The sequence below is a fragment of the Nuphar pumila genome, chromosome 3 (assembly GCF_984573655.1).
Source record: "Nuphar pumila chromosome 3, dmNupPumi1.hap1.1, whole genome shotgun sequence".
NCBI lineage: Eukaryota > Viridiplantae > Streptophyta > Magnoliopsida > Nymphaeales > Nymphaeaceae > Nuphar > Nuphar pumila.
The window spans coordinates 137,558,194-137,702,372 of NC_143251.1; the positions used below are offsets into that span (position 1 = coordinate 137,558,194).

At 39.5% G+C, this 144,179-nt stretch overlaps 5 protein-coding genes and 1 non-coding gene across 11 annotated transcripts; 1 reads left to right on the plus strand and 5 right to left on the minus strand.

Moving 5' to 3' along the window:
• Positions 1-27,121: 27,121 nt before the first annotated feature.
• On the minus strand, positions 27,122-36,336 carry LOC149844013 (Tetratricopeptide repeat (TPR)-like superfamily protein). Of its 2 annotated transcripts, none has more exons than XM_090002021.1 (5): positions 36,007-36,336; positions 32,737-32,785; positions 29,995-30,284; positions 28,880-29,026; positions 27,122-27,611 (listed from the first exon to the last, which is right to left on the minus strand). In XM_090002021.1, exons 1-5 carry the CDS (start codon positions 36,211-36,213, stop codon positions 27,330-27,332), a joined length of 975 nt encoding a protein of 324 aa, XP_089858147.1. In that variant the 5' UTR covers positions 36,214-36,336; the 3' UTR covers positions 27,122-27,329. The 2 variants fall into 2 exon arrangements, with proteins under 2 accessions (XP_089858147.1, XP_089858146.1); XM_090002020.1 differs by having other exon boundaries at positions 32,737-32,789; positions 36,002-36,330.
• Positions 36,337-63,674: 27,338 nt separating this feature from the next.
• On the plus strand, positions 63,675-68,643 carry LOC149844014 (mannan endo-1,4-beta-mannosidase 6-like). The gene is made up of 5 exons (XM_090001011.1): positions 63,675-64,046; positions 65,561-65,755; positions 67,015-67,137; positions 67,371-67,582; positions 67,889-68,643. Exons 1-5 carry the CDS (start codon positions 63,675-63,677, stop codon positions 68,316-68,318), a joined length of 1,332 nt encoding a protein of 443 aa, XP_089857137.1. The 3' UTR covers positions 68,319-68,643.
• A 13-nt stretch (positions 68,644-68,656) lies between these two features.
• LOC149844015 (serine/threonine-protein kinase STN8, chloroplastic-like) lies at positions 68,657-84,786 on the minus strand. Of its 4 annotated transcripts, none has more exons than XM_090000242.1 (5): positions 84,098-84,786; positions 82,702-82,875; positions 81,830-82,234; positions 81,119-81,488; positions 68,657-69,103 (listed from the first exon to the last, which is right to left on the minus strand). In XM_090000242.1, exons 1-4 carry the CDS (start codon positions 84,722-84,724, stop codon positions 81,138-81,140), a joined length of 1,557 nt encoding a protein of 518 aa, XP_089856368.1. In that variant the 5' UTR covers positions 84,725-84,786; the 3' UTR covers positions 68,657-69,103; positions 81,119-81,137. The 4 variants fall into 4 exon arrangements, with proteins under 4 accessions (XP_089856368.1, XP_089856366.1, XP_089856367.1 ...); XM_090000240.1 differs by lacking the exon at positions 68,657-69,103 and adding an exon at positions 69,152-69,558; XM_090000241.1 differs by lacking the exon at positions 68,657-69,103 and adding an exon at positions 79,845-80,051.
• A 1,754-nt stretch (positions 84,787-86,540) lies between these two features.
• On the minus strand, positions 86,541-99,143 carry LOC149844016 (serine/threonine-protein kinase AtPK2/AtPK19-like). Of its 2 annotated transcripts, none has more exons than XM_090000245.1 (7): positions 98,826-99,143; positions 96,403-97,337; positions 88,161-88,243; positions 87,717-87,837; positions 87,457-87,630; positions 87,078-87,185; positions 86,541-86,974 (listed from the first exon to the last, which is right to left on the minus strand). In XM_090000245.1, the coding sequence occupies exons 2-7, from the start codon at positions 97,051-97,053 to the stop codon at positions 86,675-86,677; spliced, it is 1,437 nt and encodes a 478-aa protein (XP_089856371.1). In that variant the 5' UTR covers positions 97,054-97,337; positions 98,826-99,143; the 3' UTR covers positions 86,541-86,674. The 2 variants fall into 2 exon arrangements, with proteins under 2 accessions (XP_089856371.1, XP_089856372.1); XM_090000246.1 differs by having other exon boundaries at positions 99,090-99,137.
• A 10,476-nt stretch (positions 99,144-109,619) lies between these two features.
• Positions 109,620-109,693, minus strand: TRNAI-AAU (transfer RNA isoleucine (anticodon AAU)). Its single transcript has one exon. It is a non-coding gene; the product is annotated as a tRNA-Ile (tRNA).
• A 1,334-nt stretch (positions 109,694-111,027) lies between these two features.
• On the minus strand, positions 111,028-120,659 carry LOC149844018 (methylesterase 17-like). The gene is made up of 4 exons (XM_090001012.1): positions 120,420-120,659; positions 120,122-120,265; positions 118,744-118,869; positions 111,028-111,312 (listed from the first exon to the last, which is right to left on the minus strand). The coding sequence occupies exons 1-4, from the start codon at positions 120,657-120,659 to the stop codon at positions 111,028-111,030; spliced, it is 795 nt and encodes a 264-aa protein (XP_089857138.1).
• Positions 120,660-144,179: the final 23,520 nt, after the last annotated feature.

Below are 144,179 nucleotides of genomic sequence, written 5' to 3' on the forward strand. Positions count from 1 at the left end.
ATTCCCATTGTAAAGTAGGATAGAATTTTCCAACTTATATCTTGCTTGTTTTGAATAGGGAAGTTTCTGGATTGGTGGAGATGGAGAAAACTTGTAGGGATCTCTGTCATTGGAATTAAAGTGGACGTAGGTAAATAAGAGGGTGAAGTTGAGAAATCTTCCAATTGCCTTCCACTGAATTAAATTGCAAGTTGTGGAATTTGTGTGTTGCTTTTGTTATGGTATCCAACCTAAACCATTTATTGTTATTTTACCTTTCATATTATGCAAAATAAAAAACAATTTTGCTTTTTCTAAATTTAAGTTTTTTTTTCAGTATTGGATAACTTGGAAATTTGATAGTGAATTTTTTCCTTTCTTCCATTACTAGATTTGGTTGTTGTAACTAGGGTTGTCAACGGGTCGGGTTTGGTTCGGACCCAGGTGAAACCAGACTTGGACCAGATTTTTGGGTATGATATCGGATCTGGACTTGGGTCTAATTGGATCCCTACCCACCTATGGTGAGTTCCCTCCTACTGTCGGCGTGGGTAGCCCCGCCCCCTGCCCAGGCAGGTGGGGAGCTCCTTCGCCCTACCCGATCGGGTGAGGAGGTTCACTTGTGTGTGTTCCTCACGAGTGGTCTCCCACATGAGTGGAGATTCAGGAAAATCGGTTCTCTAAACCAAGACGCTACATAAATCAGATTATGGGCCAGTTCTTGGTGCCCTGAACTGAATCACACCCATTTGGGCCCGGTTTCAGGATCTCAGTTCTAATTTTTATGTACCTAAACTCGAGTCTAGCCCAAACAAACACCTTTGTAACTGAGTTTGAGTTTAGAGTGCATTAATATTAGTTGCAGTGAGGGGTCCGGTTCAATGACTTGTTTAGATTAGACCAAACCCACCTTAATTAAAATCATTGGATCCATTTGATCAAGATCAACAGAATGGTTTAGAAGACTACGGATGGTTCAGAAAAAATATTTTGGGCTTCAAAAAGCATGCCAAAACAGTTTGGACTACTCATTTTGTGGACCTGCATCGATATCCAGTTTTGTATTGTGGGTCCATAATCTATATGATAGAATGGAATTAGAAGAAGCTTAAGCAGGATTAAGACTTGATGGCAAGTCTTCTCCAACCGAGAGACAATGATGCAGGGGTGGAGCGACCATATCTAGATCCATGCAGTCTATTGGATCATTTGAGATCCATGTTAATTTAGTTTGGATATTTTATTTTTAATTATTTGTAATGAATCTTGGATCCAAGATCCTGGTTTTATTAGAGTAAGATAAAAATTATCATTTAGAAGGTTATCAGTTTAGAGAGTCTATTAGGATTAGAATTTCTTTTTTATAAATATAGGGAAGATTTAGGATTATAGGCAGTCAAGTTCAAAATTTGAGTCTCAAAATTGTTATTTTCCAGTTATTTAGTTGATTTCCTATTTTGTGTTAGTTTCTTGCAATTTTTCTTAAATTTTCAGATTTATTTCTCATTTTTTAAGATAATTTGTAGCATAGGTAGTTTTTGAAAGAAGGAATAACTGTATTTGGAAAAGTGCACTCAATCTCTTACGTGAGATATGAGTTTGTTTTTATTAAGGAAAAAGGTATTTACAATAACTACATCTATGAATATTATCATTTTTAACCATTTTCAGTTTACATACAGGTTGACGATAAGATAACACAGGTTTGATTTACATACAGGTTGTAGATAGGATAACACAGGTTGGGCTAACCAATCTCATGATTTTAGGAACTCATTTGGTTGTCAGCTATATGCGTAAAGCATGATCTTCGAAAGACGATCTTTGAGGCTTCGACTGCCAGCTACATATGTAAACGACATTTGAGGAGTTCAGCTACCAGCGACATGTGAATGCATGATCTTGCTGATTTTTGTGGAACAAAAATCGCGGCTGACAGCTTCATATGTAAACAACATTTGAGGAGTTAGATTGCCAGATACATATATAGATGTGTGATCTTGCCGATTTCTGTACAACAAAAATCACCCGATGCTAATAGTTATTGTGATCCTTCATTTATCTTAACATGCCTCTGCAAGCTCAATGGGAGGGCACGCACATTGAGCTTGTCTCGAAAGTCTCAAAAATTGATGATAGATAACAGCTTAGTAAGCCCATCAGCAAGTTGATTACCAGAAAAAATGAACTAAATTTGGAGATTGCTAGTGCAGACGTGATCCTGAACAAAATAAAAGTTGATTTCTATGTGTTTTGTGCAAGCATGAAACACGAGAATGGATGTTAAGAATAATGCCGCAATATTATCACACCACAAAAACAGGAGGGTTGCGTAGAGGAACTCCAAGTTTCATGAGTAAAGACTTTAACCAAAGTAACTCAGAAGTCGCACAAGCAAGAGACTTGTACTCAGCTTTGGTGTTAGACCTAGCAATGGTGCATTGTTTACGAGAGGACCAAGAGATAATATTATTGCCTAAAAAGATAACAAAACCTCTAGTGAATTTGCGATCATCTGGGCACCCGGCCCTATCGACATCGGAGTATGCACTGAGTTCAAGAGAGGAAGACTTATGAATAAGTAAACCATATTCAATTGTATCCTTTAGGTAGTGAAGAATGTGCTCGATGCCTAGAAAATAGCTTAAATGCCCAAGGTCTTTGACAAAGAAGGTAGAACCGCGATTGGAGACGATGCGAGTGATGGCCTTTGGAGAATTACTTGTGATGATGAGATCATCTACTTATACCAGTAAAAAGATAGGAAGATGATGGTCTTTATAAATAAAAAGCAATGCATCAGACTGGGACACGACAAATCCATGAGAAAGTGTGTGTGTGCTTAAGCATTGGTACCATGCCCATGGGGCTTGCTTGAGATTACAGATGGCACGGTCGAGTTTGCAGACATGATTGGGGAAATTAATATCTGCGAATCAAGGAGGTTGGCTCATGTACATATCTTCACCGAGATATTCATTGAGAAAAGCATTGTTGAAGTCAAGATGCCGCATAACCCACTTAGAGGAGACAACAAGTGAGAGAATAACATGAATAGTAGTAGGCTTGATGACAAGACTGAAAGTCTCAAAGAAGTCGATGCCTTCCTCCTGACAAAACCCCTTGGCTACAAGACGTGTTTTATAGCAAGTAATGGTGCCATAAGAATGCCTTTTGATACGATAAAACCACTTACAGCCAACAACATTCAAATGGGATTGCAAGGTTATCAAGTTACAAGTATGGTTGCACATAAGAGCATCATATTCAGCGGCCACAACATTTTGTCATTGGAAAAGTTGAGAAGCTTGTGAAAAGGTGGACAATTCGGGTTCGAGAAGGGAGGCATGAAGACCAGTAAATAGAAGGGGATATAGAAAAGTCATGAACAATTTGGGTTTTAAGGAGCCAGTCATGGACCGTTTGATCATAGGATGAGAGTGGTCAGGAAGACGATGAACACTTGGACTAGATGAAAGAACAAAAGGGTCCGTTGGGGGAGAGGGATTAGAGGAGAGTGAATCAAGGGATACCGAGGGATTGAAGGGCGAGGTAGGAGATGGGTGAGGATCAAGAGATAGTGACTTGAGAGAAGAAGAAGAATTAGGCCTAGTATTCATGACAAGTACAGGAGAGGGGTTAGGGCCAGACTCGGGTGACTGACCTATAGATGGCGAAGATAAAGAAGGGGGCGACACATATTAGGGGAAGGTGTTAGGTGCAACTGACTGGGACATGCCCCACTGAATTACACAGGAAGGTGATAGGGGAGGCGGGGTTGATGTGTCTCGAGAACTGTGGGAGGAGGACTTGTCAAAATAGACATGTCAAGATATATAAGTGCGACCAATTGGATGATGGAAATAAAGATTATAACCTTTATGACACAATGCATAACCTAGAAAGAGACATGTACTGTTTTAAGCTAAAATTTGAACTTGTTATAGGGTATGAGTAAGTGATAACAAAGGCAACCAAAGACTCGCACGTGAGTATAATCGGGTTTGCGATGGAAGAGAAGCTCATATGGTGTGCGTCATCTTAGGACTAGAGTTGACAGTCAATTGATGATGTAGGTGGTTGTTCGAAATGCACCAACCTAATAGGCAGAGGCTAAATTTGTTTCGTTGAGCATGCCAAAACTGGTTTCAACAATGTGTATATGCTTAAGTTCGACAAGTCATTTATGTTCAGGAGCATGAGGGCATGAGAAACGATGAAATATACCATTATGTCAAAGATAGCTTTTGAACTCAGAACTTGTGAATTCTCTACCATTGTAAGACTGAAAAGATTTAATAGCAAAGCCAACTTGATTTTCAACAATTGACTTAAAGTTTTTGAAATAATTAAATACTAAAGATTTATTTTTCATGTAAAATAACCAGCAAAACCTCGAGTAATCATCAACTAATAACAAATAGTATCGTAAACCTTTCCGAGAATCTACAAGCGCAGGGTCCTAGACATCTGCATGTAAGAGTTATAGAGTCCGTGAATTGTTGGATTGGGAGTGACCAAAAGGTTGTTTGTGAGCCTTTCCAATAAGGCAATCAACATAGGTTTTTGTTTGCTTCTTCTTATCAAAGAAAATAACATTACTAGATTTAAGAAATGACACAATTGTCTTATTGGCATGTCCAAGCCACTGATGCCATGTATCAAAGGATTCACGTTGTCCCGCATATGCTATCATCAATGAAGAATCACTGCTTGCCTTAATTGGATATAGACTCATACAAGTTTTCGGTCTTCGAAGCCGAATCTTGCTTGTCTGACGATCCTTAACAATAAATTGAAATTGAGTGAATTCAAAAATACAATAATTATCTGTAGTAAATTAACCAACAAACAATAAGTTCTTTGTGATGGTAGGAACATGGAGGACATTCTTTAAAGCAAATTGAGATCCTCTGGATGAAAGAACCATGTCTCTTGTATGAGAAATAAGGAGAGTCTTATTGTTTTCTATTATGATGGACTCACTCTCTTGATATAGGGATTTGTTTGAAAAGTTCTACTCATTCATCATCAGATGATTAATAGCACCTGTATCTAGGTACCAATAGTCATCCCTACTCTATTGCATGGACATAGCCAAAAATTCTTTCGGGATGTCCCAACAATCTTTTACAGTATGACCATGGTTGCGACAGTATTGGCAGGTTACAGGTACTCATTGATGCGAGTTACCTTGATTGAAGGTGTTGTTCAAGGGAGAATTACACCCGTGTTCCCTTCCTTGATTTCAGCAGCCTGTGTAGGAACCACGTCCTCGGCTTCTACTGCGAGTGGTCAAAAAGGCAATTTGGGTTAATTCTTGATATTCAGATGGTTTAGAGTACAACATGAATACTCTCTTTTCTTGATTTATAAGTAAATTATATAGATTAGTAAATTTATGAATGGTAGTGCCAGTTGTAACAGATGTTACAAAGCTTTCATACTCAATGGGCAGCTCATTAAGAGTTATCTAAATGAGATCTGTGTCATCAACTAGATGACGTGAGGCAGCCAACAAATCATATATGAATAAGATTTTGTCAAGATATGCTAACGTGTCCATTGATTCTTTCTTGATAAAAGTTAGCTCTTTCTTCAACATCATGATTCACAATGGTGACATTGAACTATAAGCTTTTTCTAGCGTTACCAAGACATCACGGGTAGACTTAGATCTCATGATTTGTCCAAGGACTGCCTCAGAGACAGTAGCTTTGATCTATCTCAGAGCCAGCTGATCGACTTTTCGACATGTACGATAGTCATGATTGACTATCTGCCTTCCTTCCTTGTCGGTGACAAATTTGATGGGTTGAAAAGATGATCCATTGACAAAGCCTAAAAGGTCTTGACTCACCATGACCGACTCCAGCTGCGAATGCCAAAGAAGATAGTTATCTCGATTCAATTTAATCAAGACTAGATTTGCCACTGTGTTCAGCTGAGTTGTTGACGCAGTGGGTGTCATTGGGACTAACGAGTTTGATGAACCGAACGCCATTGATTTGCTTGTCGGAGAAGGTGGCTATATTGATACCATGAAAGAAGGAATAACTGTATTTGAAAAAGTGCACTTAATCTTTTAAGTGAGATATGAGTTTGTTTTTATTAAGGAAAAAGGTATTTAAGATAACTACATCTATAACTATTATCATTTTTAACGATTTTCGATTTACATGCATAAGATAACAAAGGTTCAGTTTACATACAGGTTGTAGGTAGGATAACACTGGTTGGGCTAACCAATCTCGTGATTTTAGAAACTCATTTGGCTGCCAGCTACGTACGTAAAGCATGATATTCGGAAGACGATCTTTGAGGAGTTCGACTGTCAGCTACATATGTAAACGACATTTGAGGAGTTCGGCCAGCAACATATGTGAATGCATGATCTTAAACACCATTTGAGGAGTTTGGCTGTCAGGATGCGTGATCTTGCCAATTTCAGTCATAGTAATCCTTTATTTATCTTAACAGTTTTATCATAAATCGTGCCCTCTATTTAAACAAGAAACTTAAGTTGGCATGGGCCGGTGTTGACAGCTTGGGAAGAGATGAAAGATGGGGAATTCAGAGGGAGGGAAGAGAGTGTTCGAATCGTTGGTCCAACGACGATTATCAGCATCAACAGCATCAGAGGATGCCCCACAATTCAGAATGATGGTGTCCACAAGTTTGAAGGAAGAGTCAGAGTGGATCAGATAAGGAAACAGCAAGAAACAGAGGATACCCAGCAGGAGTAAAGTTGGCGAAGAAGGTGATTTCTTCATCCCCTTGAGCCACCTGAAAGCCAAGCCAACAATCCAGAGAAAACTTATTTTTCTTAGAAATGAAACTGTGAATTAGATCGAGAGATTTGCAAGGATAAGAAAAAGAATTCCTGTCAACGCCTAAAACCAACAAATAGGAGGACAAAAAGGCGGAGCATCTCAGATTCCGGCCATAGTCTTCCTTGGTCAACCGGAAAAAGCTGGTTCCACAGACGCGTGATCAGATGGGTCTGGTTTCAAACGCTGCCTTAGAAAATTCCTTCATTTTTAATGCACCCACCCAACTCGAACCACATTACAACTGTGCCACGTGGTGGGTCCCATCAGTAATAAAAGTTTGGATCGTCATATCCTGGAGAGGCATGCATAGCTGCGATCATCAAATATGCACGAGATAGATTGCTTTGTAGATCGTATCGGACCATGTTGGCTGTTAAGAAATTCTCAAATTGGTGATGCTGAGTAGATCAGAAAATTTGTCTATGATGGCTTCTAGGGATGGCTGTGGACCCGGGGCCGGAAAACGGGGCCTCGCCTGGTTTTCGTTTGGACCGGGGATAGAAGACATGAAACGGGGATGAAGGTTAAAATCAAAACCCTTGCGGGATGGACTTATGCTTTCCCTGGTTCCATCCCTGATCCCTGTTAGTAAAATGCTAAAATACTCTTGAGGGGTGACATTGGACCAAGAGAAAATGGGGCCTCGCGCCCGTTTGGACCGGAGATAAAGGACATGAAACGGAGATGAAGGCGGGGGATGAAGGTTAAAATCAAAACCCGTGCAGGGATGAAGGGCAGAATTTTGAGACAGGGGGGGGTGGAGACCTTGTCCCTGGCCTCGATCCAGTGTCATCCCTACTAATTTATAGTTTGTCACAATGTTGTCAATATCCTTGCGTATGGGCCTGTATCGGTATAGTTTTGACACAAAATCGATGCTCTTTACTCTTGAATCGGTTATTTTTTAATAAATATAAAAAATACTTAAAATTAAATTTTTAATATTATTTTAATTGCCTTAACATGTGTCACGTTCTTACTGACATGTAATATTTTTTAATTTTTTTTTCCTATTCAGAACATTCACTTAAATATCGGTAACCGCCGATTCATCTGAATCGTTCCCCCAAACGGTACAGGGCCCATACCGATCATTAATTTTATGGAGAGTTGTAATTCTCCATGTTGAATCCTTTGGATTGACCGATATGCCATATCGAATGCTGTCCTTTGTTTGTTTAAACTAATGATAATAGAGGTGGTTGATTGTAAAGTTGTGATTAGCGCATCATCAGTTTGTTTATTTAGTTATACGCGTGAATGGCAAGACTAGTAGAACTGGTAAACGAGCCAAGAACCAAACAGGTGTTCAAGCTCAGCTCATTCTTGTTGAGAGTCGAGCCAAGTTCAAGCTCATGGCGAGCCCAAGTTAAGCCAGCTGAGCTCAAACTGGCTTGTGTACAATATATATATATATATATATATATATATATATATATATATATAATCCAACTATGCATTCCTCGTAAATCAGCCATGCCCAACACATTTATGAGGCCGAGACTGTAAAAAAATACCAAAAGAGCAGAAAAACCCATTTAGCATATTTTATTTACCATGCACCTCTCTCTGTCTCTCCGGAAATTTTGGTCAGTGGTTGCAGTGGGCGTTGGCGCCAAACGGAGAGTTTCTCACCAAAAAAGTCTATAGATCATTGCTCTCGTCAGGGGCTGATTGATTCCCTGAGGATATGCTTTGGGGGAAGGGTCCTTCCCTCCATTCTCGAGTCCTGGCTTGGTTAATTTTGCACGAGTAATTTAAAGAAGTGGGGCATTCAGCTCCCGAGTTGGTGCGTGCTTTGTCAAGCTTCAGAAGAATCTATGTTTCACTTATTCTGGTCTTGCCCAATATTTGTGAAAATCTTTAGCAGGACCTGGAGGCATCCGGAAGTATTTGTTAAGGAGGAGTCCTTTGCGCTAGATCTGATCTTGGGGCCGGTTTGTATTAGGCGCAGCAAGAGGTGGAGGTTCATCTGGCGAACGCGGTTGCTTACTTCTTAGTGGTTTGTTTGGATGGCGCGAAACGATGCTCATTTCCGTCATATTTCAGTTAACATTCAAAAACTGGTGCATAAAATCTTGGTAGATGTTTATGCGATCTTGCGTATGCATCTTAGTGATCTTTCACTCCCTCCTGTTGATGCTACCTATCCTTTGTCGCAATCTGATACCAGTTTTTTTGAGCTCATCAATGAGCTGAAGTATTTGTATCTTGCTCAGACCAATGAATAGAGCTGAGGTTATAGTTGCTGCAGTCAGTAGAAAATCGAAATAACTAGCTATAGTATGCATGAAGGAAGTAAATGAGATATGTTCTTTTTATAAGTGTGTTTATAAAGCACTTGCCTAAGTTTTAGTTTTTGTGAGATAGGATAATAAGAAGAAATCCCAAATGAAAGAATTAGTCCTAATCCAATTTGTTTTCTTTTTATTTATCAGTCATTTCATTCATCATAAACAGGACTAACTGTAATGTGACTAAGGAAAATAGTAAATTTACCTTACTATGAATTCATCGTCTGTGACATTTACTGATCTGGAGATTCCGAACCAATTTCTTGTGATGAGCATCGGGGGGTTTGAGCTCATTATGAGCCATAACCAAAGGAACCAAGTTCAAGTTGGCTTGTTTACTTGAAGAATACATTGTTTCAAAGCTGGAAGCAAGAAAGTTTTTAACTCTAAACCTATTTCTTGAAAACCAAATACTTCAATTATTTGTTCTACACTATATTGTATAATGTAAAATATATCTAAAATATATTTATTATTACTTGATAAGCTTATACAAACTGAGCTGAGCTCAACACCTATTTTCAATGTTCGGCTTGCCAGCCCATTTTACAGGTTTGAATGAGTTCTCTATGAGTGCGGCATGAGCTGCTAAGTTCGTTTCTCAGACCTAGTTCTAGCGCTTCATGTGTAGGACTTCAAGGGCATTCTCCCTTGCCCAGTGTTGTGAGAGGCGTACGCCTCAGTACCTGAAGCGTACGCCTCAGAGGCGAGGCGCACGCTCAAGGTACTGAGGCGTTGCTGTGATGCGCAAATTGCCCCTCATCACAGTTCCCCGGTTACAAATTCCCCGGTGGCGAACTTCGCCGTTGGCTGCTCAGTCTTTTCCGACCACCGGACACGCCCCCCCTCGCTTCCGTACCAGCTGGGCGCGTGGTCCTTCTCCTACTGCCTCCCCTCCCACCGCTTCACTTCCAGTCCAGTTGTGAGAGGTGTACGCCTCAGAGGCGAAGCACAGGCTCAACGCCTCGCTTGCCCTTGCCCACCAATAGGGCTTTATCTTATGCTTCGTCTTGCACAAGAACACACACCTCGAGATATCTAACTCAGAACAAATCAAGCCACTCCTTACCACTTGTAAAAACCAAAAAAACGTCCCTCTTAATGCAGGGGTGTAAAACAAGAAGGTTATCAAGATTTTGAGGTTAAAAAAGAAGAAAAAAAACGAAGTTTATCAGTTTAATTTTTTCCATTTCCTTAAAGGAAGTTTTTTGGGAGCGTCACTGCTTTGTTTTTTCAAATTAAGATGATAATTCATCTATCTTGGATAGCCATTAAATGGAACATGTATACGGAGAGAGAGAGAGAGAGAGAGAGAGAGAGAGAGAGAGAGTAGGGGTGTCAATGGATCGGGTTTACCCGGACCCGACCAGGGCCAAACGCTATAGGGTCCGGGTATGGTAACAAATAAGAAAACTTGATTAGGACCTGGGTCCAGACTCAAAGGTCCAATCAATACATGGACATGGGTATATTTTGTGAAATTTTATACCAGTCCCGGGCCCGACCCGAGTTCCGATTAAGACCTGCAATTTTATACCAAGAAAAGTGATAAAAAATATTATTTGCCGGGTCTGATTCATGTAGTTCTCATAGGGTCCAGGTATGGTTTCTCTCGTAGTAAACCCGATTAGACCTGGTATGGACCCGATACCATACCCAAAAACTGGTTCCACCTGGGTCCAAACCAAACCTGACCCGTTGACACCCCTGTGAGAGAGAGAGAGAGAGTATAAGCACTAATTGGGGGTGAGAACTTTCATAGGAATGAAAGTCACGAGGGGAAGTGTGACTTCTAATCTTGGCTGGGATCTGAAATTCTCACTGACCCGAGAGATTATAAGCATTCATTGGGGGTGAGAACTTTCATAGGAATGAAAGTCACATGAGGGGAAGTCAAGCACTCATTGGGGGTGAGAACTTTCATAGGAATGAAAGTCACATGAGGGGAAGTGTGACTTCTAATCTTGGCTGGGATCTGTACTTCTCACTGACCCGAGAAAAATGTCAAGTGACATCCAAGCAGCCTTTCTTTTCTTCTTTCTCCCCTTGGTAAATAGGGATGTGAACATTTTGGATTTCGAATGTAGCCTATCCGACCTAATCTTGGAATCAAGCAATTGGATTCAGATTCAGTTTCAGGTTCAGATTTGGATGGGAAAGGGTAAAACTGAATCCAGATATTTACATGTATCCAGGTTCGGACATCCATTGGATATGGATGGAAAATCTCAGACCAAATCCAAGTCCTATTTAGTCAATCCTAATCTCATTAACGAGAATTGGATTCAGTCGGATATCGGCACACAAGCATGCTCCGATCATCTCGGCTACTTGATCCACTCTTCATTGTAGATGGGATCAGGTGCTTGACTCTATAATGACAAAGTCAGCAAATCATGTGAAACTGCAAGTCTCAAAAGGATGCGTCACGTTTGCAAACCTCTGAAAACTGCTTTCTCACTTGAGAAAATCTGCTATATTTTTTTACGTTAGAAAGTTTTTTATAGCTTTGCTAGCACGTGATTCATTTTTCTCATGGAAAAGTCATACAAATCCACATGAAATTTTCACAGGCGAGAAAATTGTGTGAAAATTTTCTTCGTCCATCACTCTACAACAAACAACAACAACTACGCCTTCATCCCAAAACAATTGGGGTCAGCGATATGAACCAAAAAAGAAATTCATTTTGGGTCTTCCACATGAATCCTTTTCCTCCAATCATTTCTATCCAACGCCATGTCCTCGGTGAGGTTCAAAGCATTCATATCCTTTCCTATCATCTCCATCCAAGTCTTCCTAGGCCTACCCCGACCTCTTTTAACTAATATATTTTCCCATTTCTCCAACCTTCTAACTGGAGCATCATTAGGCCTTCGCCGAATATGTCCAAACCACCGTAAACGATTCTCTCGCATCTTATTTTCAATGGGTGCAACACCTACCTTCTTACGTATCTCTTCGTTCCGAATCTTATCTTTTATTGTATTTCCACACATCCATCTAAGCATCCGCATCTCAGCTACACTCATTTTTTGAATATGATGTCTCTTGGCAGCCCAACATTCCGTACCATATAGTAAAGCGGGTCTAATAGTCGTCCTATAAAACTTTCCCTTCAACCGCAATGGCATTCTACGATCGCACAGCACTCCAGTAGCACTTTTCCATTTCATCCACCCAACCTTTATCCTATGATTTACATCTCCATCAATTTCTCCATACTTTTGAATGATGGATCCCAAATATTTGAAATAATCATTCACCGGTATATCTTGCTCACCAAGCTTCACTACACTCCCATCACTACTTCGTTGCTTACTAAACCGACATTCCATATATTCAGTCTTACTCTTACTCAACTTAAAACCTCTAGCTTCCAATGTCTGTCTCCATAATTCTAACTTAGCATTAACCCCAGCTCTAGACTCATCAATCAAAACAGTATCATCAGCAAACAACATACACCACGGTACATTTTCTTGAATTGATCTCGTAAGCTCATCCATCACTATCGCAAATAGGAAAGGGCTTAAAGCAGATCCTTGATGTAACCCAACCGTTATCGGAAAATTGGTTGTCACCCCTCCACAAGTGCGGACATTGGTTACTACTCCTTCATACATATCTTTAATTATACTAATGTACTTGAGAGAAACACCTTTCTTCATCATTGTCCACCAGAGAACGTCCCTAGGTACTCTATCGTATGCCTTCTCTAAATCAATAAAAACCATATGCAAATCTTTGTTCCTCTCTCTATATCTTTCAATAAGTTATCTAAGAAGATGTATAGCTTCCATAGTTGATCTTCCAGGCATAAAACCAAATTGATTCTCCGATATCATGACAACCTTCCTCAACCTAGACTCAATCACCCTCTCCCAAAGTTTCATAGTATGACTCATGAGTTTTATACCACGATAGTTTGTGCAATCTTGTATATCACCCTTATTCTTATATAAAGGCACCAAAGTACTCTTCCTCCACTCATTAGGCATCTTATTTGTTCGCCAAATCAAGTTAAAAAGATTTGTCAACCATTCTAAACCTTTCTCTCCCAAGCATTTCCAAGCCTCGATAGGTATACCATCTGGGCCAACTGCCCTTCTTGATTTCATTTTCTTCAAAGCCTCTGCAATTTCTTTCTTTTGAATCTTGCGCATGAAGTCACGATTTATCTCATGAAAAGGAATGGAGAAGTCTCCAAGATCTTGAGCATGACTATCATTAAATAGCTTATCAAAATAATCTTTCCATCTCTCCTTAATCTCCTCATCTTTGACTAAAACCCTTTGCGTTTCATCTTTGATACATCTAACCATACCCAAATTCTTCGATTTCCTATCTCTCATCTTTGCAAGCCTATAAATATCCTTCTCGCCTTCTTTGGTATCCAACTTGTCATAAACCTCCTTATATACCTTAGCCCTCGCGTTTCGAACAACTTTTTTAGCTTCCTTCTTTGCTATCATATACTTCTCCAAATTCTCATTATCACGACTCTTACTTAGATTTCTATAACACTCTCTTTTAACCTTAATAGCTAATTTGACATCCTCGTTCCACCATGATGTATCCTTACCTAGTGGTGCACCGCCTTTAGACTCACCCAATACCTCCTTAGCTACTTTTCTCATACCACCCGCTATCTTATTCCACATTGATTCTGAATCCTCCTCAAGACACCAATCAACTTCCTTAACTACCTGCTCTACAAACATTCCTTGTTTAGCTCCTTTCAGTGCCCACCACTTAATTCTAGGATCTATCCTATGTCTATCCCTTTTGCGGCATTGTCTAATTCTAAGATCTAAAATTAAGACTCTATGTTGTGTAGCTACACTTTCTCCTGGTATAACCTTACAATCGATGCAACAACCCCTATCTCTCTTTCTAAGTAGGAAAAAATCTATCTGACTCGTATTAACCCCACTTTTAAATGTTACTAGGTGAGACTCCCTCTTCCTAAACTAAGTGTTTGCTAAGATCATATCATAGGACAAACAAAAATCTAAAATCCTTTCTCCACTTTCATTTCTTTCTCCTATACCATAGCCTCCATGGATATTCTCAAATCCATCCCTACTAATGCCTACATGTCCATTAAGGTCACCGCCGATGAAAAGCTTTTCTCCATAAGATGTCTCTTGTACTACTCCATCTAAATCTTCCCAAAATTGATGCTTAATGGAATCATCTAAACCTACTTGAGGTGCATAAACACTAATAATATTAATAATATCCGTACCTAATACTAATTTAATAAGTAAAATTCTATCACCCTTCCTACGGACCTCAACTACATTATCTATAAACTGACGACTCATAACAATCCCTACTCCATTCCTATTCCTATTTATTCCTGTATACCAAATCTTATATCCCCAAGGTTCTATCACTTTAGCTTTCTCACCTACCCATTTGGTCTCTTGAAGACATAAAATATCAATCTTTCTCCTACACATAACATCTACTAACTCTACCAACTTACCAGTTAAAGACCCTATGTTCCAAGTGGCTAACCTAATTTTATGGTCTTGGACTAACTTCTTTACCCCCACCCGTCCAACAAAGTGCGGGAACCCTTGCCTATTTGACACCACACCCGGGCGCCGGTGTGACGCGTCGCTTCTGGGCGACGACCTAGCAACCCTTGCACATTTATCACTGCCTCCGGGCCTAGAGAGTAGAGTGTGTCGCTCAGAAGGGAACGCCCCAACGAAATTCTCATATTGGTTCATTTTCATAGGATATGACAAAGTTTTTATGCTGGCTGTCACAGGCCTACTGCAACCCTCCTCCTTTATCCGGGCTTGGGACCGGCAGTGTATAACTACACAGGCGGAGTTCTTCGTCCATCACTCTGGGTAGGAAAATTTCACCAACTTTTGTAGGGGAAGCAGTCTACTTTCTTACTTGCAAAGCATGTCAGGTGTTACCAAGAGGGGGCTCCGCTTGTCTGGTAAGAGCAGCTAGTGCACGGCACCATGTGTTGGGACGTTGCAGGTTCAAAACCCAATGGTATAGTTGTATAACTGGTAAGGGTCTGCCTAACCCCTGCTTGTCTTTAAAAACAAAAAAGTTGCAGGGGTGAAGGTAAGAAGAGTATGTGTTTCAGAGGGGAGGTGGCTCATCCAGACAGCTCTGGTTCTTTGAAGGAGAGGAGTTATGGGACCTGGAAGCTAAGGTGGAAAAGATGCATTGGAGAAATTTCGACAAAAATAAATTTGAGGGGTTATAAATCTGAAAAAAAATGATTTCCAATGTCTCCCCCTCGACGTCTTTTGACCCCTCAAATTTTTTTATTTTTTATAGTCAAGCTGGGGTTACCCAGACCCCTAGGAGATATCTCTTAAGCCCCATGTGGCTGACGGATTCGAATCTAGGCCTTCAGCTTGGCACAGGACCCTGCTTACCGCATGGGATACCACCTCGGTGATAACCCCTCAAATTCTGGGTATGTGGATTGGATCCAAAACTAGTTTTCAATTTGTGATCCATATCCAATATGACTCTCAATGACAATGACTTCGAGGTTGTTTCCAACGTAATTTTGTTAATGAACAGTGGAGTGAGGTGGAGGAAGATAACCTTGGGGGACCCCTAACCAAGGTGGGCCGGGCACCATTATCGTGTCCTCCTCGCTATGGGGTTGATATTGGTACACCACATGTGGACCCAATTGGGGGTGTTGCCCCTCTCCCTATTTTTTCTGCACTGGGTCTGCCACATTCTTTTAAATGCGCACTTGACACGGTCCAAGCGACGACTAGGGTCAAGTTGGTGGGAAGAGAGAGAGAGAGAGATGGTGTCTTGCGGACACTAGTGCAGGGATGGCAGTGGATCGGGGGAAAATGGAGCATCGTCCCGTTGTGCCCCGTTTCAACTGAGGATGTGATGGATTTAGGATCGAGGTGTGCACCGAGAAACCTAGGAGAAGAGAAGTGAGCAATTGATTAACGACCTGCTTAGGGGGGTTCCTCGGACCTCTTCAGTATCTTCTGCAGAGACAGGGGCTAGAGAATTTAACCTCCCCTGGGTAGCTGTTATCCAGCCCTAACTGTCTCATTGGATTCCCAAACATGATTGGAATCCAATGTGTAATGGGTCTCACCATTATTCTGGTGGTGCATATCTCAATGGTCCACTACTCAAGTGGGTCATTGAATTCCAAGTGAGACTCATTTGGCCACACTAGATCCATACCAAATCCAACATCCCCCACTTGTTCATATGAGGCGAACACCCACATTTTATCATAACCAGTGCATTATGTATTGTACTCATGACATTACGAGGTTTTACATACACTAGTTGGATTTCTCCTTCATGATATATTTCTATCATGAGGCTATTCACAAACTAGGTTCTTTTTCATCATGTCATATATTTTATTATGTGTTTAAGTTTATTTCAAGTATTCAGCATTTACTGCATACTAAGTAATGTAGTCCATAGATAAAAAATGAATACATCATAATGCGGGTCTCACGTAGTCATGGAGTTCTATGACTCTTCCATGACTATACCATAGGCATACACACTAGTGGAGTAATACGGAATTTATTAATTCATAAATCAATGATTTGCCAAATATAGCAAATACTCTCATTTTCCAAATTTTCACCATAGCTTATACTCTAACATTCCAAATTTTCACCATAGCTTATACTCCCACTTTCCATGTGCATTATCACATGTTGATCATTACCTGATCATTTTATATCAGCATATCCGGATCCAAATAGCCACAAATGTGATTGACCAACACCATTGGGCATTTCATGTAAAAACTTTAAAACTTGAAAAATATTCTTTCATGTATTCATATTAGCATACTATAGGGAGCATTATGATTATTTATCATTATTACAGATAAATATTTACACATGCATGTGTAAAATTATAATCAAGCGCTCACTTTTCAATGCATTGCATTTAAGCAATATTTGCATTAAGCCATGACATCATGTGGTTTTTCATACATTAACTGGATTTTTTCTTCATCATGAAAATACTCACAGAATAGGTTAATTTTCCATCATGAAGTTAAGAATTATCCAAATCCAATTTGAATATACTCTAGATCCATATCCAGTAAGAGTTATCTCATTATCATTTGGATATGCCAAATAATCAAACTACAAGCTTGAATATTTAAGTTCAAATCCATTACCGGATCTAATATATATATATATATATATATATATATATATATATATATATATATATATATATATATATATATATACATCCAAATTCATTGAATTTGTAGGAGTCCATATCCAAATCGGACTTGAGACGTTATCTATCAAGTCCAACACGATCCATATTAAAATGGATCTCCATACAAGCTTAAATAAATTCATGGATCACACAGGATTTGATCATAATCCAAATCCAAATCCATATCCAAAACCATATATTACATATACAAATGAATTCATATTAAATATTCAGTATTCTACTTATCTGGATCTAAGCCTATCAATCCTGGACCCATACAAAATATGTGTCATTATTAGGTTCAAATATCTGGCATGATACTATCCAGATTCAACATAAAACTTGGATCAAATCTAGATTCATATAGTATATGTATATTTAAATTTATCTCTAGATCAATTCTGGATCCATACTTATTTAGATCCATCATAAAACTGGATCGAACTAGATCCATATCCCATATCCGAGCATAACACTTATCTGGATCCAATAATAAATCTTCAACCAAATCTAGATTCATATTTCATATATTCTTAACTAGATCCAAAACATGGATCAAATCTAGATCCATACAAGTTTAACAAAACCCAATAACATTGTCTGGATCCAAAAAACTAATTTAACTAGATCTATACCCAATCAATTTGATCTATCCAGATCCGTATATGATCAACCAGATTTAATATGTTTTACTAGATCAAACTAGATTTATGTCACCTTACTAGATCCATACATCTGATCTAATACTGATCATATTCAATCTTGACCCAAACATTATATTTAATAGATCTTACAAATAAACTAAAAAAATGGATCAAACCATACTGGATCTAGATATTAACATGAATAGAATATTAATGCATATAATAAAAACATATGCAAACACAATATTTTTTTATCCAAAAATATTATTGTAGAGATATAAACCAAATCATAACTAAGTTCAAAAAATTTTAACCGATCCAACCAAGTTTATAAGAAGCTACCCGAATAGCTTGGCCCAATCCAGATCCAAACCTGTCTGAGGTATTCCTGCTAACCAGAACCACTTTTTTGCAAAATAAAAAAAGTTAGAACCATTTCTGGATAAAAGCAACAATCTAGAACATAATATTCAGAAATCTCTGAGTTAAACATAAAACTCCTGGTGGTTTTCTATAATTTCATAAAACACGTCCTTGTCTCGGGGATTAACCAGAGGACGAGCCTGATTTTGGAAATTTCAAAAAATAGAGCCTCTATTCTGAAAAAATAATAGAAGTCTCATAATGTAATATCACAAAAAAATAAGGACACAATGTGAAAACAAATTAATGGAAAAAAAAAAGATAAAGGTTTCTCAAGTTTTTTAGAAACCCTAACCCTTTTTGTTTTCACTGTTTTTGTTTTGTTTTTTCGCAGGTTTCTCTACGACCGACACTGCGACCGAGATTTTTGGCAAGCGTCCAGTGGAGAAAGAAAAGACCTCTGCCTCCCTTGCTCCACTGCCTATGTGCAGAGCGCCTCTCTCACCCCACCAGGGAGGCCCAAGCAAGAGGTGCCCCTTCGACGTGCCCTCTACCGATAATGTTGCAATCATAGGGGAGGTAGCCGTCGCCCACTCGGCGATGCCGGAGATGAAGCCCAACTATTCGTTCTCGTTGGATGTGTCGTTCTCTTCCGGTGGGTTCCTCGACTTCAAAGGGGGGCAACTCTGGTCTCTTCTTTGATGGACTCGATGCAGAGGAGCTTGGCGAGGTCAACCTGGGATCGTTAGGCACGGTGAAGGCATTGTGGCCGACGTCGGTTCCCTCTCATCCATCAACTGGCTCATCGACAAGTGCTCCTTCGAGATCAGTGAGTTTTTTTTGTTACCCTTCTCGTAAAAACACTCTTAGGGTTTCCCCCTTTTACAGAGAGGAACAAAAAAATGGGGGGGAGGGGAGGCGACGGCCATCGCAGCCGCCTCAGCCGAGAGATACGGCAACCACCAACCACGGTATCAGGCAATCGTCCAGCTGTTGGGCCTCAGGCACTCTGTAACCGCCGCTCATCGATTTCAGCACAACTACCCAGCGGGGGGGGGGGGGGGTCTCCACCACCCCTCGTCACCAGCATCTCCGTTGATCACTGACCGGACGTCGAGCTTTCGACTCACCTCGATCATCAGATCGAGCTCCCCCCTCAATCGCAAGGCTCAAGTGATGATGGTCGAGTTTTTCCCATCCGACTGCAACACCTCCGCGGTGTGCCCCATCGACGAGGAAGTGGAAGATCTGTTGTTTCCTTCGTGGTCGTTGTTGGTTGAGGTCGCCTTTGAGTCCTTGTACTGCTCCTCCACTACGGCATAGTTCGACAGCGATCCTGCCTCTGTATCGACCCTGAATCGCTGGTACAGTCAAAACCATGACGCGAACCGAAGCTTTCGCAGGCTGCGATAGAAGAGGGTCACGGGGATGTTTTGGTAGTAGATTTGAAAGGAGAGGCCATCATTGTCTTGGCTCTCAAAGATGATCCACTGCAGGTAGCCCATAACTTATAAAGGTAGTCCTGGATGAGCAGCCACGGGACGTTGCCGGTGGCACCGTGGGACGTCGTGGAGTGGACATAGAGTCGGTTCGAATGGATTGACGTTGGGACTAAGGCGAACCACTTGTCGAAGATAGCAAACTTCGAGATGAGAGGGCGGTACACGACGACGGAGTCCGGCGAAAAGTCGTGCATGACGGTGGCCGACATGGCCGTGGAGTTCGTCATCCCATAGGCCTGCTGAGCGAAGTTGTTCATCGGTCGGGGCTTGGTCGAGACGTCGTCAGAGCAGAAAAACTACTCTCATATCGCCTGGAAGGAGTGTCCTGGCTCGAGGTCAACGTACTGGGACGTGTCTTTCAAGAGGTAGAGCGGGGAACTAGGGTTCATGGCGTTGAGGCGGTTTGACTCTGTCACCTGTGTTGCACCTTGTCAATGAGGTAGTCATTGATCTCTTTTTTTTCTCTCTTTTGTCGCGTTGCACACTTCCACACTCTCGATTCTGGTTCATCATCTTCAACGAGTCTTTGCACACACTGAAACCATAGCTCTGATACCACTGATGGATTTAAGATCGGAGTGTGCACTAAGAAACCTAGTAAAAGAGAAGTGAGTAATTAATTAACGACCTGCTTTAGGGGGGTTCCTCGGACATCTTCAGTATCTTCTGCAGAGACAAGGGCTAGAAAATTTAACCTCTCCTAGATAGTCGTTATCCAGCCCTAATTGTACCATTGAATTCTTAAACATGTTGGAAATCCAATGTGTAATGGGCTCCACCATTATCCTGGTGGTGCATATCTCAATGGCTCACTACTCAAGTGGGTCATTAGATTCCAAGTGAAACCCATTTGGCCACACTAAATCCATACCAGGATCCAACAGAATGGAGGACATCGAAACAAGGATAGAGGTTAAAATCAAAACCCATGCAGAGATGGAGGTTAAAATCAAAACCCATGTGGGGGTGGAGGCAGAGATAGACTTACGCTTTTCCCTGCCCGGTCTCCGTCTTCAATCTCCACCTTGCCCCCACCCCGTTCCTGCATTCCTGATCCTTCTTTAGGGATGGCAGTAGATCGAGGGAAAATGGAGCTCTGCCCCGCCTCGCCCTATTTGGACTGGGGATGGAGGTGGGAATGGAGGTTAAAATCAAGACTCGTGCGGACATGGATGCAGGGATGGAGGGCAGGATTTTGATGGGGGTGGAGACCTTGTCCCCCACCCTCGCCCTGGTCAACTGTCATCCTTACTTGAGTGCAAGGCCAGTGTAAGTTTGTAATGAAAACAACGAAAGCGCCAATAATCCCAAGGTCTCTTTAGAAGGAGTCAAACCAAGAGCCAAGAGCACAAGCACGAAGAATGCACAAAATAACCCACTAAGGGGTGAAGTGCCTAAAAGGCAAAAAAGATGTTATTCAATAGAGAGACAAAGGGGGCTAAAAAGCCTATTTTACAAGTGAGAGAGCTCCTCTATTTATAGAGGAGCCAACATGTTAAGAGGGACCAAGAAGGGGCTCCCTTCTAATCGTTGGGAGTCCCAACGATTATATTTGTAACCGCCCCAAGGACTAGATGGGTGGAGCCCCTTAATGGTCCAAAAAACAATAAGACAAAAAAAAGGAAAGAAAAAAAATCCTAAAAACAAAATTACATTGCAATTTACCAAAACACCCCTATCGGGTATTTGGGTGAAATAATATATATATATATTTTAACACGCCTCCTCAAACTTTACGGGGAAAAGACCGAAAGTTTGCCAAGAATAAACATAAAACGTGGAGTCGAAAGCGCTTTGGTGAAGAAGTCAGCCAACTGATATTTTGATGTAACATATGGTGGTGTGATGGTTCCTCTGAGAAATTCGTCTCGAATATAGTGGCAATTCATTTCAATATGCTTGGTACGCTCGTGAAATGTATGATTGCTTGCGATATAGATCACGCTCTTGTTGTCATAACACATCTTGGTGGAAGAAAAAATGAGGATGCCCATGTCACAGAGGAGACTTCTAAGCCACACAATTTTCACAGTTGTCATTGTCAAGGCCCGATATTCAGCTTCAGTGGATGATAGAAACTTTTTGTTGCTTCTTACATCTCTACGAAATGAGGAAATCTCTTAAAAAATGCAAAAACCAGTAGTTGAGATTTGATCATTAGGATTTCTCCTCCAATCAGCATCAGTATAAGCAGTTAATTTAAGAGATAAAGAAGAGGCTAAGAAAAGCCCCTTGGAGATGGAGTTCTTGATATATCGCATAATTCGCATTATGGCCGCCATGTGAATTATAGTAGGAGCATGCTGAAATTGACTTGCAACATGAACCGCATGAGCAACATCCGGACGGGTGATAGATAAGTAATTAAGAGATTCAATCAATTGTCGACAAGGGGTAGGATCTTCAAGAAGAACACCATCTTCAATTCTCAACTTTGCATTTATAACTTCAAGAGTTTTCACTTTCTTTTCATCTGAAACTCCTGATTTGGTACAGATGTCTGCGGCTAATTTCATTTGAGATAGAATGTATCCTCGAAGAGAATATGTCATTTAAATACCTAAAAAATATCTCAAAAAACCTAAGACATATCAAAAGTTTTCTTTAACATAGACTTAACAGCATTTACTCTCTTTTTGTCACTTTCAGTGATGATCATATCATCAACATACAGAAGCAGAATAATAATGGAGTCACATGTTTTCTTAACAAAAAGTGCAGTGTCAGTATAACAGGAAATAAAACCCAAATCAATTAATACATTACTAAACTTGTCATACCAAGGTTTGGGAGCTTGCTTAAGACCATATAATGACTTTTTTATTTCAAAATTTTACCATTTAAATTCATGCCAGGAGGTGGTTCCATATAAGCTTCTTCACCTAGCGCTTCATTTAAAAAGGCATTCTTGACATCAAGTTTAAAAATGAGTCATTTTCTAATAGAAGCTATTGCAATGAGGGCTCGAACACTAGTCATTCGAGCAACAGGTGCAAAAGTCTCATCATAATCCACCCCATATTCTTGGGCATATCCTTTGGCTACTAGTCGAGCCTTAAATCTTTCTAAAGAACCATCACTTTTAGTTTTTACTTTGAAAACCCATCTACATCCAATGAGTTTCTTGTCATTAGGAGGATCAATGATTTCCCAAGTTTGTGCTTTATTAAGTGCCTTAAATTCAAGATCCATTGCTTCATTCCAATGAGCATATTGTTTGGCATCATTATAATGGGATGGTTCATGAAAGGAATGAAGAGCTAATAAACAAGCTCAAAAATTTGGAGAAAAAGAATCATAAGATACAAATTTATTTGGTTTTTTAGAAATACGATTTGATCTCCTTTGAGAGGATTCTTTTAACGATTCGTTTTGAGAGAATTTTTCAAGGGCACAGGAAATATTATTTTCATTTCTTCTAGTATAAACTTGTGTATGACTTGTTATATTTTCATTTATGTTTTCATGTAGATCATGTTGCTCATCGTTTTGAGGTTCAATATGATCCTCAATTATAATTTCAGGACATTCAATAGATTCAATAAGCTCGTCCATGCATTTTTCTTGAGGTAACAAGTCAAACAAAAAGGAATAATCAATATTTTCATTTAGGTTATGCGAAAATCCATTTTCTTCTAAAAAAGTGACATCTTTCGAAATATAAATTTTGTTATTTAATAGGTCAAAATCGCAGTAATCTTTTTGTTTTTTGCCATATCCTAAGAAAATACATTCAATTGCCCTTAAAGAAAGTTTATCATTTTTGTGGGTTAAAACAAAACACTTATACCTAAAAAAACTCTTAGTCTTTTATAGTCGGGAGACATATTGTAAAGTTTTTCAAACGAAGACAGATTTTTCAAAGAGGACGAGGGTGTTCTATTAATTAAATATGTTGAAGTCAGAACAGCTTCAGCTCAAAATGATTTTAAAATGTTTTTTGAAACTAGTAGAGTTCTTGTTGTCTCTATTATATGTCTATGCTTTCTTTTCGCAAGACCATTTTGTTGCAGAATGTTAGGACAAGAACGTTGATGAAAATTTCTATTTTCTCTCAAATGTTTTTTAAAATCATTGGACATGTATTCTCCTCCTGAGTCAGATCTAAGAATAGACAGATTTCCTAAAAATTGGTTTTTAACCATGGCATAAAATTCTTTTAAAAAAAAAGAAAAAACCTCTGATTTGCGGTTTAGAAAGTAAATCCATGTAAATCGAGTAAAATCGTCAATAAAGACCACGTAATATGAGAAACCTCCTTTAGATACAACAAGAGAGGGACCCTATATATCGGAATGAACAAGTTTGAACGACAGTGTGGAAACATAATTTCTTTGAGGAAATGGAATAGCTTTAGATTTCTCAAAAATGCAATCTTTACAAGTCATGTGTTTGTCTTTACAAGTATTGCCCAAAAAAGGAAAAAGATACATCTTCAAAAAGTTTGGATGACCAAGTCGCTTGTGTCAAACCTCAATACTTTTGACATTTACAAAATGACTTGGATGGAAGAGGCAAAAAATCCATAAAATAAAGATTGCCCCTCCTATGGCCTTGCCCAATCAGCTTTCCTGACTGAAGATCCTGCACTGTGCAATCTTTAGGTGAGAAAGAGACTTGGCAACCATGATCGGTAATTTGAGAGACCGAAAAAAGGTTTAAGTTGACTTCTGGCATAACTCTGACTTTAAGAACAAAAAAATTTTGAGAGGATTTCAAATCAAGTGTTCCAATACTTTCAATTTTTAAAGAAGTCACATCGGTCGTTGAAACATACGAAGATATAGGGTCGGAAAAAACATTTGAAAGAAAATTTTTTTGAGATGTCATATGAAAAGAAGCACCAGAGTCTAGTATCCACATACCTGAAGGTGATGATGAATAGGCTATGGTGGCTCCAGAAGTTGATGTTGAAGAAGTCTTTAGGAGATATTGAAGGGCTTCAGAAATTTGGCAAAGAGTTTCTTTGATATCTCCTCCATTAATATTTTCTCCTTCCTTCTTTGGAGTGTTTCCTCCAACGGTGGCCACCTTTCCTTTAAGCTTAGGACAAACCGGCTTAATATGTCCCGGCTCATTACAATAGTGACAAATCACCCCCTTTCTATACCCATTGTTTTTGAAAAAATGAAGCGGTCTATAAGCCTTAACATTGGTTCCCGGTCTAGTGACGGCCAAAATCTCATCATTTTTAAAACTTATGCCAAGACGAGTTTCCTCTTAGTATACTTCGGCAAGAGCATCTTCAATAGGTAAGGCTTTACTTCTATGAAGAAGAGATGCCCTAACTTGTTTAAATTTGGGCCTAAGCCCATGAAAAAATTGAAAGAAATATTTTTTTTCAATTTGTTTTCTTCTTAGCTCAATATCTTTCGGAGTCACCCACTTGGGCTCCAGAAGAGTAAGTTCATCCCAAAGAGGGGTTAAAGCACTAAAGTAATCACGGAGACTCATATTCGCTTGTCTAATAGACATAATTTTTTCTTAACAAAAAAATTATCTAGCTAGATCTTTTTGGATATACATACCCTTAAGAAATAACCATGTCTCATTGGCCCTTCTAAACTTAGCAATGTTGGCACAATTCAACCATACCAAGATTTTGACATGGTTACTTCTCCAATCTTCTACTTTGGATTGGTGGTCATTGATAGCTTTGATGCGTTCATCGCCTTCTAAAGCTTTTTCAACCCCTCCAATTTTAGTGAGCACAAGAGAAGGTTCAAGAGTAGTTTTCATAACAAAACCCCAAGGTTTCTTACCTCTTAGGTGATTTTCCATAATGGAGGCCCACATAAGATAATTGGATCCATTTAGCTTAAAAGAGAGGTTTACTTTTGATTCGCACTTCATAGATGCCAAGAATGATCTTTAGTATCTTCAAAAGATTGAGAGGCATGCTTCCCAATGCACCCACAAGAAGAGAGACAAGATCACCAATAACGCATCTCTGATACCATGTAATGAAAACAACAGAAGTGCCAATAATCTCAAGGTCTCTTTAGAATGAGTCAAACCAAGAGCACAAGCACGAAGAATGCACAAAATAACCCACTAAGGGGTGAAGTGCCTAAAAGTCAAAAAGATGTTATTCAATAAAGAGACAAAGGGAGCTGAAAAAGCCTATTTTACAAGTGAGAGAGCTCTTCTATTTACAGAGGAACCAACATATTAAGAGGGACCAAGAAGGGGCTCCCTTCTGGTCGTTGGGAGCCCTAACAGTGGGGCCCCAACAACTAGATGGGTGGGGCCCCTTAATGGTCAAAAAAACAATAAGACAAAAGAAAAAAAGGAAAAATAAAAAGGAAAGAAAGAAGAAAAAGAAAATCTTAAAAACAAAATTACATTGCAATTTACCAAAATACCCCTATCGGGTATTTGGGTGATATATATATATATATATATATATATATATATATATATATATATATATATATATATATATATATATATATATATATTTACAAAGTTAACCCCTTGGGGATCGGTTTTTTATTATATTCACTATGAAGGTCAGCATGTGGGATGTCCGTGGCGTGGGGATTGCTGAAAAACAGAATACTTGAATTTTGTACAACTGGCAGCATGAAATGTTGGGGACTTGATTTATAAGTCTTATTATGTCACCATGTCACTACCCTTTTCCTGAAGGGATTAATGATTTGTGGAGCCAAGAGAGGACCCAAGTTCCCAATAGGTCATGAGATTCAGTTAAACTAGTCATAACAAATTTCAAAATAAAAGTAAACATAATTTCATGTTAGAGAAACAAATATAGAATAATCATTCCTTTTTTTTACTGGTAAAAGATAATCAACTATCAGTTATTAAATTAACTCAAAATCAATTCATAACTTAAAAGCCAACTGTAATCAAACTAATGTCCAAGACACAATGTAATAACTATAAAATCAATTTAAACAGGACTTAATTGAAACCCAAACTTGAGCTCCACAGGAAGATTTTCTCAGAACAAGCTGGATCAGGCCCTGCTTTATCAAAAAAGTGAATAAATAAACAAAAACAACCACTATTTTTATACTAACTGTAGTTTTTTATGGTTTTCATTTAAGGAGTGTGCGGACCCATTTGAGTTCACCATGGTCACAACCTATTGGGCCCCATATGGGTTTGAATCATATCACAGAGTTTCTTATGAGCTCAAGGTAGGCCCCTGAACCATACGTACTTGGACACCACTTCACCTACACCCATTTTGGACCCAAATCAAACACAAGAGGTCCATACCAAGGAGGCAGCCAACACAAAAGTTCGACTAGAAGCAACCCACTTAGTACAAAGAAGAGAATAAAAGATTGAGTGGATTAACCCAGATAGATGGTCATAAATGAAATAAGCATAGCCAAAACTAGTCAATTGGTAACAAGCAAAGGTGAACTGAAACAAAACATCCACTAACATAATCTGCTTGCTGCGTCATTGTGAAAGGTTAACCCAGTCATACCAAAAACAGCAGCTGACTTGTCACCCGTCGTCAGATTTTAATGGTACGCCCTTGTATAGTTGTACTCGATCCCTGAGGGCATCACGCCGAGGTCGCGCCACCTTGTTATTGGGATCAAAGAGAAGGACTTCCTCAAATGCCTTGAGAGCAGCCTTGAGATCTTTCTTCTTCTCATAGGCATCGCCTAAGTTGTTCCAAGCTGTGACATAACCAGGTTGAAGCTTTACTGCTTTCTCAAATTGCGCAAGACCTTTGTCGAGTTTGCCATCGCGAGTGTAGCTGACCCCAAGTGCATTATGTACCTAATGGCAGGTTTAAGGAATAGTTTAATAGTAATGTAGATTGGAAGTGGCAAACTGCCTTGTTGACAATGCCCTCCCTCTCTCACTCATGCATATGCACATGCAATTTGCTAAACCAAGTGTCACACTGGCTGTAGATCCAGAAGAGCTATTTTTCTCTTTATTGTTAACAAGGCTAAGGTTCAAGATACATGAACAGTGGTAGGGTGCAATAACTACAGAGAGATATTTCAGAAACACTAGTAATTTCCTAGAAAATCATAGTTGATAACTCAAAATGAGCCTCAGTTTCAGTTCATTAACTAAACTTCCAATCACTACCATAACAATAATAATAGTAAGTAAAATCAAAATCTCAATTTATAGCATTATTGACATTATCTATCCAAATCTAAAAATTAGCATAAACTAATAAGAGAATCGCTACACGACCTAGCTCTAGAATTTAAATAAAATATCCATCATAACTTATCAAACAAAACCAGGCATCAGATCTCTGGGATTTTCAAATGGCAATAATTAAGCTGATAACAGATTTGCCTATTCAAGATTACTCTGTACAGCAAGAAATAATCCTTGCATGAACAGAAAGATGTTGCAGATTGTGCTTATCAAGAAACTTTGGTACCCGTGGCCTGTAACAATTAACCAGAGTTGTTGGTCGAGGACGTGAGAGCGGGAAGTGATTCGGAAAGCGAGCCACTTTCAAAATTTTAGGAAGCGGGAAGCATGGGACGACTTAGAAGCGAACCAAGAATCGTCTCGAAAGCGACTTAGGAAGCGAACCGGTAGCGACCTAAGAAGCAAACCGGAAGCGACCTAGGAAGCGAGGGGGAAGCGAAAAAAAAAATAAAAAAAATAAAAATAAAAATACAAAAATGAAAAGAAAAGGGAGAAGCGTGCTTCACAATTTTTTTGTGTGCTTCCCAGCACGTTTCGGAAGCACGACATTTCGCGCTTCCCCCACTCTCTATGGCGCTTCCGGTAACTCTGCAATTAACTTCTAAAGTATGATTAGTATCAAAACATTGCTTTCCAAACTTCATATCGATGGCATAGAAAAATATCCCAAAGGACTGAAAATTTCCGATATATACAAAAAGGCATTTCAAATTTTCAATAGGCATCACATGCACATACAGGGTTTACAAGTGTTGACAAGAATAGCATTCAGTATTAAAAGAATTAGGAATGCAAACAAAGATCAAGTTGAAGTTCACAATAAATTGGAATAATAACAAAATTGAAAACAAAATTTATCTAAATACCTGAGCCAGGTCTTGAACATCTCCATCCCATTTCTCAATCGCTTGCTGCAAATATTTTGTAGCAGCAGGATAAAATTTCCTTCTCAACAGTACAGCACCAAGTTCAAAATATTCAGTGGCAGTAGCATCTCCACTCCGGACTTGCTCCTAATGAATTCACAACAGGAGAAATGGAAAAGGGGTGTTGATCAACTTCTCAGAAAGAGTTGGCAACTAATAAGAACAACAAGGATGAAAAATTCATGGAATTTTAAACATTTATGAACATAAAGCATGTGTATGAATATAACAGTGAGGAAGATGTCCAGACTCCAACCCAAGAACTCCCTGAAACCAAGTGGAGACCCTAACATGGACAAAATCTGCCGTCTTATTCCTCCAACTTTTTTTTATTCACTAATGTAAATCATCAACAATTAGCCACCAAAATTCCAGTGTTTCATAGCCAGGCATTAGCAGCCAGAATATTTGAGCATTATGAGAATATTTGCAGTTTTTACTACTAAGATACATCACGAACTGGGATTGAATGAAAGCTGGATGGTTAGGTCACATATCAGAACTGAGGGGTCTTGTGCTGAACCCCACAGGGTTAAACCCCAGCTTGCTTATCAAAAACAGGGATACCACCACGGACTAGCCTGACCATGAGGCTCTAAACTTTGGGAACACAATGCCCAGAGCTGGGTCAATTTTGCCGCAAAAAAATCAGAAATTGCAACTTTTTCCCCTGCCAGAAAAGAAAGGATAAGGTTTAGCTGGATTATACAATCCAAAAAGTATTCAAAAAGATCCACCAATACCAAGGTCAAATGAAAGCTTCTTAATGAAGATAACCTTATCAAACGGTTTTATCAGCTTGTTAAAAAGTACGGGGCTTCACAAATTTCAAAAACAAAAAAGAGAGAAACTTATAGTTTTAAGATCAGTCATCAAAAAAGATATAAAAGCAGTTTTAAGATCAGTCAACAAACAAGATATAAAAGGAAAAAAGAGTCGATCATGAAAACATAAATGATACTTGTGTTTTATTCCGAAAGTTAGCAGAGCCAAATTCTAATGAATAAAAAAACATTCATTTCTTTTAAAGGATAATAGCAATAGCAAATTCTCACCTGCAACTCTTTAGCAGAAAGGTCAAGCTCTCTGCGAACAAGGACCTGCCGAATGACAAAGAAGCTTCCTACTCCAAGCAGCCCCAGTAAAATAAGCAGGTAAATAAGCTGGATCCCCAGTTCAAAAAACTCACCAATCTCATAAACCATATTTACAGCTTCTTCTCTTGAATGTGCAGCTTGACCAGAGCTTAACCAGGTTATTACCCCATAGGATAGAGCAGATGTCCAAAATGATGGTTTTCTACCAACCTCTGAGTCGACACTAAATGGTAAGTTCTTCATAAATTCTGCACATTTAAACAAAAACACTTTCTATGTCATCAGCTCCAGAAAAAGATAAAATTCATAAGATGAAAAGAAGGAAATAATAGTTGGAAACATGGTTGCCAGTTGAGGAAGCGGGAGCGGGAAGTGAGGCACTTTCAAAATTTTAGGAAGCGGGGAAGCGTGGGACCACTTAGGAGCGATTCGGGAAGTGTCTCGGAAGCGACCTAGGAAGCGTCTCGGAAGCGAGGGGGAAGCGAAAAAAATAAAAATAAAAAATACAAAAAAATTGAAAAAAACAGGGGAAGCGAGGGGGAAGCGTGATGGGAAGCGTGCTTCCCATTAAAGGGAAGCGCGTCCCCCACTAAAGGGAAACGTGTCCCCCATTAAAGGGAAGCGCGCTTCCCAAAAAAGGGGGACGCTTCCCCCCATGCTTCGGAAGCGCGCTTCCCCTTTTAGCTAGGCGCTTCCGGTAACCCTGGTTGGAAACAGACTCAGGAGAAAAAGATAAAATCCATAAGATGAAACAAAGGAAATAACAGTTGGAAACAGATTCAAGAAGTAGACAACTAAACCTTCATCTTGAAAGCTACACAAATGTTTGGCCATATGATGAACAATTCTTACCTAAAACAGGAAAATTAAAGTAGTTTCCTATATATGACTTACTGCAGTTTAGCTGACATTATCATCCAAATGATAGAATTGGAGGTTAGACCAATGTTATCAGTATCGGCATCGGCCCAGAATCGTTTGGCCAACGATTCAGCTATATCGGCCCAATACCGATACTCAAGTGAATCGTTCTGTATCGGCAAAAAAAATAATAAAAAACATTATGTGTCAATCAGAACGTGACACGTGTTAAAACCATTAAAATATTAAAAAATATTTTTTAGTATTTTTTTACATTTATTAAAAAATAGCCGATTCAAGGGTGATATGTATCGATTTTCTGCCGACACAGGCCGATATGTACAGATGCTGACAACATTGGGTTAGACCAAAGTAATTGAGTAGGCTGAATCACATGACTAGACCAAGAATACCCGAAAACATCAGGATGCAAACCCTTTAGCTGTTAAATACATGTGTCTAACATGGGTGCTTGCATTAACTATCATAAAAACTATACCTCATGTACCTGAAATGAGAAATCACACAACTTGAACAAGAGAAAAATACATTGATTTTCCCTAGAATGGAGAATAATAAGTAAAATACCAGGAAGCAAGGAATAGCAGCAGAAATGAAATAAAGATATAGGTAGAACATGTGTATCTTAAATCGAAATGAATTTTATGTCCTTTTATCAAAATATATATGCAGATCTCGTAACAAAAATATAAATTTTTAAGAATTATGAAAAGATATTTCCAATATCAAAGAAGTTCATTTTCATGTCCAAGAAGCAAACCTTCCATTTTTTGGAAATGAGTTTCTCATAAAGGTTTTGAACCATGAAAGAAGCACCTAGTTTCACGCTTTTGAAGCAAGCTTATTGGGAAGTGAGCTTTCAAGGATTTAAGAAGATTTGAGTAACTATTGTCTCACAATATCCATGACATTGAAAAATATCATGATACTGTCATGAAATTTTCATAAAATAATATTTAAGGCACTCTATCTCATATGTTGAAAAAATAACTAAGTTTGATATACCATGAGACCTATAAAATTCTTGCTATTTTCAATAAAACATATGCAATAATTCCTTTTCTTTTTCCTTTTTTTATGTTTTCATACATATCCGTATTTTTAAGAAAAGCATCAGCAGTCCTTATGTTTTCATACATATCCGTAAGTTTAAAACCAATATTTTCCCAGAAAATTTTATTATTTCTAAATTCTGATGGGAAATTGCCGATAGCAATATGGATGATTCATTGATCCATCACACTCATCACTCCTTAATGATTTTGAGTGTAAAACCTGGAGTATCCTAAAAATTCATAACAATGCAACAGTCAATTTGCAGTTTGCACCATGGTGTTGCCCGATAAAAATGAAGGGCACATTGACAACTTATTAATTTTGAGTACCAATTTTCTTTTGTAATGTAAACAAAAGAAAAATGGAGCTAAAACCATATTCAAGTATTCTCAACAAAGATCGACAATTTTCCTTCAAATTTCATTTAGAGATATTTGAATGCTTTTACTAAAGCTACAAGCGGGGATCATTTCTATCAGCATTAATCAATACTTTGCTGGTATACTTCTTGTCCATCTCCATGAAATACATCCAGCTCCACCAGTATGGACAACAAAATCTGGAAGGTGTCTTTCAGGAAAGACATACACAAACTTGTGTACTCACTGCCAAACATGATAACAGGAATAAGAAAGCATAACTCCAAAACCCAATACAAGTTTCTCATAATCAAATTAAACTCCCATGGTGTACTGAAAAGAAGAAAGCAGCTTGTATGATCATTAAATTAAAAAAAATATGTTCATGTAACATAACATTTACCTTCATGGTTTTTCATGAAAGATTTCAACTGGGCTTCTCTCTCAGGTATCTGCCTTCACCAAAGAAAAGATTAACAAACAAAAACCAAATCACCAACTTCTGATTATGCATAAAACATAATTTATCACTTGATTCAATCCATAAAAATCTCCAAGAACAACTTCCATTTCTATATTTATATTGCATTGAAAAAGATCCTCATAATTCATAAATCGAGCAATGCAGAAATCATATTCATGCCACTCAATGGACGCAAGTGCTTAGACGTAAAGAGATTGAAATATAAAAAAGACAATAAATCATATCTAAAAGTCACATAGTTAGCAAAACACCAACTGTCTTCTTGTTTTACTTCTCCCCGGTGCACATCCATAGCTAAACTTACTATATAATTTTTTCATTCATATATGTGGAATCAGCATCACAAAACCTACTATAATATAGAAATACAATAAGGCTGTAGAAGGTTGATGGAGTGGTTTTTTGGGTTGAAATTCTTCCTGTGACAATACAGAAATACAATAAGGATATTGATGATAACCTATGTAGTCAAAGGAGCCAACTAGGTGCCTAGTTGGGCTAGGCACTAGAAAAACTAGGAATCGGTCAGATTCCTAGATTTTTTTTTTTAAATACCTTTTTTCCTGACTAGGTGATTAGTCGGCGCCTAACCTGCCCTCGCCTAGGCGCAAAGGCAGTACCATTTTTTTTATGATAACACAGAGGGGAGTGAGGGTTCTCTCTCTCTCTCTCTCTCTCTCTCTCTCTCTCTCTCTCTCTCTCGACTCGCTCGCACTCATAGGCTCGCCGTCACCCTCCGCCTCCAGGTACACCTTCTCTCCCCCTTCATGTTCTTCTTCTTCTTCTTCTCTCTCTCCTTCTGTTTCTTTTTCTCTCTCTGTCTCTCTTTCTCTTTACCCCTTCCTCTGACTCTTCTTCTTCTCCCCCCCTTCCTCCGCCTCTTCTTCTTCTTCTCTCTCTCTCTCTCTCTCTCTCTCTCTCTCTCTCTCTCTCTTCTTCTTCTCTTTCTCTCTCCCTCTTCCTCTTTCTCTTCTTATTCTTCTCTCCCTGTTTTTTGTTGTAATTATTGTAATTTCTCCCTAGTTTTGTAATTGCTCTGTCCTTATTTTTTGCTGCTGCTACTGATTTTGTAACTGTATTGGTCTTAATAATATTTGGGCAGGTTTTGTAATATAACATGTTTACTATGTTTGACGAATGATGATAGCAATATCTTATGCTTCGTGCATTTGTTGATGATTAATTTTATGTTGAATACATGTATGTTGTTAGTTTTAGCACTTTATTTTAAGCATTTAGATTATTTTTAAATTGTTTGGCATTTGTTGATAGTTGTTTGCTTTGCTTATTCAATTGTTTTTAATATTTGGGCAGGTTTTGTAATGTTCGACATGTTTTTTTATCTTTCACTGATTGTTAATTGAGTTTATGTTGCATACGTGTTTGTTACTAATTATAGCAGTTCATTTGCATATTTTTTATATTTTTTAATTTTTAATTAAGGTACCGACTAGCCCGCTTAGTCAACCAGTCTTTTTATGGGTCCACCGACTAGGCACCACCACCTAGCGCTTTTGACTACATAGATGATAAAAAGGGAGACACCTGTCTACAAGATGGTCAAAATATAGATTATCAACATTTTGCTCAGAAGACTCCTTTCATTTCCTTCCATCTAATGATAGAAGAGAAATGACCAGATAGTGTGACTAACTGACGCATTAAAACATTGCTCATGAGCATAAATCACATCATGCTGTCATGAGTTTTCAGTCAGACAGGAGGTGATTTGCATTGCTGAACAATTAAAGGAATTGTGCTAGGGTAGGTGATGATGGACTGCTAAAACAAAACAGTTGTAGCCTTCATCATCGCTCTGTTGTAGCCTTCATCATCGCTGATGAACATGAGATTGTCATTTCACTATCAAAGGTGAAACTTAGCTGCACTCTTCTTCTTCTTCTCCTTCTTCTCCTTCTTCTTCTTCTCCTTCTTCTCCTTCTTCTTCTTCTTCTTAATACAAGCAATGGACAAATAACATGTCTTCTTCTTGTTCTCCTCCTCCTCAAAGAAGAAAACAAATGATATGTCTTCAAAAAAAACTTCAAAAAAAAGAAGCCTAGGCTCTAACAAAAACCTAGGCGGTCAAAGCCTAGGCGGTAATATAGGGCCCCACCGCCCAAACCTGGTCGCCCAGGCGGTGGGGCTGTGCCTAGGTCACCTAGGCGCCATCTTTGACAACTAAAGCTGCACAGAAAGAGAATTCACACCATCCCTCTTGTGGGCGTAAAGTTTTGCCTCATCAAAGGCAACAGAATGAGAAACCAACTTATTCTAAGCAGCAGAGAAGAGCAACAGAAAGAACCATTCGTATTTGTCACTATGCCCCAATAAAGGCATAATCCTGCACTGGTTTCAAATCCCTTTCTCATGACACCATCCACATGCACTTGCAACTAGCACCCAGAACCTCACAGATAGGATTTTCTTTTGATATGATGAGAGCCCAAAATTCAAATGGTGCCTTTCCCCAGAAGAATTTGTTTTCTTTGAGACAAACCTTACCCCAAGATTTTTCGCATGGAAATTGATTGATTGCACAAATTTAGTTATAGAGAGCTCAAATAAATAGCTTTTGCAGTAGATTGTTAAATGAGTGCCTTTTTTGTGTATAATGTGCATTCCTTTTTGCTTCTATAGGTTGGACACTGCAAAGGGTAGTTCTATCATCTATCATTCTTCTCGTTTACTTTTGCCTTTTTTCAAGAAACTAGAAATTACAGTACTTTCTCCATAACCCAGTAGCAAAGTTTGGTGACCCCTATTTCATTCTGATTGGGAATTAGCATCATATATTCTGCAGAAACAAAATCATTCACCATATGGTGATATGTAAAAGTCGTTCTATTTAACGTGGACACAGAGTATGAAGAACACAACCCAAAAGGACGTCTGTCGAACCAAGACCGCAGCCATACCAATCTAAAGCAAACAAAACGCAACCAACAAAACAAGCAAATACGAAATAAAGCACGAAACTCTCACTGCACCACCTAAGCGCCCAAGAAAACAAAATTGCGACCAAGAAAAGCGGATTTTCATGAAAGACCACACTAAATCCAAACGACCATCAATCAGAATTGCAATAAACGAACGAATTGTTAACAGGAATAGTAAAAAAACGTGATGCAAAGAGCCAACTCTGAAGCAACAAGAAAAAGGAGGGAGCGGTTGTGTGATATACCATACATGAGAGAGATTCTGATGGGAGTTGTGATTCTGAGCGAAACAAACGACTCCCACCTTCCCATTGAAGCGAGGGAAACGCAACGATCTCTCTGGAACGAGATGGGTTTTACACGAAGAGAGCACCGACGCCCTCGAAAATCTAGAGGCGGGGAGCAATGGCAATGGGAGAAGGGGGGATCGCCTGGCTGAAACGAGATGGGTATCCATTTTCTCGCTTTCTCGGCTTTTTTATATCACTCTTCTCAAGCTTTCGGCTTCGGCTTCCCTCGGGAATTCGAAACCCTTTGCATCGCCAAGAGGCTGAGAGAGAGAGAGAGACGTTTGGTTGCTATTTCTACTCTCTTCTCGACTGGCTTCGGTTTATCCAGATTCCATAGCCTACATGGACACTGCTAGTGTTGCAAATGATTCGGATCTTTATCCCGTTCCGACCCGATCGACAAAAATTTGGGCGGATATCAACCACAAAAAACAGCTCCAGCCTTACAAACAATTTAGGGATGGCACTGGACGGGGGGAAACGGGGCTCCGCCCCGCCTCGCCCCGTTTAAACCGGGGATGGAGGAAACTGGGATGGAGGTTAAAATCAAAACCTGTGATGGACTTACGGTTTCCCCCACCCCGCTCCATTTCGATCCCTGCCTTGCCCCGCTCCTCTCAGTTCTCAATTCCAGTGTTGTGAGAGGCGTAAGCCTCAGAGGCAAAACGCACGCTCAAGGTACTGAGGCATTGCAGTGATGCGCCAAAGGTAAATATAAAAAAAAGAAATCTGATTACGAGCAGATGGGGTTTCAGTTTTCCAAATCTGATCATTAAACAAAGGTCGTTCTGATGCAGTCGAATACGCATTAAATTCAATCCATTAACATCCCTACAAAAATGCCACATATTTTTACGATATTTTAGATATACCACGGATACTTGAGAGTCTCATGTTGTGAGAGGCGTACGCTTCAGAGGCGAAGCGCACGCTCAACGTCTTGCTTCGCCTCATCGCATTTAACAACCTTGCTGAATTCTTCTTTTAAGGATGACAATGGACTGAGGAAAAATGGGGCCTAACCCTGCCTCTTCCTCGTTTAGGATGGCAATAGACCGGGGATGGAGGACATGAAAGGGATGAAGGAAAGGTGGAGGTTAAAATCAAAACCCGTGCAGGGATGGAGACGGGGGATGAAGGGTAGGATTTTGAGACGGGGCGGGGGTGGAGACCTTGTCCCCAAGCCTACCAAAAGGCTTCTATCTTCTTAGCTTTAATTAATGACAAAAAAATTTCTAAATAGCCTCTAAATGTGAGTAGAGACACTCAGTTTGATTAATCTTGGCCTGAAGCTCGTTCATGTTTTAAATGAGCTAAGATTGAACATGGTTCTAAGGCTTGAACGAGCAAGCCAAGCTTGATCAGCCTATCCAACTGGATAAAGCTGAGTAGGCTCGATAAGGCTTGAATACAAGTATATATATAATATGTTTGCAAAATTAATCAATGTAATGGTTAGGCTGTTTAGGTTTTAATTAAAAAGATTCTAGTTCAAATATTGTTTTCACTTTTTCTGCTGTTAATACAAAGTACTTTTAGTAAGTATATATTATTTTAGGTGTCAATAACCAAATTGTATGCTTTAGCTTAGTGGTGAGTTACTTGGGGAAACTTGAGAGAGGTTAGGGTTTGAAATGCACCTTCAAAAGATAAAAAAATTTTCGGAATGCCTTGAAGCTCTGCTCGACTCGAGCTCGGAATTGAGCCGAGTTCCGACAAAGTCATTCAAGCTCGGCTCCGAGCTTGAGCCAAACTTGGACAAAAATATTTTGAATCGAACCGAGTTTGAACAGCCCAGGCTCGGCTCATGTGCATCTCTACCTATGGTTACTTCCTAAGATTTCATATATATATTTTTTTACCTGACATAACCCAAAGTTGAACTCAAAACCTGAGTTCTTCTTATATGGGCCGCTTTCAGTTCACCTTCATGGGTCAGAACCAATTGACGGTTGGGGTGTGCAAAAGGCTATGTTACAGTGATACGCTATTTTGAGGTTATGACACTGATGACACGATTCGGATACGTTATGACACGCTGACATAAGTAACGTAAATGGATATTATTTTAATAATTTTTTGATATTATTTGAACGTTAATATATATATATATATATAGAGAGAGAGAGAGAGACTTCACATATTTGTCGCTTCTTGGTGACGACCTGCCTAACAACAATTACTCTTGGCGATTCTTGAGATGGGTGTGTTGTCCGTGTGCTGAAATGGATGGTCAGCAGCAGTGGTGTAAAGAATGCAGCACCGTGTTCATGATAAAATGATTTCATTAAAATTATGAGAAAAAAATATATATATATATATATATTAAAATTTTAAAAAGTATGCATCACTTGTCTTCATTTTTTGAAAAACTCAACTATAGCATTCGAGCCTACGGGGTTAAGGAGTACACCCTGAAGTTTTAGGCTGCTAGGACAGTGATTGTAAGTACAACAGGTGCATTCATGGCAGTTTTTCTTTATATATATATATATATAAACTAGGAATGAAAACCTATCTACCAAAAAACATACCAAACCTACTCACCACACACGTAGTATTAGATTTTGGATATATTTTTTTCAAAAATTTGCTTTGAGCATTTTGATTCCAAAGCATGAATAGTTTTTTATAAGTTTCAAAAATCAATTGTGTACAATTTTTATAAATTTTTTAGGCTCAAAATGCTAGTTGTCAGAATTTTTATAAAAACACTAAAAAAAATTCATTTGATAGGTTTGGCATGTTTTCTATTAGATAGGTTTTTATTTATATATATATAGCATTCGAGTCGCGTGTTAGGACATACATGTTGGATTCTGAACTAGGAAAATCTTATTTCTTGACTCCTAAATTTGTTCATGCTAAATCATTGATATACATATTCATGTTCACCATTTCAAAAATATTCAAGAACATATTCAAATCACAATACGCTAACAATTAATATACATATTTACATGCACTAACATTAATTAACATATTTAAACTATAATAAATCTCATCACAAGATACCCAACACAATATTGACATTTAGTCTTTAGACAAAAATATCAACTTGTAAGTGATATTCTTATTACAGTAATCAAATATAGACAATTAATCATATCAAACAAGAAGCCTTTATTTGGACCGATTTATTGTTCACATAGAAAACTTGATAATCATCTCATATTTATTACTAAAAGTATATTTGATATGTGTAACATTTTTCAATGAACTAATTTTAGAATATTAGACCCTTATTCTGAAAAGAATACCATAGTTCAAATTTAATATATAATTATATGTATATAGAAAAAAAATCATAATCCAAATAGGGTCAAAAATATATCCAAAATCAACCTTCTAAAGAGACCCAAAATGTATACTTAATGACCTGGACCCAATAAAAAAATTAAATTTTTAAAATTTTTCTCTCTTTTTTTTAATGCATCTATAGCCATGCAAAGGGTCTGGGTCATCGGGTCGGGTCAGGTCAGACCTGACTCGATGTGAGTCAGGCCACAGCCGACCAGGGTTGATCACCACAAACCGGATGGGGACCGAGCCTAGTTGAACCCTAGTAACCCAACGATAGCTGGGGTGAACCGAAAGCCCCAGTCGCAGGTCGTCGAGCACTGGTCTCTGGTCACTAGACGGTGGTTGGGGCAAACTGAAAGCCTCAAAAGCCAGTCTTCGAGCGCCAATCAACGTCCAACGAGGGTAACCAGTTGGGAGGCCTGTCGGCACCCCTCTCATTGCCTGAATTCAATGAAAGGGCCAATCAGCCCCTCCACTATCCAAAACCGAAAGAGAAAGGGTCGATCGACCCCTCCTCCATTTGAAACCTTAGTGGGAGGGCCAGATCAGCCGTCCCTCCGTCCAAGCGCAGTCGAACGGCGCGAGAAGGGTCGTTCGGCTTTCCTCTGCCTGCGCTCTGATGCCGAACGGGAAAAGAATAGGGGGGATCCGGCCCTCACCGAAATCGATGAGAGGCCGAGGAGGACCGTCCAAACCTCCGTTCCTCCTCATTATCCATGCAGGCACCCGACGATGTCTGCGCCAAAGCCCATACGGCATTCGATAAGCCGCCTGACGTCGTTCGGTGGAATGCGCCACTGAAAGGGCATGCCACCCCACAGTTGGTCGTCGGTCTCAACAAAACCCCATCTTACACTATCAGTTGCAGCAATATATATATATATATATATATATAACCCTTAATATTGGCGATAAAAAGAGAAAAACCGAATTCGATGAGATTCTTGCAACCGAACAAAGAAACAATAAAAAAATCATAAATTTTAATGATTTAATAAGAATAAGAGATTCTGATACCAATTGTTGGATTCTAAATTAGAAAAATCATTTTTCTTGATCCCAAAATTTGTTTATGCTAAATCATTGAAAAGATCAGAAATAAATAAATAAAGCATAATGCAAAAGCGTACCCGAATTCATTGTTGAATTGGTAGATTTTGATAAGTTAAATCTTCCAAAACCTTTATCGGTGATCTTTCCTTCTTCTCTAAACTTAATGAGAGAATGACAATTTTCTATCTTGATGGAGAGGCAAAAGAGAATAAAAATTATATATGGTTTCGAGGACCATAACCTAATTGTAATCATCCTATTATCTTTTTTTCAATTCAGCTCATCATAACATAAAAAATTAACATATAAAGGCACATAAGGTATCTACATATTATTATAACCATACTCTATAGGATATCTCATGTGGCCCAACATTATAAAATCACTTTATATGAGTCTTTCCATAGACAGTTTATAATGTGTGATCAATTACATAAGTAAGCCCACACAAAATTTTTAATAGAACCAGTGTATGTGCCATGAGTACAAAAAAAATAAAGCAAAGTTCCCTTTCACGAGGGACAAAGTTTCAATGAAGCGTCCCACATCTCTCTCTCTCTCAGACCATGATTAAGATTAATGGCATTAGAGGTGGCCAGATCAAGTTGGGGCGTGGATTATGGCAAGGTTGCCCTCTCTCGTCTTTGTTGTTCAATGTCATTGTTGAGGGTCTCGTGGTGTTGCTTAAGCGTGCTGCGGAGAAGCGCCTGATCGATCCTTTAGATGTTTCTGATTTTTCGGACCATGTTCTTATTTATACTGATAATATGATTCTTTTTGGGCGAGCAAACGTGCAGCAGATGTTTAGATTCAAACTTATTCTCCAGTTCTTTCTCTCTCTTTTTGGGCTTTCCCTAAATGATGGCAAATGCTCTCTTACTATGTTCAATGTTGAGTCTTCTATGTTTGCAGCGGGACAACGGATTTTTAATTGTGCAATCTCTGAGTTACGGATGACGTATTTGGGTCTGCCGTTACAAGTGAAGCATCTCTCCTCCGTTGCTTGGGCTCCAACTATTCAAAAAGTGAAAAATAAGCTATTTTTGTGGCGGGCGTCTTATATCTCCATTGTTGGCCGTCTAACTTTAATCAGACATGTTCTTTCTTCTATCCCTAATTTTTTCATATCAATGTTTGTGATGCCTGTGGGTGTGGAGAAGCAGATTTGTCATTTAATAACGGATTTCCTTTGGTCTGGGTGTCAACTCCAGGATAAGCTCCATTTGGTTGGTTGGCGAACGATGGTGTTACCTAGGCGTATGGATGGCTTAGGTGTTTTTGCTTCAAGACAGATGAGTATTGCTCTTGTGGCCAAGCAATATTGGATGGCCCATCAACCAGGTTCTCCATGTGCTTGTTTGCTTCATGCTAAATATGGTGCTCCTGATTTATCTCTTTTTCATCATGGAACCCGGGGTTGACGATCTCACACTTGCGAAGCATGTGGCTGAGAGCCTTATCATTCTTCAGAGACCAAATTGGGGATGTGAGAAATTAAAATCAGTGGTTGCAGTGGGCGATTGCGCCAAATGGTTTGTTTCACACCCACAAAGTGTATAGATCGTTGCTTCCCCCGGGGGCAGATTGGTTCCCTGAGTGTGTGTTATGGGCTAAGGGTCCTTCCCCAAGATCTCAGGTCTTGGCTTGATTAATTTTGCATGATAGGGTTCAGACTCACAGTTATTTAAAGAAGTTGGGTTTTCAGTTTCCTAGCTGGTGTGTGCATTGTCAAGCTGTTGAAGAAACTACCTCTCATGTATTCTGGTCCTGCCCAATTTTTGTGGCCCTATTTAATAGGACATGGAGATCTCTAGACGTAATTGTCAAAGAGGAGTCTTTCGCACTTGATCTGCTCCTGGGCCCTGTTGGAATTAGACGATGCAAGCAGTGGAGACTGGTCTGGAAGACATGGTTGCTTACTAGGTGGTTTGTTTGGATGGCACGCAATGCTGCTATTTTTCATCAAATTCTGGTCGTCTTTAATAATCTTGTTCATAAAATCCTGGTTGATGTATATGTGATTCTACGTATGCATCTTAGGGACCTCTCCTTCCTTCTGATCAACGTTCACTCATCAGTGGTTCCTTCTAATCCAGTAGATCCTGGTTGAGCTTGGCTTTGTTGTTTGTTGCTATCTGTTTGTAGCTTCTTTTTCTTTAGCTTCTTATTTTTCTATATTTTATTTTATTTTATTTTTCTATATTGTTCGGTTTATGGGTTCAACATTTTGTTGATCTTCATGAGTGATAATGTTGATCTTCTTTCGGCTCTCTCTCTGGTTTCAGGCGGAGGGCTGCAGTAGCTTGCCAAAATTCTGGCACCAACTGCAGTGAATTTTGGCAAGGCGAATTCTTGTCTGACTCGTGTGCCAACACACTTGAAGCGTGTGAGGTACATCCTAGATCTCCTCCTAAAGCAATCCGACTGCTAGTTTTTTGTCTCTTCTTAAAGCCAACCTGTGCCGGTAAAAAAGAAAAAAAGCATTATTTTAATCACCATTGCAAACAGCTATAACATTGTGCTATTTTAAAAATATCACAATTTTATCATGATATCTATGCTTTTAGCAGCTATTTCTTGCAAACAAAGCGTGTTATTTTATTTTATGTATTTTTATTTTGTGTTATTTTTACATGTTTAGTTAAAAGAGGTCGGGGTAGGCCTAGGAAGACATGGATGGAGGTGATAAGAAAGGATGTGAATGCTTTGAACCTCACTGAGGACATGGCATTGGATAGAAATGAATGGAGGAGAAGGATTCATGTGGAAGACCCATAATGATTTTCTTTGTTGGTTCATATCGCCGACCCCAATTGTTTTGGGATGAAGGCGTAGTTGTTGTTGTTGTTGTTTGTTATTTTTACATGTTTTTTCTCATAATTTTAAATAATTTATATTGTTGATAACAATATGAGAAAATTATGAAAATTCAATTCCTAACAAGAATTACACTTGCCATTTTAAATGTTTGTCACTATTTTTTTAATAAAACATGATTTATTTAAAGAAAAGTACAATTTTGTTAACCTGAAAATTATATTTTCAATGTCAGTGAAATAAATAAAAGACCTCAGCGAAGGTTTCTCCTATTTATAATTAATTAATTAATTAATATCAACTCAAGGTCTTTTATCATAAAAAGTATTATAAAGGGCAAAATTATCATTATATCTAATGGGTCCCTTTTTTGTCATTTGACCGACCCTTCAGGGAAAGGTGCGGTAATCTGCTGCGCGTGGAGTCACAGTGATGAATGTCCAACATCTCTCATTGTTATGTGACTTACATCCAACGGCCAGAAAAGAACCCTCACATGTGGGCCTCAACTCACTTTTCCAGTTGTGATCTTTCTTTTTCTTGACAACACATCTTTTATGTCACTTAACTACAATCATGTCCCCAATTTTTTTTAGCTTTTTTTTTCCTTTCTGTTATTTTTTTAAAAGTCTCACACTGAACATTAATTTACAAGCCAATTTTATGAAATAAATCTCAATGACATTTGTCATTTTTTTTTTAATTTTCACTTAGAGAAACTGTCCCAAGTGGAAAGACCTAGTCATGTTGGCTCAGCCTGTTATACTACCATCTTTGTTCATGTCAGCGTAAAACTCCAAGGGCTCACCCCTCGACCCCAGGGAGTCGCCAAGTTTGGCTTATGCGAGGGATGACGTCCATGGAATTTGAACCTAAATTGCCCGTCAAATAGTCTAGGCCCAATCCCACTACACCAAACCCCATGAGTAGTGACATTTGTTAGTTAGTTTTTTTTAACAGAGAAAGCCTAGGTTAGGCATACCCTTACCAGTTATACAACCATACCATTTGGGATTTGAACTTGCAACATCCCAACACAAGGTGGCATGCATGAACTGCTCCAACAAGACAAGTGAAGGCCCCGTTGGTGACATTTGTCACTTTACTTAGCTAACCATGTTAAAGTTTATTTTTTGATGACTTGGAACTCTCGGCGAACTGAGGAAAACCTCAAGTAGGGCCCCACAACCACCATGTGCATTATGTGGCCCACCTCTAAAAGCTACAGACACACTCATGTGCCAGCAAAAATTTGATCTGATGCCTTTGTTACGACAATGAAGCCATACATGATACTTCAAGTACAAGGTTTTGATGATGAGCAAGTAGAATCAACTGCATTTCAGCTAAGGCTATGAAGAAATTGAAGAATTCAGTGAAGAATCCTTGAAGACTAGTGTGCAAATGTTTAATTCATTAAAAGTCTTAGATTCTTGTAAGAGCCTTACTTAGAGTGCATATTTAGGTTGCATTTCACCTTAAAAGTCTTTAGAAAAACTTTTTTAAAAGAAACTCTTTTGAAAATCTTTTTAGAAAACTCTTTTCTTAAATTTTCATGTTTATTAGTCGACCAATAGACTTATCAGTCGACTAATCCTTTCGCGCCATATTTTCTAAAAAGTCATTTTTGTCAAATTAGCCGACCGAAGGTTTTATCAGTCGACTGGACAGAATGTATGTTTTCTGGAAAATTAGCAGCAGTCGACTAATGATTTTTCAGTCGACTGAACAGAACATGTGTTTTCTGTAAAATTTAGCAGCAGTCGACTAATGCTTTTTATCAGTCGACCGAACAGAATGTTTGTTTTTCAGAAGTTTTTTAGCAGCAGTCGACTAAAAGGTTTTTCAGTCTACTGATGATATTATCAGTCGACTAACTTTTCTTAAGTCGACTAAGTTTCAAAAGTTCAGATTTTCAAACGGCTCGATTAACAGATCAGTCGACCGACGATAACTGTCAGTCTACTAATAACTAACTATTAGTCGACTAACTGATGTTTCAGTCGACTAATTTTGCCGTTTTCCTGAAACTTCAAAAAGGCGTGTCTTTTCATTTTTCAAACGTTTTGATCGTTCGAAATGGACCGTTTTGACACCCTTTCATACTCTCAACGTATGGAATCTTTTAACTATAAATATGAGTGCATTTTACACTCAAAAAAATCAAATTCAATCGATTTGAATCTTGCTTTTCACTCCTATTCATTCAAGTATTTGTTTTCTCACTCACGTGATATTTTCACTTCAGTTTTTCACTCAAATCACTTTGAGAGATAGTGAATTCGTGAGTAGAGTGTTTCAACAACCTCAAAAGCCAATTGCATCTCATTTGCATTCAAAAAGAAGGCTCATAGGTTGTATTGTAAGTTCTTATTTCTTTTCTGTAAAAAGAAAGACTCCTTGGTGTAAAGGAGTTGTTTGCTTTCAGTTGGGTTGTTACTGAAAGTGAGACCGGTTATGGTCTGTGTGATCTTGTAGTTTACAAGGTTGATAGTAGAAAATCTCAAGCGGGTTTTGCTTGGGGACTGGATGTAGGTCGGGTTTGACCGAACCAGGATAAAATCTTGTGTTCTTTGTGTGTTTGCTTTGAGATTTGCAAAATCATTCAATATTCCGCAGAAAAGTTTTAAAAGCACTATTCACCCCCCCTCTAGTGCTCGTTGCCTCGATCCTAGTGCACTTTCAGCCTTTATCTCAGAACCCTCACAACCACCCTATTGGCCATGCGGGTGACTCTCGTCGTGGTAACCACCTTAAAAGTTTAAACATGTTGATTTTAAGAGTACTCTTGATGTCACAGGCCTATTTCCTTCAATGGGCCAATGCGGCGTGAGGGTCCTTTCTTACCGCCGCAAGCCTACTTGTCAGCTCTCTTGTCAGTCGTGAAAGCTTGTAATTAGAGTGCAAGAGAGAATAGAGGGAGAAGAATTGCAATCACAAGAAGCAATCACAACGAGGGTGAACAAAAGAAAACTTAATGCATTTAATTCATTCATAATTTTTGCCCAAGGGCTATTACAGTTCAAGCATACGGGCTGCCCCTTCGGGGTATTGATTCACCTGAACTGGGCAACTTACATCAAACTCAACAAAAGCAAAATAGACTCTAAGCACAACTTTACAATGTAAGTCGCAAAAGAACATGCTCCCCCCTCCAAATTATGTGCCATCCTCGGCGCCATCTATTTCATGGTAAGCTCTAACTTCAGCTGGATAGCGGTTGTTCATTCGAAATGTAGGCTCCCACGTTGGTTCTGATGTTTCCTCCCACTGCACTAGATATTTCTTTGCTTCGCCCAAGTAGTTGACCTTGTGATGAAGGATCTTACTGAAGCGTTTCTCGGCTCGTTGTGTTGTTGGGGCCCTCTGTATGATGGGAGCGCATTGTGGCATGCCGCGTTCTAGATCTCCATCATCTGGATGAAACTGCTTGAGATTGCACACATGGAACACTGGGTGCACCTTGAAGTCTGGGGGCAACTCCAGCTTATACGCCAGCTTGCTCACCTTCTTTATGATGGTGAAGGGTCCTTCATACTTTCTAAGCAGTCTGTGATGTCGTCCGCGAAAGATGCATGTGTGCTCAGAATATAACTTCACCAACACTTGGTCCCCAACTTGGAACCCAGCGGGCCGACGATGCTTGTCCGCCCACTTCTTTATTCTCTTTGCTGCCTTGTGTAAGAATGCCTTTGCCAACTCATTCTGCTCATGTCAGACGCGAATAAACTGATAGGTGAATGATGACCTTCCATTTTCTTGTGCGGCAAGAGTGTGCAGGGTCGGTGGTTGCTGCCCCGTGGCTATCTCAAACGGGTTGTGGCCTGAAGACTCGCTCTTCTGCAGATTGTAATAAAAATGTGCCACGTCAAGGAGCTTCACCCAATTTTTCTGATTGACACTAACAAAGTGCCTAAGGTACTGTTCAAGTATTTTGTTGATGCTCTCTGTCTGCCCATTTGTCTGTGAATGGAAGCTTGTTGAAAACAGCAAATCAGAGCCAAGTAGCCAAAATACTTCAAGCCAGAACTTGCCCATGAAGCGAACATCGCGATCACTCAAAATGCTCTTTGGTATGTCTCATTGCTTCACCACATGCTTTACGAACAACTCTGCAGCCTTCTCTGCAGGGCACTCCTTAGAAGCTGGGATGAAGGTGGCATACTTTGAGAAATGATCCACCACAACAAAAATAGAACTGAAGCCCTCTACCTTTGGCAGACTAACAATGCAGTCCATGGAGATGTTATCCCAAGGACGTTCTGACATTGACAAAGGCTCAAGGCGACAGGCAGCCTTCTGGTTTGTCCCATTATCTTGCTGAGAAATTAGGCATGTTCGCGCATACCCCCTCAACGCCATCCCTCATCTACAACCAATAGTAGCCACGCTCAAAGAGTGCTAAGGTCCGCTCCTGACCAAGATGGTCAGCCCGTAGTTTATCATGGCACTCTTTAAGCAGTTCTCGGTGGAGGCTTCCTCATTATGGCACGAAGATGTGTCCTCCTTTTGTCGTGAGGAGGCCATCCTGTAGCCAAATTCACTGAGTCCTCTTTGCCTGCGCCAGAGAAACAAGGTGATGTGTTGTCGAATCTTGCTGCATCCCTTCGCGTATGCGGCTCAACAATGTGCCCTTCAAATGCACTTCAGAAGGCTCCACGCGCGCAGCTGCCAGTTTAGCCTTGCGGCTCATAGCATTCGTAACAACATTGATCTTTTCAACCTTATACTCCAAGGCAAAGTCGAACTCAGCCAAAAACATCTGCCACCGAGCTTGTTTAGGTGCAAGCTTCTTCTGTGTCTGAAAGTAGCTTGTTGTCACATTGTTCGTCTTGACAACGAACTCGACACCCAAAAGGTAGTGTTGCGAGGTTCTGAGGCAATACACGATGGCAGTCATCTCACGTTCATGCACCGTGTAATGCCTCTCTACATCCTTCAGCTTCCGACTCTCATATGCAATCGGATGACCCTCCTGCATAATAACTCCGCCAATGGCAAAGTTTGAGGTGTCGATGTGGACCTCAAAGGGTTTTCAGTGATCAAGCAGTCACAACACTCGCTATCTCACGAAGGCTTTCTTTAAGTCATTAAAGGTATCTTGGCACGCTCCTGTCCAGAGTCATACCTTATTCTTCTTTAACAAATCTGTGAGGGGCACAGCAGTGAGGGAATAACCTTCGATGAAACGTCGATAATAATTTGTCAAACCAAGAAATGACCACAATTTTGGTACTTTGCTTGGCATAACCCATTCCTGGATGGCCCTTATCTTCTGCTCATCCATACGCAGCACACCACGCCCCACAACGTGACCAAGAATGTTGATCTGCTCCTGCCCGAAGAGACACTTTTCTCGTTTGACACAAAGGTCATTCTTTTTCAGCACCTAAAATATTGTTCGCAAGTGCCCGACATGTTCTTCCATGTTGCTCTTGTAAATCACAATACCATCCAGGTAGACTACCACGAACTTGGCTAAGTAAGGGCAAAAGATCTGGTTCATTAAAGTCATGAACGTGGCTGAAGCATTTGTCAACTTGAATGACATTACTAAGAATTCGTAAGCACCATAACGAGTGACGCAAGTTGTCTTCGGCTCATCACCTTCAGCAATCCTCACCTGTCAGTAACCCGATCACAGATCTAACTTGGAAAAGATATGAGCACTGCTTAGCTGATCGAACAAGTCTGCTATCAATGTCAATGAGTACTTGTTCTTCACTATGACTGTGTTCAAAGCACGGTAATCCACACATAACCGCTTAGAGCCATCATGTTTCATCTGAAAAAGAACCGAAGTGCCAAATGGGGCTTTCGATGGATGAACGATGTCTGCGTTCAACATCCCATCTAACTTCCTGTGCAGCTCCTTCAACTCAGCTGATCTCATACGGTATGGGACCATTACGGGAGGCTTCGCTCCTGGAGTCGACTCAATCTTATGGTCGACCTCACGTCTTGGTAGAAGACGCTTTGGCAGATTTGAAGGCATCACCCTCCAAAACTCCTCCAACAGTGGGGGCTAGGATCGGCGGCACTGTTGCTTCTACCTTCCCTTCTTCTGTACATATAGGAACTAAGAATATTTGCTCCCCATGCTTGACACCCTTTTTCAGCTGCACTGCCGATAACACTAAAGACTTGCCTTTCTGCGTAAGGCACTGCACTGTATAGGACAGGTTTGGCCCCATAATCGTCAACGTGTTAAACTTTGGCAGCATCATAATATTCTGAATTCGCAAAAACTCCATACCCAGAATCATCTTGAAATCGTTCAGGGGCATCACAGAGAAGTTGGTTTTGCTGGCTCAACTCCCCACGTGAATAGGCACATCTTTTGCTTCACCAAGGATGGGCTTGGCCTCAGAGTTTACCGTTTTGATGGTCCTCTGCTTTGGTCTGGGCTTCAAGCCCAATCGCTATGCCTCTTCTCGCAAGACAAAGTTGTGTCGCCCTAGAGTCTACCATAGCTAAAGTAGACTTTCCATCCGTAATGACTTCGAGATACATCAGTTCTTTGCTAACCTGCTTGTTCTCAACTGCGTAACTTCTAGTTGCATTGATCGACCACATGGCTCCCATCCGCGATTGCATGGTCTCAGTGTCACTGCATTCAATATCATTGCATTCTTCCTACGTTGCATTGGCTTGCCTGTCATCCTTTACGAGACGCTTGGGGTATTGTATGGTGATATGCCTATCACCACAAAACTAGCATGTTACAATTGTACCCTTGTGGTTGTTGTTATGCTTTGTGTAGTTTTGTTTCTTGTCGGATTGATGGCATGTCGATGTCTCACCTTTGTTGTCGCACTGCTCATCCTTCTCTCCTCTGTGGTCAGGCTTCTTTTCGACTTTGGTTGATGGGGTGAAAGTGTAACGCCCCGAAATTTTAACCCAAAATTTTAAGATTTTTTTTTTTATAACGGCGGAAACAAGAAATAAAAGAAGGTTAAGCATTTCGAGACATTACGGTGGAGAGAAACCTAAGACATTTATTTCATTTCAATACTAATGAAAATCATCAGAGTTTTAAATGATATGAACAGTTAAAATTTATAATAAACTCAAGCGATCCCTGGAACAATAAATCCAAAAATCTCGATCCGATGCCTCATCCCGTAGTCGCTCAAAAACCTTATTCTTTACCTGAAAAATAGTAAATTGATTGGAATTAGACTACCACGTCTAAGTAGGAATTACTGTAAATTTGGCAAATATACTAAGTAACAAGTATGCAAGGGATTTGTTTAATTACGGACAATAAAACATAGCATGAGAACATGACATTATTAAACTACTGCACATTGTTAATTTAAGTTTCTAGCTAGAATATATGAACACTACCAAGACCAAATCAACCATTGCAGGAGTACAGAATTCATCTCATGATAAGGTAATATCATTTGCAGCATTTAACTATATCATGACCACCGATTCCATTGAATGCTTAAAAGTAAGTGAAGCAGACTATGCAACAACTGTAACAGACATATACATAAGCAAGTAAAGCGAATTGTGCAACAGCAGCAACATGCATCTCAGTCATGAATTCAATTATCTCATATCTACACCTTTCAGTATTTCATTTCCTCACAAGCTCAGAACATGCTGGAAGAATATAAACATGTCTCTCTAGTACACCACTCACTGTGATACCTAAAATATTCTAATTGATGTTTATCTTTTCTTATCCCGCAGGTACACACGGGCCAAGGCAACCATCACAGAAGAAAACGTTCGGGGGTATATTATTCAAAGTTGTTTTATTAACCCGAACATTCTAACTGTGACTGAAATCCCAAGGGAGCGGCCAATGACCGAGAGAAACTCCCAAAGGCCAAAACCAAAATAGGATGCATCCCTAACTTCTGCAGAAGAACATGGAACTACCACCTAGGACACATTTGGTAGTCCGGGTCCCCCAACTCTGAGGACTGGGACCAACGAGTCGCTTTACGCTCGAAACTAAACACATGTCCCCAAAGTTTTGTACCACCTACCCTCTCCAAGGTAAGCCCGAATCTGAGTGGGTTAATCTTTTCATTTAATTATTTTCCTGAAGTATGGGGCATTTCCCCAACTTCTTTCTACTATCATAGTAGTAGAATTATCAACCTTAGTCATTTTACCAAGGTGCATAGAACAATTCTCATCCTTTGTCATATCGATTGCATAACCCACTCAAAGTGCTCCGGTGCCTTTAAACCAGTCGAGCAACAAAAATTAAATTTAAGTTCTTATCAGTATTATGATCATTATTCTAAATGCTTTGGTACTTTTAAACCAATCGGACACAAATGCCCCGGTATCTTTCAATCAGTCAGGCTCACAGAAGTTAACCTTTAATTTTTCTCCCCAATGTTATTGACATTGAGTACATGTTCATTAACAAAAGTACCTGCATCAGGTACCCAATCCATATTGCCCAATTAGGCATGATTCCCAAACTCCCTATCATTCATTTTGAATTCTTAGTGGACAAGGGAAAACAATTCACATAACTTGACTGCATGCAACAAACAATTTTAATAAATGACATTTCATTAATATGTCTCATAGCTCTTCTACAGAAAGCAGTCAAAACTCAGACATTTCCATATTTGAATGTCAGCAGTTTATATGAAAAATCTCAGATAAAACCAAATTGCACATACGCCCATCAAGTTACAATTCCTTCTATCACTAAAGCGAAAACCTAGTGTTTCACAAATATGTAGCATCACATATTTCCCACTACAATCAGGATGTCATATACATGTTCCTAATGGCAATAAAGATTAAAACACACTTTGTTCTCCTCCTTTTTTTTTTCAAAGTAACTAGCACGTAATAGTAGTTGATTTACTTAAGGAATATGCAATGCATAAATCAGACACGCAGTTTCAGAGATTTAGTAATGACCCTATATGACAACGTTTCGGAAAATATGTGGGTTCTTTCATGTATAACACCAATATACTTCTGCGTACGTACCACAATATGTGCAGTAAGAGTGATGTCGCGTAATGAGTGTGTGAGTACTGTGAAAATGCGCAGAAACTTTAAACGCGAAGTGCATATCCATTTGGTTGTGTACATAAGGTTATAGCTAAGGCTCAAGGTACTCACCACTTATAACACATATACCGTTCAGGTTATATAGCAATGGGCAATCTCCATTATAACTACCCATATATATGTAGATATTGTCCTGCATATGGATAGGCATATACTTGTACAACCTAACAGGTTGACAGGTGTGTACAGGTTATTGTTCTACCAAAGCTAAAAAGAATTATCTATCAATCCATCAGTATGTGCATGCTTTTATTCTAAACCACGCAGTAATCTGGGCATAAAAATTTTAGAATATGCAGTTATCTGTGCCTGAGAAAAATCAGGACATACAAAACACCTGGACATGTAGGCTCCAGTGTAGTGGCATGTTCAGTAAAATATGTCACTAGTTGAGAGGTTACTAACAAAAATAAAATCAAGTCAGCTACAGGAGATTCAAACGCTCATTGGCTGTCTTCAGAACCAATTGCATATCGAGTTATTGAAAAAGAATGCAGAGCATACAAGCATGCTAACCTGTGCCACTAATTATTCATAACTCAACTATGTATGTATAGTAACAATTAGAGTTCTCAACATGGAATTAGTATATGTATGTCCAGTACATGCTTATACACTGACTGGACGGTTTCGCAAGAAACAGAAATAATTTTGTCTTTCGGTCTCAGCCCCACAGTTCTGATTAAGTGCATACATCATCGATTATAAATTAGTTAACGAACTTACCAAGCATTGTTTTATTTCCAATCACAACACATATTCTCAAAACATACAATCATGTTTTTTTTTCTTTTAGCAGGGAATAATTAGTAACAGTTTAATGTTTGATATCCCTTGATAAAGCAAGATTTTCAGAACCTAAAAAGGAAAAACGAAAGTCATCAAACACAATCCACCTATTAAGGTCACAGAACACTGTAGCTAAAACTAATACTTTCAGAAGTTAGCAATACTGGAAAAATTAACATTTTATGAAGCCACACTCTTACACGCATATACTTGAATTAAATTACTCACATAACTGATTGAACAAAGGCCTCTTGTATCGAATTAAAAGAAACACTAATTAGACTTTTACAGCAAGTATTACCCATTGATTACACAACATCCTATACATATGACATAGTTGAATAAAAGAAATGGGCCTGAATCTTCATTGAGCAACCCAAAAACCCAAATCCTTCCTAGTCACTTGAACATATTAAGATGATTATAACCTGGATGATAGTTAAACATGATCTTATGCAACAATCGTGTATGAGTGCGCACAGATAAACTGGGACAATAGAAAATCCTATATGGATTTTTGGTAGCTTAAACCCCAAATCCCCTTTCCTTTTTTATTAGGGTTTCACGGCAACCCCAAAACCCCAATTTTTTTCGAGTTGGGAGTTACGGCAAATCCAAAGGATGCTTGAAACTTAGTAAATATACGTAATCACAGAAAAACCTACCTCTTTCCAGCATGATGGTGGTTGATGCTGCGAGAGGGAGGTTTCGCCGGCGTTCACGGCTCCACTACCGAGCACAATCGAGAGGAGCAGGGAGACGAGAGTGCAGGAGGAGGAGGAAGAATGAGAGAGAGAGGGTTCGGCTAAATGGGAGAGGAAGAGCGCAGGGGGAGATGCAGAGGGTGTCGGCTGCCCCTGCTGGCGCGTGCAAAAACGAGAGGGAGATGGGAGGAAGAGACTCGGGAGGGGGATTTTGTAGGATGGTGGCCCCCGAAACGGAAGGAGGAGGTTACCTCCTTCACTCCTCTCGGCTGCGCATCCATGCTCCCTAGCCACCCCTCACGACGAGTTAGGGTTCAAAAATGAACCCTAACACTCGATTTATCGGGTAAGGGCCCTTACTTAACGCACGGTAAGGTGCGGGGCGCGGATCGACCGGATCCATGACCCGCGTTCTTGCCCCGATTTGAATATGCGGCCCATCGATGGTTTGGGTCCGATATTTGGACCCATACGGATCCAACTACGGATCCATATATTTTTATTTATACTTAGTATTGTTATTATTATCTTATGTGTATATATATATTACACTTCAATTGGGTACGGTTTCGGTTTGGCCACCACCGAGACCCGCAACCCAAATCTTTTAATGAAACCCCCTAGTTGGGCAATTTGGATCCGTCTAAGGATTCAAAATGTTACTAGCTTTGAAATACCATATTCTTAATACATTTGGTTTATTCTTCGATACGATCTTGTGGGTCTTTCATAGGTTAATATAGATCCATTTACGTTATCCAAAAATTAACATAAATTAATATGGATCCAAGATCCATTGTGCTTCGTCAATCCTTTTAATAAATTCGGATCCAGAAATCCGAAGTTTTGATCATACTCTGATTTAGAACTACGGATCCAAATGAACTATTATGGATCCAGCTAAATGTACATCGATCTTTATGATTTCAATTTAAGGATCCTAATTAATATTTGAAGTTCTGATATCGAAGATCCAAATGCAATATGGTGGATCCGAACATCGCCTTAAGCTATACCAATTCCCACTAAAGTGTTATAGAAATTGTCTCATTAAAATCCGATTTACTTCAAGGATCCAAATAGGTTATCTAAGATCCAATTACGAATAAATAATTAAAACCATAAAATATTCGTGTATTACCTTAATGACTTAAAGTCTACCTTTATTTATCTGATAAAAATCATGGTTATTACAGAAAGGCTTGCGTTGAGTGTCAACTAAGCGCTCGGCCGCCATATATGCATCTTCTAGAATATGGGAGTTGCTCCTTTCCACTTCAGACTATGCCCATGGCTGAAGTCTCACAATGAACCAGTTGAGCTTATCCTCTTCTGGCATGTTAGGTAACTCCAGCATAAGCTTCTGAAATGTTCTGACATAGTCTTGTAACGAACTAGTATGTTTAAGCTCATGAACCATCTGATACGCCTGCCTCTGCGCTTTCCTCAACATAAAGTAGTTGCGCAACTCTATTTTGAAGTCGTCAGAGGTGTCTATCACGCATTGACCCCTCTCCATGTCGTTGTGCTTTCGCCTCCACCAAGTGATAACATCTCCATCCAATAATGTTGTTGCAGCCTTAATCCGGAGATCTTCAAGCGTCACATTTTGAATATCCAAGTAGTCTTCTACTTGAAACAAAAAGTTCTCAATGGCCTTGCTGTCTCAAGAACCATTAAACTTTGTGGGTCTTGGCACATCAATCCTTGATGGCCTCTCACCATTTTCGCCATTTAGGGTCACTTACTGCTGCAATGTATGGTTTTTTAACTAAAGCTCCCCTACTTCAGCCTGCAAGTCAGTCACTGTTTTCGTCAACGAAGTGATCTGCCCCATCTGTAAGTTCACCTACTCTTGCAGGTTCGCCATCATATCATTCAGTCCACTGAATGATTTAACTGCGCATGAAATCGCTTTCTCGTGCAAAGTCACATCTTCCACCAGCTTGTTGACAGTTACAGCTATCTCTTCTTTTCATCGAGGTGAACCCATCTTCTCAGCTTTGGCAACTACCTTGCCTTTGGTGTTGCGCAGATTTTGATAAGGCGACATGATATCTTGCTCACAAATCGCAGCCTATCGGCGTGTCTATCGACACCGACTCCAAAGTCCCTTTCCCAGCACAAGAACAAACTCTGGTACCACTTGTCACGGGCTTATTTTCTTCAATGGGCCAGTGCGGTGCGACGGTCCTTCCTTACCGCCGCAAGCGTACTTGTCAGTCACGGAAGCTTGTAATCAGAGTGTAAGAGAGCAAGAGAAAATAGAGGGAGAAGAATTGCAATCACAAGAAGCAATCACAATGAGGGTGAACAAAAGACAGCTCAACACATTTAATTCATTCACAATTTTCGCCTGAGGGCTATTACAGTTCAAGCATACGGGCTGCCCCTTCGAGGTATTGATTCACCTGAACCGGGTAGCTTACATCAAACTCAACAAAAGCAAAATAGACTTTAAGTACAACTTTACAATATAAGTCGCAAGGGAACACTTGTGGTGAAAGCGAAAAATGCAGGTGGTTGAATGTAATTAGTGAGAATGTCAGGTCCTTTTTTTGTGAGTAGGCTATAGATTGGCCATAATATCTAAATTGGATTGAATACGTTTTCGTTGTTACTAGGGTCCAAACTGGATTTGGTCCATATTATCACATCTAGATGAGACAAGTTTGAATCTAGGTAGGCTTTTATAACTAATGTGGCTAGGTCTACTTGGATCCTGTCAGGATTGGATAACCAAATATGCTAAGGACTGGTTTGAAACTCGGCCTAGCCCGACCCATTTTGCTTTTTCAATTGAAAAGTAAATATATTTTACCCACTTTCAGTTGATTCAGTACCACAGTTCTACATATGACCCGACCCAGAACTATACCATGATATACGTATTCGACCTGGGTCTAGAATTAGTTTCATTCTTCGAAATCCATATTGAATGTCGAATCCAGGTTGACCTGACCCATATCCGAACTGTTTCTATCTCAAACTAGATGGGAAATTTGGCAGTCGCTTCTTGAATTCCTAGGAACAGAAATCCATTGGGAAGAGAGAATTTGGATATTGTTTGGCTTACTTTCAAAAATCCTATTTCTCTCAAAATTCTTACAAATTGAACAGTGACAAATATGGTCAAACTAGTCTCAAATAGGGGTGTCAACGGGTCTGCTTTACCCAGACCCAACCTGGACCAAATCCTATAGGATCCGGGTATGGTAACAAATAAGAAGACCCGATTAAGACTCCGGTCCAGACACAGAGGTCCAATTAATATATGGACCCGGGTATAGTTTGTGAAATTTTATACCACACCCGGACCTGACCCGAGTTTCAATTGACCCACAAATTTTCAATGTAAAAATGATAAAAAAAAATATTACTGTACCAAATATGGTCCGGGTCTGGTTCATGTAGTTATTATTGGATCCAGGTATAGTTTCTCTTGCAGTAGACCTGATTAAATCTATGTCATAATATGATACCATACCTGAAAATCTGGTCCAAGTCTGGTTCTACTGGGTCCAAACCAAACGACCTGTTGACACCCCTAGTCTCAAAGGCACGTAGGGGCTACTTGTGAATGTCACCAAGTTGACAGGACATCACGAGATAAAAAAAACAAAACCCACAGAGAGTGTCCCTTGTCACAAGGTTGCCGTTGGGTGCAGTGTTGTCAGTATCGGCCTGCATCAGCCGATTCGTATAGTATCGCCAGAAAATTGATACAATACTGACTTAAATTATTTATTTTTTAATAAATTGTAAAAAATAATTTAAAATTAAATTTTTTCTATTATTTTAATGGCTTTAACACCTGTCCCATCCTGATTGACACGTAATATTTTTTAATTATTTTTTGGCCAATTCAGAACGATTCACTTGAGAATCAGTACGAATAGTTGGTCAAACAATACAGGTCCGAATCTGATATTGACAGCATTGTTTGGGTCCACTCCCTCGCGGGCAGGGGAGACCTCAATGGGTAGTCAGATACCCGACCCATGACAAGTGGGGTTTGACAGCCTGAATGCCAATAGAGGTCAAGCCCAACTCAGCTTGATTAGCAAACTTATTTTTAATGGAGCCCAACCCAGCCAGACCCGTTTCCTGGTTGGCTTAAAGGGCCTGACCTACCTGACCTAGACTCAGCCTGATAAGTCCCAGATCGATGGGCCCGACAATAGCCGAGTCAGGCTTTCAACAGGCCAGATTTTTGGGTCCGCCAGTTGGATCCTAATGATCCCCCTGCAGAGCCGGCCCAATGTCCACCCTTCTCTACATGAGGTTCGATGCAACATTTGTTGCACACTTGCGGATGGGTCACCCCTTTCATTTGAAAAGCAACTCCTTGGCAGAAAGTGCTTCCCTAGGGGGGAGGGGTGCGACAGAGCTTTCATATGAAACCGACAGTTTGGTATGAACTGCTTTCTTTGGAAGTATTTGTTTATAGGAAAGAGGCCCATTTCATATGAAAATGGATTTATTTCCTTCGTTTTGAGCTGAAAGAAATGCCCCTGGGCGCTTGTTACACTCCTTTGAAAGGGCTACTTTGGAAGGAAAGTCCTCCATAAGGGGAGGTATGAACTCATCTTGATAGAAAAGCTGTTTTTTTGGTATTTATTACGTGGGTCTCACTGCATATTTCTCATGAACATGTTAGTTTTTCTTTTTTTTAGGAAAGAGACTATGTTTCTTATGAAAGAGGTATATTTCTTATGAAAGATAGCCTCTTTCATAAGAAATGGCATGAAACAAGTGCCCCCTAAAAAAACTATGGGTTTCCTCTTTACTTCATTTGTACACCGATGGGCAGCTAGGAAAATACTGCAGCTGTGCATTCATAGGCAGTTGGCTTCAAGCCTCAGTGGTTTCATGGATTGCATATCAAGCAAAGGAGACATGGCAAAACAAATGTGGCAAAACCACCATCTATGGCCATTAGAATTATGACTGCCAATGGACCGGATTTCTTTCGGTTAGGGGTGGGCATCGGCCCAGCCGGGAGATGGCCCGGCCCATTTACTAATGGCTCGAGCTTTGGACCGGTTCTTAACAGGTTCGGGTTTGAAGAGCAGCCCATGAGCCGGCTCATTGGTCCAATAGTCCAATGTGAAGCGGGCATGGCCCAGCCCGGCCCGAGCCAAACCCAACTAATTAGTGTAACTAATTAAGTAAATAATAAATAATTAACAAGTTTTTATGTACCCCAACTAATTATCTTTTTAGTTTTTATAAAATTAATGCAACTAATTAAGTAAATAATAATAGTTATCAAGTTACTATGCAATTAATTAAAATTTTAAAACTTTATGTTATTAAAAATTAATGAATAGCTCAAACCTGTCAAGCCGGCCCGGTAGCCAGCTAGTCATCCCAAACTCGGCCCGCGTATATATCGGGCCGGGTTTTGGCCGAGTATCTAACCGGCCCAAGCCTAAAACCTTGACCCAAAACCCAGCTCATGACGAGCCGAGTCGGCTTGGCTCATCGGGCCCCCCAGCCCGTTGTCCATCCTTAGTTTTGGTTAACCAAAACTGATCTGAACCTGCAAAACCATGTATGAGCATAAAAAATACCATGGAATGTTATTCGAGTTGACCCAGACCCAACCCAAGAAACATATAGGTCAGATATGGGATAGAAATTTGAAAATATTTCATGTAGGGGGGCAATTTTTTGTCAGTAATTCCAAATATGAGCCTCACTTTTCTGAAATTCTAAATATGAGATAAACTTTTCTTAAAAACTGTCCAACAGGGTTCTCAAGTCAACAGCCATCATATTAAAAAATGTGACTGCTTTTTGGTTTCTTGTATTATCTCTTAAAAATTGAACAATATTCATTCATCCACGTCAATAAGAAAAAGTAAAGAGTTTGAACTCTTAACGATGAAGATCACTCTTGTAATTGGACTTATGATTTAACCTTAGTTAAAGGGCAACAATAAATGGAAGCCCTTGTTTGCAAGTTTTCAGAAAAAATGTTGGCCATATTTGAAATTTCAAAAACGTGTGTGGCCCGTATGATTTTTGTTGAATATCCAACTCAACCCAGCTGACCTGAGTATTTTCTTATATATTTGTATAAAAAATATCTAATATTTTTAAAAAATCTATAAATTATATAGTTCAGGTTTAAGATTTCATATTCTTGACCCAACATAACTCGAACCCAAATCCCATCGTTTTTCTTTTCTTTATTTTTCTTTTGGTTGTGTGGGGGTATGCAGTTTTTTTTAAGAATAAAATTCAATAAATAGCAGCACAACCCATAGTGACAAACATTAAAAATGGGAAAATCTTGTTTTTCAAAAACTCGTGAGAATTTGAAAAAATTTCATAAATCTAGCATTTTTTGGCAGAATCTCGGCAATAAAAAATAATTTTAAATATATAAATTTATTTTTTGTAAGAAAATATTAATAAAAATTATTTTTAAAAATACACAGTTTTTCACAATAATAGCCATTTAAAATGTAAATGTTGTGTTTAAATCTTGGTATTTGTGTTTTTTCATAAATCTTGCGCTATTTTAAAAATCTATCTAGAAATTACCCTTTTAAACTTTCAAGCAATTTCTCACGATATTATCACACGATTTTCATAAATCTCGCGATATTTGTCACTACCTTACGTGTGGAGTCTTAGGTTGTAATTCACAAGAGGCTGTCAGGAAGCTTGCCAAAAAAGAAAGAAAGAACAAAAAAAGCATAATTTCTAGATTGGTACCGGGGTTTTCAGCATATTAAAAAATGATTGTATGTCTCAAAAGTCTTAAGTGCACTGAGGTTAATTAAAAAAAACTTATGGTCAGATTTCACCTTAAGATTTTTATAGGAAAAATGCAAGTAGTAAAGAAGTGACAACTTTTCCAACCATTCCAAACAAGAGCAAATTTTTTAAAGGAAAGTTTTTCTAATAAGTGTGATTTTTGATAAAAAAAAAATCCTTCACTTAGGGTGTGAACAATTTCTCTGTTATTTATTTTTTTTCACTAGGGCAATCATTCACCCACAACACAACTCATCTTTCTCCCACCCACCACCATTTCCAGGTCTCTCTCTCTCTCACTTACATTTTCCACTTTTTTTCTCATGCTACACAAACAAGTAATTCAGTTTGTTTTTTTATCAACATAACACAAAAACAAAAAAAAAATTATGCGGCCTTGGTATTTTAGTTAACAAAGATTAGGTGCATCTCTGAATGATGCCAACAAAGTTAAATGCCATTTTGAAAATTTCTTTAAAAAAAATAATATTCTAGCTATGATTTTCTCTCTTCTTACATGTTAATCAATGATATCATAATATTACAGTATTGCCGATGGGGGCACTAGGTCATTTAGTAGTAGGTGTTGCTTTTATTTAACTCTCAAGTGCTTGATAGTATTATTACCTTGAACCTTCATATATATAAATACTTCCATGAATTAAACATATAAAAATTATATGTCCTAATGGCAAGCTCATCTTGGCCGTACATTCATTGAAATGACTAAGATCCTCCTTCAAGTATTCCCTAACAGGTATTCAGTTGTTTCAATCACCTACCACAGTAAATGGCTGCTTAAGAAAATTGAGGATGCTTGGTTACCTTATGGGGCAATATAGCATATTCTTCCATGAAAAGGTAATAATATCTTGACTTAAGAGGCAGAGTTAGTGTCACTACTCACTGTTCCCCTATTACTTATAGTTTAATTCAAGAAAATATTTCATGTAGTCTCCTAATTATATAAAAATATGAATTAAAGTATCCCTATTTATTGTATTAAGGTATAACCGTATGAACAGTGTTATCAGTATCAGTGCATATCCGCCTATACGCATCATATCCGCAGAAACGCTTCACTCTTGAATCAGCTATTTTTCAATAAATGTAAAAAAAGATTTATATTTATTTTTTAATATTATTTTAATAATTTTAACATGTGTCCACGTTGTGATTAACACATAATATTTTTTATTATTTTTTGGCCGATACAGAACGATTCACTTGAGTATCCTGCTGATACAGCTGAATCGGTGGCCAAAGGATTCAAGGCATATACCAAGACTGACAACATTGGGTATGAGGAATAGGGATGGCAGTGGACCGGGGGGAAACGGGGCCCCGCCCTGCCTCACCCCCTTTGGACCAGGGATGGAGGTTAAAATCAAAACTCGTGCGGAGATGGACTTACGCTTCCCCCACCCCGCCCCGCCCCGCCCCGCCCCGCCCCGTCCCAATCCCCACCTTACCCCACTCCGCCCCATCCCCAATCCTTCTTTAGGGATGGCAATGGACCGAGGGGAAACAGGGCCCCGCCTCGCCCCACTTGGACTGTGGATGGAGGACATGAAACGGGAATGGAGGGCAGGATTTTGAGACGGGGCGGGGGTGGAGACCTTGTCCCCGCCCCGGTCCACTGCCATCCCTAATGAGGAAACATGCTCTGAACGACAAGGACAAAATTGCCTTTAGAACCAATTTAACTCAATGAGAAAGATTCGTCAGAAAACAAGACATAATGAGAAGAAGGATAACCCTTATGAAGGGCAGTTTTGTCATTTTATGAACTCCAAGTAAGGGTGTCAACCAGCCTGGTTTACCTGGACTTGACCCAAACCCTACAGGGTCTGGGTATGGTGATAAATAATAAGACCTGAATCTGGACCCAAAGGTCTGATTAATACATGGACCCAGGTATAGTTTGTGAAATTTTATACCAGACCCGGACCTGACCCAAGTTTCTATTAAGACCCACAAATTTTCAATGTAAAAATGATAAAAGAATTAGGGTTTTACCAGGTCTGGTTCATATAGTTTTTGTGGGGCCCGGTATGTTTTTTCTTATAATGGACCCGATTAGACCCGAGTTCAAACCCAAAAACCAGGTCCAAGTCTGATATCACATGGGTCCGAACCAAACCCGACCCGGTTTTTTGTTTTCTTCATTTATTTTTATTTTCAATATCAAACTTTTTTTGTGTGACAAAGTTCTCTGCCCAAGCAGATAATCTTTGGGTGGGATCATCGACACCCAAGCCCTTAAGAAGCCCGCCAGTTAAAGGCACCTGCACACTCAGTGAGAGTCGAATATGGGATGATGGGGGTAAGCACCTTTGTCCCAGGCCTGCTGCCACTCAGGCGATCGGGCGGTGTTCCAATATCAAACTAGTCCAAGAAACTTCTAAAAAGATTAAAGAACATTAAAGAAAACATATTCGCATATTTGCTAGTTTTTTTCTTCTTTTTTTTATTGGTTGTGCACTCCTACCCTCTAGGGTGTACGCTACACTATGATAGTTAAATGACCAAGAAGCCAATGATCCAATGAAAACTGTTGTCCAGACCATAGTTACAAATATCTCCCATATTTTTTAAATATCATGATTTTATATATCACAATATCTTCAGAAGATGATACTATACTAAAAAAACATAATACTTTTAAAATATTGTCTATTTTGAAAATATAATGCTTTACACTTTTTGCATACTATTCATATTTTTATTTAGAATTTTATATATTTTACATATTTATATACCGACATTTTCTTGAGAAACCTAGATTTTTGAAAATGTTACAAGATTTTTCCTCACCCATATTTTCCTGGAAACAAGATTCCTGACAAAATATTACTTTTGAAATGGTTGAAAAAGCTGTCAACCAATTACTTCTTGTCAAATTGTCACTTTCTTCATCCAGATTTCCAAATTTAAAAAAAAAAGTAATAATGATAATAAGTCCTCCCTTCAAAGTAAAGCCAACCACCATGTCTACTCTATCCTTTCACATTACTCAAATAACAAGCACTCATTTTAATGCATGGGCTTATGATAATATATATATATATTTTTATATATATACACACAATATCTTTCAAATGGAAAAGGCATTACCATAGGAAAACATGGATACCCACAAAGGAAAAACCATTCATTTCTCAGATTTTATGAATCCTTTCTTCTTCTGCACATTGATTATCCTGTTGAGTTCTTCTAGATTCTGCAACTGTGAAGTAGTGGGCGATGAAGAATGGGCAATGGTTGGTAAGAAAGGGAGCCAGTTTGTGGTCAAGGACAAGCCTTTTTATGTTAATGGCTTCAACACATACTGGCTGATGATCTTTGCTGTTGATGCATCAACAAGAGGCAAAGTCGATGAGATATTCGAGCAGGCTTCTTCTGTTGGTCTCACAGTGTGTAGGACGTGGGCTTTCAATGATGGTGGATGGAGAGCTCTGCAGAAATCTCCTGGTGTTTATGATGAAGATGTCTTCAAGGCAAGTGATCAAACTTTTGGTTTCCCTATAGGTTTCTTTTCTTTCATTGCATTCACTGTATTATAAGGTAGCATTCTTTACTAGATGGAACGTCGTGGCGACATGACCAAATACTAATTATCCATTCATTTTTAAATAAATATTAGCTATTTATAACAATATAAATCCGTTATATTATTTTAAAAGATAGTATTTCTTTAAAAAAAAGAGGGACAACATTTAGTTTTTGACACCATGACATCAATCCAAGTAAAAAACACCAACTTTTTTTTAATATTTTTCTCTAATTTTTGCTAGATCCAAGACCCTATAGCTTCTTTAGTTTAGCAGAAAATGGGTTTTGAATTATGTAAAAGTAACAGAAGGTTTTTCAAGGGCTTCAACAATTAATGGTTCACAATGTACTAAAATTTTGCTACTTTAAAAGAGGGATAATATTTAGCTTATTGACACCACAAAAAGGATCCCGTCCTTTGACATATGATGAGTTTCATCCTATGCTGATATCCTAGCTGTCCAGCTGAAGCATTTGGAAGGCTAGGGTCAGTCCACATCCAAGTGAAAATGTGGGCCGATACTAACCATTGATTGGATGGCTCGGATTGGATGTAGGATGGAACCCATCCTATGTCAAATGATGAGTTCCTCCACCACACCATGACATCAATCTAGTAATAAAGCCATCTTTTTTAATTCTTTTCTCAATTTTTTGCTACATCCAAGACCCTATAGATGTGATCTGCTTTTTTAGTTTAGTAGAAAATGGGTTTTGAATGATGTAAAAGTAACATGCGAGCAGGTTTTTGAAGAGCTTCAAAAATCAATGGTTAACAATGTACTAAGATTTCACGACTTGAAAAATCGTATTATATATATATATATATATATATATATATATATATATATATATATATATATATATATATATATATATATACTACCTAATGTGCAAATCCAACCAAGTTGGTCATTTTGAACATCTATGGGGTCCGATTGGGATGTTAAAGATTACACCCCGTGATTCCCAGCTACATGAGACAGTCATGTCAACGTGACTAAGTATTATCCCTATCATAAAAGTTGTGATCTTATATATGCTGAATCCTTCATAACAACAAAGATATGTGGTTTTCAAGGCTAGCTTTAGCATTATAATTGACCCACAATATCACTTTTAATGTTCTATATGAAGGCAACTGGGTAAGCATAGAAAGCCACATGCTGAACTATGTCAGGGACATGTCATGATAATGGATGGTCACCCAACTAATTGATGCTCAAAATGGGGTGGTCCTATTATGTATGGAATCTATGGATTGCCATCAAATCATCATTAAGGTTATGGCAATATCAAGGGACCATATATCATATAATGAGCAACATAGGGGATCAATATTGTACCCACTGGCATAGGAATAGGATCAATGTCATGTTCAGAGGCTCTAATGCAGTAATATTGACCAGCATATCATCTTTGGTTGAATGATATTGATTATAATCTGATGTTCCTGCAGGGATTGGATTTTGTCATTAGTGAGGCTAAGAAATACAAAATCAGGCTTATTTTGTCTCTCTCGAACAACTGGGAAGCTTATGGTGGCAAAGCTCAGTATGTCAAATGGGGAAGATCTTCTGGCCTGAATCTTACTTCTGATGATGATTTCTTTTCTGACCCAACTCTGAGGGCCTACTTCAAGTCTCATATCAAGGCAATTTTTATACTCTTCCATCCCAATGAAAATAGACTAGGAAGCATCTAATGAATTAACACCCATGGAGTTTATGTAACAATCCTAGGTTGGGGGTGTCAACAGGTCGAACTCGGGCTGGTCCTGGATGGTTGTGGACCTGGATCCAACTTTAAGGTGCTGGTGCCAGTCCAGACCCAGGTCTGACCAGACCTACCGTAGGAGAAACCATACCCGAGTCTGATAAGGATTGATAAACCAAACCTGGTCCTTACCTGATAAAATATTATATTTTATGTATTTTACATTGAAAAGTTGTGGATCTTAATCAGAATTTGGGTCAAACCCCACTGGTACTAAATTTAATAACCATACTTGGATGGTCTATACAAAGTTGCACATGTGAAGGGTAAAAGGGTCCTAACAAAGTTGGCTATCTGCAGTTTTGGTCATCGGGCGGATTTTGGCAAATTGCAGGGTTTTTAGGAAAACACATCATTTTTATTGTACAAGACAGTCATTTTCCATTAATCAAACCCTCTGGGTCTAACCCAAATTCTTAATTGGATATCCTGCTTTATCACCAAACCATAGACCCTATAGAGTTTGGTGCGGGTTGGGTCTGGGTCAAACCCAACTCCTTGATACTCCTAATCCTAGGGAAACCAATTTAGGAAACCTCTTCCATAATAGTAAAAGGAGTTTACATGCATCCCTTATTACAATGTTGATAAAGGCCATGGAAGATTCTAGCTTCCCACTAACCAACTATTCCTTAATTCTTCACATTAAACCAAGATAACAGACCCATCTTTTAGTTGTTTTGTGGGACCCTATGGCCATCAATTTGGATCCTAATTCCTAAGTACCTGGATCCAACAACACATAAAGTGGTAATCACCATACGCTCATTTGGTAGGGGCAATTTGTTAATGTCACCAAGTTGACGGCACATCACAAGTTCGAAATCCACTGGTGGCATCCCTTGCCACAAGGTCGAAGCTGGGTGTACTCCCTGGTAGGCAGGAGAGGCCTCAAGGGTTTTACCAACCGCAGAGGCCAGCCAATGTGAGGCCAGTAGGGGGTGGGGTGTGTTCCCTTGGACTATCAAAAAAAAAAACGTGGTATGAAGAAAATATGTTGGCCTGTCTACTTTTACATTGCATTTATATAAGGCCCATTTTGGATCAATTTTCAATGCATGGCTTGTTGAATTTTTTTGCCTCATTAAGCAATTCATGAAAGTGTTAATGCTGCTTCTCTCTGTTGTTTTCATGAAGGCTGTTTTGACGAGGGTTAATACGTTAACTAATGTGACGTACAAGGACGATCCAACGATTTTTGCGTGGGAGTTGATGAATGAGCCTCGGTGTTCATCAGACCCTTCTGGAGATAAACTGCAGGTTAAAATTTTCATATGGTTAAAGATCATTTATGACTACATCTGAAATACTATATGACAAAAGGTTGCAGATCCACAAAACAAGTTTGAAAATCCAATTTAGTTAGCCTATGGTTTGGTACAGCTCAAAAACTTGGGCATGTAATCACATAAGGCCTCTGTGTGTGTGTGTGTGTGTGTGTGTGTGTGTGTGTGTGTGTGTGTGATGATGTTTCTAAAAGAGAATATTTTCAGGCATGGATAGAAGAGATGGCAATGTACGTGAAATCAATAGACCAAGGTCACCTGCTAGAGATTGGATCAGAAGGATTTTATGGTCCTTCGAGCCCACAGAAAGTGCAATTCAATCCAAACACATTTGCTCAACAAGTTGGTACAGACTTTCTCAGGAATCACAGGGCTTTTGCCATTGATTTTGCTTCGGTCCACATATACGCTGATACATGGTCAGCTCTCTCTCTCTCTCTCTCTCTCTCTCTCTCTCTCTCTCTCTCTCTCTCTCTCTCTCTCTCTCTCTCTCTCTCTCTCTGTGTGTGTGTGTGTGTGTGTGTGTGTGCATGCACATTGCACACGCATGCATGAAAGGGTGATACATATATTCGTATTTCATAGGTCTATATATTCCTTAGGAACAAGATTTTCTGATTTATTTATTATTTATATACTTCACTATTGGGTAGCTTATATACTATCATACTATTCACAAGTGAAAATATGCATGGAACACGTGCTAACTTGACTATGCATCAAAGGATCTCATCATCCATCTCTGATGCTCATCTTCAATTCGTGAGGCCATGGATGGAAGCACACATTGATGATGCAGAGAATGCACTCAACATGCCAGTTCTGTTCTCAGAGTTTGGTGTTTCGTCGAAAGATGGCGGTTACAATGACAGTTTTCGGGATACACTCATAAGCACAGTATATCAAACACTGGTAAACTCAACAAGGAGAGGTGGAGCTGGGGGAGGAAGCCTTCTATGGCAACTCTTCCCAGTGGGAACAGAGTACATGGATGATGGATATGCAGTTTTTCTTCCTAAATCACCTTCAACAGCAACAATCATCTCTCTCCATTCAAAGAGACTCGATTTGTTTAACACCATGTGTTCCTGGAGATGCCATTGGGGTTGCAAGAAGAAAAAGGGATTTGAACTATTTAAGCATGCAGAACTGTAATAACATGCAGTCCTTTTATTTTGTGTGTTTGCCTTTATGAGATGTAAATGACTGTTGGTCTTCTTATTTGTAGCAAGTCCAATTCTGACAGTGGTTATGAGAATTCAGGCTTCTAGTGCAGAAAAAAAAAGGTCCCGCTTTTTGTGCTATGTTTGGTTGTTTCCCTGAAACCTACAAGATGTAGGAAATTGTGCAAAGAAAGATTCAGTATATGATTGCTATTTGGAATCTGCTTTTGATGAGATATTAAGTTTCCTTCGCTACTTGAACAAACTCACTATTAAGCTTCATGAGGGAAGAAAGAGTCGATTGAAGTTAAACTTGACTACCAAAGGGATCCTGCCACCTGTTCGAGAGCACTTGCATTTTCAGAATTATTTTGAAATGTGGAAGCACACCATTGTACCGGTTGATTTTGATTATGTCAAATGGATATGGATGTAGCAAACAATTATACATGCATTTTTATGAAGTTTTCCAAGATGACTAGTATATTAGTATGGGAGTAAATGGAGTATCCGTGTGACAGATACAGAATTTCTCTTACCACTTTTCGTCCAAAATTACATAGCAAAATCAAGTCGAACCAAATCATGTCCAAAAGCGGAGACCTCCTTATCTACCCTTCCAAGCTTCATGGTTACTGCCAAGTAAACCAACTCATACTAAAACAGACCAGCTTCATGGCAACTTTCTATTTTCCATTAATTTCCATGTGAAATGTCTATGGGTTTCAATGCAGAAATATAGCCTCCAGATGATGGATCTGACCCAAGAAAATGCAACTGAAGAAGAAAAGCAGATACAGTGGTCAACCCATGTTCACAATAATCTTTTTCAGCCCATATCTAAGAGAAAAATTCACTCAACTTCCACGATACATGTATAACATTCTTCAGTATATACATCTGATTTGGTTTCTGCCAACTTTAAGGAGATACTCAATTAGGTTTCTACAATTCTACTGCTCTTTCTGCAGTGAAACATGAACAAGTAGACCGGCATTTGAGAAAGCCTGATCCTGACTTCATCATGAGCAGCTAAGCTGGCAAAACACATACATTTATTGATCCAGACTTTGTGGTTTACTTCTTTGGTTTGCTGGCACGTTCTTAATGAGGAATCTTCTAGGTGCTCCTAGTTGCACTTGATTTTTCTTCTTTTTCTTTTCTTTTCTTTTTTATTCTTTTTGAGATTCTGAAATTTGTGAAATGAAATGCAAGGTACTCTTCTTCATTAACTGCAAACAGCAAACAGTCACAAGCAAAATAAATATTATACCGTATAGATTGTGTTTACAGAAAATCATATATATATATATATATATATATATAGGGAAGGGGGGCCGTCCAACCAAAGGAAGGTCCAAAATCTACAACCAACGACGATCAGACGGCTCCCCTTCTCCAATACTTGAGCATCTCATCGATCAAACCTCATATATTTGTTCTTTATAATTTATTTAGTAAGAAATATGCTTTACACGAAGACTTTACGGCATATAGACATGTTTCTCGAAACGTGAAAAATCGACGGCTCACAATGCATTCAAAACTATACAATACAAAGTATTATGGGCCATTGATTTTTAGCACTTTCAAAAACGCATCTAAACATCGAAAATTCATAATCCAAAACTTGTCGCCCACTAAATGAATGATAAAAATCCAATATGTAAAGTCCGATCGATGAAAAACTTGATCGTTAGAGAAGGAATGTTGTTGATTATCATCAATTGTATATTTTGGACCTTCCTTTGGTTGGATGGTCCACCTTCCCTATATATATATATATATATATATATATATATATATATATATATATATATAGAGAGAGAGAGAGAGAGAGAGAGAGAGAGAGAAGCATGTACATTAAACATCATGCAATGAGGGAAGGGTATCACAACCCTTAATAGCTATGTCACGTAGGTGTGGGTGTAGATGTGGATACAGGTGCAAGTGCGGACGGTGTGACACAGCCATTAAAAAAAAACTTGGGTGCAGATGCAGAGATATATATGTCACAGGGACCCGCTAAACTGAGTGTCGCACTCGCGTTAACACGATGCGGGTGCGGGTGCGGCAGCGGCACCCGGTGCGGTCAATATAACCCTGGGTGTAGTTAACCCGCACTCAAGTTTATATTTGTCCAAAACAGATTCGATCAACTTTGACCGAGTCCATTTTGGACCATCAAAAAATCGTGACCTTTTTTTTATGTCGGTGAAATAGGGAGGAAGAAGAAGAAAGAGGAAGAGGAAGAAGAAAAAGAAAGAAAGAAAGAGGAAGGGGAGGAAAGGGAAGAAGACAAAAGAGGAAGAGAAGGAGAATGAAGAAGACAAAAGAGGAAGAGAAGGAAAAGGAGAAGAGAGAGAGAGAGAGCATACCGGTGAGGAGAGAGAGAGCAACTACCTCCTCCTCCGCTTCTTCTTCTTCTTCCCGTTCATCAATCTGACAGAGAAAGAGAGAGGAGATGCCCTTTCGGTCGAAACCCACCTAAGAGAGAGAGAGAAGGGAGGTTTTGTGCCCCCACCCGAGAGAGTGAGAGAGAGGAAGAAGGGGGTTTAAACCCACCTCAGAGAGAGAGAAAGGAGGTTTCGTTCCCCCACCCAAGAGAGAGAGAGGGGTTTCATGCCCCCCACCTTTTTATTAAAAAGGCAGGTCTAAACCCAAAATGAGAGAGAAGGGGTTTTATACCCCAGGATCAAGTGTGGATCTTAATATAGATCCACACTTGATCTAGACCCAAACTCTCTCTCTCTCTCTCTCTCTCTCTCTCTCTCTCTCTCCCCTCCACCGGCAGCCACCAGCGACCACCGGCAGCCAGTTCGTGAGCAGCGCCCTCTTGAGCATCGTTGCATAGCCGTGAAGACCCACACCTCTGTGATCGATGTTGCCTTGAGAACCTGTGAAGTTGATTTTCCCCTTTGCCAGTTCCCTGTGAAAGCTCTTTCTTGCGCCCTGTGCAAGCCCTTCCCTACGCCCTGTCTGAGCGCTGGGTTCGCTTGCAATAGAATCGTTTTGGTTGGAGAGGGCATGGCTGCATTCCTTCGTGGACTCATTATTGCAGTTCATTTCGGATGAGGACAGCCTGTCTGCATCATTGTGGATTCATTTTAGGGCTTGGTTGAAGAGAAACGGAAGGATCGCCCCCCTTTGCAGCCGTTCCTCCAGAGAGCAGCGGTAGCAGAGGTGACTCTCTCTCTGTGACTCTCTCGACATTGGTAGTTGGCACAAATCAAAATAGGCATGCCCGTGATCGAGAAGACGATGCCATCACCGAGATCGTTCATTGCTACCTCAGGAGGAAATCGACGGTGACTCAAGGGCAAGCACTCGTCAGGTAAGTTTCTGTGTGGCTCTATCTCTATAGGTGGTTTAGGGTTTCCTTTGAAAATGCATGGGAGGTATGGGAGAAGGTGAAGCAAGGGCTTCCTTTGCCATTGTTTGGTGAAGATGCAAGGGCAAGGGTCAGCACCACTATCAGTGAGAACAACAGGGCCAATCCCCTGAGGATCAGGTCTAATAGGTGAAGGTTGGGAGGTTTTGGGGCTTACCCTTATGGATTCGATGGACAGTGCAAAGGGGGAAGGTGTTGCCGCATATGGGGAGGGTGTTCCCGGTGGTGTAGAAGGCTGATGCTCCATGTTTTATCTCTCTCTCTCTCTCTCTCTCTCTCTCTCTCTCTCTCTCTCTCTCTCTCTCTCTCTCTCTCTCTTTGAATGCATCCTCTCTATTGCTCATCGAAGGCTTCTCCTCTGTCCCTTCCAATACACTTATCCCCTTTTGTGGTGCCTTCGTGACTTTGCCGATCTCCTCCGACTATCATCTGCGGGTGTGGCCTGCCGAAAGGATCCCATCTGCCTCTGCCCTGGACCCCACCCACCATGTTCCTCTATCCTCGAGGCTCCACCACTGACCCAACCCACCCAAGCACGATCACTCTTTCTTCGCTGTCTTTTGATCTGCCATTGCAGGGCGGACTCCTCTTGGTTTGGCCTCCTCTCCTGATTCTCACCCTACCTCTTCCTCACTCTGTGAGGTTCCACTCGTGACCCCACCCACCCTGTTCCTTCTCTAACTTAGCTTCCGCAGGCTTCTAGCGCCAGCTCCATCTGCATCTCTCTGTCTTTTGGGTGTGACCCATGCCTCCCTCATCCCTCTTCTTCTTGGGCTTAGGAGCCTCCAACTCCCTGAAGGTCAACCAACATGCTCTATCCTCTATCCTATTGGCTTTGAACGATTGGGGGCTCGCTTTCGCCCTTCGTCGCCAAGGTGCCTTTGTTGCCCTGCCTTTTCGCTTATCTTTTCGTGTGTTCTTCTCTTTATCGGAGGCCTTCGCGTCCTGCCTCGCCGCCGGATCACTGCTGGCTCGTGATGTCGGGCGATTCCTCAGAGCTGTTAGGGTGGAATCTCTTCAGGCATGCTCGGTTTGCACCACTCTTCGGGCTCCGTTTTTCTTCCGTAGGCCGCCCAGCTCGATCGACGGTCGGGGCTGGCAGGAGGTGAAAGCTACCTGGCAGCGGTCTTTCCAAAAAACGCTTTCTCGTTCTCGTCTATCAATGGTGAAGCCGGGTGACTGGTGGTGCGCGGGTTGCCTTTCGCTCAACTTTCGCAGGCGTCGTGCTTGCCTCCATTGCGCCTCGTTGTTTCAGTCTCGGCGGCACCCAGTGCTCAGGCACTCGTGGGCGGTAGTCCCTCCTCCCTCCATCGGACGAGCCTCTTCGCGAGGTATGCACCGCCCTCGCAAAGCTTCATTCGCGCCTTGGGTCCAAATCGGTATCTTGGAAGATCCTTCGTCGTCATTTTTGGGATTCAAGATCGACTCCGTTTGGGTGCCGATGCGTCCGTCAACGGCTGCACCGATGTCTTTCGCAGGGAAGCATTTCAATCTCAACCATCTTTGTCATGTCCGTACATGTGGCTCGCCTGCCATCTTGGGTCGGGACAGTTGCTGCTCTGCTGTGTCAGGTCCGCCTGTCTATTGTGCTGCCTCCGTCTCTGAGGGTCCCGCGTCCCGTGACTTTTGCAGCCAGGGAGTACTTGCGACATGCTCGGGGATGCAGGTCGCGTGCTCTGGGGTGCCTTCGATTTATTCTCCTTTTTCTGTTCGACGAAGGTACTTTTTCTCTTCTTTCGCTCTTTTTGATGTGCGAAGAGTTGTTAAGGCCAGAGGTGAGGCAAGCAGGCTCTCCCCGATTCATTCATCGAGATCTCCCCTCTCCTTGTCTTGGTGGTCGTGCTGGCCACTCGGTTTTCAAGCCGTATAGAGATCGGTGGATAGCGTGGGGCCCTTTATCGACGTTGCGAGGTCTTCTTGGGTGAGCAGGGATTTTCTTCGTCCGATGTTGTCATCTTGCTCTCCTTCGGGGGCATTGGGGTTCGGGCCACCGCGGCTCCTTGGCGGTGTTTGTGCACCTGTGTCGGCAGGGGGCTTTTTGCAGCCTCGGGGTGCGAGTCTGCTGGCATCATCATCATCATCTGTTGTATCTTTCATTCTGGGCTCGTTGTTCGAAGTGGGGCAGGCTTTCAGGTGGAATGGCAGGTGTGACGAGGCATCTTGGCCTCGATCAGGAAGATGTTGGCTGTCGTGGCTTCCCGGGTGGTCTGAGTATTGGGCTATGTTGTTGCGGATCCTATTGGTGGATCCTTTCTTCGAGCGTGTTCGGGATCGGGGACCGTCAGGTGTCGCCTTGGCGTCTAAGGATACTCTATGCATCTCGGCAGGTGCATCATCCTATATTTCGTTTGCTTCGACCTATGGGGCATCTGAGCTTGGGCCTTTCTCGCGAAAGAGGTCTCATCTCTCGGAGGACTCTCTCCTTGCTCGGGCCCACAGGTCGTCTTCTTCCGGAGTCCCGATCCAACAGTGTTTTTTCTTCAAGCTGGTTGATGGACTTTCAGTCTTGGTTTCGTCTATCTCCATCGAGTGCATCGTCTATCCGATTCGCCTGGTCTCCATCAGTTTGGTAAGTGCCCCTCTGTTTGTCGGGTATTGCAGGACGCCGTTTGCATTGATCACCTCCTCTTTCATTCGGGAGGGTGACTTCGCAGGCCTGGAGGGCTCCCCAAACTTGGTCTATCCGTCAATTGCGGGTTCGTCATCTAGGAGTGGTCAACTCTCATCCTTTTTGGGTCTGTCTGTGGACGATGCAGCTCGGCGGCTCAAGCTTGCGCTTTCCCAAGCCCAGCTACTCAGCGTCGACTCTGTTATGCGTGAGTCCTTTGCCGCGATCGCAGATCGTTTACCGACCTTGGTCGCGGATGATGGGCGTATCTCGTCCATCATCTCTCCATCTGCTTCGGTCGAGGGGTTATCTCTTCCTGGGTGGGGTGGTCCTCCAATTAGGAGTCGTCGTCAACCTTCGCTATCTCCTTCCGGCGAGTCTGGGGTCTCTCCTAGGCGGTCTGTGAGGATCCGCACTCCTCGGGTATTTCCAGACTTTCAGTTATGAAGATCTTGTGTTGGAATATTCGGGGACTGAATTGCCCCACCAAACGTCTTTTCCTAGCGAGTTGGATCCATCAAGAAAAGCCCGACCTTATTGCAATTTGTGAAACGAAGATGGCAGATATCTCGAGCTCCGTCGTCTCCGAAATCTGGCGTGGTGCAGATTTCGTCTTCAAGCCTGCGACTCATTATGCGGGAGGCATCCTCATCCTCGGGAAACATTCTCTAGCCTTTCAACGGGTGGACGAAGGTACGTTTTCCATATCCATCACTCTTCCCTTACCTCCTCAGAATATTCCAGCAGTGGTCACTATGGTGTATAGTCCCCACCGTCAAAGCCGTCGGGAGGAGTTTTGGTTGGACTTAAATCGGGTAATTGCTTCATTCGGGGACCAACATATCATCATGGGAGATTTCAACTGCCTTTTGTCTCCTATCAATTCTAGCATTCCGGTTAATTTCTCGGCTTCTATGAGGGGCTTCCTAAACTTTATTCAGACGAACCGGTTGTACCACGTTCCCCATGTTGGTGAAGCTTTCTCGTGGTCTAATCGACGATCTACCCTGTGCTTCCGTCTGCTAGACAGGGTGCTCGTTTCGTCAGAGCTGCTGAGTTCTATTAATGACATCTCTTGTTGCCTTCTTCCTCCATCTGTCTCAGACCATAGTCAGATTGTTATCAGATGGGGTCAAGGCTTCACCAGCGATAGATCCTTTAGATTTGAGCAATGGTGGCTTAAGGAGGCGGGCTTTGAGTCGTTAGTCATTCAATCTTGGAATAGACCTTGCTTTGCAGTCCGGGCGGCTACAAGATGCATGGTTAAGCTTTTTCGACTATCTCGCGATATCAAATCTTGGCTTATCTCCAATAGAATAAGCAAATTCCAAAATCTGGGGGATTGGGAGCGAGAGCTGGCTTCTATCAATCAATCTCTCTTGGATACGTCCTATATGAATGCATCAGATATTGAATGTCTCAATGCTAGATCGGCCGAGCTGACTCTTCTAGTGCAATCGTGGCGTCTAAAGGATGAGATTCGTTGGAAGCAGCGGTCAAGGGTGACTTGGCTTAAAGCAGGTGACGGGAATACAAGGTTCCTTCATTCTTTAGCGTCTCACAGGCATCGAAGACATGTGATTCACACTCTGTATATCAATGGTGTCTCCTTTTCGGGCGATCAGGTAATCAATGTTGTCTCCAACTATTTTTCTAACCTGTATTCCTACAACCAAGCTGTAGGTGGCAATATGGGTTCAACATATTTTTTGGCCATGGATCGAGCGCTATTCAACTCGATTCAGGGGTTGTTCACCGAAGAAGAAATCGTCTCGGCGGTGCGGGAGTCGTCTGGGTGGAAAGCTCCAGGATTTGATGGGTATCCTGTGGATTTCTTTCGCATATTCTGGCAATGCGTTAAGAGTGACATTCTTAGTGTCTTCGCCGAGTTTCATCGTAATGGCCGATTGCCGGTTCACTCTCACCTAGCAATTGTGTCGCTCATTCCTAAGGAGGAAGCCACATCAGATATCTCGCGATTTAGACCTATATCAGTGTTAGGGAGTTTATATCGCATTATCGCCAAGGTCTTAGCTAACAGGATGCGGTCAATTGCTCCTAGGATTTTTTCGGAGGCACAGTTCGCCTTCATTCCTAACAGAAGACTTCAACATTCCTTCATTCTGGCCACAGAAGTGTTGCACTCTCTCAAGATCAGCGGGGGGGCCTTTTTCACTCTGAAGCTTGACTTTCATAAAGCCTACGACTCGGTTCATTGGTCGTTCCTCTTCAACACGTTGGCAAACTTGGGCTTCGGTAGGCGTTTCTCTAGCTGAGTGCATGAGCTGGTAACCAATGCCCAATCACAGTTTCAGATCAATGGGGTCAAAGGAAAACAGTTCAAACTTGGTCGTGGTCTTCGACAAGGATGTCCTCTGTCTCCGTTACTCTTTAACGTTGTCTCTGAAGGCCTGGTGGTTTTGGTTAAGAGGGCAGTGGAGGGTGATCTCATTGAATCTCTCGGTCTTCAAGAGTGTCGTAGTCAGATCCTGACCTACGCTGATGACATAATTATCTTCGGAAGGGCCTCCATCCAACAAATGTTAAGATTCAAGCTTGTCCTTTTTTTTCAATCGTTGTCAGGTCTATCCTTGAACTACGAGAAGTGTTGTCTATCCATGGTCAACGCCCCTCCATCAATGTTGGACATGGGCCAGCGGATATTCGGATGCTCGGTTTCGGATAACTCTTTTTCTTATCTGGGTCTGCCGCTTCAAATCAGTCGTGTATCAACGGCAGCCTGGAGCACCACTATCCAAAGGGTTCAGAAAAAATATCGGGCTGGCAAGCGTCCTACCTTTCTATCGCGGGTAGACTAACTCTCATCAAGCACGTTCTTTCTGCTATGCCAGAATTTTTTATGACTATGTTCCTGATGCCTATGGGGGTTAGTAAGAAGATAACTCAGGTAGTGACACACTTCCTGTGGTCTGGGCGAGGTTCCAAAAACAAGCGCCATCTAATAGGGTGGGACACTCTTCGACTTCCCCCAAATAGGGGGTGTTTGGGAATCAAGGATCCCCGGCTGAGGAGTATGATTCTTGTCGTGAAGCAGAGCTGGCTGGCACAACAACCTGGGTCTCCGTGTGCAAGCGTGCTTCTAGCTAAATACGGTGGTGTGGAATCATTGGTGGGGGCCACAAGCGTGCGTCAGCAAACTATGTCTAAGCTTCGGCGGTCATGGATCCAAGCATGGTCTGCAGTTCTGTCACATAATGGCAATGTTGACTCGCAATCTCAGTTCTTTGGTCGTAACCTTGCTCTGAACGGATCTTTCCGCTCAAAAGAAGGGTACCTCGCTCTCCTTCCGTCGGGGGTGGACCGGTTCCCGAGGAACCTGATCTGGGGCAAGGGTCCCACTCCGAGATCATGTTTCCTGGCTTGGCTAATCTTACACGATCGGGTGCAGACTGACAACTTCCTCAAATCTATCGGATATCATCTGCCGAGTAAATGTGTGTTGTGTGAGGCGGCTGAAGAATCTGCATTTCACCTTTTTTGGGAGTGCTCTGTCTTTCAAAACATCTTTAAGGTGACTTGGAATAAGCCGGGGGTCAGCGTGCGCCAGGAATCGTTCGCCAACGATTTGTTGTGGGGTCCTCAACAAGTTCGTCGTTGCAACAAATGGCGTATTATTTGGCGAACTTGGCTTCTCTCGTCATGGTGGGCCGTATGGATGACTCGCAACAACGCTATTTTTCGGCATATTCCGGTAGTGTTCAACAAAATGGTGAACCTTATTTTGGCGGACGTATACGCCATTCTCCGCATCAACATCCCTGATCTGCAACACCATCTGCCTCCAGGGACCATTCATGATCAAGGATGATGCTCGTCGCCTAACTGTATTTGTTTCTTGTTTCTTTCTTCCTTCTCTCCTTGCATCTCTACTTTTCTTTTTTCCTTTTTTGGGGCTCCTTGGCATGTCTTGGGCCCGTGTTTGGTTACCCGGTAGGTTCAATGTTGGTTGAACCTGTTTTTGTATCGTAATGTTGATGGTTATAGTTCGGCTCTCTCTCTCTCTCTCTCTCTCTCTCTCTCTCTCTATATATATATATATATATATATATATATATATATATATATATATATATATATATATAAATATATATATATATATATACCCTCCCGCACCCAAATTTTTTTAAAGTTCTGCATCGCCGTACCCACACCTAAGTGCCATAGTATATATATAACAGTGGACGAGGTTTTCGTCCATTATTACTCGGACGCATTCCTGCCGCTAAGAGGGTTTTTCCCGCCCAGCTTATTAGCGATGGTCAAGGACAGACGATAATGATCCCAGATCAACATTGAGCGCAAGTTCGACCGGGCATTCGACGTTTTGGGGGTCCGACACTACCCCTATATATATAGGTGTGTGTGTGTGTGTGCATTTATTTATTTATATATATATATAATATAGATAAACCTAGACTTGGTTAAGGTTAATAAAATCTACTTTTGAACAGAAATGGACCTCAATGTGGTTGACTTCACCTGACACAAAGGAAGTCATGTCCAAGTGTCACGCCCGCATCGGACATGGGTGTGCTGCCCTGTTAGAAGTGTCCATATTACATAGCTGAATATGATTACGCTATTATAAATTCAGGTATGCAAATTTTTTTGTCGTATCATCAAGGATGCAAAATTATTGATTAGTGTTTACATGCATTCTCTAAGAGTCTAAATAAACATCCCCTACGCGAGCTCCATTTGGCAGATGATCTGTGGACATAACGTTTCACTTTAACATGTCACATTGGCAATCTGATATTCAACAAAGAGATATGAGTCAGATTGAATTCCTTTGCCTCAATTCTAAATCTAAAGCCTGACCTTCAACGCATAACCTTAAAAAACCACACCGTAGGGCTTCCTGTCTTGAATTTTTCATCATCATGAACAAAAGAACTCCAAAAAGCAAGTAAAAGGAAAATGGAGGCTACAGAAATATGAAGTTATGCCTTAGCCAAATAGCTCATTTCAGGGAAACATGCCCACCCAACAAAAACACTGAACAAGAGACGTGAAGCATGTTCTTGAAATTCAAATGTCTTCTGGTTTATATTTATGCACATCCCGCCATGTACATATGTGTTTATGCACACATGCATGTACACATGTATTAATACATAGATATATGAAAATGAACTAATATCAGTGATCTTCATGACTATTTGTAAGAGTGTTTTGCACACAGTAAAAGCATGATGTTCAGTAAGGCTCCAGTTTCAATGCTTATGACCTTTTCTTTAACCATCTGTGAAACATTTTACTTGGAGAAGGCACGTTATGAACTCATGATCATGCAGCCACCTTAATTTGTGTACCTATAAGGGAACCAAGTCAATATTTTATGATACAAGTTCAACCAGATTACCCTCCTACGTGTGAGCTACTTCACTATCCAATATCCAACACCAATGGGGTTTGCTTAGGCTTGCTTTCAAGACAGAGCATATTAAAACAATATACCTTTCACCTTTTTTTCGGATAGTCCAAGGGAACCCCCCCCCCATCACTGACCGCACATTGGCTGGCCTTCGGTTGGTAAAACCCTTGAGGTTCCCCCTGCCTACCGGGGAGTACACTCAGCTTCAACCTTGCAGCAAGGGGCGCCACCCGTGGGTTTCAAACTTGTGACATCCCGTCAACTTGGTGACATTCACAAGTTTCCCCTACCAGATGAGCTGAGCCCTTGTGGGCAATAAACCTTTCACCTACCATGAAGTAAAAATCAATATATTTGGCAAATAATGCAAGTATCACCAGATTATCTTTTCAAGTTCTGTGAACTATGTTGTGAACAGTTTAAACCAGAAATGTTAGTGACTTGCCTTGAACATTTTGTTAAATTATGTATATATAAATATATATATATATACATATACTTATATATATACATTTGTATATATATATATAAGTATATATACGTATATATGTATATATACATAATTATATAGCTTTTTCCTGTTTTGTATAAACCAAAAACCCGATAGGGGTGTTTTGGTAATTCCATATGTATTTTTTTGTTTTTTACTTTTCTTTCTTTTTTCCCCTTTTTCCTTTTCCTTTTTTATTTTCTGTTTTTTCTTTTTGGAACCATAAAGGGGCCCCACCCATCTAGTCGTTGGGGCCCCAACAGTCATATTTATGACCGTTGGGGCTCCCAACGACTAGAAGGGAGCCCCCTTTATGGTCCTTCTAAAGTGCTCTCCTCCTCTATAAAAGGAGGAGGTTCCCCCTTGTAAATGGATGGGTTTTTACACCCTTCTCTTCCTTTCTTCAATAAATCCAACTTATGACTTTAAGTCATTTTCTATATTCTTGAGTTTTTGTGTGTGCACACTTGGTGTTTGTGTTCTTGGCTCTTGTAATCACTCTTAAAGAGTGACTTTTGCCCTATTGGTGCTTCCGCCTCTTTCAATTACACATTTTTGCAACATTATGACTAAAAAAAGGAAGTTCTCACATGCATTAACATTCTAAATAACAGTGATAATACTTATGCATAATTCCAGTCCTGAAAAGTGAGGTTAAGATAACACCAGAATATTTTGTTGAGGCTTGTGAACTAGGTTGAACAGTTTGAACTTCGAACTAAGAACCACAGGATCACCTGGGGTTGCCTTCAACATTGTTATCAACACATGAATTAACATTCTAAATGTCAAATGTAAAGTTAATGCAGAATTTTCATTCCAAGTGAGCGAAGTGCAGATTAAGAAAATATTTAAAATACATTTATTGATTTGTGACATTAGATAAAAAGGGATGAAATTCTTACATTGGTGCACTTGAAAAATTCACTGGTTAACAATGCTTAGCTTTGAAAGTGCAGCAGCTGCTCGGTCACCACCCAGCAGAAAATAAGGATGCCTGAGAGCAGCAGCAGCAGATAAACGCCCCCGTCTAAGAAACCCTCTCTCTGAAATAAGCTTTGTGGCCAAATCCCAACCTCTCCCAGAATCAAGATCAAGTATGCTCAAGTTTGGCCTCATTCGAGTGTATTCCCTCCATTTTTCTAAATCATATCCAACATTTTTTATTTCGGTTTTGAAATTCTTTAAACCTGCTGTTGACCTCAGCGTAGGACTTGCCATCTGCAGAAGTACCACTCCAGCAGAGTACATATCAAACAGATCAGGACTGTTTAGCTGCAAAACATGCAAGAACATTTGAGAATTGGATCACTCTAAAAGGCAGAAATATATATCCATAATCTCTCACACAATCTGGTTTAATTCCTGTTATTGATTTCCCAGTTTTCAAACTTAAGCAAGAAGCAGGTACCTATCGGGAAATCATCCAAGAGCAAGCTCACTTGAAGATTCGAAATCTGTTTGCATTTGTTTAATATTTGTTGGCCAGGGGAAAAACAGAATGAAGAAAAATATAAAGAAAAAACAAAAGCAAACCAAACTATGTAGAAAATGCATCAGGTGCCATATCATTTAAAAATTTAATGAGTTTGTCACAGTAAAGTGCATATTCACACCTGCCAAAGAATTGGAGAAAGAATAGCTGCAATAGGTTCTGGAGGAGGACTTGGTGTCTCCTCTGGAAGTACAAACAGCTCTGGAGGACAATAGTCTGGATCAAGCAGTCCACGATCTGGTATGTAATTCTTGCCAATTCGGAGATCAGTTGCAGCTCCAAAGTCAATAAGCTTGATCTGTCCCTTTCTAGTGACCACCAAGTTTGCTGGCTTTACATCTCGATGAACAATGCCTGTATCATGGATCTTCTTGAGAGAAGTAATGATTTGACGCATTATCTGTTTGATGATCAATGAGTTCCTCTTGACAGAGTCCATTCCTTTTAAAACATGTCCAAACATAATGGACTCCAAGTTCATAGGAAAGTTGCGATCTCTCATATAGTCAGCCAGGTTTTGATCCCCCTGGTGCATGTTGGCATTGTCAGCATAAGTCCACGATTACAGTGATGTAGAAATATAGGGGATTTTCATTTTAGCAACAGTAATTTGGTGCACTCAACATAACAACGATAGGATCTACATATTACAGTAACAAATTAACAATAATAGCATGAAGGTCCAATGCGGAACTCAAAAAATGACTGCAACTAATTTGGATTAATTTGAGGACATTTGCCATTAGGATTCATAGATTCTACTACTTTTAGCAGCTTGAGATCTAACTAGGGAGTACAATCTGCATGAACTAGCTTGTCAAATCCTGAGTTGGGCATCGTGTATGAAATAATGGAGGTGATTGCAGTACCAGTAGTACATCTGGAACTTGCCGAAAATAAAGGACATAAACACTGACGTGAAACTCTTTTCAAACTAAGGATGAGACAATGCATATTCTTGTAGGAATTATTACAGCATTGACAGTTGAATACCTCAAATTTCCAAACAAGCCATTTGCCACCTTTAGTGAATTGTGAAAGTGTTTTATCAGCAATAAAACTCCCAAGGAATTCAGCGCATGTCTCTGGAGCAGCTCGTGAAAGCCTGTAGTTGAACCACTCCTCAAAATCACCACACTCTTTGGCTCCTACAATTTCAACCTTGACCTGATATAGCAGAAAAATGGTTGATCATGAATGCACAGAGAAGAATCACACAAAGTAGCAGATGTTAGTAAGGCATTACTTTGTTTGGATATAAAGACGTGAGAAGTAGGCACACATGCTAGGAAATAGAACATGTTGCAGTTGCCAATCAACATCACCAAATGCCCCTCACAGCAGACTCACAGCAGATACATGATACATTCAGCTACTAAGCAATTATGTTACCCAGACACGGGTTGTTGGTGTCAGATACATTGAGGCTTACAAAACTAGTTACATAGGCACAAAATATTTACTCCACACACAAGATAGAGTAAGATAGATTTGAATCTGAAACTATGAAGAACGAAGGTAACACAGTTGAATACTGAACTAAATGAGAGAGGTTGACGCATGTCTGAACGTTGTGCTACAAGGGCAGAGGGTGTCAAATTAATAATGAAATATATGGAACTAAAAGCCAATAGATGAGACTATTTTATTCAATAACTATTTTTTATGATTTAGATAGAACCATGATATGGTCATTTATGAAGCCACTAAGTTGCTTATAATTTTACACAAGATTAAAAAAATAAATAATAAAAAATAAGCTTAAATTCAAGGGAAAAAAGGCAAGTCCAAAGATAATTCTAAAGGAGACTTGAATACTAGATGAACTAAAGACTGTGAGGATCGCCAAGTTTCAAAGACAGATATGGTTGGCTGGTAAGATGATTAATAACATAGCTTCTCAGCATATAGAAAACTAATGCTATAAATAAATTAGTCCTTTTTATTCTCAGAGAAACCAACAGAACAGGAATTTCACCTAAGGATCAATATCTCAAATTCTTTCAACTAGAAATTCTTAGAAACACAATGTGCATTCTTGTTTTCTGTAGAATATACAAGAAATTCTTAGACACAATGTGCATTCTTGTTTTGCATAGAATATAGTTGATCCCTTTAAACTAACCAAAAGAGGCCAACGAAGTAGAAGTACCTAGAGTAGCTACAAGGCAATGGTTATGTAATCATGTCAATAAACAGACAACAGTTTGACTAGGAAATGCATACTCTTATGGCAGAAACAAAACACAAGATGTCGACAAAATTAATAAACCAAATGACCAAATCAAGTGTAGACATTTAAAGAAAAACATAACAAGAATGAAGGTCCACTCAATCATGATGTTCATGGATGAGAGAGAGATCTCTATTGAACAATCAACACACCAACCTTCTTCAGGATGACCTTCTGTGAATTCTTAAACCTCTCATCCATCTCCGAGCTTCTGACCCTCCTCCCTGTCCTCCTCACCACCTCCTCTTCTTGCCCACCAGAATTCTTGGGCACCATTGCCCCATAATAAACCACACCAAACGTCCCTTCTCCCAACCTATCCCCCAAAACAAAATCCGTCCTCTTCAGATTCCTCCTCCGCAAAACACTATCAAAACCCACTTGCAGGGGAGCCAAAACATAAGCATCAATTGCACCCATCAACACCCCCGGCCTTGCATTCAAGTAAATCAAACTCAAACCAATAAGAGAAAGAACCCAAAACCTCTCACCCTCTGGCAAGCCTTCAATGGTCTCAACCAGAGACAGCCCATATTTAATCAAGGGAAACACAAAGCCAGACTCTTCCAATCCTAATGAGCTCAAACCACTGATCAAATCTTGTGGGAGGTCTCCAAGAATGGCATTTAGTCTTGTTGGGTGTTTGTGTGAAGGGCCTTTGATGATGAAGGAATGGGTTGTGAAGAGTTTGGTGGTAGGGGTGGTGGAAGCAAGACAAGGTTGGAGAAGAGAAAAGTTGGGTTTTGGAGAGTATACAGTTGGGAAGAGAAGAGTGGAAGCCATAGAAGCAAAAGAAACAGAGAAGAAGGAGAAAGGAGGAGTGTGGTGTTGGTGGAAGTTGGGTTTTGAGGGTGAGAATCTAGCGGCGAGTCCTTGTAGGAGAGGTGCCCTTTTGACCACGTCGGATTTTCTGGTTATCTTGAATATGGGGCAGTAATTCCCCAAGAAAGACTGACCAATGCCCGCCCCCTTTCCCTCGCCTGAGCTGGCCTCAGTAGGTAAAATTCTCTCCGAAGAGTACAGCCAGCTGCGGCAAGGTGGGTTTAGAACTTGTGACGTTCCATCAACTTGGTGGCATTCACAAGGTGCTCATACCAGATCAGCGGATCCCTTGTAGGCCCCTCACTTGAGCTCTTGGTAAGAATGTGATGAAAGTTTTAAACCGAAAAAAAATGGGGCAGTAGAAAAATTGAAATTTTTTATTTATCTGAAAATATCGACTGTGTAATTCGGAAAAAATCAAAGGAAAATTATAATAAACATAACTAATCTTTTGACAATAATTAAAAGATACCTATTTTTTTTTTAAATTTCAAAAGGCATCTTAGTTTTCTCATGGTTAATCAAAACCATCCTAGAGGGTGTGGTAAGGTGATCAAGCCAAGTACTTTAGAAATTACTCGAGCCACACAAATCACAGCGTGTAAAGTACTTGTCCCCGATCACTGGATCTGCTCCAATCCTAGAGTTATCTTCCCCTCAACATTGCTGTTAGGGGTGTCAACGGGTCAGGTTTACCTGAACCTCGACCCGTACAAAACCATATAGGGTCCAGGTATGGTGATAAATAAGAAGACCCAATTAGTATCTGGGTTGAGACCTGAAGGTTCGATTAATACATGGATCCAGGTATAGTTTGTGAAATTTTATACCAGTCCAGGGGCCTGACCCAAGTTCTGATTAAGACCAGCAATTTTTCATTGTAAAAATGATAACACAATTGCTTGAGGGGGGAGAACTGTTGGTCTGTCCAATTCCATAAATTTTTGCAAGGGACAGTTTGCTTGCTTCATGGGAAAACCAGCCATTTTCATATTTTCAAGGGACAGTTTGTTTCATGGGAAAACCACGGTTGCTGAAAGAAACACAACCACAGGAAACTGGTCGGCAGGTGTGGCCTCCATGGAAGCGATTCCACAGGAAGGGGAAAGAGAGCTCCGCTGTTTGCATTGCTATGGTGGGGCCCGCAGAAACGCTTCATGCTCCTTGCATTTCTGCGAAAACCGCAAGCTTTCCATGGCATGCAAATGACTCCAAAAAGGGGATGAAAACGGAACTAGATTCTTATTCCTTACTTTTCACTTTCTCCAGTCAATACCTTACCAATCAGTTGTTCAATCAGGCCTTACAACAAGCAACCGCCCCGGACACTCCTCTATCTCCCTCACAGCAGGTTAGAAAATCACTTATCTCAACAATGTGCTGAACAGCAACCAACATGGGCAAAGGGGGCAGCCAAGGGGTTTCAGCCGCTTGGAGGTGGGCCATAGGCAGGCATCACTCTCTCCCGGGCCCCACCATCAAAAAAATGTGCTGAACAACAATATTTTCAAAGATTTTGAGTAATATCACACACCAATCACAACTCAATAAATTGAAAATGCAGGCCTAGCATATGGCACATTAACCTACAAAGGAATCGTATACCGATGGGCATGCAAGCCAAAATATGTGAATAATCCCCCAATCTCATGACCAATGATTTCTTCTGCAGACGCATACAGTGCAAAAAGTTTAAAAATTAACATGTTCATACTTCGCACGGGATATCCTCTTTGGATAAGATCGTTGATCCATCTTCCAAGAAACAAATTGTGGATTAAGCATCTAAAAATAATGATAATAACTAAGCAAACACAGTGAGTAAAGTTCTACAGCTCCATCAGCACAAACTCAGTCAAGTTACATTATAACAATATAATTTGTAATTCACAGATTGTGAAAAGAGTATGGCTACACCAAAGAACCAGCCTTCAGCAGATACGGATTAGGCCTCACATATGTAAACCCAGCAAAATTGTTATCGCCTGGCCTTGGGCTTGCTGCTGGCGAGTCCAGCAGAGGCATGTTTGTCCACCGCTCATCAAAGTTGGCAACACAGTCTTTGCCACTAACATTTGGCTGAAAGCCAGGCTCAATCTCTCTAGCTTCAAGCTTTCGCCAGTTGATGGATTTGAACCATTTATGGCGCTTTATCTCTTCGATGCCACCAGGGCCATTGCCAAGTCGCTTGCTCACATCCTTCTGTAAAAGCTGAAACACAAGTTGCCGGAGGATGAGTAAACAAGTGGAAGAGAGCAAAACGAGTGCAAGGAAGAATTAGAACAACGGTCAGCAACAAATACAACGAACTGACCCCTTTAAGCAAAGAATGAACATCGCTTGATAGAAATGCAGGCAGTCTGATCTTATCCTTGATTATTTTCTGTTGAATCTTCTCCCGGTTCCCTCCAATAAATGGTGGCTGAGAAAACAGAGAGGTGCATTCGAATAATTAACAAATTAAAAGATAAAGAATCAGGTCATGTTGCACATCCCTAATTGTCTCCCCTATTCATAGTGCCAAACACTTCTTTTTAAGACCAGATTCAACATATTCTCTCTCATTATAGATTGGACTGATCTAAGTTCAACAGAATAAATTGCACAGATTGACTGGAATTAACAACAAACAACTGACAGCAGATCAGATGTGATCAAAAGAATAAGCCAAAATTTGATCATAGGAAGCTCACCCTTCCAGTCAGCATTTCAAATAGCAGGATGCCAACACTCCACCAGTCTGCTGCTTTATCATGCCCTTTTCCAAAAACAATTTCTGGTGACATGTACTCCACAGTCCCACAAAGAGAGTTTGATCTGGTGTTCTCCTCAAATTCCTTTGCCAGTCCAAAATCTGTCAACATGAGCTACAAACAAGATGTTCATCAGATCAATCTCATGCGAGCCATTGTACATGGTACCATGGTTTTATTTGGTTGGCTCAGAGTTGTACATGGCCATCAGCATCTAGAAGAATGTTCTCTGGCTTGAGATCTCTATGCATTATGCCATTTGCATGGAGGTGAGATACAGCAGAAACTATCTCAGCAGTATAGATACGTGCAACATCCTCCCTGGAGAGATAATAACATAATAAACCAAAAGCTATTTCAGTATTTTAACAATCACCATTGCATCTCAAAACATTAAGCTGACTTGATGGACACCAATGACTAGGACCAGGTCTGACTGAGGGTAGCTTGAAGAACTTAACATGGGACTTGGATGGTCAGATATATGATTAGATTTTAGACCTTTCCCATCTGTTTTCTGACTTGAATGCAACATAAAGGCAACTCATCTCATGCTTTCTTTCATTAATATGTCACCTTGAAACCACTTTCAAAGTTTTACAAATGATGTGCCATGAAAAACACCAAGCAACCAATTGCAATACCTGAAAAGACCTTGATGATAGAGCTGAAAGAATAGGTGACCACCGTTAATAAAGTCCAGCACAAGATAAAGTCTGTACTTTGTCTGCAGATGATGAAAACAATCAATGTGTTATTTCAACCGTCAAATAAACTTGTGCTTAAACCATCAGTAAAAAACAGAGTATAAAAACAAAAGACCTAATCATTGCAAAACATTGTCATGTACTAAAAAATTTTGGTCAATATTATTGCTTTCTACCAAATACTACCAAAAAGAAAACAGAATTCTGCATCTCACATTCTCAAGGGCAATAGAAGAATCCCCTGAAAATCTACAACCGCCAAAGTCTCATATTTCAGGCAAATTAGCATAGCCTTGGCAACCACTGGTGTTGCGTACAGTATTTTTCACTATGGCTGTTTTGGAATATCTCATATCTTAATACCTACTCAGATTTAAATCTAGGTTTCTCAACATAGTGACATTATTGGCCGGATCCCACCAGAGGTTGTACCAATGACCTGTGTATCTTGCCCTGTTTTCCCTTTGAAAAGGGATCTCAAGTCCCTGAACTTTGGGGATTTAGGATCCGCTCCACATAGGGCGCACACAGTGATCCCTCCTTAGGTCCATAGTCTAAGGTGTTCAAATCCCCCTTCATGAATTTTTTCATAGCTCTAGACAAGATAAGGAAACTGATATAATTTGAGCCATCAAAAGGAAAATATGCAACCACACCAACAACAACGGGAAAGTATATCAAGCTATGTCACATGGGTGTGGGTACGGGTGTGACACGAGTGTGGAGCAATTTCAAAAATTTTGGACACGGGGACACGATTATATATATATATATATATATATATAAAAGACTCGGTCAAAGTTGTGCCCGTTAGGGGATACGGCTATATATATATATATTAAATATATAAAAATATCACTTTTTTTAGTTTTTTGCCCTAAAAATGGATGAAAATAGACTCGGTCAAAGTTGACTGAGTCCAAAATGTGGACGAACTCAGCCTCGGTGCATTGACCGAGTCTGACATTTGGTTGACCGTGTCCGAAGCTGCACCCGTCTCTGCACCCGTGTCAGGGCGTATCGACGCAGGTGCATCGACCTTATAGCCGAGTCCATGTGACTTAGATATCAAGTAGATCATAACTAGAAAGTAATCCATGTACCAGACGACCTTGCCCAGTTCCCATTTTGCAATAGCACCCAAGAGTATAATGTGCATAGTAGTTGGGCAAGAATCCCCTTTTTAATCTCAAAAAAATATGGTAGATGATCCAAAGCGAGGAAGACTATTTGTAAAGAAATGGAAGCCTCCAACAAGATCCACCACAATGCCAAAGTGTACACACCAAAAGCCACAAATGGGCTCACCCACAAAACCCACACAAGTGGCAAGAACAAGAGGCAAAAATAAACAATATTTTATTAATGACCTTCATACAAGAAGCATACATAATGTGGGGGCTTTGCCCCAAATCTATACACAAAGGAGGAGTCCCAATGGCTAACGACTCTTATGTTTGACTAGTCAACATGTGTTGATTAGTTCAATTACAAATAAAAAGCTAAAAATCCCTAGTTCTTATTTCTAGTTAACAAAAGAAAATAAAAGAAAAGAAAAATAAAGAAAGAGAAAATATATATATATAATATAAATATAAACATAAATATATATGTACAATTTTAACACTCTCCCTCAAACTTACGGTAAAATAATCGAAAGTTTGTCTAATAGAAAGTGGAAACGAGGAGCAACGAGAGGTTTGGTGAAGAGATCTGATAATTAGTATTTTGATGTAACATAAAGCATATCAATGGTCCCATGTAGATACTCTTCTCGAACATAGTCACAATCCGGTTCAATATGATTAGTACCTCTATGAAAAGTATGTCACCTCCTCAATCAGCAAAAAAACCCGTGGATGAGTGTATGTTATTGGGATCACCTCCCAAGTCAGCATCAGTATAAGACATTAAATCTAAAGAAGAAGAAGCAGACATAAAGAGGCTTCGAGAAAGAGAAATCTTAATATATCTAATAATATGCAAAACCGCTCTCATGTGAATAAAAGTGAGAGTGTGTTGAAATTGACTAGTTGTGTGTACAATGTGTGTTATGTCAGGTCTAATAATTGAAAGATAGGAGAGTGCTCCAATAAGCAGTCTCTAAGGAATAGGATCTTCAAAAAGTTCTCCATTATCAATTCGCATCTTGGTGTTGACAATTTCAGGGGTATCAATTCTCTTATCATCTATGATTCCAAACCTGCAAACCAGAGTTACCAGTCGAGGAAGCGAGAGCGGGAAGCGAGGCACTTTCAAAAATTTAGGAAGCGGGGAAGCATGGGACCACTTAAAAGAAAATTTTGAACTGTCCCGGAAGCGAACCGAAAGCGAGGGGGAAGCAAAAAAAATGAAAAAAAATGGAGAAGCAAGGGGGAAGCGTGCTTCCCATAAAAGGGAAGTGTGCTTCCCTAGGGAAGCGCTCTTCCCAAAAAAGGGGACACTTCCCCTCACGCTTCGGAGGCGCGACGTTTCGCGCTTTCGAAGCGCACTTCGGGGAAGCGAGCTTGCCCTTTTACCTAGGCGCTTCCGGTAATTCTGCTGCAAACAATATCAAAAGAAAACTTAGACTACAACAACAACAACAACAACAACAACTACGCCTTCATCCCAAAACAATTGGGGTCAGCGATATGAACCAAAAAGAAATTCATTTTGGGTCTTCCACATGAATCCTTTTCCTCCAATCATTTCTATCCAACGCCATGTCCTCGGTGAGGTTCAAAGCATTCATATCCTTTCCTATCATCTCCATCCAAGTCTTCCTAGGCCTACCCCGACCTCTTTTAACTAATATATTTTCCCATTTCTCCAACCTTCTAACTGGAGCATCATTAGGCCTTCGCCGAATATGTCCAAACCACCGTAAACGATTCTCTCGCATCTTATTTTCAATGGGTGCAACACCTACCTTCTTACGTATCTCTTCGTTCCGAATCTTATCTTTTATTGTATTTCCACACATCCATCTAAGCATCCGCATCTCAGCTACACTCAGAAAACTTAGACTAAGATAATAAATATCCTCTATGAGGGTAAACAACTTTGATTTTTAAGAAATATTTTAAAAAGCCTAAATCAATCCTTTCAAAATATTTTTTGAGAAGTTTTTAAATATTTTCAACTTTCTGTTTATCTCCTCCAGTGATGATCATGCCATCCACATAGAGAAAAAGAAGAATATATCTTAACAACCAGTTCTATGTCAGTCAAACAAGTTCTAAATCCAATATCAAGAATAACTCGACTAAACCGGTCATACTAAGCCTCTGGTGCTTGTTTAAGTCCATAAAGAGCCTTTTCCAGACGAAGAATTTTACCATTAAGAGCACTTATACCTAGTGGTGCCTCCATATAAACTTCTTCAACTAGGTTTCTATTAAGAAAAACATTTTTAGCATCCATTTGAAATATAGGTCATTTTCGAACAGAGGATAATGCTATTAGGGTTGCCATATTCTTGAAAATATCTCTTGGCAAGTAATCTAGCTTTATATTCATCACTCTTTGTTTTAATCTTGTATACCCACCTACAACCTATAGGTTTATTTCCTTTTGAAACATTTTAAATGTTCTTTAGCTTAAGTATATGTTGAAGGTTTCATATAAGAATGAATTAATGCAAAGAATGCCTTGTATTTTGACGAAAAAGAGTCATAAGACACAAACTTTAAAGGTGGTTTAGAAATCCTAGATAACCTTATTGTGAAAATCTCTATAAAAAGAGAATTTGTGTACAAGCACAAGGCTAGAAAGAAGAAGTGTGCACAAAGGCACAAGGATAACTCTCACAGGTGCACAAAGGCACGGATATACATGCACAAATGCATGAAAAAATATGAACTTCAATATATTGAATCCCAAAAGGGATTTACTTTAGCTTAAAGACTAAAAACAAAAAAATAAAAAAAAGACTAAAAAGAAATAAAAAACAGGAAAATACAATCATATTCTCAAATGAGAATATGCATAAAATGTAGAAAATGACCAAAATACCCTTATCAGGTTATGAATATATATATAAAAAGAACATTACATTTTAACACCCCCCCCCCTCAAACTTAGGGTGACATAACCAAAAGTTGGTCAAGAAGGAAGTTAAATCTTGGAAAGCACAATGCTTTGTTGAAGAAGTCTGCGAGTTGATATTCTGATGTAACATATGGAAGGTTTATGGTTCTTCTTAAGTATTTTTCACGAACATAGTGACAGTCCATCTCAATATGCTTCGTGCGCTCATAAAATGTGTGATTTTTTGCAATATAAATTGCACTTCTATTATCACAACATAGTTTTGTGGGCCCTTGAACTTAAATATTCATATAGTCCAGCAAACTGCGAATCCAAACAATCTTCATGGTAGTAGATGTCATGGCTCTATATTCGGCTTCTGTGGATGAGAGTGAGACCTTTTGTTGTTTCTTGCATCTCCAAGAAATTAAAGATACTCCTAAAAAGATGCAAAAACCAATGGTGGAGTGACGGTTATTCGGGTCACCTCCCCAATCAGAGTCAGTATAAGCCAGAGTTGTCGTAAGCGCCTATGCCTTAGGGGAAGCGTGCTTCCCCGATACGTGCTTCGAAAGCGCGAAACACGACGCTTCCGAAAAGTACGATGAAGCGCACATTTATACCAGGAAGCGTGCACCCCTTTAAAGGGGTATGGCTTACTTGATGGACAAGTTTGCCCCTTTTGTTAATTTTTTTTTACCAAAAAAATTAAAAGAAAGTTTTTTTTAATAAGGGCAAAATGGAGATTTTGAAAAACTCGTGAAAAACAAAATGCAAAAGAGGGCTTTAGGGTTTCTTTTTCAAGCTTCATCCGAGTCTCCTCTTCCCTCTCTCTCTCAAGATTTGGCCACCGACCGGCGACCTCCAGAACTTCCGACGACTTTCATCGACGTTCGGCGACCTCCACCGACTGGCGATTCACGATTTTTTCTCATGACATTCTTACGAAAATGAGCATGAAAGCCAACACCCATCAAAACCCGCCTCTTCCCTTGATGCATCTGAATGTTTTAGCTCAAGCGGTCTAAAAGAAAAGAAAGTTCTTTCATGGAATGGTAAACTCTTCATTTTACCAAGAATACAGTCTTTACACGTAAAATTTTCAGAGTTACAAATTTTTTTTAAAGTTAGAAAGTATTGGATTTTGAATACATTAGGAAGACCAAGTCGTTTGTGTCATAAATCCAACTCTAATTTCAGAACATTATAACAAAAGGTATCCTTGGCATTTTCAAAAAATTCATATAATAGAGACCTCTTTCTTTATGGCCTTCCCCAATCAACTTCCCTAATTGGCGATCCTATACTCAACAACCATCAAAAGATGAGACATTATATCCATGATCAAATATTTGTTAAACTGATAAGACATTTAAATTTAACTTAAGAATATATCTAACTTTTAGAATGATAAATTTTTTGGAGTTTTGCAAAATCTTTTTGAAATTTCCTATTCCTTCTATTTCAAGAGATGTATCATCGACTGTAAAAACATTTGACATGCTTGAGTTGGTATGACATTCAGATAAAGATTTACTATTAAGGGTCATATGAAAGGAAACACCAGAATCAAGAAGCTAAGGGAGTCTTACCGAGATCGGAGAAGGATGAAACTTTTGTTCCAGTTGAGGCTTCATTTGAAGAAGATATCCCTTTGATAAGAGGTTGGAGAAATTCCATAAGTTGTGACATCGATACGGGTGCATCATAAGGTTTGTTTCCATTAGTCTCTTGTGAAAAGTCAAATGAAGCTACCTTTTTTTCCTCCCTTTTTCTAAACTGTGGGCATTAAGGTTTAGTGTGCCTAGGTTCATGACACTTATAACAAATAATATTTTTTTTATCATAATCATTGCCTTGTTTCCAATAAAGCTTGTTATCATGCTTATTTCCTTGTTTTCAATGAGGTGCCTTGTAGGGGCGCATGTAGTTTCTTGGTCTAGAGACGGCCAAAACGGAGTCATCTTCATTTTTCAAAGAGTGTCCTTTTAGCATATTCTCTTCAATACTCAATTCTTCGATAGTGTCAACAATGGAAGGTACTTTTCCTCTATAGAGAAGATCCGATTTGGTGCTTTCAAACTTCGGTCTCAAGCCATTTATAAATTGATAGAAATGTTTTGCATCAAGTTGCTTTTTTCAAAGCTCTAAATCTTCCGCGCAATGCCACTTAAGTTCAAGAATAGATAATTCTTCCTAAAGTTCGGCTAATTCATTGTAGTATTCCCTAATACTTTTTTTTAGTCATTATCCAAACTTTATTGTGTAGATTGCACACGTGCAATATCCTTAGAAGAATACATATTCTTAAGGTATTCCCAAGCTTTGTTGGCATGCTCAGATTTTGCGAGACTATAACACTTTTTAATATTCATGCTATTGATTAACCAAGACATGATCTTGGCATGATCCATTTTCTACTCTTTCCACTTTTTCCCATAAGTGGCTAATGCCTTAGTTTTCTCATCATCTGTAAGAGGCACAACTTTTTCGTTCTCTACCTTTGTGAGGACTAATTTAAGCACTGGATCGGAACCATCAATTAATCTCCATAATCCTTTTTCCCATATGTAGTGCTTCATATCGAAGACCACATTACAAAATTAGTATCACGGAGTTTCATGGGTACGATAGTGACTTTTTCATTGTCATCCATTCTTAAAAAGTAGAGAGAAAGGAAAAAAATTTAATAGATGAGAAAGGAGAGAGTAGCAGCACGAGCACACCACCACGAATACACGAGCCAACAAACCACGCTTGGACAATCACACGAGCACTTGAATCACAAATAAATTCTTTCCTTCACCCACGAGCATGGAAAACGAGGCGATACGCAATCCTCAAGAGTCAAGAGTGAACCTTACTCTGATACCATGTAAAGAAATGGAAGCCTCCAATAAGGTCTACCATAATGCCAAAGTACGCACATCAAAAGCCACAAATGGGCTCACTCACAAAACCCACACAAGGGGCAAGAACAAGAGGCTAAAATAAACAATATTTTTATTAATGACCTTTATGCAAGAGGCATACATAATGTGGGAGCTTTGCCCCATATTTATACACAAAGGAGGAGGACTCCATAGAGAGAAGTTGGAGTCCCAACGGCTCAAAATAAAGCCATGGGAACCCCAACGACTCTTATGTTTGACTAGTCAACATGTGTTGACTAGTTCAATTACAAATAAAAAGGTAAAAATCTAACCTTAGTTCTTATTTCTAGTTAACAAAAGAAAAGGAAATAAAAGAAAAATAAAGAAAGAGAAAATGTATATTTATATAAATATATATAATATAATATATATGTACAATTTTAACACTATTCATAGCACTTCATCAAAATACAAAGACCTTTGGGAGAGAAAAATTCAATTGCCAATCATTGGACAATTTACAACCATGAAAAGCTTTTTCATCAGAAACTCAAAGTTGCCAAGATCTAATAATTACTTTGACAGCTATATATTTCCATTTCCTTTTATGGTGACTTGCTTGATTTGGTACAGTTATGCAACAAGATCACAGCACAAAGCCATCAAGGGTGGCAAAGTGAGGGCTTTGTAACCTTACAAATAAGCACAAACTTACACGCAAGTTTTTGCTTGGCAATCTACTGTCATCACCTGCTTAATATTACCAAAGGGAGCTTAAATCTTATGAGTGACAAGTTTTCTTTTCCAGAAAACATTGCTACAGAAACCGATGCATATGGCACACAGCACCATCAGGTGATTTATGGCAAACAGACCCATTAACTTGACAACTTGTTGGTTGTCAAACCCACAACCACACAAGATGACAAAAGTAGGGATTAAATAGGAAAATTAATATTTTGTCCAAGTTCATGTTCATGCGGTTGTGGGATCTCATCTGCTTGTGTACTTTTTTCAGTTCTACTCTATATCACACAGATACTCCATTTTGGCCCCCATATCATGTCCCTTTATATTCTAGTCATACTGAAATCCCAAGATTCCCAAGCTACTCCACGAAAAGCATATGCCAGTTGATCAAACAATAGCTTTTACAAACCGAAAGCAAATCTGACTTGCAGACAAACTAGAAGAACTAGAAATTACTACTCACCACCATCCTACTGACACAGATTAATGTATAATCAAGAATAGGAGACATATATTAGAGACAGGTTTGTACAAAATGTTGTTACCTGAAATGAGTACCGAAGCTGAACAATGAATGGGTGCTCAATCTTAGTCAAAATGTCCCTCTCAGCTTTCATGTAATCCGCATGATTTTTCTCCAGTATCTTATCTTTACGCATAGCTTTCATTGCATATATTTCTGAAGTACCCTTTTTTCTTACTTGAAACACTTTTGCAAATGCTCCTTGCCCTACCACCTTCATTATCTCAAAATCTTCAAGTCCAATGCCCTGACTCTTCAAAGATTGATGGTTATCCGTGCCTGAAATAGCTCCCAATAAATCATCCAGAGGTGCTCCATTTTCTTCCAAATGCTCTGCAACGCCACCATCCACAAGTTCTAATGTGTTCTCTGTCTCAACTAGGGTAAGGTTGCTATGTGGCAAGGACTGATGACTAACACAAGCTGAGGGCCCGACCAGTGAGTGTGACCGGCTTTGAATAACAACTGGAACTTCAACCACCTTTTCCTGTGATTCACTTGCAGGAAGAGGGCTTGAGGCCTGAACTGGCAATGGCCCAAATACCTCTTCAAAGTCAAACTCCATATGCTCTGAGGGTACATTAGAAGGAGGGTAGACAGACAAGACCAACTTAGATTGAAAGGTCTTGCACATGCCAGTTGAGGTAAAACCAGTAAACTGAGATGCAACCATCTCTCACACTTCAAATAACCCACAGCCACAGAAGACAAACAAATAACAAGGTGCTGCTATGGGCGATTTTCTACAAGAGCCTTTAGTGCCAAAACCCACGAAGAAGGATTTCTAACAATAGCATTCAACAACTGGAAGTTCAAGTACACAACTGTAGCTCCAAAGAATCTTGGAAGGAGACAAACGAGAATCCAGAAAAAGAAGCTGTTCTTGTTTCCCAAGTTGCAGGAAACAGTAGATGACGCTCTGCTTCTTGAATTCATGAAGATCAGGTTGTAAAAAATCTGTGCCATATGTTCAAGGAACAGTATAAGTTGGAGAAAGTACAAGCAAGAGCAGAGAAAAATAACGATCCAACAAAACTGGAATAGCATGGGACAAGGTATGACCAAATAGCAACATTCACAATGCTGTATCATCCAAACAACAACATAATAAAGAGAAAAACTTACTATTTGCTATGTTTCTGCCTAGAGATGTGGAAGATTACCATATATCAGGGTATAAATTTTTTTAGATCAAAAGCAAGGAACGTGTATACCAGCTAAAACCAGTATCTGATGCAATAGAGCATGAATGTATTTTGCGTGCAAGACCAAGTGAGGCAGACTAACAAAGTGAAACCCATGTAGGCAAACTACATCACGATTAAGGCCAACATATGGCATCAAAACCACCATGGTTTGTGTAAAGGAATTGGCACTTGAATCAACATGCTTGTTAATGCTCTTGCAAGAAAAGAATCCATCCAGCTAGAAGCATGCAGAAGCCTTACAGAAGAGTAACATCCTCATGCAGAAAAAGCACCAAAACTAACTTTTGGGCAAAAGAGAAGCTTTTGGAGCTGTCAATTTCGCCACTAAGGAAAAAAAGCGCAGAGACAATGTTTCAAAAACTTTGGAGGGGGTTTCCATTAGTTGCCTAAAAAGAATTAACAACAAAGGAATGCCAAAAAAAGGGAAACCAGCTAAATTAAGATAAACCATCAAAATATATTAAAAATCGTCCTTCAAAAATCAATACCAATGATAATCGCATTTGAGGATGAAAATTTCATGATTCAATTTCATTTAGAGAAGACAATTAGTATGACATTCACCTAGTGTCAGAGAACTTCAACAAACCACTTGGAATTCAAGCAGAAATTTGGGAACTTTTTTTAAAAAACATAACAAGCTGCAGTTGATCTCAGAAAGACGGAGTAAATCTTCTCATATATCTAACAGGGCAATTTCGTCGTCACTACTGCAACAGAAGCCAGATCACGATTTCTAATCAACCACCCATCTCGACCAGCATCCACAAGGCCACAATGGTAATACCAATCCCATCCAATTTCTTTCACTTTGATCAAATTGTTTAAACCAGAAATATTCATCCATAGCCCGCTCAATGTATCAGAAACCCATAAAAAGAAAATGAGATCCCAGAAAAATTTTAAAACTAACTAGAAAACACCCAAAGGAAACAACCCACCTCATGAAACATACCAACCAATAAAAAAGAAAAAAAAAAGATCAACCACAAAACCCCCAAAAAATACAACCAAGCAAACAACTATTACAAGCAAATTCCAAAAAAAAATGAAATTCAACCATTCGCTCTACATCGCAGGGATCGATTTCATCATCGTTAATAAAAAAACAGAATAAATGTTAAAAATCAAAATCCCAGACCAATAGAAGCGAATCCAAATTCCCGATCTAAACCACAAAACAACCCCAAACTCAACGAAAGTATCATCAAAGTAGAAGCAAAAAAAAAAAACCAACCAGATTTCAATCTCACTCAGGAAACAACAACGACAACAACGATTCATCAACGAGAATCACTGAAAGAAGGATTCGTCAAAGAGCCTCGAAAGAATCGCCGAAGTCCCACAAAATAACAGATCGATTCTGATTTCGAGTTACAGCGCCGAATCAGATCAGCCCCCCCACACCCCTAACCCTAATTCCCTCTAGAATCTGAAGCGAGAGCGAGAGAGAGAGAGAGAGAGAGAGAGAGGGGAAAGGAAGGTGGCGGTGGTGCCGTACCTCAGCAGACAACCGCACCTCGTGTCTCCGAAACGCTTCTCTCAACCCGCCCGCCCTCTTTCTTTTATAGCGTCCTTCTCCAAAAACCTACCATGGTTTCATCGAAATTCTCTATACCTACCTAATTTATACGTTTTTCAAATAGCGCTGCAACGGCACTTTTTTCGCAATTCTCACCTTGTAGATAATATTCGTTTAAGAATTAAAAAAAATGCATTACATATTTATTTTGCATAATTCATTTCATAATAGAAAACACGTATTAGATTATAAAATTTTCATGTTTGGATGATCTTTTCCAACAATATAGAATCAACGGCGTATATTGCATCATAAACTTGATGAAACAAATGGAATCGATTCAAAGTATGATTTTTGGTGAATAAGCAATGATGAACGCTTCTATACATATGGGCAATGCAATCCTTAGAAACTCAAATCCTTTAATTTGATGTATCATATTTGTCAGTTTTTGGTCTTTGATTTTATATTTAACCATAAGGATATGGTATATATGCTTAATTTTGTGCTACCTGCTAGAATAACAATTACAATGAGAAGAAAGGCTATAAGTAGGGTTGCACAACCAGCCGAACTAGCTCGACTCGTTTAAACTTCAACTCAGACTCATCTAAGTAATTAAATGAGCTTCGATTAGACCAATTAAGCTTGGTTAATAGAGATATATGATGACTACTGAGTCTCTCGATCACGGTGGGGCTCCCAGGCCATTGTGATCTCTTCAGGAACCCAGTCAAGATGGGTTTCCCCTTTGTCAAAGTCTCCTATTCACGCCCTGCTCTTATCTGTAGCACCTAACGATAAGGATCATTGCATCCTTATCGTTCTGGTCCATCGACCTCTTCAGGGCTATATAAACCCTCATGTACCTTGTTGCAAAGACATCAATAACATGTGCACACATTTCAGTATGTGGATGTAGGCCAAGAGTCGAACCACATTATATCTCACTCTCTTCTCGTATTCTATATTTTATCATGGTATCAGAGCAGGTTCGAAGCAGCTTGTGATAGCTTCAGCTCGCATCTTCACCTACTCATCATGGCGGAAGGAGAAAATAAGACAAGCTCTCCCGCATATCGCGCATCAAGGATGGTAGTTCATGAGCAAAACCCGAACCTCAATATTGCCACCATCCCTCTCAATGGATCCAACTACCTATCCTGGTCGAAAGCTGCAACACTCTTTCTGAGTGGAAAGTCTAAACTTGGATTCATTAACGGCAAGATCGTTTCCCCAAAACCCGAGGATCCCACCTACGAAGAGTGAGAATCCGGGAATCACCTCGTTATGTCTTGGTTGCTGAACTCCATCGACCCAAGCATCGTCGAGGGCTTCCTATTCCTTGACACTGCTAAAGATATATGGGAATTCCTGAGAGACGTTTACGGTGAACAAAACAATCTGGCCAGACTCTATCAACTTCAGCAGGAGATCGCACGCCTGACTAAAGAAGATAAATGGTTTCACTCTTATCTAAGCTCGCTCCGTGCCATGTGGGATGCGACAAGCCTTTATTGTCCCATCACCAATGACATTGATGTCATAAAAGTGCGCATCGAAGAAGATAAAGTTTTCAAAGTCCTTGCTAGACTCGGATAGGACTATGAGCACTTAAGAAGTCAAGTCATAATGTTCAGGGAGTTGCCTCGTTTCAACGAAGTCTGCTCTATCATCCAATGCAAAGAAACCCGTCACAAGGTGATGACATTTGAATCCATACCTCATATTGAATCCCATGAGAAAACGGCCTTCTGCAGCACCACCAAGGACACCTCATCCAGAATATCGCCTGATCACACGATCGGCGAGAATGCTCGTGGTCGCATGAGACCCCGTTGTACCCATTGCAGAAAACTCTGACACCTAAAAGAAAAGTGTTGAGATCTTCACGGTCGCCTCGAGCAGCAAAAGGCACATAACAAAGGGTCAAAGGCAAGAACCACCATGGATGACCTTGCACAACTCCTTCAACAGATCAATAAATCCAATCTTGCAACTCTACTAGAAGGACAACAAAAAGAACCCATAGGTAATGTATCTGCCCTTGGTTCCAAGTGGGTCATCGACACCGGTGCTACCAACTACATGACAGGTAAGATCGACCTTCTCTCTAATTCGTGATCTGCCAGCAAGGGCCTGTTAGCATTGTTAATGGAATGCAAATCCTGATCCAAAGTGTCGGTGAAGTCTCCCTCCTCAATGGGTCGAGTCCCTCAGAGACCCTATACATTCCCTCATTTCCTTCCAGCCTCATGTCGGTTAGCAAGATTACAGAAAGTCATAATTGCATTATCATTTTTTCCTCTAAGTATGTGGTGTTTCAGGACCTGAACAAGAAGAGAGTGATTGGTAGGGGATGAGCAGTCAACAAGCTCTACCTTCTTGATGCAGAAAGTAGGGCTCACGTAGCCCATAAAGAGACCAACATGGACAAAAAGTTGCACTTTAGGCTTGGACACCCCTCGCATCAAACTTTACGAAGAATTTTCCCTGACATCCCTTCTTCCCAGCACTTATGCGATGCGTGCCAATATTCTAAGCAGATCAGAATTTTGTTTCCTTTATCTGAGTCTAAAAGTGATGAATTTTTTTCCCTTATTCATTTTGATGTATGGGGGCCGACACCCATTGATTCTTATTTAGGATATAGATATTTCATTGCTTTTATTGGTGATTGCTCTCATGCCACTTGGGTATACTTGCGCAAACACAAGGATGAAAATTTTGAAACTTACAAAGAATTTCAAAGCATGGCCCAAACTCAATTTAATGCTAAGATCAAGACTCTTCGCTCTGATAATGGAACAAAGTACCTCAATGACAAGTTTATCGAATACCTTACCAGTCATGGCATTACCCACCAAACCAGTTATGTCGGCATATCTCAACAAAACGGAGTCGTCGAACACAAGAATAAGACCCTCTTAAATATAGCCAGAGCCCTCAAGTTTCACATGAATGTTCTCAAACGCTTTTGGTCAGACACCATAACCACTGCCTACTACATATCCAATCGACTGTCAAGCCAAACCATCAACTACATGATTTCAAAGAGTATGGTCAAGGAAAAGAACATATCTTTGTCACACCTCTGTGTGTTCGGGTGCAAGTGTTTCGCCCACCTACAAGAGCGACACATAGACAAACTCAAAAAGAGAGCAACCAAATGCATATTCTTAGGATACTCATCCATCACAAAAGGATATAAGTGTTATGACCCCACAACAAAAAAACATTTCTTCTCTCAAGATGTCAAGTTTTTCGAGGATGAACCCTATTATCAAGACAAAGACATACCTACCCACGACGCCGACCTTCAGGGGAGAAAATCTTACTGAACGTCCTACCGGCCCTACTTGCCATTGACATCATTGACGGTACCTTCACCAGATCTACCGGCACTCCACCTTTCAAGTCTCCCAATGCTGACACGCCTACCAAGACACCGAGAGACAACACTGTCTTACCTCGAAGATCCGAAAGAACTACCAAACACCCCAGCAAGCTTCGTGGCTTCTACACCTACTTCGTCTGCGGGTCGACCGATCACCCGATCAAAAGACACGTGTCCCTCGACGGATTCTCCAATGCATACCGCTTATACTTATGCAACGTCTACTCCAACACGGATCCCTCCACCTTTAAGGAAGCCAGCACACTGGAAGCATAAAGGATCGCCATGGATAAGGAACTTGTAGCCCTACAAAAGAATGATACTTGGAAAGACGTCACTCTTCCCTATGGCAAGAAACTAGTAGGCTGTCGATGGACCTACAAAATCAAATATCGCAGCAATGGCACCACCGAGCGCTACAAGGCAAGTCTCATCGCGAAAGGATACACCCAGGTTGAGGGCATAGACTATAATAAAACCTTCGCCCATGTTGCCAAAATGAATTCCATCAGAATCCTCTTATCTATTGCAGCCAACCAAAGGTGACCCCTATATCAGCTCGACGTCAAGAACACTTTTCTTCATGGAGACCTTCAAGAGGAGGTCTACATGGAACTCCCACCTGAGCACAACAATGCGGATGACAAACACCTTGCATGTCGTTTAAGAAAGGTTATATATGGTCTTAAGCAGTCATCCCGAGCATGGTTCACAAAGCTAAGCAAGGCTCTTACACAATTTGACTTTCATAAAAGCCCATCTGAGCACTCCATGTTCAGCAAAAAGAGCACTACAGGCAGAGTCATCATCCTAGTTTACGTCGATGACATCATTATAACAGGAGATGATCCTGAGCTAATCGATGCCACCAAACTTCATATTTGTCGTAAATTTGAGATCAAAGATCTTGAAAAGCTCTGTTATTTCCTCGGCATAGGAGTCACATAATCCGATAAGAGAATATTCCTCTACCAAAGGAAATACGCCATGGACCTCCTTCAAGAACCATATATGCTTGGAGCCAAGCCCACCAGTACACCCATAGACCAGAATCACAAAGTCAGCAGGGACAACGGGGAACCTGTAAACAATGTCAAGAATTTTCAGAGACTTGTCGGGCATCTGATTTACCTTACCGTCATGAGACTAGATATCACATATTCAGTCAACCTCATCAGTCAGTTCATGCATGCCCTCTAAGGGCCCTTACTTGGCCATTGCTCATAAAATCCTGAGATACATAAAGTCGTCTATTGGCAAAGGAATCCTCAATTGCAAGAATGGGCACACCGAGATCACGAGATACTCGGATGTAGACTGGGCAGGCGACCCCAAGAACAGAAGGTCGACCTCAGGGTATTGCACGTTCATAGGATGTAATCTTGTTATGTGGAGAAGCAAGAAGCAAAACGTTATTGCCAGATCCAGTGCGAAAGTTGAGTACAGGAAAATCGCCACCATATCATGCGAACTCATCTAGATAAAAGCTCTCCTCAATGACATGGGTTTCTCCAGCGATGATCCCATGCAACTAAAGTGCAATAATCAAGTTGCCTTACACATCGGAGCGAATCCGGTCTTTGATGAACGGACCAAACACATTGAAGTCGATTGCCATTTTGTGAGAGAAAAAGTGCAAGCAGGAGTCATATCCACCATGCACGTCAGGAGCGCCGACCAGCTAGCCGATGTCTTCACGAAAGTAGTCATTGGTGACAAACTTTTAGATGTCGGAATCAAGTTGGGACTTATCAACATCAAGTCTTGACTTGAGGGGGAGTGTTAAAATTATAGTCTCTCGATCATGGTGGGACTCCCATGCCATCGTGATCTCTTCAGGAACCTAGTCAAGATGGGTTTTTCCTTTCTCAAAGTCTCCTCTTCATGCCCTGCTCTTATCTGTAGCACCTAACGATAAGGATCATTGCATCCTTATGGTTCTGATCCATCAACCTCTTCAGGGCTATATAAACCCTCCTGTACCTTGTTACAAAGACATCAATAACATGTGCACACGTTTCAGTCGGTGGATGTAGGCCAAGAGCCAAACCACGTTATATCTCGCTCTCTTCTCGTATTCTATATTTTATCAACTACTTTAAAGATATGTAGTACTTTTGTTGGCTAATAATTGCAAAACATGCATGTAGCCAAGTGGATAATAATGTGTTTGCAGTGTATATGTAAGATTTTGGATTCAAATCTTGCTCTCTAGACAATTAATTTTTTTTTAATATAAGTTGGTGTGACTCGAGTCAAGTTTGAACATAGCATTTCAAGCTTGGCTAAATTCGAGCCGAGCTTTTTGAGCTTAGCTCGGCTCAAGCCCAGCTCGTGTGCACCCCTAGCTATAAGGTAGCTATTGGATTGCCATGTAAACAAAATCAATGGTCTAAATTTTTTATGAATATATATTCAAGCTTCAAAAGAAATTATTATTTGTCAAAAAAATAATCCAACTGTCAATTCATAGTCAAAGGATCATGACAAACATATCAACAAAGTAATATTTATGAAAAAAAAATGTCAAAAAAGTTTGCATGGCACAGAAATTGCTCATTTTTTATTATATCATGTTTAGCATGAAAGTATATTTTTTTAGAATTATAACAAATTAATAAATAAACATTAAATAAGCAATAGATATAAAAATAGAGAGATATTTTTTTATACGATAACCTTAGTGAGATGGTGACCAAAATGTGTAAACCTTTCTTAAGTACCACCATGTAAGCAACTAAACATTTTCTTGGAAAAGTTTAAAAAAGTTTTAAATTTCATTCCAAAACATGAGATGAAGGTGTCACGTGGGAAAACAATTTAGAAAGATGTGCGGTTCTTTGAAATTTGCAAAAGCTATGCCCAATATATTAATTTAAACTAAACTATTGCGGTCTTTTGAAAATGGAATTTTTATATGCAAAAAATACGCTGACAACAGCTGCGTATTCAAGCTATCCACGTGGATAAATTCTATCCGATGGCTTGTTTTGCAAATCTATCCACGTGATTGTGTTTTTTCATCATCGACAATTGTATATTTATTAAAATACCCTTCATTGTTAGCGCAATCTCGGTGTAGGGATGGCAGTGGGCCAGGGAGAAACCTGTCCTTTCAGGCCTCGCTTCGATTTGAGACGAAGATAAAGGACATGAAACGAGGATGAAAGTTAAAATCAAAACCAATGTAGTGATAGAAAGAAGTGAGGATGAACTTACACTTTTCTCTGTCGTCCTAATCCTTCTAAGGGATGGCAATCATAGCGGAAGCTGGGGGGCAGAACTGGGCTGTAGCCCAGTCCTGCCTCCCGGCCTAGTTAATATATATATATATATATATTTTAAAAGCTCAGTCCTAGCCCAACCTTGATTCCATATGAAATAGATTTTTATCTATTTTTGTAGCCCGGTCCTAACCCAACCCTGACTGCAGCAAATAGTTTGATTTGTCCGTATGAAATAGATTTTTATTAATAATTATAGCCATTTTTTATTTTATCTCAAAAAAAAAACTCGGGGTCGTTGCCCCAAACCCCAAACTATCATGCCAATTTTTTTATTTTTTTGCTACACCACTCTCCCCGCCCCCCCCCGGAATCCTAGCTACGCCCCTGATGGCAATGGATCAAGAGAAAATGGCTTCGCCCCATTTGAAATGGAGATGGAGGCCAGAATGCTGGTTAAAATATAAACCCGTGCAGGTATAGAGGTCCGGATTTTGGAGACAAGATGGGAGTGGAGACCTTTCCCCGGCCTGACGGTGTCCACTGGCATTCTTATTAGTGTGCTTATTTTTACTTCAAAATACGAAAATGACCACTTGTTTTTTTTAGTATGAATGAGTGGAGGAGGGCAAAATTACAAAAGTAGGCTGGCCAGCTTTTGAATTGATCTGGTTGCTAATCTTTGCTAAGGCCAGCTTCTCAGGTTTTGCCATTTGCTCACTCCAAAAGCAACTCAAAGAGATCAGTGAGTCAAACCAACTTTAACCAAATCTTTTCTTTTCCAACAATTGATAAAAAAAAAGCAGCCTAAACTCCTCAAGTTTTTCGGCGTAAACCTTAGGTCCTGCTTGCTCACTCAAGAGCACATTCAGCTTCGGCCAAACAGCGGAGGGCATACATCCATGGGCTTCGAACTCGTGATATCCTGTCAACTTGATGGCATTCATAAGTCACTTCTATCGCCTGTGAGCTAATTGCAATGAAATCTTTTGCCTTTTCTCCTTTTGCAATTGATAGCCAAATTACCCAAAGGGGGAGTTGGCTTAGTGGGGTGGGGGCATTGGCTGCTAGAAGGGCAGTCAAGGTTTGATTGTCATGGGCAAGCCAATGCTTAGCATTAGGTTTCACGGACAGGGGTCCTAGCCTCAAAGTTTTACGCAGTCGGTACGATGACAGTAGGTATGGCAGGCTGAGCTAGCACGACCAAATCTTGGTGCCGTCTGCGGTTTCGGGTTGGGGTCTTGCCATAATGAGCTTTAAACCAAAAACATTGATCAAAACTAATGTGAATCAATCTAGCTAGGGGTGGCAAAATCTGACCCGACCCGCCAACCCGCTTCTTAGCAGGGTTAGGGTTTGGCTTAAACGGGTTCATGTCATAAATGGGTCAACCCGCCTAACCCGTTTATTAAACGGGTCGTGTTCGTGTTAGGGGTATGCCAACCCGTTTAATAAACGGGTTAGGCAGACAGGTCAACCCATTTACACGAACCCGTCAACCCACAACCCATATATATATATATATATATATATATATATATATATATATATATATATATATATATATATATATATATATATATATATATATATATATATATATATATATATATATTAACTTATCTAACCCTAACTCCTAACTTTACACTTTAGTCACCCACCTAACTCCTTCCTACCCAGTTGCAGCAGAGAGCCCGAGACCTCTTCTCTCCAGTGGTGGTGTGCGCCCATGCGGTTATCGAGTCGACCCGTTTAATAAACAAGTCGCCGTGTCGTGTAATCGTGTCGTGTCGACCTAACCTGTTTATTAAACAGGATAACCGTGTCGTGTCGGGTTACCCATTTAATAAATGGGTCGTGTTCGTGTTTGCCACATTCGACCCGTTTAATAAACGGGTCGTGTTCGTATTGAGGTATTCTAACCCGCCAACCCGAGCCGATTGCCACCCCTAAATCTAGCTCTTACATTGTACCTTTTCTAATTTGGGGCTTATTAAATTTTAGATCAATGTTCCAATTAAAGTAATGTGTGATTACCTTTAAAAAAAAACTTTTTATTTGTTAATAAGAGAGAATTGGAAAAAGATATTTTAGCCAAAGAAGGATTTGTTGAAGGGTATTTTTGTCTGGGTAGGATAACAAGCTAACGATAAGGTTGGGCTCACATGGGCCATCGACTCTAATTATTGGCCGGTATTGTTCATTTGGACCCCACTTTTGCCTGTGAGATCCCCCCAACTTGGACAATGTGGGTCTACTCTCTGAGGATGCAAAACGGGTTGGATCTCCAACTTGGATTGACTTCGATATCCAACCCATATTTTTGGATCCGAATAGTATGTATCCAAAATCTGGATCAGATCTGGAAAAAAAGTGGCATGATTTATTCGGAGTCAGCGAATCAGGTAAGCAGGGTCAGAGTAGTATCCACTTCCGATGCAAACAGGGAGGAGTTCCGACCAGGTAAAGCAGATCTGGATTATATTTGTCAGTTCCAGATAGTATATATCTGAATCTGGTTCCAATCTGGATCATATATTGTTGGGTCTATTTGGACCTGGTTCAGAATCAGATAAGCATATACGGTCAGGTCGGAGTCGGAATCCGGTCTAAACTGACCAGATTATCTTTTCCTTGTAAAAATCAATATATTTTATCAGCACTATAGGATCTCATTTCTAAACTGGATCTAGAACTTCATTGTAAGATTTGAATTGGAGCCGGATTATGGACCAGCTCACTCTTCAAAGATCATTCCCATTGTTGGCTTGCCTGACCCGACCCGACCCTTCTGAAATATTGTATCTAACTAACCCCATCTGTTTTACCTTTTCACACAAGGCAATACGTTTCACCTGGTTTTGGCAGACCCAAATCCACAAAAAAACTGCTTCTACCTGAATCTGATCTACACTATAAGATCTAAGTTTGATCCAGTTCTAGATCTGAATTCACTTTCAAAATCGATACTGATTGAGTCAGTAATGTCCCTACCCATATATATCGTACCTGTTAGTATTAACGGGTCAAACTATCTTAAGAAGGCCAGACTAACAAGTAACAAGATCCAAGACCCGAAAACCCAAACAAGGGTCTGAGAGACCAAGTCAACGATCTTGAATGATGAACCAGGTCGGGTTGGTCAGAGAGTTGGTTCCAAGTTTCCAACTACAATAAGGGCATGTTTGGAATCTGGGATGGGCGTTTATGGAGTTTATGCATTTGAAGAAGTGGCAGCTGCCAAATCCATGATTTAGTGTAAATACAAAGGAGAAAGGGCCTCACTTCCCATCCCAAATGCATAAACGTCCATCCCAGCGCCGAGATTCCAAACAGGACCAGCAAGGTGGTTTGACGAAGATTTTACCTCAGGCCCACCAAATCCCAGCGCGCCGAGATTCCAAACAGGACCAGCAAGGTGGTTTGACAAAGATTTTACCTCAGGACCACCAAATGGATAAAGGTCCATCCCAGCGCCGGGATTCCAAACAGGACCAGCAAGGTGGTTTGACAAAGATTTTACCTCAGGACCACCAAATGCATAAACGCCAATCCCAGCTCGCCGAGATTCCAAACAAGACCAGCAAGGTGGTTTCACAAAGATTTTACCTCAGGACCACCAAATGCATAAACGTCCATCCCAGCGTCGAGATTCCAAACAGGACCAGCAAGGTGGTTTGACGACGATTTTACCTCGGGACCACCAAATGCATAAACACCGATCCCAGCGCGCCGAGATTCCAAACAGGCCCTAAAACCATTTACAAGTCCGTGTTCTATGTTCATTTGAAAACCATTAATTGGGCCGGATCCGTTAAGGGTCTCTGGACCCGATTGCTGGATGGATATCAAAAGCGGAATTTGACAAAAAGATAATTTGAAAAATGGTGGCCCATGCAGGTCTCGAACCTGCGACCTTCGCGTTATTAGCACGACGCTCTAACCAGCTGAGCTAATAGGCCAGTTGATGGGTATTGTGTTATTCAATTATTTTAAACTATTTGGACCTCCTACAAATGATGAAACGAGTTTTTTTTTTATAGAAAATTACCATATTTAATGAAGTGCTACGACATTCGACTTTCATTAGCTGGGCCTGGACAAGACCCATTTTTTAGTTGGCCTAACAATCCCATTTCCAGTCCGCCTTTTCAAGCCTGACTGATGGACTGGTGGGCCAGGAAAAATCTCGGTCTGTCTGGGTCAAGGTCCAAATCACCAGCCCAAACCCAGCCTTCACGCTAGGCCACAAGCAGCCAGTGGGGCCACCCGGGCCCCATGCCCGACATTAGATCCGATACACATACGATGGGAAATAAAATTATAAGCACACAAATAAGGGTGGGCAATGGCTAACTATTATTATTTACCTAATTATTATCAATTTTATGAAAACTTGAAAGATAATTTGTTAGGCACATGGGAACTTGTTAATTATTTATTATTTACCTAATTAGTTGGGTTTGGGTCCGAGGCCAGGTCATGGGCCCCGTGCTCGTTAAAAACTGGGCCAAAGCCCAACCCGTTAATAAATGGGTTGGCATATCTCATAGCCGGGCCACACTTAAAACCCAGCGACCCAAGCTCTGAATGGGTGTGGGCCAAGTCGGGCCAGCCCGATGCCCACCCCTATACAAAAATAGTTAAACATAAACCAGTGGATTGAAGAAGGGACATAGTGTTGTAATCCCAAGATCCTCCACAAGCAGTTGGATCATTATGAATCACACCCATTTTTCTCTTTTTCTTTCACTTTCTTTATTGGTATATTATAGCTCCCGAAACAGTTAATTTTTCTTTTTAAAAACCCAGTCCTAGCCCAGCCCTGATTCCATATGAAATAGATTTTTATCCATTTTTTAGCCCAGTCCTAGCCCAGCCCTGACTGCAGCAAGTAGTTTGATTTGTCCATATGAAATAGATTTTTATTAATAATTGTAGCCATTTTTTATTTTATCTCAATTTTTTTTTTCGGGGGCGCTGCCCCCGAACCCCAGACTATCACACCAATTTTTTCTTTTTGCTACACCCCTGTTTGCCGCCCCCTCACATGAATCCTAGCTACTTCACTGGATCCGTCGACAGACATGGGTACCATCACTGCAAATCTGGACCATGATCCAGATCCATCCTGGTCCTGCCCAAGTCTCACCACTGACAACCCTAGCTAGATATCAGGAATGTAAAAAGTGACACTGAAGCAATAACAAATGATATGATGCCAATCCATGATTATATGCTTTCACTAATGACATTATTATTATTATTCAACAATTAAAGTTGTGTTCCAATACTTCTAATTGTGACAATAAGGAGAGCTTGAGGCTTTGAGTAGTAAGGTGACCAATTGGTCAGGAGCAGAGAAGAATGGGCTGTGGTCAGTCTCCAAAGCCATCACCTCACATGGAGGCCATCTCTTGATCATGCTCTCTTGCTGCTCTTGCTTGAGCACTCTGTCCATTGTTGTCTTCACATAAACTCTGCTGACTCCATCCACATTGATGCTGGTATTGTCAAACCTTGCTGCCTGCAATGCCCTTGATGGCACTGGCTTGAGAAGCATTGAAGCTAGAATTGAGTCCTAGAGAACATATATATATAGACAGAACCATTAATTATCATTAACTGATTAATTAGGGACTATAGAGTTCTCGAAATAATGGGATGATATAGGATATTTTATGAACAAGCTTTATGAATCGAACATGAAGTGTTTAAGCTTGACTTGTTTTTGTAGCGTTGAGTTTTGAGCTAAAGAAGTCGAAGGTAAGCTGTCTTATTTGTGAAAAACACATTGTTTCACAGCTGAAAACAATAGGATTTGAATTCTAAATTTATTAAGCAAAGCTCAGGCTGATCCCATTTATAAAAAAATGTCTTTGCTTGAAAGTTGGAACTTGGAAGCAATGGAATTTAAACTCTAAACCTATTGCTTGTAAAGCAAACACCTTTAACCATATATATATATATATATATATATATATATATATATATATATATATATATATATATATATATATATATATATATATATATATATATATATATATATATATATATATATATATATATATATATATATATATTGTGCTCCCTGAGCACCTACTCTCACCTAATAAAAGCTTCAATTTTTTTTAAAAAATTGAGCATTTTTTTGTTGATCAAACCCTACAGATATGATCTACAATCATTATTCAGTGGAAAACAAGTTTTGGATCATGTGATTATTACAAACACGCAGGTTTTTTATGATCTTAAAAAATCAACGGCTCACAGTATACCAAAATTTATGACTTAAAAAAACTTTTTTTTGTCAAAAAAACATGATTCTTATCAAATAAACTATGTTAAGTACATCTATAAGGTTTAATTGAGAAGATGCAACTTACAACTATGATTTTTAGTAGGTAAGAGTAGGTGCTTTTGGAGCACTATATATATATATATATATATATATATATATATATATATATATATATATATATATATATATATAGAGAGAGAGAGAGAGAGAGAGAGAGAGAGAGAGAGAGAGAGAGAGAGTTGCTAACCACCCAGCTAACCAAACTTTTGAAGGGTTTTTTATGCTTTCCTTAAATTTGACTGTACAGATGAGTTATACAAATCAACTCTTGGATCATTTGATTATGATACACATGTATGTTTTTATATGGTTTAAAAAAATTGACGGTCTAAGCTTTTCTTTAAAATTTAAGGCTTAAAAATCATGATCAAAGAGTCATTTCCTAATAAATCAATAATGCTGAATACATATGTACAGTTAGATTCAAGTAAAACGTGAGAAAAACCCTTCAAAAGCCAGGTTATCTACAAAAGTGGTTAGCAGTTACAACCCCTCTCTCTCTCTCTATATATATATATATATATATCCTTGATGAGATTGTACAAACAGACTTATTCAATTTTCTTATGAAACAAGTGAGTCTGATCATGCTTACAATGTGATGAAGTAAGCAATATCAAACGTGCACGTTAGCACTTTGATGCTGAGGGAGATGAGTTAAAGATAATGATAATGAATGAACATTCATCCATTTATTATTTATGGATATAATGATGAGATGTTGATTAAAAAAAAAAAGTGAGGCATCTTGATGATTAGGAGGCAGAAATTATTACTTAAAGGATATGAACAGTAGGCTGAAGGGAAAGTAGCACTAGATGAATTGAGATCAAGCGCAATGCCATTGAGATCAGGCGCAATGCCATTGAGATCAGGTGCAGCAGCACACTTGAAATGTGCAATCACATTGCACCCAGTGGCGTAGCTAGGATTCATGTGAGGGCGGGAGGGGGGGCAAACAGGGGTGTAGCAAAAAAAAAAAATTTGGTTTGATAGTTCGGTGTTCGGGGGCAGCGGCCCCCAATTTTTTTTTTTTGAGATAAAATAAAAAATGGCTACAATTATTAATAAAAATCTATTTCATATGAACAAATCAAACTATTTGCTGCAGTCAGGGATGGGCTAAAAAATGGATAAAAATCTATTTCATATGGAATCAGGGTTGTTTCGGGAGGCAGGACTGGGCTACAGTCCTGCCCTGCCCCCCCCCCCCCCCCCAGCTCCTTCTATGATTGCACCTGATCCTCCCTCCCAATAGATTGAGAAGGAAAGGAAGACTACATGCTTGGCGACTCCCTGGGGGTCGAGGGGTAAGCCTTAGGAGTTTTACGCCGACATGGACAGAGACCGTAAGTAGGGCAGCTGGGGGCAGTTTATCTGAGTAAAAAAAACAAGAAGTGATGGCTTTGAAGCACCAAATCAAAGGCAAGCCTTTAATTTTTTGAGCATGGTACCATCCTAAAGTGAAGGAGAAGTTTTGCTTTAGAACTGAAATAAAGAATGATGAGTCTATTTAAGGCATCTTTTTGATGATAACAGTGGTTGTTTTAAAGGCATTTCCTTTTAAAAATATCACAGCAGAGGGGATGCAAAAGCAGAAAGAAAAAGGATGCTGCTAGGGAGACCGCAGGAGCTGTGGGCCAGTATATACAACAAAATCATGACATCCTTTAGAGTATGGATCCAGTCCTTTGACATTGTATGGGTTTCATCCTATATTCAATCCTAACCATCCAATCAATGGCTAAGATTGGTCCACATTTTCACCTGAATGTAGACTAATTCTAACCGTCCAGATGCTTCAGCTGGACGGGTAGGATCCTATGTCAAAGGACTAGATCCTTTTTGTTCTCCATATATCATTTTATTAATCTGCAACCATTGGTTCTAGTCCAACCACATTGTGCCCTTTCGCTCTAAGGAGGGGGTCTTACTGAAAATGTCACCAACAATCTTTAATCATCTGAAAATGGATGTGTGGAATCTCTCTCTCTCTCTCTCTCTCTCTCTCTATATATATATATATATATATATATATATATATATATATATATAAAGTAGATAGGTTTTCTACCACTTGTCTGGCTTACCACCAGCCTATCATGAACAAACAGGTATTTTTAGGATTCCTTTGCAAATCTGACCTTGCGGATGTGTTTGGCATGATAAATTTGTTAGGAAACAAAGATCCTTTTTTGATAAAAGTATAAAAAAATTAGTTTAAATATTTATAAAAATTGTAGATCATCAATTTTTAAACCTCATAAAAACCTACCTGCACGTTGGAATCAGACGATCCAATAATGAATTCCTATAAAATTAAGCATGTAGAATACATTTATATGGTTAGATTTGAGAAAAAAAATGGAAAACCCCTGCAAAAGCACCGTAGACTAACAGTAGGCCAAAAAAGTGGTAGGCAGGTTTTTGAAGGGTTTTACAGTATTTTCCTCAAATCTAACCATACAGGTGTATTGTACATGATTTTATAAGAATCTATTATTGGATAGTATGATTTGGACACACAGATAGGTTTATATTAAAAATCGATGGTTTATGATTTTTATAAATATTCAAGGCTTAAAAAGCGTGATCCAAGTGTCATTTAGAACACATCTGTAGGGTCATTTGTGAAAAACAATACAAAAATGCCCAATTGCTCATGCTAGGCCGGTGGTAACCTAAAAAAGTGGTAGACAGCTACCACTTTTCCTATATATATATATATATATATATATATATATATATATATATATATATATATATATATATATATATATATAGAGAGAGAGAGAGAGAGAGAGAGAGAGAGAGAGAGAGAGGTAGTTGTGAAATTGATACTTGCTAAATGGTATGTGCTAAATGGGCTTTTCTGCCCTTCTAGTGTTTTTTTTCGCAGTTCTAACTCCATGAAGAGGTTGAGCATGGTCGATTTCCGAATAATCCACAACTAAATCATGTGTTTTTGATGAAAAAAATGATATGCCTTGAAAATTTACAAAGATTTTGGAACCTTATAAAAACCCACCCATGTGTAGGAATTGAACACTTCAAGAGGTGATCCCTATAAAATCACACATCTATATGGTTAGAATTTAAAAAAACAAAAAAACCCTGAAAACTCATTTAGCATTATCATTTCACACCTACCCATTACTATATATATATATATATATATATATATATATATATATATATATATATATATATATATATATATATATATATATATATATATATATGTGTGTGTGTGTGTGTGTCAAGGGGACAACATTGGGCAACGATGACATAAGGTACAAACACCTCACCCTTTTTTTCATTTTTCTGGTTGATTTTCATAGGACTAACTTCATATGTGATCTAAATGCATTTCTTAGTGTCATTGAGTGACCAAAAACTGGTTGAAATGGATGAATTGTTACAAAACTAAAAAAAAAAGAAAAAAGAAAATAAAAATCCAGCCATTTTCTAGCCATCCATGGGCTGGAAAATAGCTGGATGATATTGCCTTGCATGGGTGACACCATTCTGATCATTTTTCGACGAGTAGGTGACCAGAAAATGCCTGGATGACCTAAAACCAGAAAATAAAAAATAAACTTGCCGGCTATTTTCTAGCCAGCCACCAATGAAGAAATGGTCGGGATGGTGTCTCCCTTGCCAGGCGACACCATCCTGGCCATTTTTCGCCTGGTAGTTGGCCAAACAGCCATGGATTAAAAAAATGGGTGTTTTCGACCACTTGATGGATGAAAAATTGCTGAGAGGATATTGCCCATGCCAGATGTGATCGTTCAACTAGGTCACGTTTGGAAGAGAGAAAAGCTCTCATAGGAAAAGCAAGTTTTTTTCAAAAAGAAAGTTTTTCACCTGTTTGTGTAGCATGGAAAAATATAGTGGAAAAATGTAAAAAAAAATGAGAGAAGAGGAAAAGGGTGGTGGTGATGGTGGTGGGTGGTGATGAGATCGATGGTGGTGGTGATGGTGGGTGGTGGTGGTGGTGAGATGCGGTGAGATGAATGGTGGGGAGTGTTAAAATAAAATTTCTCTTGGTAGGAAACATTCCTCCACCACCCCCAGTGGCTGAATGTTTTTTTTATCAAAAAGTGTACTTTTTAAGAAAACTCTTTCAGCTAAAACATCTCTCTCGTTTGGAAAGGTCGGAAAATCGGTAAGGATTTTTCATTTTGCATCACTTTTCCTACATCTTTCTCTCTTTCAAACGTATCCCTAATTTCTGAACACACAAAAAAAGTAGTTTCCAAACACCACCTTACCAGAAAGTGGCCGAACGGTTGTCAATAACAAGGGGAGGGGCGGTGGGTGATGGTGGTGAGAGGACAGCCAAACCCGATTAGGTAAATAAACAAAACGAGGTTTGGGAGATTTGTCACAAACTTGGTTTTCAATATAACTCGGTTTGGCTTTGTGACGTCCAAATGGCTCAAAATCATTTGAAAAGCTGGTTAACGGGGCATATTCAAGTGGTACCTTAGTCAAAATCAGCTTTTAAATAAAACACCTGATTACAACATGCAAGCATGTTTTTATAAGAATTAAAAATCCCTACAATTTGTTATACTTTCTCGGATAATTAATAAGATTATGTTTTTTCATCGAAAAAACTAGGGGTATCAAAGGGTTGGGTTTGGTTCGGACCCATGTAATACCAGACTTGAATACGATTTCAGGTGTGGTATCAGGTCATGATCTGAGTCTAATCGGGTCCACTATATGAAAAATCATACCCAGACCCGCTAAAAACTAGATATATGAACTACCTGGTAAAACCATATTTTTTTTATCATTTTTACATTAAAAAATTCTGGGTCTTAATCAAAACTCGGGTCAGGTATAAAATTTCACAAACTATACCCGGGTCCATGTATTAATCTTTTCTTCAAAAATTTCTGTTTTTTTTAATATCAAATGTTTCATATGTGATTTACACAGCTTGTTTAGTAGGAAACTTGTTTTTAATCATGTGATTATGACAAATAATTACGTTTTTTATTTTTTAAAGGGGTCCAAAAATCAATGATCCATAATGTGCCAAAATTTAATAACTCAAAAGATCACATTTTAACATAAAAAAGCATGATACAAATCATATTTAACACATCTATGTGGTTAGATTGAGTCTAAGCAATTTGTACTATGATTTCTAGCTCATTAACTCCTTACCTCCATTAGTATCAAATAATTTTCCATGTATATATATATGAGAGAGAGAAAAAAAAATTAGATGGTGTACCCAAGGGTCAATACCATCTTCTTTATGCAATCTAAACAAACTGATGTGTTTTATAGCTCATACTGTGTTTTTTGAAAATAAGATCATGACTTTTAGGTCATGGAATTTCAGAGCATGGTGAGCCAATGATTTTTCATGCCTTCAAAAATCTTTCTTAATGGCAATGATATGATCCAAAACATACTTTTTATCAAATAATCCATGTAGCTCACATCAGCAGGGTTGTTTTAACCATCTGATTATTCAAAATTTCGCTATTAAGAAAATCTTATTTTTGCATCAAAACCACTCGATTCAGAACACATTTCTTAATAAATATAATGAACCATGTTAAATGCATTTTTTGGGATAAATTGACCAATTAAAGTTTGTACGTACGAGATTCACCTAGAAAGAACTGTACTTCAGAGTATAGCCAATATATATCTCTATATATCTCTCTCTATATATATAGTAATGCTACGAGTGATCTAGAAATCATGATTGTAGGTTGTATCTTCTCAATTAAACCTTATGGATGCACTCAACATCGTTTATTTGATAGGATTCATGCTTTGGATCCTGTTTTTTTGGATATAAAAATAGGATTTTTTAAGTCATGAAATTTTGATGCATTGCGAGTCATTGATTTTTAAAGGTCTTAAAATACATACATGTATGTTATAATCACTTGATCCAAAACTCATTTTATACTAAATAATGCTTATAGATCATATCTATAGGGTCTGATCAACAAAAAAAATTAAGAAATTTGAAAATCTACAGATTCTATTAGGTGGGAGTAGTAGGTATTTGAGGAGCACCCTATCATTACCATATATATATGGAAAACTGGAATTTGTAAACCAGCAAAATATGTAAAATAGTATGAACCATGATTTTCATAGGTTTTTTGCAAGTCTAACCCTCCAAATGCATTCCGTGTGGTTCATTTTCTTGAAATCCACTATTGGATCATCGGAATCGGATTAAAAAATCTGATTTTGTATGCTTGTTTTGGGTCATTGATTTTCAAGCCTTAAAAAATCCTTAATTGTAAGATCTAAGAGTCTGCTTTTATAAAACCAAGCATTTAGATCGCATCCGTACTGTGAAATTAACAAAAAAAAACCCTGTGAAAATCTTGGAGCATAACAACTTACATATTTCAGTTACTATATATATATAGGTTATCAGCAAAAAGGATCCCATCCTTGGTCATAGCTGTCCAACTGAAGCATCTGGATGGCTAAGATCAGTCCACATCCAGGTAAAAATGTGGACCAATCATAACAGATGATTGGCTGGCTAGGATTTAATGCAGGATGGAGCTGATCCAGTGTGAAATGAAATGATAATGGTTATTAGTTTGTTATGCCAGTGTTATCACAGGGATGGTAGTTCGGCTTAATTACCTCTTCAGGGCTTTGATTGTAAAGGAGTCCTCTTTGAAATTCAGGCTTAAATGAGACGCTTGTGGGAGGATTCTCAGGCCCTTCACCAAACACCGGCTCCAATTCTTCACTCAAATCTGGAACGCCCTGTTTTAATTTTTAAACACAATGAAATGAAAAAAACTAATCAGCTAACATGTCTCATTAATTGCACCTATTTCAGGTTTTAAGGGGCGTTAATGGTCCTGATTATTGCCATCAAAAGTGATAAACCTGTTAATGGATCAGAAGTGAGCCTGATCCAGGTGGGTCCAAAACCATAACCCACTTTGGAGTGGTAGTACTGCATCCGGGTTCACCTAACCATCCAAACATGGTTTCCTTCAAAGTTTATGTTGTCCATCAGAATAGGGATGCTAACGGTTCGGATTTGGGTCAGACGTGACCAATACCATATCCAACTAATCGGATGTTGGCTAAAGGATTTGGATATGAATCCAAATGGTGAAAAGCTCATACGAAATCTTTTTAAGATGTAAGCGGATTCAGGCATCCATCATGTCCGGATATCCGTTCCATTTGGTATCAAAAGATCAAAACCATATACGCATCCCATTATAATTAGATATGATTTCGGCTTACTAAATCCAACTAAACAGAGTCAGATTCAGTCAGATATTGGATAAAATCCAATCCATTGAGATCCCTAATGAGAATCAAGTAGGGATATAAGTGGGTTGGACTCACTTCGCACCCGAGCATTGCTAAAATCCGATCTAATTGGGTTTTGCATGGTCGATTTGGGGTTGAACTCGGATTCAGATGAAAAAAAAAACTGAATCCGGTTAAATAGCTAATCAGATATAATATTTACATGGATTTGGATTATTCATACGTAACACTCTATACTTGTATCTGGATCTGACGTTTGGTACCGAATCCAACTAAATGAACTTGGATTCGGTTGTATATTGGACCTCTAGGAAACCAAATTCTGCAGAATCCAAGAGCTCCGAATTGAACTTCAGAAGTCTTTTTTTAAAGAAACATCAGGAGTCACTTTTAGAACCTGTTTTGATGCACCCATGCATACAGTATGAGTTTGGAAATTACATTGTGCTCTGCAATGCAATTTCCCAGCTTATCCTACTTTTCTGGATAACTGGGGGCATCCAAACACTGATTTCTAGGAAGTATATATATATATATATATATTGAGAGATTTCCCAACTTATCCAACTTTTCTGGATAACTGGGGGCATCCAAACACTGATTTCGAGAGAGAGAGAGAGAGAGAGAGAGAGAGAGAGAGAGAGAGAGAGAGAGAGAGAGAGAGAGAGAGAGAGAGAGAGAGAGAGAGAGAGAGAGTTAAAAGGAAGGGGTGGGGAAGGAAAATCACGTCTTGGACATCTTGGGGAGTCCAGAATCCGGATCTGAGCATGGTGGCACCAACGAAGACGGCGAGACTGATCTTGTTGGTCCCAAACGTGTGGATGGCATGAGTCAGGCTTAGCCCTCCCGCACTGTGACCCACCAACACCACCTGCAGTAATGCACAATTAACCCTCCTCAATTATGAATCCACAACAAAGAGATGAAATATCTTTTCTTTTTAAATCAAACAAAAAAGAAAGAATAATCAAGAAAGAAGATCATACAGATATCTTCCAGTCAGAGAGAGAGAGAGAGAGAGAAACCTTTTGGTTATCGGGGAGACTGGAGAGGAAATGGATGAGCGGGTTGTTGTATTGTTGGAAGGTGAAGATGGTGTTGGGGTCGGCGGGGTCGATGCCGGCGCTGGTGAGGTCGAGGCAGGTGACGATATGGCCTGATGACTGAAGGAGGTGCCTGACTCTGTACCAGCACCACGCCCCATGTCCTATCCCATGTACTAACACCATGTGCCGACGACACACCGCCTCCCCTTCCCCTTCCATTCTTCCCCTACACTTCACTCTAGAGAGAGAAACAGAGAAGAAGAAGAAGTTAGTTGGGGGTACTCTAATAATTGCAGATACGGTGCCTTATATGTATCTGTAACCCACCGTTTAAGAGTGAGATATTCTCCTCTAGATAGATATAGAGAGAGAAGGAGGAGGAGGTTGGGGTACTCTAATAATTGGAGATGCTGTGGCTTATGTATTTATAGATCGCAGAGAGAGAGAGAGAGAGAGAGGTGAGTAATTGCGCCTCTGTTGAGTGGTGACGTTATCCTATCATATATTTCCACAATTCTCTTTCTCTCTCTAAAATAATCAGGCTTTGACGAAGGGGGGTGCTTTTTCTGCAAGGTAAAGCGTCGTCATATGGAGAAAGTCAGAAGCACATCTTGACGTTTTCAAGATTTGACGATCTGTCGTCATTCAACTCATAAGGTTGCACTGTATGCATTTACTCCCCTTGAATCCCAAATTCCCAACTCAAAGTTACATCAGCTCCGGATTTTTCCAACTGTCCACACACACAAAAACCTTCCCATTGATTTTTCATGGAAAGATCGCGAGTAGTTTTGTAAAACAACAAAAAACTAAATTGGCAAAACTCAAAAAAAGTACCCGCCAACGCCCAAGTCCATCATTTTGAATGTAAAACCTGTTGATATGTACCAAGCAGAAATCATTAAAGAGTTCTTTGCCCTTTCAAATTCAAGTTAAGCTTTAGCTTTGAAATATGGTTCAATTTCCAGGATTAAAATTGCCTTGTTCTTAAAAGTTGGGACCACCCTTTACGTTTTGAACCATTCACTTTGTTAACTTCTCTCTGCCAAAAGTCTCAGAGAAATGATTCTGTGGAAACACTTGTTTGACGTGTTACCTGTCCGTATCCGGCAGACTTGGCTACAAACTTTCATAGCAATTCAGGTCATATTGCATGTAACCGATTCTTCAGTTATATTCAATTTCAACCGCACATCTCATCTCACTTTATGCTTTATGGAGATATGTGTAACCCTAATCAAGGTTTCCAAATGAGATGCACGGTTCCCAAGTGAGATGTGGGGGTGGGGATGATTGAGGACTACCCCCAAATCTTTTTGAATTGTGGTAATTAGGGGTGTCAACCGTTAGGGTTTGGTTCCAACTCAACCCAGGTGAAACCAGACTTGACCCTGATTTTTGGGTATGATATCCGGTCTGGACTCAAGTTTAATCGGACCTACCATAAGAGAAACCATACTCAGACCTGATAAGAACTAAGTGAACCAGGCCGGAGCCATACCCGGTATAATAATATTTGTTTTATCATTTTACATTGAAAATTTACCAGTCTTAATCGGAACTCAGGTTGGGCCCAGGTCTGGCATAAAATTTTACAAAATATACCCGGATCCATGTATTAATCAGACCTTCAAGTCCAGACCCAGGTCTTAATCGGGTCTTTTTATTTATAACCATACCTAGACCTTATAGGGTTTGGTATGGGTCGGGTCCAGGTAAACCAGACCCGTTGACACCCTCTAATGCTAATTGTAAGAGAGTAATGATACCCACTCAGGTCGCCCCAGCGGTAGCCGGCGTGGGGAGAATTAGGAGCTGTTTGCTGACCTCTTTGTCTCAGGTTCGACTCCCACCGGCTATGCTAGTTTCACTGGCGGACTCCTAAAATGTCAGGTGACCATTGTGTAGTAAAAATAAAGTGACCGAGATGAGTTGTTTGTTTAACAATAGTCTATAAGATGCCATAACATAAGATGAGTTGTTTAGTTAAAAAAGGGCAAAAATATCCTTTTATATCTCAATTCCATACTTAAAATTCATTCAAGTAAAGTAGGTAATTAAATCTAATAACTAAAAATGTTGGGCAGCTTTTTGTCAATAGTCGAGATAACTTGGACAGTTTTGTTTTAATTATTCAAGATTAAAAAATTGCTCACGGAGGTGATCTAATTATTCAAAAAAAAAAAAAATAGTTCAAGTGATATTAAGCAAGATAATCATGCAACCTTTGGTCATGAATGATGTTCAAGTGGCGTGTTCCATTTGGTTTAAGTAATGAACGGCAATTTAATGTACTCATTTATTGTAAGATAAAGCAATATATATATATATATATATATATATATATATATATATATATATATATATATATATATATATATATATATATAAAAGGAAGGTGAACCGTCCAATCAAATCAAAGGAAGGTCCAAAATATACAACGTGTTCCTTATCTAAAGATTTAGTTTTTCAATGATGGAACATTACATATTGGATTTTTATCATTCATTTAGTCAATGCCATGTTTTGGATTATGAATTTTCCATGTTTAGATGTATTTTTAAAACCCCTAAAAATCAACTACCATAATACTTTGTATTTTAAAGTTTTAAAAGCATTGTGAGCCATCAATTTTTTATGTTTCAAAAAACATGCCTATATATCATAAAGTTTTCTTGTAAAGCATATTTCTTAATGAATAAATTATAAAGAACAAATATATGAGGTCTGATTGATGAGATGCACAAGCATTAGAGATGAGAAGTAGTCAAATAAGAGTTGGTTGTAGATTTTGGATCATCCTTTGGTTGGACGGTCCCCCTTCTCTATATATATTACAATTTTCCCGTAAGGATTTCCTTACCCACGGCGGTAGCAAACATTATATAGCATTCCCTACCCTCGTGGACAAGGAACCCCTTATTTGAAAGTCCCATGAGAAGGCTATTTTGACCAAATCTGAACTCATGGATGTGTTCAGCATGGTCAACATAGTAGGGAACTACTGATGCATCGCAGTTTTCCAACCTAAAAATCTGTAATTTTGAGGATTGAAATTTTGATACATTGTAGGCCATTAATTTTTTAACCCTCTTAAAATCTGTTATATACCTCAGAAGTACATGATCTAAAGGTCAGTTTCCTACTAAATTTAATATGTGGATAACATTTGAAGGATCAGATGTTCAAAAAATCTAAAATAATAAATTTATTATAATTTTTCAGTAGGGGTTTACTTACCCACAAGGGTAGCACACTACAAGAAAAATGTTAATTAGCGACGAAAATTTGCGACGAATTTTTTCCGTCGCAAATTAGCGACAGATTAGCTAGAGAAAACTTTCTACATGAATTCGTCGCTAAGTAGCGACGGATTAGCGATGAAAGTTTTCTCTAGCTAATCCGTCGGTAATTAGCGACAGATTAACGACAATAATTGTTTCGTCGCTAATTCTCAATACAAGAAAAATATTTTAGCGAGGGATTTAGTGAGAGAATTTTTTTGTCGCTAATCCGTCGCTAATTAGCGACAGAAAAATTCTTTCGCTAAATCCCTCGCTAATTTTTGATTTAAACCGAGCGCGAAATTTTCCCTCTCTCCCTGTTTGAAATTTAAATCGATCGCGCTCGATTTAAACCGACTTCTTCGGAAGACGGCGATGTCGGAGAGCGCGTTGGAGAGTGGAGGATGGCGACGCCGGAGGACGGTCGGCGATCGCTGGAGGACGTCGGCGCCGGTTCACGGAGGATGACGACGACGCCGGTTCACGGAAGATGACGATGCCGATTCATGGAGGACGGCGACGTCGGAGAGCACCAGTTCACGGAGGACGGCGACGCCGGAGGACGGTCGACGATCGCTGGAGGACGTCGGCGCTGGTTCACGGAGAACGACGACGCCGGTTCATGGAGGACGGTGACGCTGGTTCACGGAAGATGACAGCGACGCTGGTTCACGGAAGATGACAGCGATGCTGGTTCTCGAAAGATGACGGCGTCAGTTCATGGAGGACGGCGTCAGAGAGCATCGGTTCACGGAGGATGGTTCATGGAGGACAACGACGCCGATTCACGGAGGACGGCGATGTCGGAGAGCACCGATTCACGGAGGACGATACAAGTCCGGCGACAAGGCAGAGCGATCATTCTGTGCAATGCCTGTCGGGTGCGGTATAAGTCCGACTTATTGCTGCCGGAATACCGCCCGACAGAGATCATTTTTTTTATTTTTTTTTAAAATTTAGCGACGGATCAGCAACAGATAATGTCCGTCGCTAATCTGTCGTAAATTAGCGACAAAATTAACGACAAATAAGTTTTTCTGCTAATTAGCGAGCAAAAATTCGCGATGGCCTTTATCCATCGCTAATCCATTGCTAAACAGTTTAGCGACGGCTTAACGACGGATTAACAATGGATATAAGCCGTCGCTAATCCACGATTTTCTTGTAGTGACAGATATTATCACTATATAGGGATATCATTTACTACCCTGGTGGGCAAGGAAGCCCATATTTGGAAGTCATATAAGAAGGTTGTTTTGACCAAATCTGACATCATGGATGTGTTCAACATGGTCAAAATAATAGGAAACCACTCTTAGATCACAATTTTTCAACGTAAAAATATACTTTTTTTGAGGTTTGAAAATTTGGTAGATTGTAAGCGATTGATTTTTTAACCCTCTTAAAATCTGTTATATACTTCAGAAAAACATTATCCAAAGTCAGTTTCTACTAAATTTAATATGTAGATGACATTTGAAGGGCCAGATGGGCAAACAAACTAAAATAAAAAATAAAATTATTATAATTTTTCAGAAAGGGATTGGACGGATTGAGTCAAAACCGCTGTTAGTGGCTGTCTTTAACTGCGGCTAAAGAGCAGGGTGGAATTTTTTTTTGTATAACCTGCGTGCGCCGCTGCTCGCATTGGACATAACATAAGTTTCAGTTCGATGTTACACCGATCTCTTTCTCTCTCTATATATATATAGTAGACCATATCATCAAACACATAATAAAGTGTTTGATGACTGTCGAATGATCAGTGGCGGAAAAATGCTATTTTTTTTCAAAAAAAAGTCTTTAGTGATGGGTGAAACCGTCGCTAAAGACCAAAAAATAAAATAAATAACTAAATAAATAAATAAATGCAGAATCGAACATGCGTCCGGCATTAAGGGTTGGCGGGCGTTGACCAGTGTCCATTAAAGGGTTGTACAAGGCACGAAGTCCTGCCATGAAAGGCAACCTATGTCACAAGGACACGGTAAAAAGAACACAGGACACGTCATTTTTTTTGTAAAATTTTCTTTAAGAATAATATATAAGGGAACGCGATACGGGAGTGAATTGGGGCATCCTATGATTATGATATGGGAGGCAACCGAGCAGAACCACAGCAATTCCTTCATTGTGTATGCAATGTATGTAAGTAATGTGATACGTTGAGATATTTTCTTGGGATGTGCTGCATTACATACATATACGCCATTTTCGCATTACATACATCCGGCTGGACAATTTTTGCAGTACAATTGTGTATTTATGCCTTTTTTTCATCATCCAATAATGGGGTTCTCATGTCATGTCATGGTTTTAAAACTCAGTGACTCGTCAGTGAGATCATTGCCTCTTATTAATACATGTAAAATCATATTTTTCTATATAATCTGCATCATATTTTATATTATATTTTATATAATATATAAAATATATTATGTATGTATATATAAATGACTTGACTCACTCGCCCATGACTGGACCGAGTTCTACTAGTTTTTTTGACCCAGTGACTGAGACGATCTGGCCAAGTCAAACAAGTCACTGGGTTGACCCGATAAGTTTTTAAACTATACTCGTGTCATGTGCAAGTATTCTAGGATATGTCCTGCTGGATTTGGGCCAAAATAAAAAGGAAAAACATGTAGGAAATCCCTACACATGTATTTTTAACATTGAATCAAATTGGATGAGAGTTCCCCACACCTTCGTGCTCCAAATCCCAACTTTTGTAGGCACTTGGATGCACCAGCTCATCCATTAGGTGGTGGCACATATAACCTGTGATAGCGTTGCACTCCCTCACATGCAGAATATTTGTCTATTCACATATTCATGAGTGATGTGGATGTTGGTTTGGCTTGTTATTTTGGTGGAACTGATTTATCTGTTTAATGAAGGAAATCAAGGTATATATATATATATATATATATATATATATATATATATATATATATATATATATATATATATATATATATAGATATATATATATATATACAGAGAGAGAGAGAGGACCCGACAGAAACGGGCTCCTGCCCTGCCTCGCCCTGTTTATACTGAGGATGGAGGACATGAAACGGGAATGGATGCGGGGATGAAGGTTAAAATCAAAACCCGTGCGGGGATGGACTAAAGCTTTCTCCCCTCCCCACCCTGATTCCTGTTAGTAAAATGCTAAAATACTCTTTAAAGATGGCAGTAGACATCCGGAAAATAGAGCCCCGCCCCGTTTAGAACAGGGATAGAGGAAATGAAATGGAGATGGAGGTTAAAACCAAAACCAGTGCAGGACTGAAGGCGGGGATGGAGGGTTGGATTTTGAGACCGGGCAGGGGGTGGAGATCTTATCCCCCCACCCGGGCCCGGTTTCACTGCCGTCCCTAAGCACAGCATGTGCATGCATGAAACTGCTTTAAATTGCTCTGGCAGCATCTGTGTAAGCACAGCATGTGCATGTACGAAACAGCTTTAAAATGGCTCTGGCTGCATCTGCGCATACACAGTACTCAGTAGCTGAATGAATCTGCTTTGCTGTCCTCCTTGGAAATATATAACATACATTAAAGTGCAGCTCAACAGGGGGAGATGGAGTATGAAAGGTTACATGAGAAACTTCTACATCCATCTGTATGGATCTGACATACAGCTTTGTCCCTTTCGCTATTGTGCCACATTTGACAGATGCGAATGGGAACGCTGTAGAGCCCTAGCAGACTGTTTTGTGTAGCAAGTTAGATGGGACACTGATGTAACCACTCGTGCAATCTACTTATATTTCCTCAAAACCTGATTTGATGCTTTGATTTGGCCAACAAACTTGTTGTTATTGGCTTTTACTTCTGTTTTATTTTTTATTCTTTGTTCATGGACATTGAGAAGTTTAGGCTCACCTGTTGGAAAGAAGGCCTGAGAAGGCCGTGTAGGGGGACTCTTAACTGGTGTAAACATTGTAATAAATAAAGGATCCCATCCTTCGACTTAGGATGGATTTCATCCTATAGGATGGGTAATCCTAGCCATCCAGCTAAAGCATCTAGACGGCTAGGGTCAGTTCACATCTAGGTGAAAATGTGGACCAATTTTAGTTGTTGATTGGATTGTTAGGATTGAACTTAGGATAGAACTGTTTGATCATATTTCGGATCACACAGTTTCACAATCATCATCATGATATAAAACACGATATAAATCAGGAAATATAACAGTGTAATTAGCATGATTATCAGACGACCGAAACAATAACAGGAAGCAAGCATGACAGGTTCCGCATAAAACCAAAATCCAGACAGCAACATATGAACAAACATATACATATAACACAATAAACATAAAAGAAGCATGTTAATATTGTGTAACAGGCTAAGGCGTACGGAAGTACTCCCCTTAAAAAAAATTCGCCCCTACATACAGTGCAAGTCAGGGTCCGACGTCCTTCCCCCATGATACAATAGCCACGACGAACCGAACGGTTCACTCCGACGGGTCGTCATTCGAAAACAACCTCTTCGAACCAACGTTGCAGAACAACCTCTTTTGGGATAACTCAGAAGAAAAAGAGAGTAACAGGGGAGATGAGAAATCGCAGAGCTTCAGAAATGCGTCTGTCTCAGCCTATGCGTAACCCCAGCAATGGTTATGAAACGTGGAAGGACCCGTTACGGATTCTGAGGAGACGTGATTCGTTAACGGTCTTCGAGAGATCGAGACCCGTTACGAAATCCGAAAAGTGACCCGTTATCATTTCCCATAACCCGTTACAGAATCCAAATATCCAAAGAAACTTTGGGTAAAAAGGTATTTTGTCTTGATTGGATATGGCCCTAAAGAGCCAATTACCTGAACCCGAACCCGGCTCAGCATGACGGGCGTGCGTGCGCGCGCGTGTGTGGTGGTCATCCAACTCTCTTGTTCTCAAGAACAAGTATATGAGTTCACATGTGGCTTATAAAGCCCACAGAAAACTCAAGCACAAGCAATATGAGACTATTCCACCTCATCAAGACCACTTCCTCTAAACAACCCAGTTTCTCCTTTGAATTTTCTCTCCTTTCTTTCTTACACCTAACAAGAACCCATCCTATGTCAAATGACTGAGATCCGTTTCCTGCTTTATTTGTTCTGTGCAGATTTTTTTTTTTATAAGCAAGCTGGGGTTAAAAAGACCCCTATCAGATATCTCTTGAGCCCCATGTAGCAAAGTGAGTCAAACCTGGGCCTTCAACTTGGCACAGGACTCCACTTACCACATGGGATACCACCTCGGTGGTTCTCTGCAGATCTCTGGTGTATGTGAAAACAGGTCACTGTTAGAAATGGAGATGCCCACACTTTTTATTTCTGCACCTTCTTCTTCATGGTAGCATTGTCATGGATTATCTCATATGCCAGCGCAGCTAGGTCTCTGATTCTGTGGGTGATTTTTTCGTCTCTGTTTCTGTGGGTGTTTTTTTTGTGAAAATATCAAAAAACAAGTGTCCAAGTTGAAAGATGTCATGAATTCAATACTCAGATGGTGAAGTGATCATCTTTTGCCGCAAGGCCGAAGCTTCCAAGTGGTTGCAACATGTGAATTTTTTTATGGTATTCCTTAAAAAAGAGAAAAAAGAATAAAACAAAGGTGGATCCGTAAGCTTACCAAAATAAAGTCTGCAACTTAACGTGAAGATGAAGCCAGAGTATGACACACTTCCCCCACCAAGAAGCAAGCTTATTCTAAAACTAATGTAACTCTCTTGGTTGGTCTTCTTGCTAATTAATTAATGTTCTTCAAATAGGGCTAGGAAACCAGATGAGCCACTCATGGCTCGGCTCTTAAAGAGATTGTTAGAAAACAGGCTCAACAAGCTCAAGCATGAACGACCAATGTTAGGCTCGGCTCAGCTCATACACTAGTTAATAATAAATATTATCTTACATATGTTTTATATCATGGAGTGAAGATGGTTGAAGCGTTTGGCTTGCAAGCAATAAATTTAAGAGTTGCAATCTTAATACTTACAAGTTTGAAACAATTATATTTATTTTGTAAATGAGCCAATTTGACCTTGGCTTAGTAGGTGTAAGGTCCAAAATTCCAAATTCTATTATTTTCAATTCTGAAAAAATATATCTTTTTTAAATGAGCTAGGTCATGCTTATCGTGTTTAGCTCAAGCTTGACTCGGCTCAAAACAAGAAACGAGCCGAGCTTGAACAACCTTTGTTCGGCTCATTTACCAGCCCTATCTTCAAACCCAAATTTTAAACCATGTGTGATCTGATTTAGTTAATCAAGTTTTTATATGGTTTGACTTTCAATGTGAACCCCTTTTCATTGCTTCATTTACAAAGTTATTAATGAGCTTGTGCTGTACACCTAAATGAGCAGTTGGATCTAGAACTGTTTGCAAAAATAGTGAATACTAGTTAAAATAGTATTTTATAGGCTACATATGAACTTGATCAATTGGGATTGATATAAATATAAATAATATAATTACATTGATCCACATCTACGTGTGGGTAGAATTGCATTTATCTCAACCATCTGTGGTTCTAGCTAGCCTTTGCTAGCAGTGCAACTGTGTTGCTTATTGAAACAAAAGTTCCATATCTGAGAAGTGGTAATTTATTACACAAGCAAAGCCTCAATCCCAAACTTTTTTGAGGATATGCAAAAAACTGCTAACTTATCAGCTACTAATAGAAAGGTTCCCAACGTTCTGATTATTACATTTAGCTACCTACTTTGTCTGAATACATTGCAAATACCCCTCCTTTTGTTTCAAAAGAAAAAAGGAAAAAAAAAGAAGCTTTTTTTTTGTGTTTTTCTGATTAAATTGTTAAATTTATGTTCTTTCATTAAAGAAATCAATAATGGGGACACTTCAGCCTAAAAAAAGGCCATTTTAATGAATTTAGTACCAAACTTGTCTTTGAAACAAAGGTAAAAAACAGGCTGCTAAATGTAATAACCGATATCTTTGGCAACTTTGCTGCAAATAGCTGATAAGTTAGACAGCTTTTTACAAATTAAAGTTTTAGACCTTGCCAATACCCACAGTTTTAATTTAGGGATTAATGATCTTATAATACAAACCATGCACTTGGAGTAAAGAGATAAATAAGGGATAGTTTGGGCTATGAGCCAACAAAAGCTCCGCATGCTTGGCTAAGTGGGTCAGTTTAAGGCATTCAAGCTGAAAGATGTCGAGAGTTCGATACTCACAGTGTGCATCCCTTGCGATAAGGCCAAAGAGTTCATGAGACTTTCCTAGTAGGCAAGGAGAGGGGTACTCTGAGGACCCAGGGAGTGCTTAAGTGCCCTGGGTATGTGACACAGCCAATCACATGACAGCATACAATGTGAGGCCTAAAATCTGCTGCTGTGGTCTTCATGTAATTCTGTCATGTGATTGCCTGTGTCACATACCCGGTGCACTTAAGCGCTCCGTGGATCCCCTCTCCCTCTCAACCCAGTGTTTGAGATGTCTAGACCATAACAGTGTTTTCTCCTTGAATAATTTTAAAAAAAAACAAAAACAAAAACAAACAATATTTGGGTAAAGAGATGATGAGAGAAGGTTTGGGTCAATTCTAAAAAAAGACTGACTTTTATGGCAGTTTATCTTTCAGCTTCTAGTAAAATGCATGCCCTTATATTTTATTATTATGTCCTATCACCACTTGAGGTTACAAAGATGATCCCATTTAAACAAGTTGCATTGCAGGCACTAGGCTACAAACCTTCCTCAACCATCCTTTATTGATATCATTGTCCTTATTGTGATCTGGAAACATGGATGTAATCTGCCTGCTTGTCTGGGCAGGCAATTTGTCTGTCCTTAAATCATTATGCTGCCTTTGATTTATATGTCCTTAAATCATTAGTCACAAACAACCACAATATATTTAAATGTATCTGGTGAGTTTTATCCAAAACATCCAGAAAACAACTTTTCTTGATTAGGCATGAGATGGGTCCATGCTTGGATGAAGGTTTGAAGCATTAGCCTAGGTATATATATAGAGTAATGGGTCCATGCTAAACAGATTTGGTGCTAAACCGTGTCCTAAATGGGGTTTTCAGCTTCTCCTGTGCTTTTTATGCAGTTCCCGCCTTATAAATGTGTTGGGCATGGTTGATTTACTAAGAATCCACACTTGGATCATGTGTTTTCCATGAAAAAAATGATGTTTAGAGCCTTGAAATTTTACAAAGATTTTGGACAGTTGGTTTTTTTAACTTTATAAAAACCCACCAATGTGTTGGAATCAAAAGCTTTAAGAGCTGATCAAGTACATAGATCACATTTGTGCGGTCAAAAAAAGAAAAAATAGAAGCCCAAAACACCTATTTATGGTTTAGCACCTACCCATTAATCTCTCTCTCTCTCTCTCTCTCTATATATATATATATAGAGAGAGAGAGAGAGAGAGAGAGAGAGATTAATGGGCCCGTGCTAAACCTACTTAGTGTTAAACTGGGTGTTAAATGGTTTTTTTTCATTTCATTTTTAAATTTTGACCGTACAGATGTGATCTATGTATTTGATTTTAGAGGGATCAGCTATTGAAGCGTTTGATTCCGGTGGGTTTTTATAAAGTTCAAAAAATCAACGGTCCAAAATCTTTGTAAATTTTTTAGGCGCCAACCTCATTTTTTTTCCATCAAGAACACATGATCCAGGTGTGGATTCTTAGTAAATTGAACATGCCCAACACATTTATGGGGCCCGAACCACATAAAAAGTATTGGAGAAGCTCGAAAACCCCATTTATCACACGGTTTAGTTCCCAATGAGTTTAGCACCGACCCATCTCTCTCTCTCTCTCTCTCTCTCTCTATATATATATATATATATATATATATATATATATATATATATATATATCCACTTGGAGTTTCTTTGGGTAGGTTTTGGTGGAGGGTCGATTGGACATTTTCTTGCATATTGTGTAATGAATAGAACTACAAAAGGACTTGTCATGGAGTTATTATAAGATCACAAAAACAAGCAAGAAATCATGCAGAAGTTTCTTGGATGCTACAAATCTAATTAATGGGCCTATCCAATGATCTTGACAAATTTTGGTCAGTACAAAACATTTGGTTGTTGTAGGGTCTCCATGTCTGCAATCACCTCAGAAGTTGCTGAAAAGATGTGCCTCAATATTAAAATCATTTTAAGCTAATTTTTATATTTATTAAAAATAGCTGTGTCGATTTTCTGGCGGTATTCACCTATAATGACAACATTGGTCTTAATCTCCTCTTTCACTATTTTGAGGATTAAGTTGCATTTTGCCTTTTATGCTATCAACTCTGTTTTTTAGATTGCGTACCCTGCATCCAAAATGCCATGGACGGACTCTGAATCTCTTAGATGGGTCCCACATTTTTTTTTAGAGGCGTTGATGCCTTAGATGAAAAGCATTTAGAGACGGTTTGTTAGTGGCGGAAAAAGTTCTTTTTACCATGGTAAAGTGGACTTTTCCTTATGGAGGCCGCATCTTGGATTTGTGGTACATGCAAACAAGAGCATTTTCCTCTCCGCTGAAAATTTCCCGCCAACCACTTTCTTTTCAGTGGAAACAAAGTCCGATAAGGATGGTCGGACTTTGTTTTCATTGTAACACTCATGGAGAGAGAGAGAAAAAAAGTGAACCGATGTCAAACAACCGTACGTTTTTTTTTTGACCTTTTTAAACAAGAGAAAATGTTTCTCCAACAAACATTTTGAAAAGACTCTTCCAAGAGGGTGGAGGAGTTTTTCCTATCAGAGTTTTTTTTGAGTGCTCCCTCTATCGTGGGTCACCCCTCCTCTCCTCCTGCTCCTCTAGATAGTGCGAACCAGGAGTAGAGAGGCATTTGTATGGCCCTAGGGTTTTCAATCATCGTCTCCCCTTCAAGCTATGTATAGAAGGTGAGTCGTTTCCTCGAGCCTCTACTTTTTGCATTCTCCTTCTCTCATCCATCCAGAGACATTCTTCTCAGGACTAGAATCGTTCTGAACCCATGGTGTTAGGGTTTTTGCATGCCTCATAGTTGTAGAAAGGCTATGGTTTTCCAATTTGATCTGTCAAGCCTATGTTCAATTGCTTTCAATTTGATTTGGACCTGTAATTCACGTTTTCTCTTTTTTTTTTACTATTGATTTGTTGCTATTGATAGATGCTTTTGATGTGATTTTGTTAGAGATAAGAATATGGAAGGATCGATCACCAAGACTCCTTCCCAAATGGACTCTCAAGATAGTGTCCATATGAAAGGAAAGTCGTCTAATGCTGAACATCATCTGTTTAAAAAGTCGATAATGATAAGAGACTCAAAATTGTCGCATGCTAAATATCAACCTTGCTTACCTAATCCTGAAGATCATGATAGAAATGAAAGATCTCCAGCCAAGATTTGTATTCATAATTCTAAGGCTATTTCGAATTTTTCCAAATGTACTAAACTGGACTCCCATTGTAATCTATATAAAGATAAGAAGATAAGAGTCTCAATTCAAGTTTGAATAGAGCGACTATCATGGACGTAGGTGTTTACTGAACCACGTTATATCGGTCTTGTGTGTGTGAGTGTATTCGATGTATTGAGTGTGTGCATCCTTTATTATGGTATCAGAACCATAATGCTTTCATCGTCAATGGCAAGCTCACCGTCATCCACCAGCAATACTCGATAGCCCAGAAGCCAATTAGAATTTTCAATATGATTTTACCGCAACCGAATTTTTAATTCAGGCTCCATCATTTTTTGACCACCAAATTAACGTCCAACAATTATTTGTGATGGAAACCACAATTTCTTCTCATCTTAAAATCATATGACCTTATTGGTTTTGTTGATGGAACAAAGTCATGTCCATTGAAATTTAAAATGGACTCAAATTAAATCAATCCAGATTTCATATTATGGCATCGTCAAGACCAACTTTTACTTAGTTGGATTCTCTCATCGTTGTCTGAATCAGTTCATACTCATGTTGTGAGACTCTCAATGTCCTATAAGGTCTGGACTTTGTTGAAGCTTATTTATGCTGCCCAATCCCAGGTCCGAAGTATGAAGTTGAAAAATTGTCTGTTTGAATTAAAGAAAGGCGCTTAAAGTGTTAAAGAATATATACAGAATGCGAAAAGAATTTCACATCAACTGGTCGTTGAATCCAAGCCAGTATCTGAAGATGACTTGATGACGCATATTTTTCGTGGCATGTCTTTTGAATTTAATTCGTTTCATACGGCCATTGAAACTCATACAAAATCTATCACACTTAATGAACTTTATGGACTTTTGTTGATCCATGAAGCACAACTAAGTGAAAATGAGCCGGTTCCAAATTTGACCATGCCCACGACTAATCCAATGAAAAACCCAAGCTTGTCATCAAAACAATTTGATTCACCACATGTTTTCTAGTAAATAAACGATTATAAGCACATCTACAACCTCATATTTACTTTTATATTTTAAATTTGCAATGGTTAGGTATATTTAAAGTATCATAGTTCTAAAACTCAGGGAGTTAAATCAGGCCCTTAGCTCATTTCAGGGGTAATGTTCTCACAGTTTGTCCTCCATTATGCTATGAAGATGTCCATCCTTTAATGTTAATTTCTGATCTCTTCTTTGTATCTGCTCAACTAGTTTCAATTATATGGGATGTAGAGGCCTTATAATTATAACCAAGTTGTGTTTCCTATACACTTGATTAATAAACTTTCATTATCCATTGCCCTTTGGTACTTAGCTATCATCTAAATTTCATGTTTTTCCTGAATATTTTGCATCTCTCACAACTGTTTGCTAACCGTGGTTTGAAAATTTAGGAACTTCTCATCTTGTATTTTCCTTGTTCTTAGACCCAGTTATTCTGGGTTTCATCTTTCAAATGGTTGTCAAAAGTGAAATGACGGGTTGACTTTTTTAAAAATTTTGTTGATAGGGTTTGCATATCTTGTTTGTTGATTATTTTCCCATGGATTTTTTTGTGCTTCTTTTCCTTGTTGCTGGAACCACAATATGCTGAAATTCTTTTTTTCTCTCACCTTTCCTCCTTTTTGATGCAGTTTCAGAATATCCACTTAGTGCTGCATGCTGTATTGGGCGGATCTGCAATGCATTGGAGCAGAAATGGAAGATCTTGTAAACCATCTCAATGCCCAACCCGCCATTGCGGGGTCGTCTGCGACGCCCGCAATGCTTGTCCGTCGACCTAAAACCATAACCCCCAACAAAATCATTAGGCCAAAAACGGAAAACCATGTTCGAAAAAAAAAACACTTACCGGGCCGGAGAGGTCGGGCCTGCCTCATCCTCCAGCGTTGGCGTGCGACTCCGACTCCTCTTCTTCCTCGCGTTCCTCCGCCACGAAGTCGTTCTCGTTCGAGAAGTCAAGAACGCCCTCCGGTCCGGTAAGTGGAATGATTTAAATCTCAGTCGGTTTAAATTTCAAACGGGGTGGGGGGGGGATTTCGCGCCTCAGGTAGGACAATTTAAATCGAAAATTAACGACAGAATTAGCGAGAGAATTTTTTCATCGTTAATCCGTCGGTAATTAGTGACAGATTAGAGATGAAACAATTTCCTTGCTAATCCGTCGCTAATTAGCATTTTTTTGTGGTGTTTTGGAGACGAAAAAATGTTGTCGCTAATCCATCGCTAATTAGCGACGGATTTAGCGAGAGAGATATTTCCGTCGCTAATTTTGCAAATATTTTGAATGTTAGCGAGAGATAGTTTTCTCTCGCTAATCCATCACAAATTTGCGACGAAAAAAATCTGTCACAATTTTTTGTCGCTAATTAACATTTTTCTTGTAGTGTAATATAATTAATGTATAATCATAATTTTATATATAATATACATCATATTTATATTATATTTCATATAATATATGTAATTATATATATAATATATTATATATGAGTATATATGCATGACTCACCCCATGACTCAGCTGGGTCAACTCGGTGACTTGGCCGGGTTTTGTTCAAAACGAGTTTATAATCGTTTTGACCTAGTGAATGGGCGATCTGGGTCGAGTCAACCAAGTCACCGGGTTGACCCGACAAGTTTTTAAACTATGTTGTAAATTGTTCTTTCAGAGGTTTGACCACTTTATTTCATTATTGGATAGATCAGCAAGATCAAAATCAATAGATGCCAAGTGGAGAGGCCACGAGGTTGGGGTTTCTTTATAGATGGTAAGTGATTAAAACCTTGGGATCTTCTTCCATATCGACAATCATATCAACAAGCCAGCCCTTTCACAAAGCCACACAAGTAGTGCAGGAGTCTTTGCTACCATGCGGATGTCGGGGCTTCACAACTCAAGTCACTTGACTATGTTTCAGAGCAATCAAAGAATTTGACTGTCATTGTGCATCACCTTTGACAAAAAAATAAAGAGATTTTCTTATGTTGATGTTATGGAGAAGGAAGAGAGAAGAGCCTACGGGAATGCATCCATTTCTTGTCCTCCTCTACAATTGGCTCGATTGTTTGAGTTACAATAAACTAGACTTTTGAAAAAAAACAATCATCCATAGATATTACACTTATCTTTCCTTATTAGATTGTATAAATACTTGCCCTTATCTTATAGTGTTAGAGAATCTTTCATGGACTTGAGTCCTTTTTTTATATATACACGGAGAAACTACCCTCAGAATCAGAGACCAACCACAAAGGCTCTACCTACTGTACTTATGATTATTGTCCTAGCAACATAAAACTTTGTGGGCTTACGCCTTACCCTCAGGGAGTCACCACTCTTTGTCTTGCTCAAGGGATGACACCCATATATTTAAACCTAAATCGTCTGCCTAGCAGCCTAGGTCCCATCCTACTATGCCAAACCCCTTTAGGGCATGGACTTGGATCCTTGTAGGACATTTTTAAAGGGATTAAGCATAATGTTTGTTTCCCTATCCCGGTACTAGAGCCCATCTTTTGTTAAGGGGTTAGGCTCGACACAAGGATGAGAGAAGTATTAGTTGTCTTTCTCCCCTACCGATATAAACAACAACCAAGTTATTGGTGGGGTAGTAGGAATTGAACAACTTGATCCTTAAGGATATGCATCAATCGAGCAGTGGCTCCACCTAGGGGTGTCAACGGGTCGAGTTTACCCAGAGCCAACCAGTACCAAACCCTATAGGGTTCAGATATCGTGATAAATAAGAAAACCCGAGTCTGGACCTGAAGGTCTGATTAATACATGGATCCAGGTATAGTTTGTGAAATTTTATACCAGACCCAAACCTAGACCCGACTCGAGTTTCGATTAAGATCCATAAATTTTCATTGTAAAATTGATAAAAAATAATATTTTATTAGGTATGGCTCGTGTATGATACATGTGGTTCTTGTCAGGTCCAAGAATGGTTAATCTTACAGTGGGTTCGATTAGACCTAGGTTAGGACCCAATACCATACCCTGGCCAGGTCTGGTTTCACCTGGGTCTGAACCAAAACTGACCCATTGACACCCCTAGCTCTGCCCCTCCAAAGTTTGGGTGGGCTACGAAGTTCCATCCTTTGTAGGGCGAATCAATGCGAAAAAGGCTCATTCCTCGTGGGAGGGATTTCATGGTTCATTTTCCATCACCCATGGTTCAAACAACTAGGTTCATGGCATCCACCATCCGATTTGTGTGCCTAAATATATTTTGCCTCTACCCCCATGCCCCCTTCCTTTATCATCCAACCTGAACCGGGCAACCCCCGAAGGGAGGGACCCATAACGGATCCCATAGGGTTTGTTTTCAATTAACTATCCAGTTCAAACCCATGAAGTCTACAGAGTTCAGCATGGATTATGAAATTTCATATCAGTCTCAAGTCCTACTGAAATTCTCATTAAGATTCATTATTTATTTATTTATTCTCCCTAGTTGGTAAGACCCTTTGAGGCCCTTCCTATCTATCAGAGGGTACACCTAGCTTCGAGATATGCCGATATACTCAATCCAATCTCATTTTTTTCAATAATTTTTTAAAAGATGTATATGGACAAAGTCAAGTTTATGTAATCCTCGTAAGACCCAAACATAGATTTTCTTATGGTAGATCTGGTCAGACCCAGGTCAGGTGAAGGTCCAACCCGTTGACACCTCATGGAAGTGTGTTGTAGCTTTTTTGACCATAAGATTTTTGGTGGTTAATGTGAATATATTATTAAAATTCTTACAAACTTAAAGTTTCCATTATTCATATTCTGGCTTTATTATTCAACTGAAAGTATGATTTATATTATTTTTTAATTTTTAACTAGATTTTTAATTATATAATTTCGAGAAGCAAGTCCACAACATTTTTTATCCAATATGACTTATAGGTTTTCAGATGTAACACCTTGATCTGGGACCTCTCGAGTACGAGTTCATATGTATTACTTCCCAAAGGGAAGAGTCCAAAGTGAACACAGCGAAACCACAACATCATTTTTTTTAAAATAAAACATCATAATTCCATAATAAAAGTCCTCACATGCTACATCATCCATATATATATGAGTTCAATAAAATAAAAACATAAATCAGATAAAAGTCCAATCTCCATCTAGTCGCTTAAGAACACTTATTGAAGTCACGGCTACATCAACCAATCTCTAGAAGACCTCTTGGAATCTACAATTGTAATTATTAATGAGGGTGAATCTACAACTTAGTAGAAAATAATTATAAACAATTTAAGACTCTGACATATAGCTATAGTGGGCTTTAAGCCCCTAGTCTTAGTTTACTTTTCATCAAAAAACACAAAAGTTTGTCTCTTTTAAATTCTCTTATTAACTTTCTTAACCTTACAAGTTAGCATTCACTCAATGCTAACTAATATACTAGGTTAGCTATACCGGTAATAGCCTACTATGGGTGTAGAAACCCGTGTAAAATACCCCAAATCTACAGTATTGGTCAGACTATGAACCACAAATCATAGGGTACTAGAGTGCACAATAACTCACTGGTAGCTAGCCGGGTGTAGGTCTTAGAAGAGTTATACCTGCTATGAGGTTTGTGGTTCATGCTATATCCTGATCTGCCTATAATTTCACTCATTGTATAAAAATAACCCCTAAAATATTTTATGAAACTCTTGTTTTCCACGTGAACTACCTCAAGTTCATTTTCTCTCTATCTCAAGTAAGTTTCTCAGAATATTTTCTAAAGTTTTGATATTCACAAATATCAAAGCATGCAGAAGATGAAATATCTCTACATCGATGTAGTATCTCTATATCAATAAATCGCTGGTGGTCCACGCTTATGTCACTTCTTTTGAGATTTATGGGGTTAAGTCTAGCATGCTAAGATAACTCAACTTGGAATAAACATAACTGAAGGAAGGAACTTAAGAAAAATTCTCAAATACTCAGTTCTATTCTCTTGCATGTAATTCTATATTCTCAAGCTCAATATATGTATTTTTGTCTAAAATATAATATTTATCTAATCATGCATATCATATTTGAGCTCAAGAATGTATAAAATCATTCTTTGCATGGTAGCTAACTCATATGCATATATTCTATAACTCAATGATGCATAATTTCTAGAAAAATAACTACATCACATGCAAGGTAAAAATAACATTCTCAAGCATTTAAAATTTCATGCAACTATCTCATACATGCAAATGAAAGCATTGTTTATTATTAACTAGACATGCTTACAATATCTCTTACCATGAACACAAGCGTTGAACTCTAACCTGTGATCGAGTCTCTCACAGTAGTAGTTGAATCTGTACATTAAACAAAGACTCATTTAATTACTAAACCAACATTTCTTATATTTTATAAACTTACCAAACTACTACTTAAAAGTGGTTTGTCAGACCTTGATTTATGTATTGTGTATTTGTTCATGAGATTAGAATGACAGATTTCTCTCTGCATCCTGATTTCAATGACTTAAACCTTACTTGATTATGAGTTTAGAGAGAGAAGTTATGACCATTTTACTAATCCCACGTTATAAGGGTATTTTGGTCTTTTCCCCCTCCTGCAGGTCTGACCTATCTCAGTCCAGGTCTGGACTAATTTCGGTCTAGTTTTAGTCTAAACTAAACCTTAAAGGTTCAGTCTCTCTCTCTCTCTCTTTAGTTCAGCAAACTGAACCCAATTTCACTTTTGCTATAAATTGAACCAAACCCAGTTCAGTCTAGTTTGGGTTTAACTGGACCTGAGACAAAGATCCAGTCTTTGTCTCTCTCAAGTTAACAAACTGGATCCAAATCTAGTTTGGTACAACTAGACCAGACCTAGTTCAGTATGGATTTGGTACCAATTATGCCAAGACCCCATTCAGTCTAGATTTGGTTCAAACTGAATTTAAACCCAAACCAGTCTGAGTTAGGTCCAAACTGGGCCCAAGCCCAAAGCAGTATGGGTAATCTGGACCCAAACCCAGACTCGGTCTATCTAGTTCTGTTTAGGACAGGGAACCAGGTTGATTTCTGTCTCGATTTTATAATATATATATTTAACTCTCTGACCAGACTCGGTCTCGGCTGTACTCAGACCGAGTCGATCCTCAACCTAGCTTGATTCAGTGTGGATTCGCACCTAGACTGGTTTGGGTCAGACCAACTTGGTTCAGTTCAACCCAAACTGAGTCGGTCGGGCCTGGATCTGGGAAAGTCCAATATTGGTTGTTTCTTTATTCTTCTTTTTTCTTTTTGGTTTTGACCCACCGTGGCTAAGACTGTTCACCTGTCTCTCTCCTACACGAGGTGGTGTCACCAATAACTCTTGGTTGCGAAAGACTGGGATAAAGGTGCCACTTATGCCCCTCGCCCTCTCTATATCTTTCTCCCACAATAGAGGACACTGGCAACCTGACTGTCGCAGCACCCTTATGTCTCTCCTCTCTATTCAAAAACGCCGTCAACCAAGGGTTGCTAGGTTCATGTATTTTTTTCTTTCAATGTTACCGGCAACCACAATGGTTTTCAGTCGAGACATAGGTTCCCCTCCGCCCCCTCTCGTCAGATGGTGTCGGCAACCATTGTGGTTGCCAGCCCTCTCTCATAACCGACCGGTTGCTGGTGTCGTCTCTCTCTCTCTCTCTCTCTCTCTCTCTCTCTCTCTTGTAAAAACATTGAGCAAAAGGGGGGAAAGAGGGTTACCTGCCAGGTAACTCCTCCTTTGGTCGATGTCTCTCCGGCCGACACTTCTCAGATATCACTTTCGCAAGCTCTCTCTCTCTATGTCACCTCTCTCTTTCTCTGAATGCACTATGAAAAAGAGACTTGTGGAGTCTCTCTTAAGTAGAGAACCTTTCCTCGTCTCCCTCAATTATCGTGGGAGTTACTCTCCCTACTAACATGGGGAGTAACTCCCCACTTCCCACCTCTTTTGAAATGAGGAACCATTTCTCAATACGAGGAATGATTCCCTTGATGTTTATCCTTTTTTTCATCTCTATCTACTTCTAGCTTTTTTTACCGTTCTCGATCTAGTCGAGCTCGGTGGGCTTGAGCCCAACTAGCTTGACTAGATGAAGGTTTTACAATTCTACCTCCCTTATAAAAAGTTTTCTCCTGAATTTTACCTAGAAACAAATGTAAAAATTGTTCTCAAATGTCTGTCTCGTGCTCCCAGCTGGCCTCATTCTTCTTATGATATTTTCATCTGACTAATACAGGTGGTATGACTTTATTTCTCAGCTTTTGCTCCTTTGTATCTAAAATATCGTTGAACTCACTCATACTCAAGTCATCTTGGATCTCCAACACTGACTCAACTTTATCTAATTTATCTGAGGGGCCTAACACATAATTTTATAACATAGAGTCATGAAACACATTATAAATTTTGAAAAAAGAAGGTGGCATAGATAGATGGTAGGCTGTTGGGCCAACCCTCTCAAGTATCTCAAAGGGTCCAATATATCTTGACCTTAATTTCTCCTTCTAACAAAAACACATTACTCCCTTAAAGAAAAAAAATTCAAAAACACATAGTCACCTTGCTCAAACTCTAACTCGCTGCGACTTTGATATGCATAACTTTTCTATCGACTTTATGCAGCTAAAAATCGCTTACAAATGAATTTGACATGCTCTACCATATGTTGCACCAGCTCTGGCTCTAACAACCTTTGCTCTCCGACCTCATCACAACACAAGGGTGTTTGACATCAATAACCATATAATGGTTCAAAGGGAGCCATGCAAAACTCTCTCAATTGCAAAATGTCATTCCATGAGTCATTGTACTCTAAAGTACATGTTTGCAACATGTCCTCTAGAGTTTGAATAATCCGCTATAATTGCCCATATGTTGAAGGGTAAAATGTCGTGCTCATCTTTAATTGTGTCTCCATTACATCTTCAAAATTTTGCTAGAATCAAGAAGTAAACTTGGAGTCTCTATATGAAACGATCAAATCAAATACTCTATGAAGTCTGACTGTTTTCTTGATAAAGAGTTGAGTCAATTGATCAAAAGAGTCAGATATTTTGCAAGACAGAAAGTGATCTGACTTGGTCAGTCGATCAACAATGACCCATATCGAATCCATACCATCTCTAGTCCTTGAAGATGAGACAAAATCTATAGTATTGTTTGCCCATTTTCGCTTAAGTATGGGAAGTGACTTTAATAGTCCTTCGGGTCGTTGGTGCTCAAAATTCACTTGTTGACACACCATACACCTACTAACAAATTCTATAATGTGTTTTTTCATGCCGCTCCACCAAAATGTATCCTTCAGATCTCGATATATATTGATACTGCCAAAATGGATAGCATATATCGAGTGGTGTGTCTCATCCAATAATAGCCTCTTGAGCTGCTCATCCTTGAGAATGCACACCTTATCGTGAAATCTGAGAAGGCCTTGTTCATCCACCTTGAAGTCTGACACTTCACCCTTAGAAATTCTCTCTCTAACCTTTTTTAATTCTATATATGAGGGTTGTTTTTCTTTATTTTGATCCCATATATCTGAGCTTAAGGTGGTTTGCAAGAACAATAATCGACCTGGTAAACACTGAGCTTGTATTTTCTGATGGGTGACTAAGGAAAATAAATCCCAATCTGTGAGCCTGGCCAATGCCCCTGACATTCTGCTAAGGGTGTTAGTGACTACATTCGCCTTCATCAGGTGATATTTCAGTTCAAAGTTATAATCTTTTAGAAATTCAAGTCATCTCTGTTCTCTCAAATTCAAGTCTCTTTGTGAAAACATATATTTTAGGCTTTGATGGTAAGAGAACACTTCTAACTGTTTGTCATATAAATAGTGTTGCCATATCCTGATGGCAAATATTATAGTTGGTAACTCCAAGTCATGTTAAGTAATTCATTTCATTCATCTTCAGTTGGCGAGATGCATAATTTGTCGCCTTGTCATACTGTATCAGAACGCAACCCAATCATTTATGCAATGTATCACTGTAAATGGTGAAACCTCCTATCCTAGAAGGTAAGGCCAAAACTAGATTAGTGGTTAGG

Excerpts from the sequence above, each read along its gene's own strand:
- LOC149844018 (XM_090001012.1), bottom strand. The coding sequence starts at position 120,659 with ATGGAAGGGGAAGGGGAGGCGGTGTGTCGTCGGCACATGGTGTTAGTA. Across the intron at positions 120,266-120,419 it reads GTCTCCCCGATAACCAAAAG|GTGGTGTTGGTGGGTCACAG; the intron begins GTTTCTCTCTCT and ends GCATTACTGCAG. Across the intron at positions 118,870-120,121 it reads CTCCCCAAGATGTCCAAGAC|GGCGTTCCAGATTTGAGTGA; the intron begins GTGATTTTCCTT and ends AAATTAAAACAG.
- LOC149844015 (XM_090000242.1), bottom strand. The coding sequence starts at position 84,724 with ATGGCTTCCACTCTTCTCTTCCCAACTGTATACTCTCCAAAACCCAAC. Across the intron at positions 82,876-84,097 it reads AGAAGGTCATCCTGAAGAAG|GTCAAGGTTGAAATTGTAGG; the intron begins GTTGGTGTGTTG and ends CTGCTATATCAG. Across the intron at positions 82,235-82,701 it reads GGCTTGTTTGGAAATTTGAG|GGGGATCAAAACCTGGCTGA; the intron begins GTATTCAACTGT and ends AACATGCACCAG.
- LOC149844016 (XM_090000245.1), bottom strand. The coding sequence starts at position 97,053 with ATGGTTGCATCTCAGTTTACTGGTTTTACCTCAACTGGCATGTGCAAG. Across the intron at positions 88,244-96,402 it reads AGCTTCGGTACTCATTTCAG|ACAAAGTACAGACTTTATCT; the intron begins GTAACAACATTT and ends CATCATCTGCAG. Across the intron at positions 87,838-88,160 it reads TATCATCAAGGTCTTTTCAG|GGAGGATGTTGCACGTATCT; the intron begins GTATTGCAATTG and ends TTATCTCTCCAG.
- LOC149844013 (XM_090002020.1), bottom strand. The coding sequence starts at position 36,213 with ATGGATACCCATCTCGTTTCAGCCAGGCGATCCCCCCTTCTCCCATTG. Across the intron at positions 30,285-32,736 it reads TTTCATGAAAAACCATGAAG|AATTTATGAAGAACTTACCA; the intron begins GTAAATGTTATG and ends TTAAATGTGCAG. Across the intron at positions 29,027-29,994 it reads TTTCTGCTAAAGAGTTGCAG|GAGCAAGTCCGGAGTGGAGA; the intron begins GTGAGAATTTGC and ends TGAATTCATTAG.
- LOC149844014 (XM_090001011.1), top strand. The coding sequence starts at position 63,675 with ATGGATACCCACAAAGGAAAAACCATTCATTTCTCAGATTTTATGAAT. Across the intron at positions 65,756-67,014 it reads ACTTCAAGTCTCATATCAAG|GCTGTTTTGACGAGGGTTAA; the intron begins GCAATTTTTATA and ends GTTTTCATGAAG. Across the intron at positions 67,583-67,888 it reads CACATATACGCTGATACATG|GATCTCATCATCCATCTCTG; the intron begins GTCAGCTCTCTC and ends TATGCATCAAAG.